The 113,574-nt window shown below is 39.0% G+C and overlaps 2 protein-coding genes and 1 pseudogene across 2 annotated transcripts in view; 1 reads left to right on the top strand and 2 right to left on the bottom strand.

Annotated features, from left to right (window-relative positions):
- CYP2C19 (cytochrome P450 2C19) overlaps positions 1–7,917 on the top strand; it is a 252,248-nt gene extending 244,331 nt beyond the window's left edge. Inside the window, exons 8-9 of the mRNA XM_060404415.1 lie at positions 4,861–5,002; positions 7,289–7,917. Coding sequence (XP_060260398.1) covers positions 4,861–5,002; positions 7,289–7,446 — 300 coding nt within the window. The 3' untranslated portion in view covers positions 7,447–7,917. The remainder of the gene's footprint in view (positions 1–4,860; positions 5,003–7,288) is intronic.
- A 34,060-nt stretch (positions 7,918–41,977) lies between these two features.
- LOC114110337 (cytochrome P450 2C42-like) lies at positions 41,978–61,148 on the bottom strand (annotated as a pseudogene).
- Positions 59,638–105,404, bottom strand: LOC101107056 (cytochrome P450 2C19-like). The gene is made up of 9 exons (XM_004020051.6): positions 105,155–105,404; positions 101,677–101,839; positions 101,371–101,520; positions 86,962–87,122; positions 85,605–85,781; positions 79,336–79,477; positions 74,677–74,864; positions 63,679–63,820; positions 59,638–62,667 (listed from the first exon to the last, which is right to left on the bottom strand). The coding sequence occupies exons 1-9, from the start codon at positions 105,320–105,322 to the stop codon at positions 62,486–62,488; spliced, it is 1,473 nt and encodes a 490-aa protein (XP_004020100.3). The 5' UTR covers positions 105,323–105,404; the 3' UTR covers positions 59,638–62,485.
- Between the last annotated feature and the right edge of the window lie 8,170 nt (positions 105,405–113,574).

The raw sequence follows: 113,574 nt of genomic DNA, 5'->3' as shown, positions 1-113,574 counted from the left end.
AACACACAGAGATTCAGAGTTGGATAGAGAAGAGATGGGGGAGAAAAGAGACAGAGGCCACCTGGTGGAGAAAAGGAGAGTCCAGAGGAGGAGAGTGGTCAAGCCAGTAATCTCACTCTCAGGTAAACTTAGTGAAGTTTGGGTTTTTAAATGTACAAAATTGACAACAAAAACCTAAGAGCAAAGATTAAAATCTAGAGAGGTTGGATTTTCACAGATACAATATTAAAGAAAAGCAGAGGAAAAAGGAAGAAAGAAAAAAAAGAATTATTAAAAACAAACAAACAAACAAACTACCACCAACCATCCAAAGACTATATATGGTGTTTGCCTTAAAAAAAAAAAAAAAAGTCTTTTTTTTTTAGATAGTAATAATAGGTTATAGAAATAAAAATTAGAGGAGAAATAGAAGACTTAACAATTTAAAAAAAGTTAGAAAAAAAGAAAAAAACAAAAAAGCAACAACAACAAAAAAAGGAATGATTTTAAAATATTAAAATATATCTGGCCCTTCTCTGATGTTATGGGCCGTGTGGGATCACTTACAAGGTGGTTCCCTCTCTGTTTAACTTCTTCTGTTTGCTGGTTTTTAGGCTCACTAGTTCAGTCGCGCTGTGGGAGGGGGGATGCTGCAATCAAATAGCACTGTCGTGTGCACACAGTATCTCAGCCCCGCTTGACCTGTCCTTTCTCTCGGTGCACAAACCGCTCCGGCTCTACGATGCTCAGCCGGGAACCATCTGGGGCCGGCCCTAGGCTGCGTGCACTTCCCGGTCCAAGCCGCTGAGGTTCAGCGCTCAGGCAGCCCTCAGAGGCACAAATTGGGACTGCGCTTTGTGCCCTTCCCAGGTCCGAGTAGCTCAGGAGTTTGGCAAGCGCGGTCACCGAGGCTTGTCACCTTTTCTGCCGCTGCTGCTCAGCTTTCTGGGTGTACCACTGGCACACCCCGTGAGGCAGAATTTGACTGTCCAGCACCCCCAGAAGTCTTAGCAAAGAAGCCTGCTTGCAGTTAGGTAAGTAAGTCTCCAGGTCTGCAATTGCCCCTTCCAGACCTTACGGCTTGGCTGCCTGTCCCGGCGGGGATGGTCTGCAGCCGGCTTTTTCCATTCTGTCCTTTGTTCTGTGCTCGGGTCCTGGTGGTGTCTTATGTTCGAGCGTGGTAGCTATCCCACAGGCTGGTTTGCTAGCCCAAGTTAGATCGTTCTGGTTGCGCGTGGGGCGTTCCTGCCCGATTCTTACAAAGCTCTGCAGCCCGCGCCTCCCGCCCCTGCCCTGCCCCACTTCCCAATGGCAGATGCAGGCGTCTGTGCTGCCCGCTGGGGAGTTACTGTTGGGCTTGTAATCTGTTGGTTTTAATTATTTATCTATTTTTCCTTCCTGTTATGTTGCCCTCTGTGTTTCCAAGGCTCGCCACAGACCTGCAGGGAGAGTGTTTCCTGGTGTTTGGAAACCTCTCTTCTTAAACCCCTTCCCGGGACGGGCTTCCCTTCCCGGGACGGAGCCTCTCCCACCTCCTTTGTCTCCTTTCGTCTTTTATATTTTTCCTACCTGTTTTTGAAGACAATGGTCTGCTTTTCTGGTTGCCTGATGTCCTCTGCCAGCCTACAGAAGTTGTTTTGTGGAGTTTGCTCGGTGTTGAAATGTTCTTTTGAGGAATTTGTGAGGAGAACGTGGTCTTCCTTCCTATTCCTCCGCCATCTTTCCCTCCTCTCTGGCAGTGCCTTATCTTAGAGCTTTTTGCAGGAAAGTTCTCTCTCTCTCTCTCTCTTTTTCTCTCTCTGGCTATACCACTGTTTGGATTGCTATCTCACATTAGGTCCCTTAGATTGTCCTCAGGGCGTTCAGGCCTGGTCCCTACCATAAGCAATGCTGCCCGCACCTCCCTGTTCAGCCCCTGCTTGCTGGTGGTGGACGCTAGCATCTGGGCTACTTCTCTGCTGAGTTGCCATCAGATGCGAAAACTGTGGGTTTTATTTATTTTTCCTTCCAGTTATGTTGCCTTCTGAGATTCCAAAACTCCCTACAGACCCACCGGTTAGAGGGTTTCCTGGTGTTTGAAACTTCTCCTCTTTATGACTCCTCTCCAGGATGGGTCTCCATCCCTAACTCTTTGTCTCTCTTTAATCTTTTATATTTTGTCCTACCTCCTTTCAAGATAATGGGCTGCCTTTCTGGGTGCCTGGTGTCTCTGCCAGTGTTCAGGAGTTGTTTTGTGGAACTTGCTCACCGTTCAAATGATCTTTTGATGAATTTGTGGGGGAGAAAGTGGTCTTCCGTCCTATTCCTCCCGCCATCTTAGGACCGCCTCACTATGAACTTTTATCTTAGAACCATTCTTCCTGAATCTCATGAGTTTTGATATGCTGTGCTTACTGGCACCCCACTCTAGTACTCTTGCCTGGAAAATCCCATGGACAGAGGAGCCTGGTGGGCTGCAATCCATGGGGTCTCTAGGAGTCGGACGCAAATGAGCGACTTCACTTTCGCTTTTGACTTTCATACATTGGTGAAAGAAATCGCAACCCACTCCACTGTTCTTGCCTGGAGAATCCCAGGGATGGGAGAGCCTGGTGGGTTGCCATCTATGGGGTTGCACAGAGTTGGACATGACTGAAGCGACTTAGCAGCAGCAGCTTACATTTTTGTTTGTCTCAATGTACTTTTGATTCTCTTCCGATTTAGTCTTTGGATCATTGATTGCTCAATAGCACATTGTTTAATCTCCACATTTGTGAATTTTCCAGTTTTCTTCATGTAATTGATTACTTGATTTATACCATTTTGATTGGAAAAGATACTTGATATGATTTTAATCTTCTCAATTTATTAATACCTTTTTTTGTACCCTATCATATGATCTATTCTGGAGAATCTTTCATCTGTGCTTAAAAGAACACGTTCTGTTGCTTTTGGATGGAGTTTTCCTTACATGTCTGTTAAGTGCATTCTGACTTTTGAGTGGGAATGCCTAGTTCATTAAAATTTAATATAATTATCAATAGGTGTTTTATTTCTATAAATCTATCATTTTGTCCCACTGTTCACTCAATTTATATTCCACTCTTCCTCCTTCATTGTTTTATTATTCTTCGAATATTTATATATTAAAATAATTGTTTTTGTTTGTCCTCCTTTATATTCCTTTATTTCTCCTTTTCTTCCTTCTTCTGGAATAGTTTAAGTTTTTGTGCTTTGTAAACTTCTATTGGCATCCAACTATTTTTTTTTTAGTGGTTTCTCTTGAGATTACAGTGCATTTGCATGTGTTAAGTTGCTTCTGTGACCCTATGGGCTGTAGCCTGCCAGGCTTCTCTATCCATGGAATTCTCTAGGCAAGAATACCAGAGTGGATTGCCCTCATCCATTGCAATCCATGCCCTCCTCCAGGAAATCTTCCTGACCCAGTGATTGAACCAACGTCTTCTGTGTCTCCTGAATTGGCAGGCAGGTTCTTTACCACTAGCACCACCTGAGAAGCCCCTGAGGTTACAATTTGCATCCTTAAATATTTACAGTATTAAAATTAATACTATTAAATTTTGTTTAAAATACAAGAACACTGCAGTTGTATATGGCTATTTAACTTGTTCCACTTCCTTTATGTTAAAGCTATCACATGTATATTTTGTATATTATGAACATACCATTAATGTTATAAATGTTGCTTTAAAGCAAGGTTGGCAAACGTTTTGTAAAGGGCATGGAGATGCTAAACAACTTACCTATGGTCATAAACCTTAATTTGTGAGAGAAATACTTGATTGATGATAAGAACTAAACTTCAAATCATTATATCTCAGAGTACTATATCTCTGAGTTTATGAAAACCTTACTAGAACTCAGAAATTCCTTCCTGTTTCCACAAGTGCATGCAACAGTTACAGTGAAAAAACATAGCAGCAAGAGGGATACTTATCAGTTTCTCATCTTAGAGGGAAACTGAATAGTTTTCAAGAACATGGCCAATCAGGTCATATTTGGAAAGGACCCTATATTCGGTTCTAAAGAGAATGAGCTTGGAGTATTACTCAGCCGTGAAAAAGAATTCATTTGAATCAGTTCTGATGAGATGGATGAAACTGGAGCCGATTATACAGAGTGAAGTAAGCCAGAAAGAAAAACACCAATACAGTATACTAACACATATATATGGAATTTAGAAAGATGGCAATGACGACCCTGTATGCAAGATAGGAAAAAAGACACAGATGTGTATAACGGACTTTTGGACTCAGAGGGAGAGGGTGGGATGATTTGTGAGAATGGCATTCTAACATGTATATTATCATGTAAGAATTGAATCGCCAGTCTATGTCTGACTCAGGATACAGCATGCTTGGGGCTGATGCATGGGGATGACCCACAGAGATGTTATGGGGAGGGATGTGGGAGGGGGGTTCATGTTTGGGAACACATTAAGAATTAAAGATTTTAAAATTAAAAAAATTAAAAAAATAAAAAAAAAATAAAAAAAATAAAGAGAATGAGCTGAAATTTTAGTGACATCAGCACTTTTAAACAACACTCCAATTTATTTGTCAAGAACAAATCACCTGCCTTAATTTTCTGAAGAGCAAGTGCTGTTGGTAGGCTACAAGCTGAAGACGATTAGCCTTAGAGTCACTTAACAGTGCCCTGAACTGGCACTGTTGATTTAAATGATTGAATCATAAATCATTTATATGGCGTCATATGACTTGTTAGGCTTGGTCATTAATTTGTTCTTTGACATGGAGAGAATAAAATATGTTTTTGTTTCAGTCACCTCATTTGTAAAATAAAAGGATTAGATAAGGCATTTTTTAAAAAAATGCCATGACTTTCTTTATAATCTAGTTATTGCATTTCTCTTTATCTCAGGGCACAGCGATATTAACATCTCTGACTTCTGTCCTGCACGATGGTAAGGAGTTTCCCAACCCAGGGCAGTTTGATCCTGCTCACTTCCTGGATGAAAGTGGCAACTTTAAGAAGACTGACCACTTCATGGCTTTTTCAGCAGGCAAGCATGCTTCATTTTTGTCTGTCCATTAGAGGTCAAATGAGAGGAGGATGAGCTTTGTATGTAGGCAACTCTGAGCTGGACAAGTTGTCATTTTCATGAGGCCAGAGGCATCACTTCCAAGGTGCAGATAGTTTCTGATTGGATTGGAGGCTGTACTCACTGAGTTCTGCCCTCTCACCCACCTCTGACAATCTTAAGGTCTCCTCATAGAAGTCTAGTTCCACTGAGACTTTTCTCCCCTGTCCAGAGATGCCATTCACTCAATAAATGTCTCTGAGGACCTTAAATGTAGTAGACCCATGGTCACTCAGGTCCAGGGATAGAAATGTGAATAAGGGACAGCTCTCCTCTAAGAAAGGAATGCGACTTAACAGGTGATGATACTCCAGAGACAAGTTCTATTCAAAACGCTTCTGTGGAAACCCAGAGAGAGGAGCTCCTGATTCTTACACTTTGGAATCAGGGCAGAGGACAGAGTGAAATATTCTTGCAGGAAGAGATATTTTAGTATCTTCCTTTAATTTGAGGAGGTCCTTGAAAGAAAGAGGCAGGGTACTCAAAAGTTTCATTAAAGGCAGTTTAATGAAGAGACTCTTTTCAGAGGTGTGGACACGATTAAGTGAAGTAGCAAGGAGTGGTCAAGTACTCGGGGATGAGCATCAGCAAGACAACGTTACCATTCTATGTCGGAAGGACCGGGAGAAGGAGGGTGTTGCTGGATCCCAAGCAGATCTTTGGCAAAGAGAGAATGGATGCCTCAGCAGGAGATGGGTCTATAGGTTGGAGAATACAGCCACTGCTGAAACTGTGGCCTGACAGGCTGGGACTGAGGGACGGCATACTCTAAACTTCTCAATGTCTAATCCTTTGAGTTTATTCACAGTGAAGAAGGGAACTAACTAGTGGGGTTATGCAGTCCATAGAAATCAACTTAAACACACAGTAGGTGTAAAAGAAAACAAACACAGTATGGATCTGGAAAGATGGAGAAGTGGAGAGTGTTCAGCACAGTCCAAAGGAGAGGGTAGAAAGGAGAGGGTGAAGGGCCTTTCCTACAGAAGGAACTGAAATGGGGATAGAAATAAGAGGTTTACTCCTCACTGAACATCCAGGAAAATAGGTTTCAAGGAATGCTTAATGCTTGGTCCCAAGATTATGAACAATGCCCAGAATTTGATCTCAAAATGAGATCCTGCTAATCTATTCCTTATCTACTTCCTGAATTTTAGGTCCATTGTTTCATAACAAACTGGCTTAAGATTTCTGCCCAGTTTGTGGGGTTTGCAGGCTTGCTTTGTCTTGGCACTGTAGCATCATATAAGACCTAAGGCTTTACTTTGTTGTTGCTGTTCAGTTGCTAAGTCATGTTCGACTCTTTGCAACCCCATGGATGGCAGCACACCAGGCCCTCTGTCCTCCACTGTCTCCCAGAGTTTGCTCAAATTCATGTCCATTGAGTTGGTGATACTATCTAACCATCTCATCCTCTGTCACATCCCTTCTCCTTTTGCCTTTACTTTATGAGCTTATATTTCGTGTGTGGGACACAGGAATAATTATAATTTCATTTGAAACATTTTGCATTAGAAGTATTTATGAGTCTTGTGGAAAACCAGCAAGAGAATGAATTATATCCCCTGAATAGATCAAAGAAGTTTGTATAGAGCAAGTGACACCTGTGGTGGATCTAGAAGGCTGTAGAGAATCTCATCAGGAAGAGCTGAAGGAACCAATATTTCAGTTGGAGGAATGACTGGATACTCATAACACTTGAAACAGCTAGTGTGTCTGGGGTTTAGAGAATGGTTAATAATATTGGTATCGAGTTTGTGACATTTCTTTTATACTTGGCAATGGTAAGCTCTTGAAATATTGTTAGAAACAAAGACATGACAATGTCAAGATTAGTTTTAGGAATCCAGATGAGGAGAAATAAATCTGTTGTTGAGTCTTGAATTGGAAGTAGATGGAAAAATATAGTGTGTAGTTCATGTTATTTGGGATGGGTGAGTGTGTATGTAAAAAGATATTACTGGCAAGCCTCAGGAAAGCAATCCTGACATGGGTGTACAGAACAGATTCCTTTTAATAGAGAAAGTACACTGAAATCTGTTCTGAGGAAATGAAGCAAACTGGATTTTGGTGTAAATAGAAGAAGCCATAGGTTAATTTGTCTTTTATTAATTTGTTTATGTATTTACTCATTTCATATTTATTTATGCTTCCCTTGCGATATGTTAGAAATAGAATTGAACAACTGTTTAATTTATGTGTCATTTTTAGGAAAAAGAGTTTGTGTTGGAGAAGGCCTGGCCCGCATGGAGCTGTTTTTACTCCTGGTCAGCATTTTACAGCATTTTACCTTGAAACCTGTGGTTGATCCAAAGCACATTGATATTGCACCAAGTTTCAAAGGGATACTCTATTCCACCCTTCTGTGAGATGTGTTTCATTCCAGTCTGAAGAAAGGGCTGACTGCCAGGTTGCAGAGTGAGCCTCTCCAGCTCCATCTACACAAGCTGATGCTCTCTATCCTGGCTGTTAGCCATTGTCCGCCTCTCCCTTACCTTTAGGAGTGACATTCTTGAGCCCTGCCTCTTCTAATTTTCTTTAAGATTCACTTCAAGTTTTTTCTTGCATGAAATACAACAGTTTTGTCCCCAATAATTTTTTTAAAATTACTGTCCTGAGATCTGAAGCTACATCCAATTTATTGTGTATGCCAAATGGAGGGCACCTTATAAATGTCATATTTTATTAAAAATTAAAGTTGGCAATTATCCCATGTGATAAAATTTTTTTAAATGCACTCATCTCTTACTCCTATTTATCTCTCTAGGGGAATGATCTCTTGATAGTTTGGATAAATAATTTTGCTTTTCCCAATGTTTATTAAAAATATAATTATGTGATTGATGGGTATGTTTGCATATATATGTATATACATGCAACAGAAATCAGGGGAAGATGAATCCAGCTAGAGGGAATAGTATGAGATAAAACTTGAATTTATTAGTCTTTCCAGAGATGTTCTTCCTCTTTCCTCTAGTGATTAAACACACACACACAGACATACAGACATATAAAAGTAAAGAAGAGGGAAGGTAATTAATATACATATGGGTTATATTTGAACATACACAGAGAAATCTATGTGTGTGTTTAGTGTTTGCATGTGTATGTATTGTTTATAGCTATGGTTTTTTGGTGACATTATATAATAGCATAAAGTTGATATTTTCACAAGCAGTGTAAGTTAATGTATCTCATAATAGTTTGTTAATAGATATGATAATTTTTAAAATTATCTTCCTATTCAAGGATATTTATATTATTTTTGAAACCTTGTTAATATAAAATGCTACTATTAATACATGCACATGTCTTCTATTATTCCTCTACTGTCTCTTCAGGATAGTTTCTTAGAAGCGTGTGGCTGCACATATATATGCACTTTAATTTTTCATAGATACAGAAGCATAATGCCCTAAAAATTACATATCTGCTTCAGTTTAGTTCAGTTCAGTCTCAGTCGTGTCCGACTCTGTGACCCCATGAATTGCAGCAAGCCAGGCCTCCCTGTCCATCACCAACTCCTGGAGTTCACTCAAACACACGTCCATCGAGTCGGTGATGCCATCCAGGCATCTCACCCTCTGTCATCCCCTTGTCCTCCTGCCCCAATCTCTCCCAGCATCACGGCCCTTTCTAATGAGTCAACCCTTCGCATGAGGTGGCCAAAGTATTGGAGTTTCAGCTTTAGCATTAGTCCTTCTAATGAACACCCAGGATTGATCTCCTTTAAGATGGACTGGTTGGATCTCCTTGCAGTTCAAGGGACTCTCAAGAGTCTTCCCCAACACCACAGTTCAAAAGCATCAATTTTTGGCACTCAGCTTTCTTCAGAGTCCAACTCTCACATTCATAGATGACCACTGGAAAAACCATAGCCTTGACTAGATGGACCTTTGTTGGCAAAGTAATGTCTCTGCTTTTGAATATGCTATCTAGGTTGGTCATAACTCTCCTTACAAGGAGTAAGCGTCTTTTAATTTCATAGCTGCAATCACCATCTGCAGTGATTTTGGAGCCCCCCAAAATAAAATCTGGCACTATTTCCACTCTTTCCCCATCTATTTCCCATGAAGTGATGGGACCAGATGCCATGATCTTCGTTTTCTGAATGTTGAGCTTTAAGCCAACTTTTTCACTTTCCTCTTTCACTTTCATCAAGAGGTTCTTTGGTTCCTTTTCACTTTCTGCCATAAGGGTGGTGTCATCTGCATATCTGAGGTTATTGATATTTTTCCCGGCAATCTTGATTCCAGCTTGTGCTTCTTCTAGCCCAGCGTTTCTCATGCTGTACTCTGCATATAAGTTAAATAAGCAGGGTGACAATATACAGACTTGATGTACTCCTTTCCCTATTTGGAACCAGACTTTACTTTAAAGAAAATTTTTTTGGCCATGCTGCCTGACAGTTAGGATCTTAATTTCCAGACAGGGATGGAAACCATGCCCCATGCAGTGGAAGGGAGGTCTTAACCATTGGACTGCCAGGGAAGTCCTTTTCTTTTCTGTCATGACTGTAATAGAAAGACTACTTGATTAAACCCTTACGTGTACTGAGGACTGAATTCTTTGGTGGATTTCGGAGCTTTTAGTTACCTTTCAAGTAGAAATCTCATCATCTGCAGATAATATTTTATTGCAATGACCAGAAATTTCGTAATATTATATATATATGCATATTTATGTCTGTATTTCTCTGACTCATCACACAGACACACACAGACAATACACAAACATATATATATATATATATTTGTCAATATGTAAATGTGATCAAAGTTGTGACAATTTCTGGGGACAAGAAAGCAGAGGGATTGGGAAGTCCATGTTAGGAAGCCTCTTATTTGACGTGATTTTACCTTTGAGGTGATTATTGATTTGAAATCAAGAGGTGAGAGTCTTAAAGGTTGACTCTAAGGTGTCACATAGGAGTTTTAGAACTCCCCAAATCTTGAAGATTCTGAAGGCTATCAGAAAAAAGATGGACCAAGTAGACATTTCAACTTCAGTTGAAGCTTGAAGGTTATGAAGATCTGCAACTAAGGAATAAGATTAGCCTGAAGTTGAAGAATATTTACAAGACCAGAGTGCTTCTTTACATAATTTCAGTCATTGATTAAATGCTTGTTGGAAAAGAAGAAGCAAAACTCTCACTGTTTGCAGATGACATGATCCTCTACATAGAAAACCCTAAAGACTCCACCAGAAAATTACTAGAGCTAATCAATGAATATAGTAAAGTTTCAGGATATAAAATCAACACACAGAAATCCCTTGCATTCCTATACACTGACAATGAGAAAACAGAAAGAGAAATTAAGGAAACAATTCCATTCACCATTGCAACGGAAAGAATAAAATAGTTAGGAATAAATCTACCTAAAGAAACAAAAGACCTGTATATAGAAAACTGTAAAACACTGATGAAAGAAATCAAAGAGAACACAAATAGATGGATAACTTTCACCACTACTATTCAACATAGTTTTGGAATTTTTGGCCACATCAGTCAGAGCAGAAAAAGAAATAAAAGGAATCCAGATTTGAAAAGAAGTAAAACTCTCACTGTTTGCAGATGACATGATCGTCTACATAGAAAACCCTAACGACTCCACTAGAAAATTACTAGAGCTAATCAATGAATAGAGTAAAGTTGCAGGAGATGTAAATTAACACACAGAAATCCCTTGCATTCCTATACACTAACAATGAGAGAACAGAAATTGAGGAAACAGTTCCATTCACCTTTGCAATGAAAATAATAAAACACTTAGGCATATATCTACATAAAGAAACAAAAGACCTCTATATAGAAAACTATAAAACACTGATTAAAGAAATCAAAGAAGACAGAAATAGATGGAAAAATATACCATGTTCATGAGGTGGAAGAATTAATATAGTGAAAATGAGTATACTACCCAAAGCGATCAAGAGATTCAATGCAATCCCCATCAAGCTATCAATGGTATTCACAGAACTAGAGTAAATAATTTCACAATTTGTATGGCAATACAAAAAAACCTCGAATAGCCATAGCCATCTTGAGAAAGAAGAATGGAACTGGAGGAATAAACCTGCCCAACTTCAGGCTCTACTACAAAGCCACAGTCATCAAGACAGCATGGTACTGGCACAAAGACAGAAATATAGATCAATGGAACAAAATAGAAAGCCCAGAGATAAATCCACACACCTATGGACACCTTATCTTTCACAAAGAAGGCAAGAATATACAATGGATAGAAAGATAATCTCTTTAACAAGTGGTGCTGGGAAAACTGGTCAACCACTTGTAAAAGAATGAAATTATACATGTTTCAGTGCCATTCTCCCAAATCATCCCACCCTCACCCTCTCCCACAGAGTCCAAAAGACTGTTCTATACATCTGTGTCTCTTTTGCTGTCTCACATACAGGGTTATCGTTACCATCTTTCTAAATTCCATATATATGCATTAAGGGTGGTGCACTGGGATGACCCAGAGGGATGGAATGGGGAAGGAGGTGGGAGGAGGGTTCAGGACTGGGAACACGTGTACACCCATGGCAGATTCATGTTGATGTATAGCAAAACCAATACAATATTGTAAAGTAATTAGCCTCCAATTAAAATAAATAAAATTTTAAAAAAGAATGAAATTAGAACACTTTCTAACACCATACACAAAAATAAACTCAAAATGGATTAAAGATCTAAATGTAAGAACAAAATCTATAAAACTCTTAGAGGAAAATATAGGCAAACACTCTGACATAAATCACAGCAAGATCTTCTATAATCCACCACCCAGAATATTGGAAATAAAAGCAAAAATAAACAAATGGGACCTAATAAAATTTAAAAGCTTTTGCTCAACAAAGGAAACTATAAGCAAGGTGGAAAGACAGTCTTCAGAATGGGAGAAAATAATAGCAAATGAAGCAACTGACAAAAAATTAATCTCAAAGATATGCAAGCAATTCCCACAGCTCAATTCCGGAAAAATCAACGACCCCATCAAAAAATGGGCCGAAGACCTAAACAGACATTTCTCGAAAGAAGACATACGGATGGCTAACAAACACATGAAAAGATGCTCAACATCACTCATTATCAGAGAAATGCAAATCAAAACCACAATGAGATACCATCTCATGCCAGTCAAAATGGCTTCTATCAAAAAATCTACAAACAATAAGCACTGGAAAGGGTGTGGAGAAAATGGAACCCTCTTACACTGTTGGTGGGAATGCAAACTAGTACAGGCACTATAGAGAACAGTGTGGAGATTCCATAAAAAACTGGAAATAGAACTGCCATATGATCTAGCAATCCCACTGTTGAGCATACACACTGAGGAAACCAGAATTTAAAGAAACACGTGTACCCCAGTGTTCATCGCAGCCCCGTTTTAAAGAGCCAAGACATGGAAGCAACCTAGATGTCCATTGGCAGACCAATGAATAAGCAGTGATACATATACACAATGGAGCATTACTCAGCCATTACAAATAATACATTTGAATCAGTTCTAATGGATGAAACTGGAGCCAATTATACAGAGTGAAGTAAGCCAGAAAGAAAAACACCAATAAAATATACTAACGCATATGTATGGAATTTAGAAAGATGGTAACGATAACCCTGTATGCGAGACAGCAAAAGAGACACTGATGTATAGAACAGTCTTTTGGACTCTGTGGGAGAGTGTGAGGGTGGGATGATATAGGAGAATGGCATTGGAACATGTGTATTATCGTATGTGAAATGAATCGCCAGTCCAGGTTCAATGCATGATACAGGCTGCTCGGGGCTGGTGCGTTGGGATGACCCAGAGGGATGTGATGGGGAAGGAGGTGAGAGGGGGGTTCAGGATGGAGAACGCCTGTACACCCATGGCAGATTCAAGTCAATGTATGGTAAAACCAACACAATATTGTAAAGTAAAATAAATAAACAGAAAATGAAATAAAATATATATACATAGAAAAAAGAAAATAAATTTAAGTTACTTGCTGAGAAAGCCATGAAGTAGTCAGTGTTCTTAAAGTTTCTACTCTCATCCAGGAAGTGGTCAGGTCCAAACACTTCTGGGTTGTGGATTCTTTGTCATCATGTAGCACAGAAGTCTAGAGAAGGCAATGGCACCCCACTCCAGTACACTTGTCTGGCAAATCCCATAGACGGAGGAGCCTGGTGGGCTGCAGTCCATGGGGTCGCTAAGAGACGGACACGACTGAGCAGCTTCCCTCTCACTTTTCGCTTTCATGCATTGGAGAAGGAAATGGCAACCCACTCCAGTGTTCTTGCCTGGAGAATTCCAGGGACGGGGGAGCCTGGTGGGCTGCCGTCTATGGAGTCACACAGAGTCGGACACGACTGAAGTGACTTAACAGCAACAGCAGCAGCAGCACAGAAGTCAGGGATGTTAATACATCTGTTTCCTGGAAAGAACAGATGAAGATAAACTGAACTATGAAGAAGTCATGGAGCTGGGAGAAATGTTACAAATTATTTACTCCAGTCTTATGATATAGATGAATGATCCTAGGTCCAAAGAAGGGCAGTGGTATTTTGAAGCAGAAGAAACAGGTAACAAACAAGGATAAATTTAAGACAAGTGGCAGCGTTGTTGCTAACGTGAACTTCGACAGCATCTGAAATACTCAGTACCTGAGTCCTAGGATGTCAGACCTTATGAATCCAATCTGATCATCATACTAGTATAAGTCCCCACCAGCTGCTTTATTTTATTATGTCAATTTTCACTCATCTCATATGTGGTTTATGACTTAATCTCATCTGTGGTTTATGATTTAAATCATTATTGTCAATTTAAAATATCTGGAGTTATAACCTCTTTTGTGAAAACAACACTAAGCACAGTAACAAATATTAGTGTTTACCATTGCCTCACAAATTATTTGTCTTCATTTAAAAATACAGAGTAGACTTTATTACAGATCAATCCTAGCTTTGAAACCCAGAAGGATGACAAAATTAGAAAAATCATTTTACAGCAATTCAGCTTAGAATCATTATTTAAAGCAATTTTTATCTATTAATGCTAAAAACTGCTAGGTAAATGAATAAAAGGCATGATATTCAGAAAGCCATAAAGAAACATTCAGTTAATTGAATATTAAAAAAAAAACTTTTGTCATAGAGAAATCTGGCAGATACCACTTTATCATATGAACAACATTGCATAACCAACAATGGGATAAGTGATACTACGTGCTCCACCTCCCTAATGAATTTCAGTGGGATACACAAAGCACCCATGTAATTCTCTTACCAAATCATAAATCCTGGAATCTGTGTCCAGGAAACAATCACATAAAACCAGCCTGAGGAAAATTTTGCATGACTACTAAACTGAACTCTTCGCAAAGTTAAATGTACTAAAAGAAAACAAACAAGGCAAAGAGAACAATAACAGGAGGAAACAGGGAAAGATAACCAAATTACAGGCTTGCTCCTGGCTGGATATTAATTTGCAATGAAAAAAAAAGCTATAAAGTTTTTTTCTCCCGAAAAATATCAATAAAGAAAATCTTTTTTTTTCTTTGTCTTTTTTTGTTTTTTTCTTTCACGGGATTTAGATGCTCTCCGGTATGTGGGATCTTCCCAGATCAGAGATGGAACCTATGTCTGCTACATTGGCAGGCAGATTCTTTTGTTTTGTTTTGTTTTGTTTTAATTTAAATTTATTTATTTTAACTGGAGGCTAATTACTGTACAATATTGTATTGGTTTTGCCATACATCAACATGAATCTGTCACGGGTGTACACATGTTCCCCATCCTGAACCCCCTTCCACCTCCCTCCGCATACCATCCCTCTGGGTCATCCCAGTGCACCAGCCCCAAGCATCCTGTATTCTGCATCGAACCTGGACTGGCGGTCCATTTCTTATATGATATTATACATGTTTCAATGCCATTTTCCCAAAGCATCCCACCCTCTCCCTCTCCCACAGAGTCCAAAAGACTGTTCAATATATCTGTCTCTTTTGCTCTCTCGCATACAGGGTTATCATTAACATCTTTCTAAATTCCATATATATGCGTTAGTATACTGTATTGGTGTTTTTCTTTTAAAAAAGAAAAATGTTATTAGAGGAAAACTGGGAAATTTTACATATAACCTGTATATTAGATAGTATTGTTGAATCAATGATAACTCTTCTGTATACATGCTATTACTGCTCTGTGTACAAAAATTGTTGAGGAATACATACTGAAGTAGGGAGGTAATGATGTGTAAATGAACAGATTGATAAATGAATACTAATGGAAGAAATTTTCACGTATTGAGGTATGGGGAAGTCATTCTGGCTTATACATAATTTAACTTGAATATTATGTTAACTAAAATAAAGACAGTCTGTAGGCTACCAAACACACTCTACATTTGTTTAATCATTGAAGAAAAAGATGCACTGACCAGAAATAATGTCCATATTAAATATAAGGATTAAATGTCCTGTTCCTGGGACATCAATGCTGGGACTCCAGTGATAAGACTCCCCTCCCAGATGCCAATGCCATACTAACTCTCTGTGTCCATGCTGATCTTTTGTTGCTATTGTTTTAAACCTCAAAATAATATATCCCTGACTTATTGATCTTCATTCTGACAAGGTATAAAACTGTGCGGAAAATCCAGAGCAGCTCCTCAGAGTTATCTGAGGTTGCCTTCTGGGTAATAGTCCTCAGTTTAAATCAAAAATCTTTTCTCTTCCTATTAGAGATTGTTTATTCATGATTTCCACCGACATTGCAAAGCAGATAAACATACAAGTTCATGTATTACATATACATAAACATGTTTTTAATGTTTAAACAATAATTAATGCAAACTTGGGGAAGAGTTCCATCCCCTAATTTTCTTATATAAAAGGTCTGCAACTTTTATTATTCCCTTGTATATTTTTATACAAGTAATATGTGGAAATCTTTCTTTAAGGTACAAAAAAAAGAGGCTTCTCTGGTGGCTCAGTGGTAAAGAATCCACCACAAATGCAGGAGACACCAACCACATAGACCCCTGATCCAGAAAGATCCTATGTGCTCTGGAGCAACTAAGTCCATGTGCTGCAACTACTGAGCCTGTGCTATAGAGCCCAGGAGTGACAGCTATTGAGCGCACATGGCACAGCTACTCAAGTCTATGCACCTTAGAGCCAATGCTTTGCAACAAGAAAAGACACTGCAGTGAAAAGCCCACACACAGTAACTAGAGAGTAGCCCCCACTGGCTGCAACTAGAGAAAAACCCTTGTAGCAACAAAGACCCAGCAGTCATACATAAATAAATGAGTAAATAATTTTTTAAAAGATACAAAAACCAATATACTCTCTACAAATGTTGCTCCAAAAATTGGATAAAATTCATGTTCATAAAAAGGGAAACATAATCATTACTTTCCATCACAATAAAAATTAACTGAATGAATCAATAATCTATGTCTCCTGCATTGGCAGGTGGGTTCTTTACCACTAGCACCACCTGGGAAGCCCTGAATCAATCATCTAAATGTAAAAACTAAGATTATAAAGTTGTAGCAATAGTTAAGAGTAAATCCAGTGTGATCACTCATCTAGAGCCAGACATCCTGGAAAGTGAAGGCAAGTGGGCCTTAGAAAGCATCACGATGAACAAAGCTAGTGGGTGATGAAATTCCAGTTGAGCTATTTCAAATCCTGGAGATGTTGCTGTGAAAGTGCTGCACTCAATATGCCAGCAAATTTGGAAAACTCAGCAGTGGCCACAGGACTGGAAAAGGTCAGTTTTCATTCCAATCCCAAAGAAAGGCAATGCAAAAGAATGCTCAAACTACCACACTCATCTCACATGCACTCATCTCACATGCTAGTAAAGTAATACTCAAAATTCTCCAAGCCAGGCTTCAGCAATATATGAACCATGAACTTCTTGATGTTCATGCTGGTTTTAGAAAAGGCAGAGGAATCAGAGATCAAATTGCCAACATTCGCTGGATCATGGAAAAAGCAAGAGAGTTCCAGAAAAACATCTATTTCTGCTTTATTGACTATGCCAAAGCCTTTGACTGTGTGGATCACAAGAAACTGTGGAAAATTCTGAAAGAGTTGGGAATACCAGACCATCTGACCTGCCTCTTGAGAAATCTGTATGCAGGTCAGGAAGCAACAGTTAGAACTGGACATGGAACAACAGACTGGTTCCAAATAGGAAAAGGAGTATATCAAGGCTGTATATTGTCACCCTGCTTATTTAACTTCTATGCAGAGTGCAGGGTACATCATGAGAAATGCTGGGCTGGAAGAAACACAAGCTGGAATCAAGATTGCAGGGAGAAATATCAATAACCTCAGATATGCAGATGACACCACCCTTATGGAAGAAAGAGAAGAGGAACTATAAAGCCTCTTGATGAAAGTGAAAGAGGAGAGTAGAAGAGTTGGCTTAAAGCTCAACATTCAGAAAACGAAGATCATGGCATCTGGTCCCATCACTTCATGGGAAATAGATGGGAAAGAGTGGAAACAGTGTCAGACTTTATTTTGGGGGGCTCCAAAATCACTGCAGATGGTGACCTCAGCCATGAAATTAAAAGACGCTTACTCCTTGGAAGAAAAGTTATGACCAACCTAGATAGCATATTCAAAAGCAGAGACATTACTTTGCTGACTAAGGTCTGTCTATTCAAGGCTATGGTTTTTCCAGTGGTCATATATGGATGTGAGTGTTGGACTGTGAAGAAGGCTGAGTGCCAAAGAATTGATGCTTTTGAACTATGGTGTTGGAGAAGATTCTTGAGAGTCACTTGGACTACAAGGAGATCCAACCAGTCCATTCTGAAGGAGATCAGCCCTGGGATTTCTTTGGAATGAATGATGCTAAACTGAAGCTCCAGTACTTTGGCCACCACATGCGAAGAGCTGACTCATTGGAAAGACTTTGATGCTGGGAGAGATTGGAGGCAGGAGGAGAAGGGGGTGACACAGGATGAGATGGCTGGATGATATCACTGACTCGATGGATGTGAATCTGAGTGAACTCCGGGAGTTGGTGATGGACAGGGAGGCCTGGCATGCTGCGATTCATGGGGTCGCAAAGAGTTGGACACGACTGAACGACTGAACTGAACTGAACTGAAGAGTAAATCCCTCTAGTCAGGACTGTGGTTTTTCCTGTGGTCGTGTATGGATGTGAGAGTTGGACTGTGAAGAAAACTGAGCGTCGAAGAATTGATGCTTTTGAACTGTGATGTTGGAGAGGACTCTTGAGAGTCCCTTGGACTGCAAGAAGATCCAACCAGTCCATTCTGAAGGAGATCAGCCCTGGGATTTCTTTGGAGGGAATGATGCTGAAGCTGAAAGTCCAGTAGTTTCCCTGCCTCATGCAAAGAGTTGACTTATTGTAAAAGCCTCTGATGCTGGGAAGGATTGGGGAGAGGAGGAGAAGGGGATGACAGAGGATGAGATAGCTGGATGGCATCACTGACTCGATGGATGTGAGTCTGAGTGAACTCTGGGAGTTGGTGATGGACAGAGAGGCCTGGTGTGCTGTGATTCATGGGTTTGCAAAGAGTTGGACACGACTGAGTGACTGAACTGACTGACTGACTGACTGAAGAATAAACCTTTGGGATTCTGAGCTAGGAAATGTTCTTTAGAGAAACAAACAAAAAACCCAAACAAGACTCTTACAAACCAATCTCATAGCACTGTAAAGTGTTCTACTAGACAGACAGTCTTAGAGCTGACAACTCACATGCAAATATAGCCTACCACCTGGTTTTGTACAATCAGCTCTATATTTTAAATTGAAAAACATCAATGAAGAATAACATTTTGTTACACATGAAGATTATATGAAATCTCAAATTCAGTTTCCATAAAGACTGGAATACAGCCATTCACATTTGTTTAAATATGTCTATGACTGCTTCCATGCTGCAGCTGCAGAAGTGAATACTGGAATCAGATAGGGCAAGTCCCCAAATTCTGAAATATTTACACTTCGGCATATTAGAGAAAAATATTACCAACTCCTTTCTTAGACAATTATCTCTAGCTAGCTCAGTGGCTCAAGACTTGGATAAAAGAAGACACTTACCTGATTAGTAAAAAAGTAAAATCAGTCTGCCAATATTCTGAGATGGCCATACAGAAGGAAATGGTCGTTTTCAATGTACACTTGGGAATATACATATGAAAATATATTGGTTATTTCCTATTACAGTGGATGTGAAAGATGAGTCAGTCCATTCTGAATTCTAGTGTATTGGTTCCATTTTAGTTGGAAATAAGAGAGAAACCAAATTTGACTACTTATTACCTTAAACTCAATATTTTTAAAAAAGACTTTTTTAAAAATTATATCCTTTGGTGAAAAAATAGTGGATTTGAAGTCCTAACCCTTGCACAAAATTGGTGATCACTGAGACAAGTCCCATAACCTCTTGGCACAGTCAGCAAGTCTGTCTTCTCCATAAATTATCATTAGTACTTGCAGCCTTACCAATCTCATTACTTACATTCCCCCCAAAAATATATTTGGTTATAATCTTTTCTAATATGAATAGCAGTATGTCTTGGCTTCAAGTGGAATAGGGTAGTTTGCAGCGTACCAACTAGAAAGTCTGAATGTATACAGAAATTGCATGTTAGAAAACATTAGAAATCTGCTAAGACAAAAATCCATCTCAATATTCCATATTTGGGAAAATCTCAGAGAAGTAAGCTGATATCTAAAGTTAATTTTAGTCTGTGTCAATGTCCAGATTTCACTGAAAATGGGAGAGGTTGTATCATTCTGTCTGCCAAGGGGGAGAGGGATGACCCTTTCTGGAAGAAAATAAATACCATTCAAAACCCTGCATTTTTGTGTTTATAATAATGGATATTTAACCAAAAGTAACCAAGCATTTTGAAGACACAACTAATTGGCCATAAGTAGAAGAGGGGAAGACAGCTAAAATTCACTCATATTATGGAACATTCTCATCTAATTTTATACTAGAATTACCTTGATAACAGAAATATGATGAGAAATTTTTGAGGAAGAAAAATTGTAGATCCAAAATTTCTAATGACTGTAAAGAGAGAAGTGCTGAACAAAAAGCAACATATCGAATCCAGCTGTATATACTTACAATACGTGTATTTAGTGGGAATATGAGGCCAATATCTTCAGACAAACTAGTAGACAAAGTTGTCAAGTGAAAAAACTACATACATGTTCATGACTAAAAGAAAGCATTAAAAACGAGAGGGTAAGATTCCCTAATCTGAATTTAAATTTTATAACAAAATGTACATAAAAGTCATTCTCAATAGTAAAATGTTAACCTCTGCTCTACTGCAGATCAGAAATGAAACAAGGACAAAACAAAGGTATTAATCCACAAAGCAGGACAATGTATAGAGAAATTGCAATTAATCTAAAGAGAAACTTTTGGCAATCATATTAAATTTAGCAAGGTTGCTACAGATAAAGACATCAAAATGATAACATTATATTTTCATATTTTAGATAAAAGACTGGAAGAGGGAGGCCTTTAAAAAATTTATAGCGACAGTAACAGGTAGCAATTAAAAATAAATATAAGATTTGCAAGTCAAGTCAAATCACTGAAAGAAAACCATTACTGATAAAATTAAAGAAACCCCTTCAAAATTGGGGGCATTTATCAAATTCATTAGTTGAAAGATTCAACATGTCATAAGTCTTTCCATTGCATCTTCTGTCACTCTGATAAAAATCCCAGCAGAGTGTTCTGGTAAATTACAAACTGATACAAACATTCATTTGGAAATGTTAACAGCTAAGGTTAGCCAAACAAGATTAAAGAAGCAGAACAAAATGGGAATATTTATACTGTCAGCCATCAACCTGTTATAAAGTTTTATAGACTAAACTAAAAATAACACAGAATCCATTAAGCTGCCATAAATGCGAGTGTTTTTTTTTTTCAACTTCTCTCATATTGTATTCATAGAAAATTGTACCCATACTTAAAAGGAGAACTTCAAGACCACCAAGGTCAGTATAAGAGAAACCAGTCTTACCTTGGGGATAAAGTAGTTTCTGATGTTAATGTCATAGGTCACCACATGGGGCAGACTGATGGGAGTCAGGTCAACATACCTCTGGATCTTGTGGATCACAGCATTCGTGTAGGGCATGTAGCCCCCTGACATGCGTGCAGGGGCTCCAGCGTCTGCCAGTCACACAGTCAGTCTCTTCCTGGACCTTAGCTGATAAGAGAAAATTCAGACTGATAGAAAAAGAAAAAGGCACACCACATTTCCATACAAATTCAGAGATAAATAAGGCATTATGAAGATATTTCAATATCATTTTAAACATCAATTATATGCCCATATAACCTAAATATATAGAAGAAAAGGCCATAATATAGAGACATGTAAGTCTCCTGCAAGCTAGGCTTCAATTCAGTCAGTCAGTTCAGTCACTCAGTCATGTCTGACACTTTGAGACCCCATGAATAGCAGCACGCCAGGCCTCCCTGTCCATCACCAACTCCAGGAGTTCACTCAGATTCACATCCATCGAGGCAGTGATGCCATCCAGCCATCTCATCCTCTGTTGTCCCCTTCTCCTCCTGCTTCCAATCCCTCCCAGCATCGGAGTCTTTTCCAATGAGTCAACTCTTCACATGAGGTGGCCAAAGTACTGGAGTTTCAGCTGTAGCATCATTCCTTCCAAAGAAATCCCAGGACTGATCTCCTTCAGAATGGACTGGTTGGATCACCTTGCAGTCCAAGGGACACTCAGAGTCTTCTCCAACACCACAGTTCAAAAGCATTAATTCTTCGGTGCTCAGCTTTCTTCACAGTCCAACACTCACATCCATACATGACCACTGGAAAAACCATAGCCTTGACTAGATGGACCTTAGTTGGCAAAGTAATGTCTCTGCTTTTGAATATGCTATCTAGGTTGGTCATAACTTTCCTTCCAAGAAGTAAGCGTCTTTTAATTTCATGGCTCCAGTCACCATCTGCAGTGATTTTGGAGCCCCAAAAAATAAAGTCTGACACTGTTTCTACTGTTTCCCCATCTATTTCCCATGAAGTGATGGGACCGGATGCCATGATCTTTGTTTTCTGAATGTTGAGCTTTAAGCCAACTCTTCTACTCTCCTCTTTCACTTTCATCAAGAGCTTTTTAATTCCTCTTCACTTTCTGCCATAAGGGTGGTGTCATCTGCATATCTGAGGTTATTGAGATTTCTCCCGGCAATCTTGATTCCAGCTTCTGTTTCTTCCAGTCTAGCGTTTCTCATGATGTACTCTGCATGTAAGTTAAATAAGCAGAGTGATAATATACAGCCTTGACGTACTCCTTTTCCTATTTGGAACCAGTCTGTTGTTCCATGTCCAGTTCTAACTGTTGCTTCCTGACCTGCATACAGATTTCTCAGGAGGCAGATCAGGTGGTCTGGTATTCCCAACTCTTTCAGAATTTTCCACAGTTTCTTGTGATCCACATAGTCAAAGGCTTTGTCATAGTCAATAAAGCAGAAATAGATGTTTTTCTGGAACTCTCTTGCTTTTTCCATGATCCAGCAGATGTTGGCAATTTGATCTTTGGTTCCTCTGCCTTTTCTAAAAGCAGCTTGAACATCAGGGAGTTCATGGTTCATGTATTGCTGAAGCCTGGCTTGGAGAATTTGAGTATTACTTTACTAGCATGTGAGATGAGTGCAATTGTGCGGTAGTTTGAGCATTCTTTTGCATTGCCTTTCTTTGGGATTGGAATGAAAACTGACCTTTTCCAGTCCTGTGGCCACTGCTGAGTTTTCCAAATTTGCTGGCATATTGAGTGCAGCACTTTCACAGCATCATCTTTCAAAAGTAATGAAAATAAAAACAAAAATAAACAAATGGAATCAAACTAAGCTTAAAAGCTTGTGTACAACAAAGGAAACCATAAACAAAATGAACAGACAGCTCTCAGAATAGGACACAATATATGCAAATGAAGAAACTGACAAAGGATTAATCTTCAAAATTTACAAACAGCTCATGTAGCTCAGCATCAAAATACAAAAACAAAACAATCCAATCAAAAAATGGGCAGAAGGACTAAATAGATATTTTTTCCAAAGAAGACATACAGATGTCTGACAAACACATGAAAAGACACTCAATATCACTAAGTATCAGAGAAATGTAAATCAAAACAATGAGGCATTACCTCACACTGGTCAGAATGGCCATCATAAAAAATCTACAATCAGAGAGGTATGGAGAAAAGAAAACCATCTTACACTGTTTGTAAGAATACAGACTGACAAAGCCACTAAGTAGAAAAGTGTAGCGGTTCCTTAAAAATAGAACTACCATATACCTAGCAATATCACTACTGAGTATATTCCCAAAGAAAACCGTAACTCAAAGTTCTGCATGTTTCCCAATGTCCACTGCAGCACTATTAACAATAATCAGGGCATGTAATCAACTTAAATGCCCATCAACAGTGAAAGTGAAAGTGTTAGTCACTAAGTTGTGTCCAACTTAGATGCCCATCAACAGAGGAATGGATAAAAGAGAAGTGGTACACATATATACAATGGAATATTACTCAGCTATAAAAAGGAACAAAATTATGTCATTTTCAGAGAAATGGTTGGACCGAAGATCATGGCATCTGGTCCCATCACTTCATGGCAAATAGATGGGAAAACAGACTTTATTTGGGGGGCTCCAAAATCACTGCAGATGGTGACTGCAGCCATGAAATTAAAAGACCCTTACTTCTTGGAAGAAAATTTATGACCAACCTAGATAGCATATTCAAAAGCAGAGACATTACTTTGCCGACTAAGGTCCGTCAAGTCAAGGCTATGGTTTTTCCAGTGGTCAATTATGGATGTGAAAGTTGGACTGTGAAGAAGACTGAGGGCCGAAGAATTGATGCTTTTGAACTATGGTGTTGGAGAAGAGTCTTGAGAGTCCCTTGGACTGCAAGGAGATACAACCAGTCCATTCTGAAGGAGATCAGCCCTGGGATTTCTTTGGAGGGAATGACTCTGAAGCTGAAACTCCAGTACTTTGGCCACCTCATGCGAAGAGTTGACTCATTGGAAAAGACTCTGATGCTGGGAGGGATTGGAGGCAGGAGGAGAAGGGGACGACAGGATGAGATGGCTGGATGGCATCACTGACTCGATGGATGCGAGTCTGAGTGAACTCTGGGAGTTGGTGATGGACAGGGAGGCCTAGCATGCTGCAATTCATGGGGTCGCAATGAGTTGGACACGACTGAGTGACTGAACTGAATTGAAAGACTGTCACACAAAGTGAAGAAAGTCAGAGAATAAAAACAATTAGAATGGTGCAAAAGTAATTGCGGTTAGTGCAAAAGTAATTGTGATTCAAAAGTAATTGTGGTTGGTGCAAAAGCAATTGCTGTTGGTTAAAAAAAAAAAAGCAACTGAGATTTAAAAGCATTTTCAGTTGACTTTGCACCAATTGCAGTAACTTTTGCACCAGCCTAATATTATATATTAACACATATATGTGGAATCTAGAAAACTGGTGTAGGTGATCTTATTTGCAAAGCAGAAATAAAGACACAGACAAATCAAGAATAAATGTATGGTTAAGAAGGGAGAAAGGGAGATGTGAGATGAATTTGGAGACAGACTGACATATATACATTTTCAGAATGCAGAGGCAAAATAGTCTTTCCATAGGAAAACCATTGTACAGCCCAGGTCATTTCATGCTACACATGAAATCCAGACACTGCTGTGCTGATTTTGCTACAGCCCACAGTGTCTTCATCCTTTCAGTCATCTTCTCATATTATGCAAAGATGTCCCATTAGTATTTAATGAAGGATCCCTTCATTAAGTTTGAAAAAATTAAGCTGCTCAAACAGAGATTTAAGTAATTCTCTAAGAGTCAAAAATGGAAAGCATTCCCAGTCACTTTCCAATATGTGTTTTGAAATCACCCTACCCACCATGTTATCATACCTGTGACCTCTGGATCTTTCAGCAGGAGGAGAAGCCCATATCTCAGTGGAGTGCTCATTGTCTCTGTCTCAGCTCCAAACAAAACAGATACTAGTGGCTGTCAAGTTTTCAAATGTACATTCCAATTGTTGGCTGTGCTTTCCCTAGGAATGATTTCATTTAAAAATTGCAAGGTATATACAAAGCAAGTAAATTTGGACCATTAATGGCTAAAAGAAAAGAGAAGTTGACAGGAATCAACTGGGTTTCCCGAAGAAACCCAGATATTGGACTTACTAGGTAAAAACTTTGAGATACATGTCTTAAGTATACTCAAGCAGGTGAATAAAACCATGTGCAAGGATGAAAGAACATCAGAAAACTGTATAAACAAGTGGGAAATAATGAGAAAGGTATTATAAAAATAAACCAAAAATTTATAGCTTAAAAAAAAAAACACTTCAAATTTTTAAAAACTTACCAGACAGTTTCAACAGCAAACTGGAGGAAGCCCAAGAAAGAAATAGAAAACATGGATATAGGAGAACAGAAATTTCCTCTGTAACTATCAGGAAGAAAAAGGAATAAAGAAAAATTAACAGAACCTAAGAGACATATGAAATTCAATCAAGTGTACCAATATCCATTTAATGGGAATCTGAGAAAAGAGAGAGCAAAGGAACAGAAAATAAATATTTTAAAAAAGAATGGAAACTTCCCTGTTGGTCTAGTGGTTAAGACTTTGCCTTCCAATGCAGAGAGTGAGAGTTCAATCCTTGGTCAGGGAGCTAAGATCTCACATGCCTCCCAGCCAAAAAACAAAACAAAAAACCCCACAGAACAGAAAAATTGTTGTAACAAATTCAATAGACTTCAAACATTGTCCACATCAAAAAAATCTTTATAAAAATAAAAGAACAGCTAGCTGAAAACTTTTAAAATTTGGTGAAATACATGAATCTATGAATCCAAGAAGTTAAATAAGCTTCAAGAATAATAAACCCAAATAGACTCACAGCAAGGCACATTTTAATCAAACTGTCAAAAGCCAAGGCAAAAGAGAGAAAGTTTAAAGCATCAACAGAGAAATGCTTCATCATATACAAAGCATTCATAATAGGATAACAGTTCATTTTCTATACAAACTATCAAGACCAGAAATCAATGGAAAGATATAATTTAAATCCTGGATGTAAAAATGTCAACCAAGAAGTCTATATCTGGCATAACTATCCTTCAAGAAAATAGAAGATATAAGATATTCCCAAAATAAAGGCTAAGGAGATTTCTGACAAACAGAATGACCCTACAGGAAATGCTAATGGTAATCATCTTCCCAATTAAAAGCAAAAGGCACTAGATGATAATTCAAAGCCAGGCTGACAAAGTTCCTTGTTAAAAAATAACCATATAGGTAAATATAAAAGTTAATATTATCATATTCTAATGTAAAAACTTCTTTTAACTTTCTATCTTATTTAAAAGAAAAATGCATAAAACAATAATTAGAATTATATTTTTCCAGAAAAAATCATATACAGATATATTCTGTGACACCAATGAGATAAAGTAGAATGAAAGTGGATGGGATCAGAATTAACATATACAATTTGAAGCTACAGTGAAAACAATTCACACTGGATTTTTCTAAATTTAAGAAGTTAACAGGATATCCCTGGTGGTCCAGTGGCTAAAAATTTGCCTGCCAGTGCAGGGGACATGAATATGATCCCTGGTCAGGAGAGATTCCACATGCCTTGAAGCAACTAAGCTTGTGTGCCACAAGTACTGAGCCTGCATGTTGCAACTCAAGAAGCCTGTGCACCTAGAACCTGTGCTATGCAGCAAGAGAAACTGCCACAATAAGAAGTCCACATATAGCAACAAAGAGTAGCCCCCACTCACCACAAGTAGAGAAAGTCCATGCAAAGCAATGAAAGCCCACTGAAACCAAAATAAATAAATAAAATTATTTTTTAAAAGAGAATAACAATAATTCCCATTTTAAAGATTAACTGAAAAACGTGCAAAAATTTGAAAGGGGAAAAAACGCACACTAGAAAAAAAATGTTCATACAAAGAATAAGGCTATACTGGAAGAACTGAGAAACAAAAAACATATGTGAGAACAAAAACTAACAGCAGGAATAAGTCCTTTGGTATTAATAATCACTTTAATTGATTGGAACTCACAATTTTAAACATATATTTTAAGAATATATGTATATTTATATTTTGGCCACTCCACTTGTAGGATCTCAGGCACTGAACCTAGGCGACGGCAGTAAAAACCAGGAAGCTAACCATCAGCCTACCAAGGAACTCCCAAAATAATACATTTTTAAATTACATACATAAATATTCCATTACATATCTATAACACATAATCCATACATATATAGAATATAATATAGTCATTAAAAAAGAAGGAAATCCTGACACTTGTGACAACATGGATGGGCCTTAAAGTTATTGTGCTAAGTGAAACATATCAGACACAGAAAGACAAATACTGTATGATCAATCTTGCATGTGAAATACTTTAAAATCTGATCTCATAAATACACATTTGGTATTGGGTATCAGTGCCTGCCAGAGATGAGGGGTGGTCAAAAAGAATGAAGGGAATCAAAATGTATAAACTTCCAGTTATAAAATAAATGTGTTGCAGATAGACTATACCACATGATGACTATAAATAATACTGAATTATATATTCAAAAGTTGCTAGGAAAGTAAATCCTAAGAGTTCCATGACAAGAAAAATATTGAAACTATGTGTTGCAATGGATGTTAACTATATTTATTGTGGTAATCATTTTGCAATATGCCCTTGTACTGAATCGTTATGTTGTACACCTGAAATTAATGTCATGTCAATCACTCTCAATTTAAAATAATTGCATTTTGTCAACTCAAAACTCACTTTTTGAAACACAAAGACAAAAATATGTCGAATGAGAAGAGGAAAAGAGATTTTTCACTCAATTAATAGCCAAATAAAGCAGGAATGACCATACTAAGGTTAAGGAAGAAATGGTTTTTAATAAATAACAATTTAAAAGAAACAATAAGAATGAAATTGTTTGCATGCTAAGTTGCTTCAGTCGTGTACAATTCATTGCGACCTATGGATCATAGCCATCCAGGCTCATGTCCATGGGATTATCTAAGCAAGAATACTAGACTGGATTGCCATTTCCTTCTCCAGAGAAGTGCTTTATATTGGACTAAAAAAGTAAATCCTTCAAGAAGCAATATAATTATACACACACATATATATACTTAGCAACAGAGCCCCCAAATATATAAGGCAAACAGTGAAAGACCTAAAATGATAAACAGAGAGTTCTACAATAATAGTTACCGTTGTTCAGTCCCTCAGTTTCAGCATCAGGTGTTCCAACGAATATTCAGGGTTGATTTCCTTCAGGATTGACTGCTTTGATGTCTTTGCTGTCCAAGGGACTCTCAAGAGTCTTCTCCAGCAGCACAATTTGAAAGCATCATTCTTCAGCACTCATCCTTCTTGATGGTCCAACTCTCACATCTGTACATGACTACTGGAAAAACCTGTAGTTTTTGACTAGACAGCTTTGACTAGACAGAGCTTTGCAGAGAAGTGATGTCTCTGCTTTTGAATAAGCTGTCCAGGTTTGGCATAGCTTTCCTTCCAAGGAATAAGCATCTTTTAATTTTGAGGCTGCAGTTACTGTCCACAGTGATTTTGGAACCCAAGGAAATAAAATCTGCCACTGTTTTCAATTTTTCCCCATCTATTTGCATGAAGTGATGGGACCAGAGGCGATGATCTTAGTTTTTTTGAATGTTAAGTTTTAATCCAGCTTTTTAACTCTCTTTCACTCTCATCAAAAGATAGGCACCGGAAAATGAGCACCCCATGTCAGTAGATCTCCAGTATTCAATGGGGAAGAGTGGAGAATCAGTCCCAGAAGGAATGAAGAGGCTGGGCAAAAGCAGAAATGGCGCCCGGTTGTGGATGTGTCTGGTGGTGAAAGTAAAGTATGATGCTATAAAAAAACATTATTGCATAGAAACCTGGAATGTTAGGTCCATGAATCAAGGTACATTGGATGTGGTAAAGCGGGAGGTGGCAAGATTGCATATTAACATTTTAGATATCATGAACTAAAATGGGCAGGAATGGGTGAATTTAATGCAGACTACCAATATAAGGTCCGTCTAGTCAAGGCTATGGTTTTTCCAGTAGTCATGTATGGATTTGAGAGTTGGACTGTGAAGAAGGCTGAGTGCTGAGGAATTGATGCTTTTGAACTGTGGTGTTGGAGAAGACTCTTGAGAGTCCCTTGGACTGCAAGGAGATCCAACCAGTCCATTCTGAAAGAGATCAGCCCTGGGATTTCTTTGGAAGGAATGATGCTAAAGCTGAAACTCCAGTACTCATTGGAAAGTCAAACTCTAGTTGACTCATTGGAAAAGACTTTGATGCTGGGAGGGATTGGGGACAGGAGGAGAAGGGGACGACAGAGGATGAGATGGCTGGACGGCATCACTGACTCGATGGACGTGAGTCTGAGTGAACTCTGGGAGTTGGTGATGGACAGGGAGGCCTGGCGTGCTGCGATTCATGGGGTCGCAAAGAGTCGGACAAGACTGAGTGACTGAACTGAACTGAACCGTTATATCTACTATTGTAGGCAAGAATCCCTTAGAAAAAAATAGAGTAGGAGGCAGTCCTAAGATGGCGAAGGAATAGGATGGGGAGACCACTTTCTCCCCCACAAATTCATTGAATGATCACTTGAACACTGAGCAAATATCACAAAACAACTTCTGAACACTGATGGAGAACACCAGACACCCAGAAAGGTAGTCCATTGTCTTCAAAAGGAGGTAGGACAAAATATAAAAGATAAAAAGAGAGACATAAGAGTTAGGGGATGGAGATCTGTCCTGAGGAGGGAGTCATAAAAGAAGAGAAGTTTCCAAATACCAGGAAACCCTCTCACTGGCAGGTCTGTGGGGAGTTTTGGAATTTCAGAGGGCAACATAATCTGGATGAAAAAATAAATAAATAAAACCCACAGATTACATGCCTAACTGCAAATCCCAGTGGAGAAGTAGTCCAGACACATGCCTCAGCCACCAGCAAGTGGTGGCTGAACAGAGAGGTCCGGGCTGCATTGCTTAGGGTAAGGACCGGGCCTGAATGCCCTGAGGGCAATCTGAGGGGGCTAATATGAGATAGCAACCCAAACTGTGGGATAGCCAGAGAGAGGAAAAAAAAAAAAAAAGACGAGAGAGAGAGAGAACTTTCCTGCAAAAATCTCAAAGCTAAGGCACTGCCAGGCCACTCACAGAACAAAGGACTGAGTGAATACCAGAGGAGAACTAGTCAGCAAAGGACCAGCCCATCCCACACTGGAGACAAGGAGGCAGGTGGGCGACAGCCAGAGCAGGAAGGCAAGAGGCAAACAGTCCCAGAAACAGCACCCTCTACCAAACTGCAAGCAGGCTCCCAGTTGCTAACCAAGTCTTCCTGGGATCCTGGAAGGTTGACATCTGCCAGGAGGGTCTCATCCAAAGTTCAGATCCCCAGAGGAGACACATGGCACACCTGAGACTGTGCTCCCGCTCTGCAACAGGGAAACTGCTTGCCTAGGGGAGGTGATAAGATGCACCGCACACCTGGGGAGTGTGCGCTTACCAAGCACCCGGTTGGCTGAGCTGCTCGGACCCGGAAAGGGCACAAAACGCAGGCTCAACCAAGTCTGTGCCTTTGTAGAGTACCCCAGAACCCGAACCTGAGCAGCGTAGACCTGGGAAGTGCATGAAACCCAGGGCCCACCTTAGGACAGTTCACCTGCAGAACAACCTGAAGCCTGAGCCGTGTAGACTGGGAAAGCATACACGTCATGAATGGGGGCAAACCCAGTGTGGCCCAGACACTGCGAGCACTCACCACACATGCCAGTGATATTTGTTTGCAATGTTCCTCCCTCCCTGCAGCAGAATTGAACAAGTGAGCCTAAATAAATGATCACCTTTGCCCCCTTGTTTCAGGGCAGAAGTTAGATACTGAAGAGACTTGCAAACAGAGGGAGCCAAAATAAACAAAGAAGAGGGAACCACTTTGGAAGTGACAGGTGCAACAGATTAAAACCCTGTAGTTAGCACTGGCTACATTGGAAGGGACCTATAGAACTTGAGAAGGATGAGCTGGAACAGGAACTATCTGAAACTGAAACGACCCCACACTGCCATCAACAGCTCCAGAGAAATTGCTAGATATATTTTATTATTATCATTTTTAAATATTTTTTGTTGTAAGTTCTTTATTATTTCTTTAATTTTCATTTTTAAAACCTACTATTACCTTGCAAAAAAAAACCCTATTTTTAAAGCAAGTTTCACATATATATATTTATAACTTTTGAATTTTGTTTTGTTTTTTTAATATTGTATTTTTGAGACTCTAAGATCTACTCTAGATTTTTAATCGTTGCTTTTTGGTATTTGTTATCAATTTTGTACATTTGAGAATCCAATCTTTAGTACCCATTTTTACTTAGGAGTGTGATTACTGGCTTCATTGCTCTCTCCCCTTCTGATTCCCCCTCTTCTCCTCCTGGTCACGTCTATCTCCCTCCTCCGTCTTCTCTTCTCCATGTAACTCTGAACCCCTCTGGGTGTCCCCCATGGTGGAGAATCTTTTCACCATTAACCTAGATGTTTTATCATCAGTGCTGTATGGATGGAGAAGTCTTGAGGCTACTGTAAGACTAAGACTGAAAGCCAGAGGCAGGAAGATTAAATCCAAAACTTGAGAACACTGGAAAACTCCTGACTTCAGGGAACATTATTTGACAAGAGCTCATCCAAAATCCTCCATACCTACACTGAAACCAAGCTCTGCCCAAGAGCCAACAAGTTTCAGAACAAGACACACCAAGCGAATTCTTCAACAAAGCAAGAACATAACCCTTAACGCAAAAATACAGGCTGCCAAAAGTCACACCAAATCCATAGACACCTCAAAACTCACTGCTAGACACTTCATTGCATCCCAGAAAGAAGAGGTCCATCTCCACCCACCAGAACACCGACACAAGCTTCCCTAACCAGGAAAACTTGGCAAGCCACTCGTCTAAACCCACTCACAGGGAGGAACCTCCACAATAAAGAGGAACCACAAACTTCCAGCATACAAAAAGGCCACCCCAAACACAGCAACCTAAACAAGATGAAAAGGCAGAGAAATATTAGGCAAGTTAAGGAACATGATAAAAGTGGACCAAGCCAAACAAAAGAGGAAGAGATAGGGAGTCTAACTGAAGAGAATTCAGAATAATGATAGTAAAAATAATCCAAAATCCTGCAAACAAAAATGGAGCTACAGATAAACAGTCCTGAGGCAAGAATTGAGAAGAGGGAAGAAAATTTAACAAGGACCTAGAAGAAACAAAAAAGAGTCAATCAATAATGAATAATGCAATAAACTGAGATCAAAAGCACTCTGGAGGGAACCAACAGTAGAATAACTAGGCAGAAGATAGGATAAGTGATGTGGAAGATAGAATGGTGGAAATAAATGAAGCAGAGTGGAAAAAAGAAAATAGAATTTTAAGAAGTGAGGACAACCTCAGAGATCTCTGGACAATGTTAAACACCACAACATTAGAATCATAATAGTCCCCGAAGAAGAAGACAAAAAGAAAGGCTATGAGAAGGTACTTGAGGAGATCATAGTTGAAAACTTCCCTAAAATGGGGAAGGAAATAGCCACCCAAGTCCAAGAAACCCAGAAAATCCCAAACAGGATAAACCTAAGGCGAAACAACCCAAGACATATATTAATCAAATTAACAAAGATCGAACACAAAGAACAAATATTAAAAGCAGCAAGGAAATACAACAAATAACACACAAGGGGATTCCCATAAGGATAACAGTGGATCTTTCAATAGAAACTCTTCAGGCCAGAAGGGACTGGCAGGACATACTTAAAGTGATGAAAGAGAAAAACCTACAATTCAGATTACTGTACCCAGCTAGGATCTCATTCAAATATGAAGGACAAATCAAAGGCTTTATAGACAAGCAAAAGCTGAGAGAATTCAGTACCACCAAATGAGCTCTTCAACAAATACTAAAGGATCTTCTCTAGACAGGAAACACAGAAAACGTTTATAAACTCGAACCCAAGACAACAAAGCAAATGGCAACAGGATCACACTTATCAATATACCTTAAATGTAAATGGGTTGAATCCCCCAACCAAAAGACAAGGACTAGTTGAAGGGATAAAAAAACAAGCCCCCTATATATGCTGTCTACAAGAGACCCACCTCAAACCCAGGGACACATATAGATTGAAAGTGAAGGGCTGGAAAAAGATATTTCACACAAATGGAGACCCAAAGAAAGCAGGAGTAGCATTACTCATATCAGATGAAATAGACTTTGAAATAAAGGCCATGAAAAGAGACAAAGAAAGACCTACATAATGATCAAAGGATCAATCCAAGAAGAAGATATAAGAATTATAAATATATATGCACCCAACATAGGGGCACCACAATATGTAAGGCAAATGCTAATACGTATGAAAGGGGAAATTAACAGCAACACAATAATTGTGGGAGACTTTAATACCCCTCTCACTCCTATGGATAGATCAACGAAACAGAAAATTAGCAAGGAAACACAAACTTTAAAAGATAGAATGGACCAGTTAGACCTAATTGACATCTATAGTACCTTTCACCTTAAATCAATGAATTTCACCTTTTTCTCAAGGGCACACAAAATCTTCTCTAGGATAGATCACATCCTGGGCTATAAATCTAGCCTTGGTAATTTCCAAAAAACTGAAATCAATTCAAGCATCTTTTCTGATCACAATGTGGTGAGATTAGATGTCAACTACAGGAAAAAAAAATTAAATATATAAACATAGAAGCTAAACAACACAATTCTGAATAACCAACAAATCAGAGAAAACACAAAAACCCAAAACCTATGGGATTCAGTAAAAGCAGTGTTATGGGGAAGGTTCATAGCAATACAAGCCTACATCAAGAAACAGGAGAGAAATCAAATAAATAACCTAACACTACACCTAAAGCAACAAGAAAAAGAAGAAATGAAACACCCCAGGGTTAGCAGAAGGAAAGAAATAATAAAAATTATGGCAGAAATAAATGCAATATAAACAAAGAGACCATAGCCAAAATCAACAAAGCTAAAAGCTGGTTCTTTTAGAAGATAAATAAAATTGACAAACCATTAGCCAAACTCATCAAAAAACGTAGGGAGTACATGTGCATGTACACCCGTGGTGGATTCATGTCAATGTATGGCAAAATCAACACAGTATTGTAAAGTAAAATAAAGTAAAAATAAAAATTAAACTAAAAAAAAACAAAGGGAGAAGAATCAAATCAACAAAATTACAAATGAAAATGGAGAAATCACAATAGATAACACAGAAATACAAAGGATCATAAGAGACCACTATCAGCAACTATATGCCAATAAAATGGACAATTGAAAGAAATGGACAAATTCTTAGAAATTCACAACTTTGCAAAACTGAACCAGGAAGAAATATAAAATCTTAACAGACCCATCACAAGCATGGAACCGAAATTATAATCAGAAATCTTCCAGCAAACAAAAGCCCAGGACCAGATGGCTTCACAGTGGAATTCTATCAAAAATTTACAGAAAAGCTAACACCTACCCTATCCAAACTCTTCCAGAAAATTGCAGAGGAAGGTAAACTTCCAAACTCATTCTATGAGGCCACCATCACCCTAATACAAAAACCAGACAAAGATGCCACACACACACACACACACACACACACACACACACACACAAACTACAGGCCAATATCACTGATGAACATAGATGCAAAAATCCTTAACAAAATCCTAGCAAACAGAATCCAACAACATAGTAAAAAGACCATACATCATGACCAAGCGGGCTTTATCCCAGGGATGCAAGGATTCCTTAATATTCAGAAATCAATGAATGTGATACACCACGTTACCAAATTGAAAGGCTAAAAACCATATGATTGTCTCAATAGATGCAGAGAAAACCTCTGACAAATTCAACATCCATTATGATAAAAACCCTCCAGAAAGCAGACATAGAAGGAACATATCTCAAGCTAATAAAAGCCATACATGATAAACTCACAGCAAATATTTTCCTCAATGGTGAAAAATTGAGAGCATTTCCCCATAAAGTCAGGAACTAGAGAAGGGTGCCCACTCTCACCACTACTATTCAGTATAGTTTTGGAAGTTATAGCAATCAGAGCAGAAATAGAAATAAAAGGAATCCATATTGGAAAAGAAGAAGTAAAATTTTCACTGTTTGCAGATGACATGATCCTCTACATAGAAAACCCCAAAGACTCTAGCAAAAAATAACAGGAGCTAATCAATGAATATAGGAAAGTTGCAGAAGATATAAATTAACACATAGAAAGCCCTTGCATTCCTATACACTGAGAAAGCAGAAAGAGAAATTGAGGAAACAATTTCATTCACCATTGCAACGAAGAGAATAAAATACTTAGGAATAAATCTAGATAAAGAAACAAAAGACTTATATACTGAAAACTATAAAACACTGATGAAAGAAATCAAAGATGACACATATGATGGAGAAATATACCATGCTCATGGAGCGGGAGAATCAATATAGTGAAAATGAGTATACTACCAAAAGCAATGTATAGATTCAATGCAATCTCTATCTAGCTACCAATGATATTTTTTCAGATAATTAGAACAAATAATTTCAAGTTTGTATGGATATACAAAAAACCTCAAATACCCAAAGCCATCTTGAGAAAGGAGAATGCAACTGGAGGAATCAACCTGCCTGACTTCAGTGTCTACTACAAATCCACAGTCATCAAGACACTATGGTACTGCACAAAGACAGAAATGTAGATCAATGGAACAAAATAGAAAGCCCAGAGATAAATCCACTTACCTATGGACACCTTATCTTTGACAGAGGAGGCAAGAATATACAATAGAGAAAAGACAATGTCTTTAACAAGTGGTGCTGGAAAACTGGTCAACCACTTGTAAAAGAATGAAGCTAGAACACTTTCTAACACTGTACACAAAAATAAACTCAAAATGGATTAAAGATCTAAATGTAAGACCAGAAACTATAAAACTCCTGGAGGAAAGCATAGGCAAAACACTCTCTGACCTGAATCATAGCAGGATCCTCTATGACCCACCTCCCAGAGTAATGGAAATAAAAGCAAAAATAAACAAATGGGACCTAATTAAAATTAAAAGCTTTTGCACAATGAAGGAAACTATAAGCAAGGTGAAAATATAGCCTTCAGAATGGGAGAATAATAACAAAAGAAGCAACTGACAAAGAGTTTTTCTCAAAAATATACAAGCAGCTCTTGCAGCTCAATTCCAGAAAAATAAACGACCCAGTCAAAAAATGGGCCAAAGAACTAAACAGACATTTCTCCAAAGAAGACATACAGATGGCTAACAAATACATGAAAAGATGCTCATCATTACTCATTATCAGAGAAATGCAAATTAAAACCACAATGTCATACCATCTCACGCCAGTCAGAATGGCTGCTATCCAAAAGTCTACAAACAATAAATGTTGGAGAGGGTGTGGAGAAAAGGGAACCCTCTTACACTGTTGGTGGGAATGCACACTAGTACAGCCACTATGGAGAACAGTGTGGAGAATACTTGAAACCTGGAAATAGGACCACCATATGACCCAGCAATTTCACTCCTGGGCATACGCCTGAGGAAACCAGAATTGAAAGAGACATGTGCACCCCGATGTTCATCACAGCACTGTTTATAATAGCCAGGACATGAAAGCAATGTAGACGTCCATCGGCAGACTAATGAATAAGAAAGCAGTGGTGCATATACACAATGGAGTATTACTCAGCTATTACAAATAATGCAGTTGAATCAGTTCTAATGAGGTGGATGAAACTGGAGCCTATTATACAGAGTGAGGTAACCCAGAAAGAAAAACACCAATACAGTATACTAACGTATAAATATGGAATTCAGAAAGATTGCAATGATGACCCTATATGCAAGACAGCAAAAGAGATTCAGATATAAAGAACAGCCTTTTGGACTCTGTGGGAGAAGGTGAGGGTGGGATGATTTGAGAGAATAGCACTGAAACATGTATATTATCATATGTGAAATAGATTGCCAGTCCAGGTTCAATGCATGAGGCAGGGTGCTCAGGGCTGGTACACTGGGATGCCCCTGAGGGATGGGATGGGGAGGGAGGTAGGAGGGAGGGTCAGGATGGGGAACACATGTATACCCATGGCTGATTCATGTGAATGTATGGCAAAAACCACCACAATATTGTAAAGTAGCCTCTAATTAAAATTTAAAAAAAGAAAAAAAAGAGTAGCTCTAATAGAGTCAATCAAACAGTCTGAAACTCAGTACTTGGGTGCAATATCAAAAACAACAAGATGATCTCAGTTCATTTCCAAGGCAAATCATTCAATAACACATAATCCAAACCTATACCCCAACCACATTTGAAGTGAAAATCTTAAATCTTAACTGGTTGTCTTCAGATGGTGGTATAGATCTCTGGTGATGCTATTGGTGGTGCTGTTTGTTAGGTTTTGTACTGAAAAACACACACTCTGTTTTGCTATCTCTTACAGCAGAATTCTTAATCTTTTTGGTTTTCTCTTCTTCTTGAACCTAAGCAGATTGCTGCTGGAAATCTCTTTTTTGCTTTCCAGAAAAAGGCAGAGGCTTGTGTACAGACTCCCTGCTCAAGTCATAAGGAGAGTCAGCAGGACTGTGTCCTCCATAATGTCCTCTGAAAATTCCTATGTACTGCATTCACTTTCTCCTCTCTGGCCCAGGTATGGGGGTCCTGCTGTAGTACTCTGGTTGCCTCTAGAAAGAAATGAGTTTCTCCAGCTACAACACACAGAACTAAGATGACCAGGCACTCACTCACTGCTTTCCATCTCATCCACAGGAGAGGATGTTGCCAGCACACAGCTCAGTCCCAGGTGAGGGGAGGGGTCTATTGTGGAGTTCTTCTCTCTTCACTGCATCTAAATTCATATCCTTCTTGCTCTGAAGTTATTTTTGAAGAAGTTCTAGGTTCACACAAAACTGGGCAACATGTATCCATCCAAGCAACAATTTATCCATGCCCACTTCCCTGTCCCCTCTGAAAACCACTAGTTTGTTTAATATGTCTATGAGTCTGTTTCAGCTTTGCATACACATTCATTTGTTAAATACCACATTTCTCCCATCCATCCACTGATGGACATTGAGGATTTTCCACATTTGTCTACAGAGAATAATGCCAACTTGAACATGGGTATGTAGTATCTCCTTAGCATCACGATTTCACTTCTTTTATTAGATAGTCCAAAAATGGGATTGCTGGGTGGTGTGGTAATTTCATTTCTAGTTTTTGATTTACCTCTCTTCTGTTTTCCATAGAAGCTGCACCATTTTGTCTTTTCACCAACTGTATACAAGGATTTCAATTTCTTCATATCCTTGCCAACACTTTTTTCTTTCTTATAATATTCAGCCTAAAAGATGTACGGAGCTATCACATTGTGGTTTTGATTTGCGTTCTCTGAAGATTACTGATGGTGAGCATTTTTCATACACCTGTTTGCCATTCTTGTTTTTCTTTAGAGATACAGCTATTTTAGTCTTTGCCCATATTTAAAATGGGTTAATAGGTTTTCTACCTTTTACTATTGAGTTTTAAGAGTTCCTATATGTTTTTAGATTAACCCCTTATCAGATAGGACTTGCAGATATTTTTCTCCTGTTCTGTATGTTGTCTTTTAACATTTTCGACTGTTTTTGCTTTCTGTGTAGATTTTTGTTTTTACTGTCCCACTTGTCTAAGATTGCTTTAGCTGCCTGTGCTTTTAGTGTCATAAGCATGAAATCATTGCCAGAATCAATGTCATGGAGAACATACTCTGTGTTATCTTCTAAAAGTTTTATAGTTTCAGGTCTTATATTTAGTCTTTTTAGTTGACTTTTGGTCTGGTGTAAAATAAGGGTCCAATTTTATTTTTTTTGCACAGGAGTATCTATTTTTCCTGCATTATTTGTAAAAGAGACTGTTCTTTCCCCACTGGGTAGTGTTGGCATACTAAATGATGATCTCATGACTCTGTAAACTTGGATTCACTTCTGGTCTCTCTATACTGTTATATTGCCCTGTGTCTATTTTTATGTTAGTACAATACTGTTTAATTACCTTTTAAAATCAGGAATTGTGATGCCTCCAGCTTTGTCCTTCTTTTTCATGATTGCATTGGCTATTTGGAGTCTTGTGGTTCCACATGAATTTTAATGTTATTTCTATTTTTGTATAAAATGTCATTAGGATTTTGATGCATACGACATGGAATATTAGATGGCTTTGGGTAGTATGGACACTTGAACAATATTAATTCTTCCTACCTATAATCATGGAATATCTTTCCATTTCTTTGTGTCTTTTGAAAGTTCTTTCAGCAATGTTTTGCATGGCTTGGTGTACAGGCTTTCATTTTCTTAGTTAAGTTATTAACTTTTTGATATTTTCCTTGCTACCACAGATGTTATTGTATTTCTAATTAACACATAGGTTATTATTAGTATATAGAGAAGCAACTGATTTTTGCATGTTGATCACCTTATGTTCTGCAAATTTACTGAATTATTTCATTTATTAGTTTTTACAGGATTTTATTATGGAACCTTTATGATTTTCTTCATACAAGGTCATGTCATCTGTGAACAGATATAATATTAATTCTTCCTTCTGCTTTGAATGCCTTTAATTTTTATTTTTCTAATTTCTCTAACTATGATTTATAATATGATGTCAGGTATCAGTGTGAGAGTGGATTTCCTTCCTTGCTCCAGAGCTTAGTGAAAGAGCTTTCAGCTTTTTGAAATCTATGATTCTAAGTACTGGTTTTCATATGGCCTTATTATTCCTAGTCTGTTGAGTTTTTGGTAATGAAAGCTTGTTGAATGCTCTCAAATGCTTTTATTACATCTGTTGATGTAATCATGTGATTTTTATTCTTTGTTGTGGCAATATTGTATATCACACTGTTTGAATTTTGTTTGTTGAAGCAGTCCTTCATGGCAGGGATAAATCTTGAATAGCTATGATGTATAGTCCTTCTAATTTGCTGTTGAATTTGTGAGACTCTGTCCTTGTCTTTCCTTCTGGCTTTGATGTAGCAGAATTTATACTCACCAAGGGTACAGAAATTTTTCCACTAGTTTCCAGATTGTTATTTTACAAAGAGAATTTATTCATGTTGTTTTGAATCAGTATGCCTACAGGGGAAAGTGTAGTTTAGCACTTCCTATAATGTCACTTTACAGATGTTATTCCTTGTGTACATTTGGTCAGACTGTGTACTTAAGAAATTGACCAGTGTCAATTAAGTCATCAAATTGGTAGACATAGAGTCATTCAGAATACTCTTTCACAATCCTTTTAATGTCCATGGCATCAAAAAGATGACTCCCCATTTCAGTGATAACTTGTGTAATTTCTGTCTTATAGCTTCTTTGAGGGTTCAGTTCAGTTCCGTTCAGTCACTCAGTCGGGTCCACCTCTTTGCGATCCCATGGACTGCAGCATGTCAGGCTTCCCTGTCCATCACCGACTCTCAGAACCTACTCAAACTCATGTTCAATGCATTTTTGAGGGTAGCCTAGCTATAGATTTATCAATTCTATTCAAATTTTCAAAGAACTAGCATTGGTTTCATTGATTCTATTTCGTGATTTCCTTTATACTATCTTGTTGATTTCTATTCTGATTTTCTTTTTCTTTTTTAAAATATAACTTTATTTATTTTAATTGGAGGTTAATTACTTTACAATATTTTATTGGTTTTGCCATATACCAACATGAATCTGCCACAGGTATACATGTGTTCTCCATTCTGAACCCCCCTCTCTCCTCCCTCTCCGTACCATCTCTCTGGGTCATCTCAGTGCACCAGCCCCACTGAAACATGTATATCATATGTGAAAAGAATAGCCAGTCCAGGTTCTGTTCTGATTTTCAATTGTAGTTTTCCTGGCTTACTTTGACTTTGAGCTTCCCTTGTGGCATGGCAGTAAAGAATCTGCCTGCAAATGCAGGGTACCCGGGTTCAATCTCGGGGTGGGAAGAACCCTGGAGAAGGAAATGGCAACCCACTCCAGTATTCGTGGCTGAGATATTATATCCCATAGACAGAGAGGCACATGGGCCACAGTCCATGGAGTTGCAAAGAGTCGGACATTACTGGGCAACTAAACAACAATCAACAGTGATCTCCATAATCCCTACAGGATGAAGATGATCCTGAAAACAATTTCTTTCTCTTTCAAATCCAAACCTCAAGTAACTCATGGTAACATGCACCTAAGGGAGCTTTTCTACTCTCATTCCCTCTGTCTTTCTCTGTGCTTATGAGGACCATGTGACATCTTTGTCTTTTCTTTTCTTTCCTCACTTGTCTGCAATATGCACAAAGGAAGGAAAGTTTGGTACTGGCTTGCCAAGTTATGTGTTTTATTAGGAACAGGCATAGCAGAAATAGCGCTGTGTTGTACAGAGAGTAATCATCTTGTTTTATTTTGATGGAGTATATAGTCTTATGCATGTAGAACTACTCAACATCAGATAATTATGTGCATTATCTGGTAGCCAATACAGATGTTACAGAATATGAAGAACAGCAGATACATTTCTGCAGTGAAATTGCACAATGAATGAAGAAAGATCAGAGCAGGCAGTCTCCAGAAAGATGAGGGGAAGCAGGTGAACGATGCCGCAGATGAGAGGGAGTTGAAGACAACATCACTGAAGAAGTCAGATGATCTAACATTCCTCACATAGGAATGAAACAGAGCCGGTAAAAGGTGGCACAGAAGCTAACCCATTGACAATTGGGGTGGTGTCGAGGTCCTTCAGATCAACCACAGATTTCAAGGTAAATTTTTGTAAAATTGTGGTCAGGAATAAAAAGAGCTCCACGCGGGCCAGTCCCTTTCCCAAACAAACACGTTTTCCTAAAAATAACAAACAGAGTGTACATATTCCTTGAACTCTGTCTCTCTGGCTGTCAAAAAGAGATTATGTAGCAACCATTTCATGAATATTTGAATGGATGGATGGAAAGCAGGGTGACTAGAGAGACTGATGGACAAAGAGTAGATATATATGCTATCCACCTGACATCTTACCATAGCAAATATTATTCTTTCAACAAATATTTACTGACTATTCCAAACGCTTCTTTAAATTATTCACATATTATAACTGTAATTTCATATTTTCAAGTTTCTATCTATCTTTTTCTAGAAAGTCACAAATACTAGTTGTATTTTCTGGTCCTAATCTAGTAGTCCCACGTGTTTCTTTCCATTCTTCACAGCGTCTGTTCTCTGCTCTAAGTATACCTACTCTTCATCAACCTCCAATACACCTTGAGATTTTATAACGCACGATTCTTTTTGGTTAAAATATGGTTCTCTTACATTTTCAGTTTCCAGCTCAAGTTTTATTTCTAAATTTGAAATAACTGGGTCACCTCACCAAAACTCCAGTAATCTAGCCCAAAAATGACGATGTCTCATGGGGAGGGAAAGTGCGTGGGCATTGGGATTGCTGCCCTCATCATGGAGAAAGCATTTCTACCAGCCCCATAGGATTACTATGTAACTCCCAACTGATCCTTAGAAAGTATCTTGTCCTCTAAAGGATTGAGGGAAAAGAAAACAAATTATTACCTGTAGAGAAAGCCATGAAATAGTCGCTCTTTCTAAAGTTGCCACTTTCATCCAGGAAGTGGCCAGGATCAAATACCTCAGGGTTGGGGAATTCTTTGTCATCATGTAGCACAGAAGTCAGTGATGTTAATATATCTATGCCCTGGAAAGAACAGATGAAGATAAACAAAACTATGGAGAAGTCACGAAGCTAGAAGAAATGCTGCAAATTGCTTAGTCCATTCTGAGGATCAGTAATGAGGAATATTCAGTCCAAAGAAGGGCAGTGGTATTTTGAGGCAGACAGAACAAGTAATTAACAAGGATAAGTTTAAGACTAGTGGCAGTGATGCTGCTAAAGTGAACTTCAACAGCATCTGAAAACCTCGGTATCTGGATCCTAGGGTGTCAGACCTTATGAATCCAGTGTGTTAATCACCACATTTGGATACAAGTGTCTATTCCCACCATGTGCTTTATTTTATCATTTCAATTCTCACTCATCTCCTATTTGGATTATGGTTTAAAATGGAAGTCCCTATTGAGCTAGAGAGATCTGGAGTTACCTGTTCATAGTGTTTTTATAAATGGATATATGCTCTTCTGTGATAAGAATAAGTCTGATAACAAATATTAATGTTTACCATTGCCAGGCAGAGTGTCTGTATTTATTTAAAAATATATGGAAGGGCTTCCTTGGTAGCTCAGTGGTAAAGAATCCACTTGCCAATGCAGGAGACACAAATTCAATCCCTGGTCCAAGAAGATCCCACATGCTGTGGAACAGCTAAGCCAAGGCACCAAACTACTGAACTTGTGCTCTAGAACTTGGGAACCACAACTGCTAAGGCAAATCACCACAACTAGTGAAGCCTTTGTGCCCTAGAGCACAAGCTCCACAACAAGAGAAGTCATGCAAAATGGGAAGCCCGTGCACCGCAACAAAATTAACCCCCACTCACCACAACTAGAGAAAAGCCTGCATGTAGCAACAAAGATGAGCACAGCCAAAAATAATTGAATAAATAAATAAAATTATTTAAGAAAACAAAAATACAGTAGACATCATCACAGATTAATCCTAGATTTGAAACACAGAAAGAATGATAAAACTAAAAAATCATTTCATACCAATTCAGATTAGCATCATCAATTTAAACAAGTTTTGCTATCAAAGTTAAAACTGTTGGGTAAATGATTAAGAAACACTACACTCTCAATCACCCTGCTTATTTAACTTCCATGCAGAGTACATCATGAGAAACTCTGGGCTGGAAGAAGCACCAGTTAGAATCAAGATTGCCAGGAGAAATATCAATAACCTCAGATATGCAGATGACACCACCCTTATGGCAGAAAGTGAAGAGGAACTAAAAAGTCTCTTGATGAAAGTGACAGAGGAGAGTGAAAAAGTTGGCTTAAAGCTCAACATTCAGAAAACAAAGATCATCGCATCTGGTCCCATCACTTCATGGGAAATAGATGGGGAAAGAGTGGAAACAGTATCAGACTTTATATTTTTGGGCTCCAACATCACTACAGATGGTTACTGAACCATGAAATTAAAAGATGCTTACTCCTTGGAAGAAAAGTTATGACCAACCTAGACAGCATATTGAAAAGCAGAGATATTACTTTGCCAACAAAGGTCCGTCTAGTCAAGGCTATGGTTTTTCCAATAGTCATGTATGGATGTGAGAGTTGGACTGTGAAGAAAGCTGAGTACTGAAGAATTGATGCTTTTGAATTGTGGTGTTGGAGAAGACTCTTGAGAGTCCCTTGGACTGTAAGGGCATCCAACCAGTCTATTCTAAAGGAGATCAGTCCTGGGTGTTCTTTGGAAGGAATGATGCTAAAGCTCAAACTCCAGTACTTTGGTCACCTCATGCGAAGAGTTGACTCATTGGAAAAGGCTCTGATGCTGGGAAGGATTGGGGGCAGGAGGAGAAGGGGAGGACAGAGGATGAGATGGCTGGATGGCATCACTGACTCAATGGACGTGAGTCTGAGTGAACTCCGGGAGTTGGTGATGGACAGGGAGGCCTGGCGTGCTGCGATTCATGGGGTCGCAAAGAGTTGGACACGACTGAGTGACTGAACTGAACTGAACTTTAACATCTCTTTCTATACTGCTTTCTGTTTTAAATCCATTTTTATTGGAGTATAGTTGCTTTACAATGTTGTGTTAGTCTCTACCATACAGCAAAATGAATCAGCCCTAGTTATACATGCATCCACTTCCTTTTGCATTTCCTCCCCATTTAGGTCACCATAGAGCATTAACTAGAGTTCCCTGTGCTATACAGGAGGTTCTCTATGCTATCATTTTTTTTTTAAGATTTATTTATTTTTATTTTGGCTATGCTGGATCTTCATTGCAGTGCAAGGGCTTTTTCTAGTTGCAGTGAGTGGGAACTATTCTTCAGTTGTGGTGCTCAAGGCTTCTTAATGTGGTGCATGGGCTTTAAGGCATGTGGGCTTCTGTAGTTGTGGCACACAGGCTTAGTTGCTTCTCAGCATGTGGGGTCTTCCTGGAGTAGGGACTGACCCATGTCCTCTACCTTGGCAGGCAGATTCTCAACCACTGGACCACCAGAGAAGTCCAATTATCTAATTTTTACCCAGTATCAATAGTATATATGTGTCCATCCCAATTTCCCAGTCCTCCTAACCCCTATACCCTTATCCCCCTTGGTATTCATATATTCGTTCTCTACATCTGTGCCTCTATTTCTGCTTTGCAAATAGGATAATCTATACCATTTTTCTAGTTCCACATATACGTGTTAATATATGATACTTGTTTTCTTCTTTCTGACTTACCTCACTCTGTATGACATACTCTAGGTCCATCCACAACTGTACTAATGATCCAGCTCTGTTCCTTTTTATGGCTGAGTACCTCATGCGAAGAGTTGACTCATTGGAAAAGACTCTGATGCTGGGAGGGATTGGGGGCAGGAGGAGAAGGGGACAACAGAGGATAAGATGGCCGGATGGCGTCACTGACTCGATGGACATGAGTCTGAGTGAACTCCAGGTGTTTGTGATGGACAGGGAGGCCTGGCATGCTGCGATTCATGGGGTCGCAAAGAGTCGGACATGACTGAGCGACTGAACTAAACTGAACTGAACTGAACTGCATATTTCATTGTATATGCACCACATCTGCCTTATCCATTCCTCTATTGATGGACTTTTAGGTTGCTTCTGTGTCCTGACTGTTGTAAATAGTGCTGTTATGAACATTGGAGCACATGTATCTTTTTTAATTATGATATTCTCTGGGCAATATGCTCAGAAGTGGGATTGCTGGATCATAGGAAGTTCTATTTTCAGGTTTTTAAGGAACTCCATTCTGTTTTCCATAGTGGTTGTATCAAATTACTCTCCCACCAACAATTTTTAAGTATGGCTTTTGGCTTTTCCTATGTACTGCATTTCTGTTCAGTACAGACTGACAAGTGGAATTGTTGGATAGGCATGTGTTCACTTTAAGTATATGTGTGTGTGCTCAGTTGCTCAGTCATGTCCAATTCTTTGTGATGCTATGGACCCACCATGATCCTCTGCCCATGGGATTTTCCATAGGCAAGAATACTTGAGTGGATTGCCATTAATAAACACTGCCAAATAATTGGCAAAATGATTGAACCAATTTATGGTTTACTTTGAGAGTGCCAGTTCCTTCACTTTCTTGTCAACATGCAGTATAATCTTTTTCCATTTTAATCATTCTGATGGGTATATAATAGTACTTCATTGAAGTTTCAATTTGCAATTCTGTGAAGATTGTTTAACAATGTGGAGCACTTTTTCAGATGTCCACTAGCAGTATCAAATCTTTTGTGAAAGGCTTGTATATTTGGAAATGAACCCATAGTTGGCTCTCTCTATATAAACATACAGATATGTACATAATTATATTGTGCAAGTGTATAGGAAATTTGGTAGTATGTATTTTGAATAGGTTGAGAGTAAAATGCTGACCCAGTGTTCTAAAGATCTGAATACTTAGTATGCATTGTCTTAAAACTAGGTGATTTTCCTGCATGACCATGATACCAACTTAAATACAAACAGGAAATTAATATTGATGCATTTGGACCATCTAATTCTTATCTCTGTCTTTAACCAGTACATCCCAAAGATATTCCTTATTTCCAGTTCCTTAGAATCACATCCTGCAACTAGTTGTCCTGTCTCCTTAGTCACATTCAGTCTGGAAGAGTTCCTCAGTCTTTCCTGGATTTCCAGGACCCTGTCACTCTTGAAGAGTATAGTCTGGGTATTTGTAAAACGTCCCTCAGTTTGAGTTTGTCTGATGTTTCCTCATGATTAAATTCAGGTTGTGTCTGTTTGACAGGAATGTTACAAAATAATGTTTTTCTGTTTACTGCATCCTGTGAGGTGACAGTTTCAATCTGTTCATTACGGATGCTATTTGCTTTGATTACTTGGTTAGGTTAGTATTTGTCAGCCTCTTCTCATCAACGTGAATGGGCTATGATTTTTCAAATAAGGTAGCTCCCCCACCTGCTCCATGTGGGTGCCCTTCTTACCTCTCTTGGCTATAATACTCTATCCTGGAGTGTCCCTCAGTGGGAGTGCTTTCTTCACCCTACCTCATGCTAAGTCCCCTCTCCAGGTCGTCTCATACTCTGTCTCTGTACCTTCATCCCCACCCCAAACGAAGATAGCTCAATAAACAAATATTTTTTAAATTAATCAAGCTTCAACAATAAAATTACAAAGTAATTTTTTAAATGTGCATACCATGAGACTTCCCTAGTGATCCAGTGGCTAAGACTCCATGCTCCCAATGCAGGCAGCCCAGGTTTGATCCCTGGTCAGGGAACTAGATTCCGCATGCCTCAACTAAAGATCTCACACTCACATGCCACAATTAAGACCCTGTTGAGGTCCTTTAATGGACCAGAACCCGGTGGTCCAGAGTTGACTGATAAGAAAGTAAAGGAGAGAGAAAGAGGCTGATATTCCTTGGTTTATGCAGAAAGCCAATAAAGCCCCTGACACAGGGCTTGCTCTGTTCATGGAGGCCTCAGGCGCCCTCTCAATGGGGTGAAGGCACAGAGTCCCTTCTTGAGAGGGTCTTAGAAGCCTGGGCAGAAAGTGAACTCAGAGAGCCTCTGCGTTTCCAGGGGATCAACCTGAAAGAGAGAGAGACAGAGAGACACAGGGACCAAACCTCTGATGGAACAAAGGTGTTTTAATCAACATGGTGTGGGCATATATTCTGTAGTTATTCTCAACAAAGATAAAGATTAAAATTCCAGACTTACAAAACATAGGCGATCCATATTAAAGAGAGAGAGAGAGTTGTAAATACACTTTTACCTTATGGTTCACAAGAAGGAAGAGGGTACTTATCACCATATCCCCGTGTCTTTCTTTCTCTCTCTCTCTCAGGCTATTTCTTTGGAGCACAGAGGCTCTCTGAGTTCACTTTCCTGCCCGGGCTTCTAAGACCTTCTTGAGAAGGTGCTCTGCACCTTCACTCCATAGGAGGGTACCTGAGGCCTCCGTGAACAGAGCAAGCCCCATGCCAGGGGCTTTATTGGCTTTCTGCGTACACCAAGGAATATCAGCCTCTTTCTCTCTCCTTTACTTTCTTATAGGTTGACTGTGGACTACCAGGTTCCGGTCCATTACAGGACCTCAACAAGACCCGACACAGCCAAATAATTTTTTTAAAGTGTATATCTTGTAATTATAATTCACAAAGAAAGAAAAATGAAAGTGCAAGGAGTAGATGAAAAAAGTGATATGGCATAATTTTTCATCAGGGATTCACACTTCATGAAAAACGCTAAATTTCAAAAACAGTGATAATTGGCAAAGATGTGGGAAACCCAGTACTGTCAGATTCTAAGAAAAATGTAAAAGTACACCCGCTTTGGAAAAAGACAGGTACACATAAGATCTATATGATGTCTGGGGACCATGGGTTGAAGTGACAGCTAGAAAGACAGAACTGCCTGTCTCCCAGGCTAGTGGCATCCACTGGCCTGACCTGTTCTGGACCCCACAGAAGGGCAAGATAAGAAGTTTAGGGAGAAGCACAGTCTCTTTAATTTTCAGTTTTCACATTTGGACATGAGACTCTCAGCTTCCCATGAATAGAGCACCTATACTGGGGGTGGTGTGAGTCTGGTTTACATTACCCACCCCCTCCCCAAACCTTCCATGAGTGTATGCTTTTCCAGCAGGGTTTTAAGCTGTACTTAGGGGAACCTTCTGCAGAATTCAGAGTTCACTGTGCAACCTCAGCATTAGCCAATGATGGCTTTGTCCCTGCCTCACTCATTTCCTTCCTTATTGATTCATCCCACAACCATTGTTAATGCAAGTTTGTGTGCCCAATGCACAGTGAGGCTAAACAAACAGAAAGGCTGGAATTTGGAGCAAAGAAAGATTTATTGCAACTTGAGGCGGTTCATATCCTAAAAGCCTTGAGCTCCCTAAAGGGTTTTGGCAAAGCCTTTATTTAAAGGGCAGGTGTGGTGGGGCAGGGGACAGGATGCCATCTGCAGGGTATGTGATCAGCCTTGTGCAGAGTTCTCTGACTGGCTGATGATGAGGTAGCAGAGTGGTGTCACAGGGGTTAATATTATCAGTCCTTAGGCTCTAGCGGGCCTGGGGCTGCATATGTGCTTATGGTCATCAATCTGCTCCCCACTTGTTGGTAAGGAGGATTCATATCTGCAAAACGACTCAGAAAATGTGCATCAAATACTAGTATCTAGGTAATTCAGAGAGGAGCTAAAGCAGAGGATACAAGGGAAGGCTCCAGAGGGTCCTGCTCAGTTATATCATAAACAGGCACATCCCAGACAGAAGGTCTGCACTTCCCTCCTTCTTCAAAGAAACCCTCCAATAGAATCCAAGAGAATCAGAATCTGTCCTTTTACTCTTTATACTTAAAATGATAAAACATTTTCAATACAAGTAAGGCATCAAGACTAGCCCAACCCTATGTACTGAAACTATTACAAACTGAAAAAAGCCTCAGAGTCTGTGTTGAGAGTCCAGTCACACCTCTGCAGGAAGCTGGCTCAAGATCAAATTCCAGGCAGCTTCTCTGCTGGATGTGGGAGTGGGTACAGTAGGTAACTTGAAATCAAAGGACAGAGTAAAAGTTAATGATGTGGCAAAAACATCTAGCAGAATGTTGAAGCATTATTGACTCAGTAGTGTCTAGCTTTGTGGCCCCATGAACTGTAGACCGCCAGGTTCCTCTGTCCATGGGATACTCCAGGAAAGAATACTGGAGTGGGTTGCCATAGCCCCCTCCAGGGGATCTTCCTGATCCAGGGTTTGAACCCAGGTCTTGTGCATTGCAGACAGATTCTTTACCACCTGAGCCACCTGGGAAGCCCAGAGGACTTTGGAGGTAGGTTGCAAGTCAAGTGCTCATTTAACCATTCAAATCAAAGTGAACAATCCATCTTACACCAACGTGGCTGAGGAAGAGAAATAAAAACGCACCTGACATGTCATCATAAAATTTTCCAGACTAAAGAAGGTTTCTTTGAAAGAGTATATCAACATGTTGAGGAAAAAGGAAATTAAATAACTGGACTTTATCAACATAAAAAAGGGGAGCGCCTGGAGGTATTATTACCTATCAAAACAGATTGTGGCTTGGAGCAAGAAGTGAGGTTTTCCTTAAAACCTACAGAAAGTGACTTTTAAAACCTCAAAGAAATACTCCAGAGGATCATTTCTTTACAAAGGCAGATTCTGTTCCCTGGAACTAAAATCTCGTGTTCTTTGGTTGAGATCTTGGGAGGTTGGACAAAATCTCTTCATCTAGGGGAGAGGAGATTACAGACTTTACACAAAGATCTACCCACCTGTGATTAAAGTCCAGCTTCCAGGCATGGAATCTTAGGTGGCTGGTGATTCCCTTGGAGCATGTGCTTCTTGATCCTTGTCCAAGGGTGCTGCTTCCTCTGAGACAGGAAGGCCCCACATTCCTTCCCTAGATCTTCCCCTTGAGGGAAGGCTGTCCTCCTTTCCTCCTAACCTGAAATTTCCCTTGGGTCTGAAACAGTTGGTGTTAAAATAAATTTTAAAAAGCCTCTCTTTTCCACACAACCCAAATTCAAGTCCCCACTTTGTGGTGGTGGTGGTTTAGTCACTTAGTTGTGTCCGACTCTTGTGACCCCATGAACTGTAGCCTGCCAGGCTCCTCTGTCCATGGAATTCTCCAGGCAAGAGTTCCCACTTTAGTTAGAACCAATTTTTGGAAAGCTCTGGGTCCCATTTCAGGTCCTGAGAATGAAAAAACCTTGTGAAGGACCTCACCTCTAAGTGTGGCCCCAAGGACTCTCCCCTTCATTGTCTGAAGGGTTTACAGATATTCTGCGATCAGGCATTGAAAGCAGTTAAAACCAGCTGCCCAGTCTTATTCCCAAAGACTCATTCTAGGGCAGGAGCTTTGAATTGGAGAGGAAGTGGGTTATCCTTTCATTTAAGTCCACTGATGTGGTAGAGAAGTTAATCCTTCTGATACCTGGCAGAGTGGCTTGATCAAACCAACCTTGCCACGGATAACAGTGTTTCAACCTAGAGAAATTATGCACAAGAAAACAACCCACAGAAGTCACTGCAGAGTCACTTAAATTGGCATGTCCTAGAGAGGATAGTGATCGGGTAACACAAGAGGTGGATTCTCTGATAGTGAAATTTTCCACCAGTTCCCTGAGTGATTTCACTTGTGTTCACTTCATACCTTGTCAATATTATAGTTTTCTGAACAGTTTTATTACACAAAAGTTTACTCATTAATGTTGTTCTTTGCATTATTTAGATAAGTAGCATTAAAAAATTTTTTTAACATTTTTGTCTGTGCAGGGATTTTTTCATTATGGTTCACAGGCCTCTCTTGTTGTGGTGTATGAGCTTATTTGTCCCATAGCATGTAGGATCTTAGTTCCCCCTTCAGGGCTCAAACCTGCATCCCCTGCATTGGCAGGTAGATTCTTAACCACTGGACCACCAGAGATGTCCCAATTAGCAGCAAATTTTAATTCAAGAAATCAATCTACTTTTCCCTAAAAATACGATATTTTCTGCGAGAGATCAGCCACTAGAATCATTTGAAATGTCCAAACATTCTTTCCTTTTAAATGTTTTCTAGTGTGAAGAGCTCCAGGGTGGCCCCAGGCTTCTCCTCAGATGCATGAGACCTCCTCAAAGGGCCTGGAGGATACAAGAGACCATTCACCCAGCCCTCAGCCCAAGAATTCAAGGCCAAGTCCAGGGCAGTGAGGAAAACACTACTCTTCACTTGTCCTGAGCTCGCTCATTGGGAGCAGTCACTTTGAGCCTGGATCACTCCATTCCCCTCACACTGAGAGCCCCTGCATAGAGGATGCATGACTTAGAGCTGGCTTGAGGAAGGAGTCCCTGAATGCTCCACCTGCACTCAATAAATGAGATGAAGAACCCATTAGAAAGCATTGTGTGAAAAAATTCTGTACAAACAATTAAGTTAAGTTGTTACTCAGTACTGTCCAAATCTTTGTGACCCCACGTACTGCAGCACGCCAGGCCTCCCTGTCCATCACCAACTCCCGGAGTCTACCCAAACTCATGTCCATTGAGTTGGTGATGCCATCCAACCAACTCATCCTCTGTCGTCCCCTTCTCCTCCCACCTTCAATCTTTCCCAGCATCAGGCTCTTTTCAAATGACTCTGTTCTTTGCATCAAGTGGCCGAAGTATTGGAGTTTTACCTTCCGTATCAGTCTTTCCAATGAAAATTCCGGACTGATTTCCTTTAGGATAGAGTGGTTGGATCTCCTTGCACTCTCTCTCAAGTTTTCTCCAACATCACAGTTCAAAAGCATCTATTCTTTGGCACTCAGATTTCTTCAAAGTCCAACTCTCACATCCATACATGACCATTGGAAAAACCATAGCCTTGACTAGACAGAACTTTGTTGGCAAAGTAATGTCTCTGCTTTTTAATATGCTGTCTAGGTTGGTCATAACTTCCTTCCAAGGAGTAAGTGTATTTTAATTTCATGGCTGCAGTCACCATCTGCAGTGATTTTGGAGCCCCCAAAAATAAAGTCTAACACTTTTTTCCCCATCGATTTGCCATGAAGTGATGGAACTGGTTACACTCATCTCACATGCTAGTAAAGTAATGCTCAAAATTCTCCAAGCCAGGATTCAGCAATATGTGAACTGTGAACTCCCAGATGTTCAAACTGGTTTTAGAAAAGTAGAGGAACCAGAGATAAGATTCCCAACATCTGCTGGATCATCAAAAAAGCAAGAGAATTCCAGAAAAATATCTATTTCTGCTTTATTGACTAGGCCAAAGCCTTTGACTGTGTGGATCACAAGAAACTGTGGAAAATTCTGAAAGAGATGGGAATACCAGACCACCTGACCTGTCTGTTGAGAAATCTGTATGCAGGTCAGGAAGCAACAGTTAGAACTGGACATGGAACAACAGACTGGTTCCAAAAAGGAAAAGGAGTACATCAAGGCTGTATATTGTCACCCTGGTTATTTAACTTATATGCAGAATACATCATGAGAAACGCTGGACTGGAAGTAGCACAAGCTGGAATCAAGATTACTGGGAGAAATATCAATAACCTCAGATATTCAGAAGACACCACCGTTATGGCAGAAAGTGAAGAGGAACTAAAAGCCTCTTGATGAAAGTGAAAGAGGAGAGTGAAACAGTTGGCTTAAAGCTCAACATTCAGAAAACAAAGATCATGGCATCCGGTCCATCACTTCACGGGAAATAGATGGGGAAAGAGTGGAAACAGTGTCAGACTTTATTTTTGGGGGCTCCAAAATCACTGCAGATGGTGATTGCAGCCATGAAATTAAAAGACGCTTACTCCTTGGAAGGAAAGTTATGACCAACCTAGATAGCACATTAAAAAGCAGAGACATTACTTTGCCAACAAAGGTCCGTCTAGTCAAGGCTATGGTTTTTCCAGTGGTCGTGTATGGATGTGAGAGTTGGACTGTGAAGAAAGCTGAGCACCGATGAATTGATGCTTTTGAACTGTGGTGTTGGAGAAGACTCTTGAGAGTCCCTTGGACTGCAAGGAGATCCAACCAGTCCATTCTAAAGGAGATCAGTCCTGGGTGTTCATTGGAAGGACTGATGCTAAAGCTGAAACTCCAGTACTTTGGCCACCTCATGAGACGAGTTGACTCATTGGAAAAGACTCTGATGGTGGGAGGGATTAGGGGCAGGAGGAAAGGGGGACGACAGAGGGTGAGATGGCTGGATGGCATCACCGACTCAATGGATGTGAGTTTAAGTGAACTCCGGAAGTTGGTGATGAACAGGGAAGCCTGGCGTGCTGCAATTCATGGGGTCGCAAAGAGTCAGACACGACTGAGTGACTGAACTGAATTGAACTGATGGAACTGGATGTCATGATCTTAGTTTTCTGAATGTTGAGCTTTAAGCCAACTGTTTCACTCTCTTCTTTCACTTTCAAGAGGCTCTTTAGTTCTTCTTCACTTTCTGCCATAAAGGGTGGTGTCATCTGCATATCTGAGGTTATTGATATTTCTCCCAGCAACCTTGATTCCAGCTTGTGGTTCCTCCAGCCCAGCGTTTCTCATGATGTACTCTGCATATAAGTTAAATAACCAGGGTGACAATATACAGCCTTGATGTACTCCTTTTCCTATTCGGAACCAGTCTGTTGTTCCATGTCCAGTTCTAACTGTTGCTTCCTGATCTGCATACAGATTTCTCAACAGACAGGTCAGGTGGTCTGGTATTCCCATCTCTTTCAGAATTTTCCACAGATTCTTGTGATCCACACAGTCAAAGGCTTTGGCCTAGTCAATAAAGCAGAAATAGATGTTTTTCTGGAACTCTCTTGCTTTTTCCATGATCCAGCAGATGTTGGAAATTTGATCTCTGGGTCCTCTGCCTTTCTAAAACCAGCTTGAATATCTGGAAGTTCATGGTTCACGTATTGCTGAGATCTGGCTTGGAGAATTTTGAGTATTACTTTACTAGCATGTGAGATGAGTGCAATTGTGCGGTAGTTTGAGTATTCTTTCGCATTGACTTTCTTTGGGATTGGAATGAAAACTGACCTTTTCCAGTTTTTTTAACTTTAATTTTTAATTTAATTTTTTTAATTTTAAATTTTCTAATATAAATTTTTAATTAGAAAAATTTTAATTTAATTTTTAATTGCTACAAACCATTAACAAGCTGACTACAGATAATGAATCATCATTGCATCCCTAGAATAAATCCCACTTAATCATGGCATATGATCTTTTCAGTGCATTTTTTTTATTTGGCCAGAGTTAGGTGCCCTTCTCATGGCAGGTAAGGAAAGTCTTAATGAGTTTTACATTCTAAGGAGTTCTAAGACACACAGTGATGTGTCTAGGGGAAGAATTTCATCAACTCATACTCTAATTTTCTCAATTTGGAAGAACTGGATCATCTTTCAAAGCCTCAGTGATCTGACCCAATGGTGTATCATGAAGTGTGGGGACCACGTGGGCTTAGGGACTGGTGCTTCTGCTTATGGACAAACAGCCATCCTAGCAGCCCCAGAGTGGGCACCATGTAAGTTCTATCTGATCTCAAAACGGTGTCTTGTTCCACGAAATACTGAAGGAAATAATTTTTTTTCTGCCAATTGCTCTTTTGCAAGTTGCCTGTCTCCTCCATGAAGTGGCCAGAGTCAAGCTCCTCTGGGTTGGAGGATTCTTTGTCATTATCCAGCACAGAGGGTAGAAATGTAAATATGGTTGTGTCCTGAAATGTGTTATGAAGTCATGGAGTTGGAAGAAATGTTTCAACTCAGCCCATAGATGAGGAAGCCTAGGTCCAAAGAAGAGCAGAGGCATTTCAAATCAGACAGACAAAGCAATAGGCATGGATAAGTTTAATACCATAAGTTTAATGGCAGCAATCTTGTTAAAGTAGCCTTCCATAGCAAGTACCAAGGACATGAGTTGTTAGCTACCAGACCTGAATCTGTCCTGCTTGCAGAGAGTCTGGACACTGGTGTCGCTACCTATCTGCTGCTCTATTTCATTACTTCAGTTTTCATTCACCTCACCTGTGGCCTAAAATGAAAATCTCTGCTGGCACTTGAAATGTCCAAAGTATCTATTTCCAGGGCCTTTGTAAACATACAAATAATTCTGACCTAATGAAAGAGAACCTCTTCGAAGATAATGAGAAAAATTTCAATAACAACTAAGGTGTGTTTATCACTGCAATGTAATTTGTTTCCCTTAATTAAAAAATATGGGGCAAATCGTCACTATGGATTGATCCTAGCTTAAAAACACAGAAGAGAGGATTAAGTAGAAAAAAAAAAAAAAAGATCATTTGGCAACAATTCAGATTAGGACCATCAACAAATGCAAAAGCTCTTGGGTGAATGCTTTGACTGTAGAATATCCACAAGGTCTTAAAGTGCGATGCCATAAATTTTTATTAATTATGTATTAAATGATGAAACCTCTGCCATGAGGACATCTGGGAATATCTCCTTGTTTAGTGAGGAGGTTGACATAACCAATAATGGGATGCGTGATATTATGTACCTCCATCTTCTCAATGAGATTCAGTGGGACATACATATAGCATCTATGTAGTTCTCTTGCCAAAATCATATCTGGAATTTAATCTCTAGAAAACAATCAAACATTTCACATGACTGCTAGCTTGGAGCCCAAAATGGTAAATGTAATGAATGGAAGAAAAGAAACAAAGTGAATTTATTCTTGATTACGGGAGACCAAAAGGGAAAAGATAACCAAATTATATGCTGTTTTCTTCACTGGATACTGAATTGCAAAGGAGAAAAAAAGCTATAATGGATATTCTAGGAAAGTTAGAAAAACTTACATATAGATTATCTATTAGATGCTATTGTATCAATAATAACTTCTGAGCACAAAATGTTTTACTGTTATGAATGAGAAGATCTTTGCACTTGGAATATGCATAGTGGTATATTAAGGGATACACTTCTCCAATTATAAAAGACTAAATCTCATTTGCAATTGAGGTTATAGTCATTTCAGTGAGATTCTGATACAAGACAAGATTATGTATGCTTTTAATCTGCTATGCATATACAGAGTCTCCTTAAAGGTAAATTTCTGAAATAAAATTGTCCATAAAATGCAAAATTACTGACACCCCAAGTTATTTTTTATTGAAAAAAGTGGAAGTGTTTAACTCTTTGCGACCCCAGGGACTGCAGCCCACCAGGATCCTCTGCACATGGGATTCTCCAGGCAAGAATACTGGAGTGGGTTGCCATGCCCTCCTCCAGGAGATCTTCCTGATCCAGGGATAGAACTTGGGTCTCCCACATTAACAAGCAGATTCTCTACTGTCTAAGCCACTAGGGAAGCCCCCTTTTTTTTCTTAATTGTCATAGTTAACTCGAATTTCCATGGTGCCTCAGGCAGTAAAGAATCTCCCTGCAATGGAAGAGACCTGGGATAGATCCCTGGGTTGAGAAGATCCCCTGGAGGAGGGCATGGAAACCTACTCCAGTACTCTTGCCTGGAGAATGAACATGGACAGAGGAGTATGGTGGGCTATAGTCACAACTGAGTGACTAACACTTTCACTTTTTTCATAGTTAACTTAATACTATATTAATTTTAGATGTACAACATGGTGATTAGATATTTTTACAGTTTATATTCCATAAAGAAGCACAAGCTGGAATCAAGATCGCCGGGAGAAATATCAGTAACCTCAGATACACAGATGACACCACCCTTATGGCAGAAAGTGAAGAGGAACTAAAAGCCACTTGATGAAAGTGAAAAGGAGAGTGAAACAGTTGGCTTAAAGCTCAACATTTAGAAAACTAAGATCATGGCACTTGGTCCCATCACTTCATGGGAAATAGATGGGGAAAGAGTGGAAACTGTGTCAGACTTTATATTTGGGGGCTCCAAAATCACTGCAGATGGTGATTGCAGCCATGAAATTAAAAGACGCTTACTCCTTGGAAGGAAAGTTATGACCAACCTAGATAGCATATTAAAAAGCACTGGGATGACCCAGAGGGATGGTACGGGGAGGGAGGTGGGAGCGGGGTTCAGGATGGGGAACACATGTATGCCTATGGCGACTTCATGTTGATGTGGGGCAGAAACAAAACAATATTGTAAAGTAATTAGCCTCCAATTAAAATAAATAAATTTAAATAAAAAAATTAAAAGCAGAGACATTACTTTGCCAACAAAGGTCCGTCTAGTCAAGGTTATGGTTTTTCCAGTGGTTGTGTATGAATGTGAGAGTTGGACTGTGAAGAAAGCTGAGTACTGAAGAATTGATGCTTTTGAACTGTGGTGTTGGAGAAGACTCTTGAGAGTCCCTTGGACTGCAAGGAGATCCAACCAGTCCATTCTAAAGGAGATCAGTCCTGGGTGTTCATTGGAAGGACTGATGCTGAAGCTGAAACTCCAATACTTTGGCCACCTCATGCGAAGAGTTGACTCATTAGAAAAGACCCGAATGCTGGGAGGTATTGGGGGCAGGAGAAGAAGCGGATGACAGAGGGTGAGATGGCTGGATGGCATCATCGAATTGATGCACATGAGCTTGGGTTAACTCTGGGAGTTGGTGATGGACAGGGAGGCCTGGCGTACTGCAACTCAAGGGTCCCAAAGAGTCGGACACGACTGAGTGACTGAACTGAACTGAAAATTGTCATAACATTTTGGCTATATTCCATGTGCTGTACATTATATCCTTGAATCTTATTACCTTTAATTTTATGCTTAGTAGTTTGTACTTCTTAATGCCCTTCCTTTATCTTACCCTTTCCCTCTATCTCTCTCTGCACTGATAACCAGTAGCCTATTTTTTGTGTTGTGAGTCTTTTTCTGTTTTGTTGTATTAGTTCATTTGTTTTATTTTTGAGGCTGCATGGAAGACTCTTGAGAGTCCCTTGAACTGCAAGGAGATCCAACCAGTCCATCCTAAAGGAGATCTGTCCTGGGTATTCATTGGAAGGACTGATGTTGAAGCTGAATCTCCAATACTTTGGCCACCTGATGCGAAGAGCTGACTCATTTGGAAAGACCCTGATGCTGGGAAAGATTGAGGGCAGGAGGAGAAGGGGACGACAGAGGATGAGATGGTTGGATGACATCACCGACTCAATGGACATAGGTTTGGGTGGACTCCAGGAGTTGGTGATGGACAGGGAGGCCTGGCATGCTGAGGTTCATGGGGTCGCAAAGAGTCAGACACAACTGAGTGACTGAACTGAACTGAGTAAGTGAGTGTCCAGTATTTGTCTTTCTTTATCTGACTTATCTCACTAAGCATAATACCCTTCAGGATTATCCACGTTCTGAAAATGCTAAAATTTCATTCTTTTTTATGGCTGAGTTAAATTCCATTGTGTATATGATGTTACCTGTTGATTTGTTATAAATAGCCTTTACTATCTTGAAATATGGTCCCTCTATATCAAGTCTGTTTAGAGTCTTTTTTTTTTTTTATCATGAATAGATATTGAATTTTCTCAAATGCTTTCTCTGCATCGGGGAAGATGATCATGTGATTTTAACCCTTTGTCTTGTTAATGTGGCATATCACTTTGATTGATTTGTAGGTGTTGAATCATCCTTGCATCCCTAAAATTAACCCCACTAGATCATGGTATATGATCATTTGTATGTATTGTTGAATTCAGCTAATATTTTTTTCAGGACTTCTTTGTTTATCAGAGATATTGATCTGTAGTTTTCTTTTTTAGTAGTGTCTTGGTTTGGTATCAAAGTAGTTATGGTCTCACAGAATGAGTTTGGAGGTGTTCCCTCCTCTTCAGTGTTTTGGAATAGTTTGAGAAGGATAGGTATTAACTATTTTTTTCTGGCTGTGATGCGTAGCTTGTGGGTTCTTAGTTCCCTGACCAGGAATTGAATCTGATCACCAGCTGTGAAAGCACAAAGTCCTAATCACTGAATCACCAAGGAATTCTCAACTATTTTTTAAATGTTTGGTAAAATTCCCCTGTGAAGCCATCCAGTCCTGAACAGTTGTTTGGAGGCAGATTTTTAAATTACTACTTATTCAATTTCAGTACTAGTAATTCATCTGTTCTGATTATCTACTTCTTTTGATTTAGTCCTGGAAGATTGTATGTTTCTAGGAATGTATCCATTTCTTCTTGGCTGTCCAGTTCATTGGCAAATAATTGTTGGTCTTTGTATTTTTGTGATATTGGTTGTAACTTCTCAATGATTTCTAATTTTATATGTTCCACTCTTAATTTCCATAAAGAATCCAGCTAAAATTTTATCAATTTTCTTTTCCTTATTAAAAAAAAAATTCTTGGTTTTGTTGTTCTTTTCTATCGTTCTTTTAGTCTCTGTTTTACTTATTTCCACTGTGATTTTTATTAATTCCTTCTTTATGCTGACTATGGGCTTTGTTTGATTTTTATAATTCCTTTATATGCCACCAGTGTTCAATATTCTATGATTCACACTAATCAGTGACTTTCAAAATAGATATTAATGCAGTTAATAATTACAGTGCCAGCTTATTAAAATGGAGTCAGAAAAGTTTGGTTCTGTAACCTTTAGAATTTAAGTGAACCCATGTCTCGGGGAACATTTTAACCAGGACAAACCAAAATACTACTTTCCTATCTAACCCACATGGTTCTAACTCTAATAGAACCAGACCAGCTTCTTTTGAATAAAAAAGCTATCACTCTCTTGAAGTAACCAATTTATTCCCTGAGTAAGAGGTGTCCTGCTTGGTACCTCCTTCCTTCTATGTGCACTTCCTCTCTCAGATGTGGGAAGTTTTCTGTCATTGTTAATTTCAATTAACTTTCCGATCCTTTTTCTTTCTCTCTTCTCTGTCTATGACTCCTATACTGCATGTATTGATCTACTTGATAGTGTTCTATAAGTCCCTTAAACTTCTTTTCTTTTTCTTCCTTTTTTCTTTTTTCTCTCAATTGAATAATTCCCAATGACTTATCTTCAAGTTTGCTGATGTTTTGTTCTGCGTGATCTAGTCTATTGTTACATTCTCTAATGATTTTTTTAAATACAAAAAGTAATCCTCAGCTCTATGACTTCTGTTTCATACCTTTGAATTTTCTGCCCTGTTGTTGAAATTCCTACTTCATTTGTTTACTGTTCTCCAGGCCACAGTGAACAACTTCATGATTTATTTTGAATGATGTTTTAGGTCAATCATACATCTCCTGTTTCTACATTTTCCTTGACTCTCTTCATTGCGGTTTGCACATTAGACAATAGCTCGTTTCAGTCTTCACTGACTAGTCACATGGAGGAGAACTTCACCAATCAGCTCAGCCAGAGATTCTGGAGGTCTCTCAAAACTGTGTGCTGGCCCAGTCTGCTTCTTATGTTCTAGAAACTCCCAGGTATCTACAGCTCGTTGAGTCCTTTCAATGCTCCAAGACAGGTAACACAGAGGCCAGTTCCTCATGAAACTTCCCCACGACGGTGAGAGGTTGGAATGCCAGATGTGCATGCCAACTCCTTTGTTCCTCAAGGAAAAGCTGAGAGTTTGGAGGGAGATACCTGCCCAATTATATGGCATATTGTTGGGCTTGGTAGTTGTAATGAGAGAGGATCTGCTTCTCTTTCTGGCTTTCATGTGACTAGGTTTATATTCACTAAGGGTACAGAAGTCTTTCAACTGGTTTCAACTAGTTGATGTTACTCTTTCCTGTGTGAATTTTGACAGATTGTGTGTGAAATTAACCGATATCATTGAACTTCTCAAACTGGTGGGCATACTGCTTCATAATAATCCCTTATTATCCTTTTAGTGCTCTGGGACTTAAAGTTATGGTCCCTCTTTTAGCAATGATATTAATAATGTGTGTCTTCTCTCAGAGTGCAGGATAGGTTACTTATGGGTTTATCAATTCTGTTCAACTTTTCAAAGACTTAGGTTTGGTCTCATTGATTTTTATCTTGATTCCTTGTTTGCAATTTCACTGATTTATGCTCTAATTTTCATTTGTAGTTTTCTGCAGCTTACTTTGGATTTAATTCCTTACTATCACTGATCTCAGTATTTTCCTACTGAGGCACTTCTGGACACAATTTCTTTCAGTTTCAAATCCAAACATCAAGTAACTCTAGGTGACATGTAGCCAAGAGAACTTTCCTGCTTAATCTCCCTAGTCCTCTGTGCTGATCACTATGAAATCAACATGACTTCTTTGAATTACTTTCCTTCCTTTCTTACTTGTATTAGGCACACCATAAGGAAACTCTGAGAACTGGCTCATCAAATTATGCTTTTTATTAGGAACATACACTGGAATAATGACTCTCCATTGCCATACACTAATCATCTTGTTCTATTTTGTATTGACTACATAGTGCTACTCAATAATAGATAAAGCATTAGCATATGTGATGGCCGATACAAATGTTACAGGACATGGAGAATAGCGGATACATTTCTGCAGTGAAACTGCACCATAACAAGAAGAGAGGTTGAGAAGGCATTCCAAGGCAGAAGAATGAAGAGGAAAGGAGGTGACCAATGCCCCAGATGAGAAGGAGAAGACAACATCATAGGAGACACCTCCTTACAGAGGAATGAAGCAGAGCTTGTAAGGAGGTGGCACAGAAGCGAACCCATTGGCAGTTGGGGTGGTGTCGATGTCCTTTGGGTCAACCACAGATTTTAAAGTAAATTTTTGTAAAATCGATGTCAGGAATAAAAACACCTCCATGCGGGCCAGGCCCTCTCCTGCACAAATCCGTTTTCCTGAAAATAACAAACACAGAGAGTACATACTCCTTGAACACTGTGTTTCTGGCTGTTAGAAAGAGTTGGCATGCGCATCTGGCATTCCAATCTCTCACAGCTGTGGGGAAATTTCATGAGGAACTGGCCAATATGTTACTTATCAGTGGTTAGAAAGTAACCATTGATGAATGGTTGAATGGATAAATGTAAGCCACAACAATTAGATAGATAGATGGATGGATACACATGCTGTCCACATAATTTCATATCTTAACGGCTACCCTTATTTACACAAATTTTTTATGAGCTTTGGCACTATGCCAAGTACTTCATTAACTATTCTCATGCAGTTTGATATTTCATGTTTTCATCAATCTTTTTCTTCCCCTGGAAACACACAGTGTAGTTGTATTTAATGTTCTTAGTCTGATGTCCCCATCATCTTTATTTCTACTCCTCACAGCCCCTCTTCTCACCTCTAACTACATCTTCATCAATTTTCAATACCTCTTGAAGTTTCAAGTTTTACAACACATGGTTCCTTCTGGTTAAGGTGCACTTCTCTTATATTTTCAGCCCCTAGCTCAAATTTTATTTGTGAATTTGAAAGAATTGGGTCATCTTTCCAAAGCTTTGGTGACTTAGTCCAATAAAGATCATATATTATGAGGAGGGAAAGTGTGTGGGCATTGCAATTGCTACACCTGAGTGTAGAAAAAGAGCAGTTCAACCAGTCCCTGAACGGGAATTTTATAAGAAGTTCCAACTGATCCCCCCCTCCCCCACCGGAAAATCATCCCTGGTGGCTAAGAGGTTAAAGTGTCTGCTTGAAATGCGGGAGAACTGGGTTCGATCCTTGGGTCGGGAAGATCCCCTGGAGAAGGAAATGGCAACCCACTCCAGGATTTTTGCCTGGAGAATCCCATGGATGGAGGAGCCTGGTGGGCTACAGTCCACAGGGTCGCACTGAGCGACTTCACTTTCACTTTCACTTTCACTTTGAAGTAACGAAGGAAAAAATTTTGTTACCTGCTGAGAAAGGCATGAAGTAGTCACTCTTTTTAAAGTTACCACTCTCATCCAGGAAGTGGCCAGGGTCAAACATTTCTGGGTTAGGAAATACTTTGTCATCATACAGCACGGAACTCAGTGATACTAATACACCTGTGCCCTGGGAAGAAAAGATGAAGATAAACTGAATGATAAAGAAGTCATGGAACTGGAAGAAATGTTATAAATTATTCACTCCAATCTTATGACCTACAGGTGAGAAATCCTAGGTCCAAAGAAAGACAATGACATTTTGAGCCAGACAAAGAAGTAATAAACAAGGAATATGCTTAAGGCAAGTGACAGTGATATTTGAAGTAGTGAGTCCATGGGTCCTAGGGTGTTAGACCTTATGAATCCATTCTTCTTATCATACTGGTGTCTGTCTCCATCAGCTGCTTTATTTTACTAGTTTAGTTTTCACTCATCTAATACATGGATTCAGAGAAGGCAATGGCACCCTACTCCAGTACTCTTGCCTGGAAAATTCCATGGATGGAGGAGCCTGGTAGGCTGCAGTCCATGGGGTCGCGAAGAGTCGGACATGACTGAGCAACTTCCCTTTCACTTTTAACTTTCATGCACTGAAGAAGGAAATGGCAGCCCATTCCAGTGTTCTTGCCTGGAGAATCCCAGGGACGGGGGATTCTGGTGGGCTTCCATCTATGGGGTCGCACAGAGTCGGACACAACTGAAGCAACTTAGCAGAAGCAGCAGCAATACGTGGATTATGGTTTAAAATGGGGAGACTCTGTTAGAGTTTGGGATGTCTGGATTATAAATTCATAAGACTTTTATAAACAGATTTTTCATCTAATTAATAATAACTTCTGTTATAATAACAATAAGTATAATAAAAAACTGCTGGTATTTATCATTGCCATGCAGATTGTTTGTCTTAAAGTATATGGCAGGGTTCATTAGAGATGGATGCTAGGTTTAAAACATAGAAAGGTGGGGGGGTGGTCCTAAGATGGAGGAGGACTAGGACGGGGAGACCACTTTCTCCCCCACAAATTCATCGAAAGAACATTTGAGCCCCAAGCAAATTCCATAGAACAACTTCTGAATGCTGGCAGAGGAGATCAGGCGCCCAGAAAAGCAGCCCATTGTCTTCAAAGGAAGTTAGGACAAAATATAAAAGATGAAAAGAGAGACAAAAGAGGTAGGGACTGAGAGCTGTACCAGGAAGGGAGTCTTAAAAAATAAAAGAAAGGTTTCCAAACACCAGGAAACACTCTCTCCGGTGGGTCTGTGGCGAGCCTTGGAATCTCAGAGGGCAAAATAATCGGGAGGAAACATAAATAAATAATTAAACCCCACAGATTACATCCCTAACAGCAGCTCCCAGTGGTGCAACAGCCCAGAGGCTCGCATCCCCCACTAGCAAGCGGGGAGGGACAGGGAGGAGCAGGCTGTATTGCTTAAGATAAGGGATGAATGCCCTGAGGGCCATGTGAGAGAACTAGCTTGACATCGCAACCCAGACTGTGGAGTAGCTGTCCTGTGATCCCCCGAAAGGCCCTAACCACCGCCAGGCATGCTCACAGAACAAAGGACTGAGCAGAGCTAGCTGGCTGTGGACCCAGCCCATCCCCCACCGGAGACAGGCAGGTGAGGGCAGCCATAGCCCCAGGGAGGCATCCTATACCAAACTGCAATCAGACTTCCTAGATAACCAAGACTTCTTGGGATTCTGGATGGTCGACATCCGCCGGGAGGGTCGCAGCCAGAGATCAGCTTCCCAGAAGGGACACACAGCACACCTGAGAAGGTGCACCTGTTGTACACCCAGAAAAACAAGTGGCTGGGATGGGGGAGGGGATACGTTGCAGCCTTCAACTGATGGCGACTACGCGTGCCAAGGACCTGGTCACCTGAGCTGCTTGGACCTGGGATGGGTGTAAAATGCAGGCCCAAACAAGTCTGCACCTTTGTGGAGTACCCAAGAACCTGAACCTGAGCAGCTTAGACCTGGGAAGTGCATGCAAACCAGGGCCCGCATCAGACAGTTCCCAGCAGAGCAAAGTAGAGTCTGAGCAGTGTAGACTGGGAAAGCACACATGCTGTGAGCAGGGGAAACCCAGTGTGGCTGAATCACTGTGAACACACGCCAGTGATATTTGTTTGCAGTATTCCTCTCTCCCCAAAGCATGACCGAACAAGCTAGCCTAAAAAAAGTGACCACCACCACGCCCCTTGTGTCAGGGCAGAGATTATACACTGAAGAGATCAGCAAACAGACTAAGTTAAAATAAACAGAGGGAACCGCTTTGGTTCAGGTGAATAGATTAAAACTCTGTAGTTAGCACCAACTACATAGGCAGGGGCCTATAGACTGTGAGAAGTACAAGCCGGACCAAGGAACTATCTGAAAATGAACTAACCCCACACTGTCCACAACAGCTCCAGAGAAAGTCTTAGATATATTTTTACTATTATAATTTTTTTAATTAAAAAAATTATTTTCTTTTTTTTGTTATTTTTAAGTCCCCATTACTCCTTTAATTTTCATTTTTATAACCTACTATTACCTTGCAAAAAAAAAAAAAGAAAGACCCTATTTTTTAAAGAAAACTTCATATATATATATACTTTGTAATTTCTGTGATTTTCTGTTTTTCTGTTTGTTTGTTTTTTGCCTTTGTTTTGTTTTTCTTTTTTTTAATTTTTATTTTTAATTTATTTTACTTTACAATACAGTATTGGTTTTGCCATACATTGACATGAATCAGCCATGGGTGTACATGAGTCCCCAATCCTGAAACCCCCTCCCACCTCCCACCCCATATCATCTCTCTGGATCATCCGCGTGCACCAGCCCCAAGCATCCTGTATCCTGTATCAAACATAGACTGGCGATTCATTTCTTACATGATAGTATAAATGTTTCAATGCCATTCTCCCAAATCATGCCACCCTCTCCCTCTCCCTCAGAGTACAAAAGTCCGTTCCATACATCTGTGTCTCTTTTGCTGTCTCGCATACAGGGTTATCATTACCATCTTTCTAAATTCCATATATATTCTCAAGTGCTCACAGAACCTTCTCCAGAATAGATCACATCCTGGGCCATAAATCTAACCTTTATAAATTCAAAAACATCAAAATCATTCCCAGCATCTTTTCTGACCATAATGCATTACGATTAGATCTCAATTACAGGAGAAAAACTATTAACAATTCCAACATATGGAGGATGAACAGCACGCTTCTGAATAACCAACAAATCACAGAAGAAATCAAAAAAGAAATCAAACTATGCATAGAAACTAATAAAAATGATAATGCAACAAACCAAACCTGTGGGACACTATAAAAGCAGTGCTAAGAGGAAAGTTCATAGCAATACAGGCATACCTCAAGAAACAAGGAAAAAGTCAAATAAATAACCTAACTCTACAACTAAAGCAACTAGAAAAGGAAGAAATGGAGAACTCCAGAGTTAGTAGAAGGAAAGAAATCTTAAAAATTAGGGCAGAAATAAATGCAAAAGAAACAAAAGAGATCATAGCAAAAATCAACAAAGCCAAAAGCTGGTTCTTTGAAAGGATAAATAAAATTGACAAACCATTAGCCAGACTCATCAAGAAACAAAGAGAGAACGATCAAATCAATAAAATTAGAAATGAAAATGGAGATATCACAACAGACAACACAGAAATACAAAGGATCATAAGAGATTACTATCAGCAATTGTATGCCAATAAAATGGACAACATGGAAGAAATGGACAAATTCTTAGAAAAGTACAATTTTCCAAAACTGAACCAGGAAGAAATAGAAAATCTTAACATACTCATCACAAGCACGGAAATTGAAACTGTAATCAGAAATCTTCCAGCAAACAAAAGCCCAGGTCCAGATGGCTTCACAGCTGAATTCTACCAAAAATCTAGAGAAAACCTAACACCGATCCTACTCAAACTCTTCCAGAAAATTGCAGAGGAAGGTAAACTTCCAAACTCATTCTATGAGCCCACCATCACCCTAATACCAAAACCTGACAAAGATGTCGCACAAAAAAAGGAAACTACAGGCCAATATCACAGATGAACATAGATGCAAAAATCCTTAACAAAATGCTAGCAAACAGAATTCAACAACATATTAAAAGAGCATACGTCATGGCCAAGTGGACTTTATCCCAGGGATGCAAGGATTCTTCAATATCTGGAAATCAACCAATGTAATACACCAGATTAACAAATTGAAAAATAAAAACCATATGATTATCTCAATAGATGCAGAGAAAACCTTTGACAAAATTCAACATCCGTTTACAATAAAAAAAAATCTCCAGAAAGCAGGTATAGAAGGAACATACCTCAACATAATAAAAGCTATATATGACAAACCCACAGCAAACATTATCCTCAATGGTGAAAAATTGAAAGCATTTCCCCTAAAGTCAGGAACAAGACAAGGGTACCCACTTTCACCACTACTATTCAACATAGTTTTGGAAGTTTTGGCCACAGCAATCAGAGCAGAAAAAGAAATAAAGGGAATCCAGTATGGAAAAGAAGAAGTAAAACTCTGACTGTATGAAGACGAAATGATCCTGTACATAGAAAACCCTACAGACTCCATCAGAAAATGACTACAGCTAATCTATGAATATTGTAAAGTTGCAAGATATAAAATTAACACATAGAAATCCCTTGCATTCCTATACATTAACAATGAGAAAACAGAAAGAGAAATTAAGGAAACAATTCCATTCACCATTGCAACAAAAAGAATAAAATACTTAGGAATATATCTACCTAAAGAAACTAAAGACCTATATATAGAAAACTATAAAACACTGGTGAAGGAAATCAAAGAGGACACAATTAGATGGAGAAATATACCATGTTCATGGATCAGAAGAATCAATATAGTGAAAATGAGTATATTACCCAAAGAAATCTATAGATTCAATGCAATCCCTATCAAACTACCAACGGTATTTTTCAGAGAACTAAAACAAATAATTTCACAATTTGTATGGAAATACAAAAAAAAACCTCGAATAGCCAAAGTAATCTTGAGAAAGAAGAATGGAACTGGAGGAATCAACCTGTCTGAATTCAGGCTCTACTACAAAGCCACAATCATCAAAACAGTGTGGTACTGGCACAAAGACAGAAATATAGATATCACCATAATCCAAGTCTATGCCCCAACCAGTAATGCTTAAGAAGCTGAAGTTGAACGGTTCTATAAAGAGATGTCCTTTTCATTATCGGGGACTGGAATGCAAAAGTAGGAAGTCAAGAAACACCTGGAGTAACAGGCAAATTTGGCCTTGGAATGCGGAATGAAGCAGGGCAAAGACTAAAAGAGTTTTGTGAAGAAAATGCACTGGTCATAGCAAACACCCTCTTCCAACAACACAAGAGAAGACTCTACACATGGACATCACCAGATGGTCAACACTGAAATCAGATTGATTATATTCTTTGCAGCCAAAGATGGAGAAGCTCTATACAGTCAACAAAAAAAGACCAGGAGCTGACTGTGGCTCAGATCATGAACTCCTTATTACCAAATTCAGACTCAAATTGAGGTAAATAGGGAAAACCGCTAGACCATTCAGGTATGACCTAAATCAAATCCCTTATGATTATACAGTGGAAGTGAGAAATAGATTTAAGAGCCTCGATCTGATAGATAGAGTGCCTGATGAACTATGGAATGAGGTTCGTGACACTGTACAGGAGACAGGGATCAAGATCATCCCCATGGAAAAGAAATGCAAAAAGGCAAGATGGCTGTCTGGGGAGGCCTTACAAATTGCTGTGAAAAGAATAGAGGTGAAAAGCAAAGGAGAAAAGGAAAGATATAAGCATCTGAATGCAGAGTTTCAAAGAATAGCAAGAAGAGATAAGAAAGCCTTCTTCAGCAATCAATGCAAAGAAATAGAGGAAAACAACAGAATGGGAAAGACTAGAGATCTCTTCAAGAAAATTAGAGATACCAAGGGAACATTTCATGCAAAGATGGGCTTGATAAAGGACAGAAATGGTCTGGACCTAACAGAAGCAGAAGATATTAAGAATAGGCGGCAAGAATTCACAGAAGAACTGTACAAAAAAGATCTTCACGACCCATATATTCACGATGGTGTGATCACTCATCTAGAGCCAGACATCCTGGAATGTGAAGTCAAGTGGGCCGTAGAAAGCATCACTATGAACAAAGCTAGTGGAGGTGATGGAATTCCAGTAGAGCTATTTCAAATCCTGAAAGATGGTGCTTTGAAAGTACTGCACTCAATATGCCAGCAAATTTGGAAAACTCAGCAGTGGCCGCAGGACTGGAAAAGGTCAGTTTTCAGTTTTCATTCCAATCCCAAAGAAAGGCAATGCCAAAGAATGCTCAAACCACACAATTGCACTCATCTCACATGCTAGTAAAGTAATGCTCAAGCCAACATCTGCTGGATCATGGAAAAAGCAAGAGAGTTTCAGAAAAACATCTATTTCTGCTTTATGCCAAAGCCTTTGACTGTGTGGATCACAATAAAATGTGGAAAATTCTGAGAGAGATAGGAATACCAGACCACCTGACCTGCCTCTTGAGAAATCTGTATGCAGGTCAGGAAGCAACAGATAGAACTGGATATGGAACAACAGACTGGTTCCAAATAGGAAAAGGAGTACGTCAAGGCTGTATATTGTCACCCTGCTTATTTAACTTATATGCAGAGTACATCATGAGAAACTCTGGACTGGAAGAAACACAAGCTGGAATCAAGACTGCCGGGAGAAATATCAATAACCTCAGATATGCAGATGACACCACCCTTACGGCCGAAAGTGAAGAGGAGCTAAAAAGCCTCTTCATTAAAGTGAAAGGAGAGTGAAACAGTTGGCTTAAAGCTCAACATTCAGAAAATGAAGATCATGGCATCCGGTCCCGTCACTTCATGGCAAATAGATGGGGAAACAGTGGAAACAGTGTCAGATTTTATTTTGGGGGGGCTCCAAAATCACTGCAGATGGTGATTGCAGCCATGAAATTAAAAGACGTTTATTCCTTGGAAGAAAATTATGACCAATCTTGACAGCATATTCAAAAGCAGAGACATTACTTTGCCGACTAAGGTCCGTCTAGTCAAGGCTATGGTTTTCCAGTGGTCATGTATGGATGTGAGAGTTGGACTGTGAAGAAGGCTGAGCGCCAAAGAATTGATGCTTTTGAACTGCGGTGTTGGAGATGACTCTTGAGAGTCCCTTGAACTGCAAGGAGATCCAATCCGTCCAATCTGAAGGAGATCAGCCCTGGGATTTCTTTAAAGGAAGGATGATAAAGCTGAAACTCCAGTACTTTGGCCACCTCATGCAAAGAGTTGACTCATTGGAAAAGTCTCTGATGCTGGGAGGGATTGGGGGCAAGAGGAGAAGGGGACGACAGAGGACAAGATGGCTGGATGGCATCACTGACTTGATGGACGTGAGTCTGAGTGAACTCTGGGAGTTGGTGATGGACAGAGAGGCCTGCCTGGGTTGCAAAGAGTCAGACACGACTGAGCGACTGAACTGAACTGGAACAAAATAGAAAGCCCGGAGATAAATCCATGCACCTATGGAAATCTTATCTTTGACAAAGGAGGCAAGAATATACAATGGAGAAAAGACAATCTCTTTTACAAGTGATACTGGGAAAACTGGTCAACCACTTGTAAAAGAATGAAACTAGAACACTTTCTAACATCTTACATTAAAATAAACTCAAATGGATTAAAGAGCTAAACGTAAGACCAGAAATTGTAAAACTCCTAGAGGAAAACATAGGCAAACACTCTCCGACATAAATCATAGCAGGATCCTCTATGACCTACCTCCCAGAATATTTGAAATATAGGCAAAAATAAATAAATGGGACCTAATTAATATTAAAAGCTTGTGCACAACAAAGGAAACTGTAAGCAAGGTGAAAAGGCAGCCTTCAGAATGGGAGAAAACAAAGCAAATGAAGTAACTGGCACAGAATTAATCTCAAAAATATACAAGCAACTAATGCAGCTCAATTCCAGAAAAATAAACGACCCAATCAAAAAGTGGGCCAAAGAACTAAACAAACATTTCTCCATGGAAGACATAGAGATGGCTAACAAACACATGAAAAGGTGCTCAACATCACTTTTATCAGAGAAAGGCAAGTCAAAATCACAATGAAGAACGATTTCATGCCAGTCAGAATGGCTGATATCCAAAAGTCTACAAACAATAAATGACGGAAAGGTGTGGAGAAAAGGGAACCCTTTTACACTGTTGGTGGGAATGCAAACTAGTACAGCCACTATGGAGAACAGTGTGGAGATTCCTTCAAAGACTGGAAATAGAACTGTTATACGACCCTGTAATCCCATTGCTGGGCATACACACTGAGGAAACCAGAGTCAAAAGAGACACGTGTACCCCAATATTCATCACAGCACTGTTTATAAGAGCCAGGATATGGAAGCAACCTAGATGTCCATCAGTAGATGAATGGATTAGAAAGCTGTGGTATATATACACAATGGAATATTACTCAGCCATTAAAAAGAATATACTTGAATCAGTTCAAATGAGGTGGATGAAACTGGAGCCTATTATACAGAGTGAAGTAAGCCAGAAAGAAAAACAAAAATACAGTATACTAATGCATATATGTGGAATTTAGAAAAAAAGTAACGATAACCCTGTATGTGAGACAGCAAAAGAGACACAGATGTATTGAACAGTCTTTTGGACTCTGTGGGAGAGGATGATGGAGGGATAATATGGGTAATGGCATTGAAATATGTAAAATATCATATGTGAAACAAATCGCCAGTCCAGGTTTGATGCATAATACAGGGTGCTCGGGTCTGGTGTACTGGGATGACCCAGAGGGATGGTATGGGGAGGGATGTGGGAGGGGGGCTCAGGATGGGGAACACATGTACATTCATGGCAGATTCACGTCAATATATGGCAAAACCAATACAATATTGTAAAGTAAAATAAATTAATTAATTAATGAAAAAATAAAATTAAAAAGGAAACATACAGAAAGCATGAAAAAAGTAGAAAAATCATTTTATAACAATTCACCTTAGGGTCACTGACTTAAGCAACATTTACCTATTAATGCTAAAAGTGTAGGGTGAATGATAAGCATGAAATTTATTAAGTTCTAGTACTTTGCCATAGATTTTTATTAATTAAGTGTAAAAAAAAAAGTCACAACATAGGCCATGGAAAAACCTGACAGATACTATTTTATTATGTGAGCAACAGTGCATAACCAATAACAAGGTAAGTGACATGATGTGGCCTCCCTCTTCCCAACAAATTTCAGTGGGATATGCAAAGCTCCTATGTAGTTCTCTTGCCCAGTCATAACTGGAATCTAATTTCTAGAGAACCAGCTTGAAGAATATTTTACGTGAGTATTGGCCTGGACACTTCACAAGGTGAAATGTACTGAAAGAAAACAAAGAGGGCAAAGAGAACTCATATTGGAAGACTAAAAAGTGAAGATAGCCAGATTTCATGCTTGTTCTTTGGCTGGATAATGAATTAAAAAGGGGAAAAGAAGACCATAAAGGATATTCCAGTAAAGGTGGGAAAAACTGAAATACAGGCTGGGGGGACCTCCCTGGTGGTCCAATGGTTAAGACTCATGCTTCCACCACCTTAACATCCAAAGTTATTAATAATTTTAGTCTGTGTCAATGCCCACATTTTACTTAAAAGGGAGGTGTTATATCATTCCAAATATCCACTAGGAGAAGGATGAACTTTTTGTGGAAGAATATAAACATCATCTGAAACTCAGCATTTTCTCATTTATAACAATTGATACTCAACAAAAAGTTATTAGGCACTTCAAAAGCACAGCTAGGTGACCACAAGTAGAAGAAGGGAAGACTTATAAAATATGCCCACCAGAGGGAATATTTCTCATCTCACCTTATAAGGACAACATTATCTTAATATCAGAAATCTGATAAGAAAAATTTGAGGAAGAAATAGAGTAGACCAAAATTCTTTACTCTAAACAGAGAAATTCTGAACAAAATGTGGCAAACCAAATTCAGCTGAGTGTATACTTATAATATGTATATTTAGTGGGAAATTAAGGCCATACAATCATAACAATAGTTGCAGAAATCAATATGAAAAATTGTATAGCAATTATAACCTATAAATCATAAGAAATAAAGAGGATAAATTTTCCTAATCTAATTTTTTAAATCTACCAGAATATACATAAAACATGCTCAGTAGTGAGAGGTTAACCTCCACTCTCCTGTAGATCAGAAATGAAACAAAGATGAAACATGGATATTAAGCCAGATTACAGGGCAATGTATATAGAAATTGCAATTAATTTAGAGAAAGATTATTAGTAATGATTTTAAAATTAGCAAGTTTCCTGCCATTAAATTCATCAAATGATAAAAGCTGATTATATTCCCATATTCCAGTTAAAAGAAATAGAAAAGACTAAAAAGTTTATAAAAGCAAGAATGATATTCAGCACCTAGGGGGGAAACAAAACAAAAGATTTGCAAGCCAACCAGTACACTGAAAAATTTTGAGAGAACTATAAACCCCCCAAAACTGGGAGTATATACCAGATTTATTAACACAAAGATAAAATGAGTCATGATGTTAAACCTTTCTAAATAGACCTAATGTAACACTGATAAAAATCCCAGCAGAGAGCTTTGATAAATTGACAAACTAGTACTAACATTGTTTGGAAAAGTAAACAGCTAAGATCAGAAAAACAATATTAACAAAGCAGAACAAATTTGGAAGACTTACACTGCTACCTGTCAAAGTCTGTTATAAAGCTTTCTAGACTAACCTGGAAACAATACACAAACCATTGAATTGCCTCACATATGATTTTAGTGCTTCTCTCATCTGTGTTCATTAAGGATTGCACACATACCACGAAATGGGAATGTCAAGACCACTGAAGTCACTGTAAGAGAACCAATCTAACCTTGGGGATGATGTAGTTTCTGAATTCAATGTCATGCGTCACCATATGGGGCAGACTGGAAGGGACCAGGTCAATGTATCTCTGGATCTCATGGACCACGGCATCCGTGTAGGGCATGTGGCTTCTGTCCTGCATGCAGGGGCTCCGGTGTCTTCCAATCACATGGTCAATCTCTTCCTGGACCTTAGCTGATAAGAGATAGTATGACTAATGCAACAAAGAAAAACTCATATCACATTTGCATACCAGTTCAGGGATCAGTTCAGTTCAGTCACTCAGTCATGTCCGACTCTTTGCGATCCCACGGACCTCAGTACACCAGGCTCCCCTGGAGCTTGCTCAAACTCATGTCCATTGAGTCGGTGATGCCATCCAACCATCTCATCCTTTGTCGTCTCCTTCTCCTCCCACCTTCAAACTTTCCCAGCATCAGGGTCTTTTCCAGTGAGTCAATTCTTCACATCAGGTGGCCAAAGTATTTAAGTTTCAGCTTCAGCATCAGTCCTTCCAATGAATATTTAGGACTGAATTCAGGGATACATGAAACATTATGAAGGTATTCCAACATCATTATAAACATCAGTTAGGACTCCCCTGGTGGATAAGAATCTGCCTGCCAATGCAGGGAGCACATGTTCAATCTCTGGTCTGGGAAGATTCCATATACTGTGGGGCAACTGAGCCCATGCCTTGCAATTACTGAGCCTACATGTTGTAACTACTGAAGCCTGTGTGCCCTAGAGCCTGTGCGCCACAAGAGAAGCCATCACGAGGAGAAGCCTGAATGCAGCAACTAGAAAGCAGCCCCAGTCGCTAAAACTAGAGGAAGCTGACATGCAACAACAAAGACCCAGCACAGCCAAAACTAAATGAATAAATAAACAAAAATTAAAACAAAAGTCAGTTACATGCCCAGAACTACACCCAGACATAGAGAGAAAATGACCGTAATATAGCTGTATGTACATTTCCTACAAACTACACTTAAGATACATCTATACATATCTCTATATTAACATACATAATAAAACAAATGATGAACTGTTTCAAAATATAAACAAAACATAACCTCAAGAATTATAGTCCTTGCTGAAAGAAAAATAGGGATCAGATGTTAATTTTTAACAAAATAATATAGAGGTAGAAAAGTTAAATTTTACATCTTTTTGTGTATTTGTACAATTTGCAATGATACTCTTTTCATCTTCCAATTTCCATAAGCCACCACACTGAGTATTCTAGCAGTTTCTTCTGAAATTGATGCTATATTTCTAAATAATAATTCACCATTTCTATTTTTAACATATCTATTTCTAGACAATATTGTCCTGTGGGAGATGAGAATTTATTAGTATAGCTCCATCTCCACTTCATACTGAACACACATAACACACATAATTCCTGTTACTCCATTTCCCCCAATATATTTAGATCACAACTTTTGGCTGTTAGAATTTCATTTTATCATCATTCTGACTATGTAAACAAAGCTTCCTGACCAGACAACTATGATTATGTTTCATTTTTTGTATTTTCTTGGACTTAAATATGTCTCTCTATTTCATCTTATAAATTTCTGCATTTTGATCTAGAATTATTCCCAAATACTGAGATACATATTCCAAACTCCAAATAACAGTTTTTCTTTTATAAGGAAATCTCAGATCATCAATCACTTCTCTTTTGTTTGATGTCTCCCTTCATAGCTGCTTTATCTATCTAATCCATTTTAAAGCAGGTATTTTCTATGCCTGATACCTAGCTATAGCCCTGACAATTTCATTCTCCTTCATGAGTTCTCAAGATTTCTGGAGCCATGACTTCCTGTGACATGACTTCAGGAATTTGGATGAGAAAAGGGAAAGAGTGGGTAAAAATTTTGTCAGACACACTGGTCTGAAAACACCCTTTATAAAATCAATACCCAGTTTGATAGTTGCTCTTGAATTCTGATGCTGTTGTGAACTCTAATCCTTTATCTATGACCTGCTACATTTCCTGAAAGTGTTTGCAATTTTCTCTTTTATCCTGGTGTTCTGAAATTTCATGACCCTCTATCTTGAGGTGAATGTTTTTATTTCATTCACTCTGTTAGACATATCAAGAGAATTATCTATCTACCTGGCAATATTTAGAGGTCTTTTCTCCAGAGTGTTCACTCTTTTGAGTTTTTCTCTTGCTGCTGAATTTCAGGAAGCAGGATGCAGAACAGAGCTGAGTCTGAATTCAAGATGTGGATGCTTCCCTAAATTTTCTTCCATGCTGTGACCTCACTGTTTCCTCCTGTCTCTGCCCAGTGTCCTGGGCGTAGGGCCTCTTAGATTTCACTTCTCTAGAGAGATCCTCTTCTCTCATCCGACTGGGGGAACACAGTGATCTGATAAAGTGAAAGTGTTAGTGTCTCAGTCATGTCCAACTGTTTGTGATCCCATGGACTGTAGCCTTCTAGGTTCCTCTGTCCATGGAATTCTCCAGGGAGGAATACTGGAGTGGATTACCTTTCCCTTCTCCAGAGGACCTTTCCGATCCAGGGATCGAACCTGGGTCTCCTTCACTACAGTCAGACTCTTTACCTTCTGAGCCACTAAGGAGTTGTCAAAGAGTTGTGGCTAGGTGAGCTACTTTTATCAGCCTTTGTCTCCCCCTCTTCTGTTTGTCACCTGCTACTTCTAAATGCGAAAACTTACAGGCTGGTAAGGATATAAACAACTTTTCCTAATTATGTATCTTCCTTTTCTGATATTTAGGGCACAACTTAATCTTCTCTGTGCTGTGCTTAGTCACACAATTGTGTCTGACTCTCTGCAACCCCATGGACTGTAGCCCGCCAGGCTCCTCTGTCAATGGGGATTCTCCAGGCAAGTATACTATAGTGGGTTGCCATGCCTTCCTCCATGGGATCTTCCCAACCCAGGGATCAAACTCAGGCCACATTGGAGATGGATTCTTTATCATCTGAGCTACCAGGGAAGTCCAAGAATACTGGACTGGGCAGCCTATCCCTTCTCCAGGGGAACCTTCCTGACCCAGAAATCAAACTTGGGTCTCCTGCATTGCAGGTGGGTTCTTTACCAACTGAGCTAGCAGAGAAGTATCTTCCTTTTCTAATATTTAGGATACAACTTCATCTTTTTTTTTTTTATCTTCAATTTTTTTTTAATAGAGTTTTTTTTTTTAATTTTAGTTTTTTATTTTTTAAATTTTAAAATCTTTAATTCTTACATGCATTCCCAAACATGAACCCCCTCCCACCTCCCTCCCCATAACATCTTTCTGGGTCATCCCCATGCACCAGCCCCAAGCATGCTGCATCCTGCGTCAGACATAGACTGGCGATTCAATTCACTTGATAGTATACATGTTAGAATGTCACTCTCCCAAATCATCCCACCCTCTCCCTCTCCCTCTGAGTCCAAAAGTCCGTTATACACATCTGTGTCTCTTTCCCTGTCTTGCATACAGGGTCGTCATTGCCATCTTCCTAAATTCCATATATACGCGTTAGTAGATTATACAGAGTGAAGTAAGCCAGAAAGAGAAACAACTTCATCTTATCTACTGACTTTATTATCACCCCTCAATATGTTCTCTGTGTTTTAGAAATTTGTTAAAGATCTATCTGTTGCTGTTTCCTGGCTTCTTCTTGTCCAACTTTAGAAGACTGATTCTCATCTGGAATAGTTCATAGTCATTGTAGAGACATCCTGACACATGACAGGAGATTGTTTCTAAATTGCTATGAATAATCATAACTCTTTAAATGTAAATGTCTTATATAATGTTCTTTGTAAAAGATAAAACTATAGATTACCAAAGTTCTTATTTTGGCAAGCACTGTTTCTCTAGAACCAGACTTCTGGACTAATAAAATACCTTTACAGGCACCTTAAACCTGAATAGTACAATTTCTTGTGAATCTAAATTTTTATATCACTTCCCAGAAAGTAGACATTATATCTGGCCACCCACTGAATTTCTAGGATTTCCATTTAGGCTTCAGTATCACGGACTCTATGGACATGAGTCTGAGTGAACTCCGGGAGATGGTGATGAACAGGGAGGCCTGGTGTGCTGCGATTCATGGGGTCTCAAAGAGTCAGACACAACTGAGTGACTGAACTGAACTGAACTGAAGGAGAGTATCCAGAGAAGGAAATGGCAACCCACTCCAGTATTTTTGCCTGGAGAATCCCAGGGACAGAGAACCCTGGTGGACTGCCATATGGGGTCACACAGAGTCGGACAGGACTGAAGCGATTTAGCAGCAGCAGCAGCAGCAGCAAGGAGTGCTTCCATTTTCCCTCTAGAAAGCTTTATAACATTGCATTTTCAGAATGAGGTGGCAACAAATTGGCCTTTCCATAATAAACACATTATGCAGCCCCAGGCCAATTCATGCTGGGAGTGCCTGCTACACATGACCTCCCATGAAATCCAGATGCTGCTTTATTGCTTTTATTTTCCACAGTGTTTCACTTCTGTCTGTCATCCTCCTGTATTATGTAAAGATGTCCCAATACCATCCCTTCATTAAATCTGAAAACATTAAGCTGCTCAAACAGAGATTTACATAATTCTGTAAGAGCAACAAGATGGAAAACACTCCCAGTCTCTTTCCAATATCTCTTCTGCAGTCACCCTGCTCACCATGAACCATACCTGTGACCTCTGGGTGCTTCAACAGCAGGAGGAGCCCATATCTCAGAGTGGTGCTTGTCGTCTCTGTCCCAGCTCCAAACAAATCAAATACAGTGGTTGTCAAGTTTTCCAAAGTAAACTCCAATTGTTGATTTTGTTTTTCCTAGGAATGATTTGATAAAATTGTTTGACAAGCTAGTTTATCAGAATTGCCCTTAATCCAAAATAGCTCATGGTGTTTTAAAGTTAAGGCAACATACAAACTGCTGGGCAATTATAGGGAAAAAACCACTGTGTAGAAAAACAAAATACTATAGATCAGTTGACTTAAATGTCATTTTCTCCTGCCTTATTCCTCATTTGCTTAAAAGTTCCATTCATCAGCCTTTTCTGCATTTAGGTAGTGGTTCAGATAGTAAAGAATCTTCCTGCAATACAGGAGACTCAGAATTGATTCCTGGGTAGGGAAGATCCTCTGGAGAAGGCAATAGCTTCTCCATCCCCTGGATATTGGAATGGCTACCCACTCCAGTATTCTTGCCTGGAGTATTCCATGGACAGAGAGAAGCTTGGTGGGCTACAGTCCGTGAAGTTGCAAAGAGGCAGACACAGCCGAGTGACTAACACATTCACTTTCAGGCTATGCAGCTTAATTTTTTGCCAGCAAGATATAAATAGAAGCTTACTGGTACACTTCCTCTTTCTTACTCAAAACAAGTATTTGATAGATTGAAAGTGATTTCCATACAAATGGAAATCAAAAGAAAGCTGGAGTAGCAATACTCATATCGGACAAAATAGACTTTAAAATAAAGACTGGGATTTCCCTGGTGGTCCAGTGACTAAGATTCTGCACTCCCAATGCAGGGGGCCCAGGTTTGATCCCTAGATGGGAAACTAAATCTCACATGCTGCAGCTAAGTGTTCACATGCCACAATTAGAAGATCCTGAATGCCACAACTAACACCTGGCACAGCCAAATAAATAAAGATAAACAAATAAATTAAATAAAGACTGTTACCAGAGACAAGGAAGGACATAATGATCAAGGATCAATCCAAGAAGATGTAACAATTATAAGTACATATGCACCCAACATAGGAGCACCTCAGTGTGTCAGGCAAATGCTGCTGCTAAGTCAATTCAGTTGTGTCTGACTCTTTGCGACCCCAGAGATGGCAGCCCACCAGGCTCCCCCATCCCTGGGATTCTCCAGGCAAGAACACTGGAGTGGGTTGCCATTTCCTTCTCCAATGCATGAAAGTGAAAATGAAAGTGAAGTCGCTCAGTTGTGTCCAACTCCTAGCGACCCCATGGACTGCAGCCTACCAGGCTCCTCCATCCATGGGATTTTCCAGGCAAGAGTACTGGAGTGGGTTGCTATTGCCTTCTCCCAGGCAAATGTTAACATCCATTAAAGGGAAAATCTATACTAACAAAATAATAGTAGGCAACTTAAACTTATAGCACTGGACAGATCATCCAGACAGAAAATTAAGGAAACACAAGCCTTAAATACCCCATTAGGCTAGATAAACTTACTGTCTTAGATATTAATTGGAAATTCCATTCAAAGGCAACAGAATACACTTTATTTTGTCAAGCACACATGGAACATTCTCCAGGATATCATCTTAGGTCACAAATCAAAGCTCAGTAAATTTTAGAAAATTGAAATCATATCAAGAAACTTTTCCAACCACAAGGCTATGAGATTAGATATCAATTACAGAAAAAAATGTATAAAACACAAACAAATGGAGGCTGAACAATATGTTATTAAATAACCAATGGATTGAACATGACTGAGCACGCACCCACCACATTGCAACCAATGGTATTATACATGATATTATACACAGAAAATCCTAAAGATGCTACCATAAAACTACTAGCACTCATCGATGAATTTTGTAAAGTTGCAGGATACAAAATTAATACATAGAAAAGAAATCTCTTTCATTCCTATACACTAACAATGAAAGATCAGAATGAGAAATCAAGGAAACAGACTCATTTGCCATCACACCGAAAAGAATAAAGTAGCTAGGCATAAACCTACCTAATGAGGCAAAAGATCTGTACTCAGAAAACTATAAGATCCCAATGAAAAAATCAAAAATGACATAAACAGATAGAGAGATATATCATGTTCGTGGATCAGAAGAATCAATATTGTGAAAATGACTATACTACCCAAGGCAATCTACAGATTCAATGTTCAGTTCAGTTCAGTCACTCAGTCGTGTCCAACTCTTTGCGACCCCATTAATTGCAGCACACCAGGCCTCCCTGCCCATCACCAACTCCCGGAGTTCACTCAGACTCACATCCATCAGGTTGGTGATGCCATCCAGCCATCTCATCCTCTGTCATCCCCTTCTCCTCCTACCCCCAATCCCTCCCAGCATCAGAGTCTTCCTATGAGTCAACTCTTTGCATGAGATGGCCAAAGTATTGGAGTTTCAGCTTTAGCATCATTCCTTCCAAAGAACACCCAGGACTGATCTCCTTCAGAATGGACTAGTTGGATCTCCTTGCAGATTCAATGTAATCCCTATCAAATTACCAAGGGCATTTTTCACAGAATTAAAACAAACAAACATAAAAAGCACTTGACAAGTAAAAGTGAGCAGGCTGTTTTAAATACTGAGTAGAAGGGACTGCTAACATGCAAAAACACTGTGAACCTGTCCTTAGGCCAGTATTAATTTCACGATGCATTTGCAACCTCCAGTGGTCCAGTGCCATGTCTAATATTAAGTAATAAACACCCTCAAGGGAGACCAAACACTCTGAATGAGTATACTTTTTAGAAAAAGTTATCGTCTTTGATTTTACACAAGCTATAAGCTTGTCAATTCAAAACTATTCTAACGTCAGTTAGAAAGGCAGTGAACTCATAAAACAGTACTAGTATTTTGATTTCTTGAATTGGATTTGAAGATAAAGTCGTTATGTGTACATAGCCTATCATTCTTAGGCTATAGAAAATACTGCTGAAAGGAATTATATAAAACAATGTTGAAAGATTAAAGAAAACCTATATAAATAAAGGGCTTCCCAGGTGGTGCTAGTGGTAAAGAACCCACTGGCCAGTGCAGGTAGATAGAAGAGACACAGGTTTGATCCCTGAGTTCGGAAGATCTCTTGGAAGAGGGTGTGGCAACCCACTCCAGTATTCTTGCCTGGAGTATCCCATGGACAGGGGAGTCTGGCAGGCTGCAGTCCACAGATAGTACCGAAGTGACTTAGCATGCATACAAATAAAAAACTTTCCTTGATATAGATCAAAAGCACTCAGTATTATTATGATAGCATTACTGACTTAATGTCACAAAGAAGGCAGATAGGAAGTTTCAAAAATCCATCCCTCCACTGAAATAACAACTGGCCACACACAAAGTGTCTGAGCAACTACTTTGGGACTCTGGAAACTAGTTAGACACTTGCAGCTGATGTGCTTAAGTGCAGTGTCTGATAAATGTGACATCTCCCATGCTGACTAACATTCCTCATAACCCAGTTACAAGGCAGACAGTTATGGAGAGTGTGGACTTTTTTTGTGGTGTAGCCAGCAGATCTCAGAACAGGAAACTGGACCACATTCTTCTACATTGGAGGCTGGCACAGAAAGCAGCCATTGTTTCTATCTCCATGACTTTCATTGAAAACATAAAGAGAATGCTTTCTTTTCCCATTTACATTTAGGTACAGGTATTTAAGAGAATCTCTGTAAGGTCACTATCTGACTATGGAGATAACAGAACAGAGAGTCAAGTGACCACACAAGATAAGAAAATAGTCTTGGCAAAAATAATCTAGAAAAGTTACTACACAAAGGAATTAATACAATCTTCATCAAATAACAATAACAATTGTTAGAAGAGTGTAAAATCTTATTTCCAGAGTTACCACATTACATTATATAAATCATGTAAGTATGGTCCATTAACAACTGAAAAAAAATTAACACAAACCACTGTTGAGGAAACCCAGACAATGGATTTACTAGATTAAAAACTATAAGATAGATGTCTTAGGTATGTGCAAAGAGATGAAGGAAGCAATGTATGAGGAACTAAGAATATCAGAAAAGTATGAGAACAATTAGGGAATATCAATAATGAGAACAGCATTGTAATAAAGAACCAATAGAAATTCAGGAGCTAAAAGAACAATACCACAAAAATTTAAAAACTTACCAGAAACTTTCTGGTATAGTACTTTTTACAATAAAAAGTAGTACACTGAAGTAAATCATTCACTACATCTAATCATTATAAACTGTGTAGATAAATATCCTATTTATAATGGAATATAATATAGCCATAAAAGGAAGGAAATCCTGCCATTTATGATTGCATGGACGGGACTTGAAGGCATTATGCTAAATGGAATAAATCAGGAAGAGAAAATAAAATATCATATTATCTCACCGTATACGTGGACTATGGGCTTTCCCAGTGGTGCAGTGGTAAATAATCTGTTTACCAAAGCAGGAGACACAAGAGACTTGGGTTCGATCCTTGGGTCAGGAAGATCCCCTGGAGTAGGAAATGGCAACTTATTCAGTATTCTTGCCTGGAGAATCCCATGGACAGAGGAGCTTTGTGGGCTACAGTCCATGGGGTCACAAAGAGTTGGATACAACTGAGCGACTAAGCATGCACACATATGTGGACTATAAAATAAAAATCTGAACTCATAAATGCAGAGAACACGTTGGTGACTCAGAGATGAAGAGAGGTCAAAATGAATGAACGTGGGCAAAAAGTACAAACCTCCAGTTGTAAAATATAAATTAGTCCTAGGAATATGCTACACAGCATGATAACTGTAGTTAATACTATATTGCAAATTTGCAAGTTGCTAGGAGGGTAAATCTTAAAAATTCTTATCACAAGAAAAAAATGCAGTTATATGTGAGATGGATGTTAATTAGACTTATCTTGGTGATCATTTGGCAATACATGCATATATTGAATCTTTATGTTGTACATCTAAAGCTAATATGTTATATGTTTAATATATTAATTCCTCAAATTAGAAATAAAAATCTACATTGTCTACAAGAAAGTCACTTAAGACCCAAATACACAAATATGTTGAATGTGAAAGAAGAAAAAAGATATTGCAAGACTGAGTAGCCAAATAAAGTCTTAAGAAGGCCTGTCCTCAAGAGAAGCTAGTTAACCAGAGCCTCACCTGCTGGGGTTTTATCAGACACTAACCAAACTGAGGATAGAGAAATATCCCATCCAGTTAGCTCTAGCTGTGGGAGAAGTGAAATTCCCAGCTCTGGCCCACTCTCGCTTTCCTGCCCCATCTAAGGAGGGAAAAAAAACACTGAGGAACACACATGAAGTTGAGTCCAGAGGCATAGGCTCACTAAAATTTTGCGATCCCTAGCAAAATCACTTTCTTGGTATAAACTGACAAGTTTATTCTAATATCCACATGGAAGTTTAAGAGATCACAAAAGCCAAAACAATCTTTAGAAAGAACAACAAAGTTAAAGGACATCTCAATTTCAAAACTAACTACAAAGCTAATAATTAAGACCGCCAGATGATGTGATACTGACGTAAGGACTGACAGAGATTATCAAAATAGAATTGAGATTACACAAATAAACCCCCACATTTTGAGTCAACTGATTTCTAACAAGGATGTCAAGATGATTCATGTGGGAAACAGTCTTTTCCACAAATGGTGCTCACAGACACCAACTTCCAACTCCGTATCTATGTCAATCCATTTTACTTTACACTCAATTAAGGTTTCTCTCTTCCATCCACCTACTCTTTCCCATCACACTTCTCTGCACTGCTGAATACACCCATCTGAATATACCCATCTGAAATTCCCTCCCCTGTCTTTCAATGCAAATATATTGTTATATTTCCAACCACTGGACATACAGGAAGGTCAGCTGCCTTAAGTCATTCTTTTCCATTCCCTCACACAGTGTGTGAAATTACCATGACCATCTTCATATTACAGCGTGATATTTTGTATTTTCTCAAAATAATAGGATACAACTTAGTGAATAAACAACAATTTGTTTGTAATTGTTTACATTTCACCTGAGGTGTCATTCTGTCTCTCTTTGGGTAGATTCTTATTTCACAAAGAGCAGGATCAATTTTTCTACTTATCATGCACACAATATGTATTTAAACTGCTTGACAGCATTGCTTCCCTGACCATTAAAATAACTCTGATAAATACAGAACTAGTCAATGAACCACAGAATGTACAATCGGTCAGATTATTAACATTTCACCTGCTCCATTTTGATCAGGAAACAATCAATATAGTCCCGAGGGTTGTTAATATCCAGGGATGCTTTGTGTTCCATTGCTTTCTTCAACACATAACTTTTTAAATCAGCAGCATTTTTAATTATTTTGTTATGACTTCCTGGTAAATAATCAATGAGTGCAGGGAAACTATTGCAAACCTAGGAGAGAAACAATTGTTTATTAAATAAAGATCACTTTAATAATACTTCTATACCATATGACCAAACCTTGTCAGAAATGGTGTTATAAGTATTAATATAATATGGTCTCTGTATTGAGGGAAATTCTTACCTTACAGATACATAATTTGCTATACTGACAGATATCTATGAGGGAGAACATTCTGACCAGGTATCAAATATGATAATCATTTCCTATAATCGTGTATTATATGTATAGTATAAAAGCACTGTTATAAAATTATCTCATTTTGTTATATCAATCTTCCCTTCTACCATGAAATATGGGATGGCATGAAATACTATGACTCACATTTTGTAGATGACAAACGACAGTAGTCAAGAGAGTTTGGACAATCTGATATACAGTCCAGAGCTGGTCCCGGATGTTTCTACTGTTGTCTCATAGACTCAAATGTAAGATCATATTTGAGGACTGAAAGAATACTAAAAACCACGAAACTTAACTCAGTGTGATAAAGTCACTGGCCCCCAGAGCAATTAAGTGACCTCTGCAAGGTCACATCATTGTCTTTTAGGTAGAGGGCAGAACATGTCAGCTCAGCAAAGGTACACCTGTGATGTTGGTTTGTGGTTCCTACACCAAACAACCCCAATCACCTTTGTCATCCCCAAAGCAATTACCTTGTCAGTTAAGATGCCAATTGAAGCACCAAACACTCCTATCCTAGTCAGTGTCCCCTGGCAGTACTCTCCCCCGTTGAAGGAGACATTCTTTTCCTTTCCAAACACAGATATTTCTGCGAACTTAATATGCCAAAGAAGTCCTTAAGTGATGACTGGGTGACAAGGCTTGTGGGCAATGGAAGGCTTTCCAGAAGGACATGGATGTCCTTCTACTGCTGCAGGCATCCTTTGAGGAAGCTACCAAAATAGTTTATGGAAAATGGCTTTGAAAATTGGTGGGGAAACCACTGAACAGTGTCAATAGGACTGAATTACAATTCTGTATTCTGGGCACAAATTTTCCTGTCTATCGTTAAAGGGCTCCACCATTGTCCACAGATGAGCACTCCGTGATGCTAAGCTCTGGGCAGGACTGTGCTGTTCACACATTAACCTCACAGCTTGGTGTATCTGGACCTCATGGAGAAAAGAGCAGAAATGATTCCCAGAGAAGAAAGGACGTGGGCCTCACCTGAACCCATGGAGAGCTCAGAATCCTGAGGATTTCGTTCAATTTTTCCATTATATCTAGAAAAATCGGATCTTTATAATCAAAACGGTTCTGGAAAATAATGGAGCAGATCACATTGCAGGGAGCACAGCCCAGGATGAAAGTGGGGTCACAGGGCAACCCTAAAGAATAACAAACAATTTAAACACATCATTAAAACATACACGAGACATTTGTATTTAAGATAACAGGTAAAGGTAATTTTAGAAACTCTAAAGCAATATTTTGGGCTTCCTTGTGGCTCAGCTGGTGAAGAATCTGCCTGCAGTGTGGGAGACCTGGGTTCGATCCCTGGGTTGGAAAGATCCCTTGGAGAAGGAAAAGGCTACCCACTCCAGTATTCTGGCCTGGAAAATTCCATGGATAGTCCATGGGGTTGCAAAGAGTCAGACACAACCGAGTGACTACCATTTTCACAAAGCAATATTTTACCAGCTAATTGCCTTAATAGCAAAGTATTCCACACGCATAAAATCAACACATCACTTTTACCTTAACCTGAGTAGGTCATTTCACCTACATTCACCTATGTAAATATTGTTTTTGGAAAAAAAAAATCAATTAAAATCCACTGCTTTAACATATACTCTTTTCACCTAAGGGGCCTGTTAAGTTGAAGGGGAAAAAAAAAAAAAAAAGAAAGAAAGAAAACAGTTTAAAAGACTATTTTTATATCATTTAATAACCTAAATTTATCAGCGCTGAATATTATCTGTTTGCAAAGCCTGTAGAAAATAAAGCACTGATAAAGAAAAAAAGAGAATAGTTGAGAACCTCAAAATGCTTTATGTAATGAATAGTTGAAAGAATCATCCCTAGAATCAACACGGAAGTTAAACAGAGACTGTAGGTGATTTCATGTATTTAAAGGAACAGATTTTTTTGGTCTTTTTTAAAAATATAAATTTATTTATTTATTTGGAGGTTAATTTAAAAAGCAGCAAGTATCCATGCTGTATGAGAAAAAAACTAATACAAATGAACAATGTTGGCCACCACAACATTGTAAAGCAAAAATCCTCCAATTAAAAAAAAAAAAACAAATAAAATAAAAGAGAACAAGAAAAATAACTTTTTATAAAATGGGTTTCTTGTCTAAAATATAAATTGTTGTTATTGTTCAGTCACTAAGTCATGTCTGTCTCTTTGTGACCTCACAAACTGCAGCACGCCAGGCTTCTCTGTCCATCGCTATCTCCCTGACTTTGCTCAAGCTCATGTCCATTGAGTCAGTGATATCATTCAATCATCTCCTCCTCTGTCACCCCTTGCCTTCAATTTCCCCCACCATCAGGGTCTTTTCCAATAAGTCAACTCTTTGCATTGGGTTGGCCAAAGTATTGGAGCTTCGGCTTCAGCATCAGTCCTTCCAAAGCATATTCAGTGTTGATGATACCACTTTAATGACAGAAAGTGAAGAAGAACTAAAGAGCTTCTTGATGAAGGTGAAAGAGGAGAGTGAAAAAACCTGGCTTAAAACTCAATATTCAAAACACTAAGATCATGGCATCTGTTCCTATCTTTTCATGGCAAATAGACTGGCATAAAGTGGGCACAGTGTCAGATTTCATGCTCTTTAGCTCCAAAATCAGAGACTGCAGCCACAAAATTAAAATATGCTAGCTCCTTGGCAGAATATCTATGTCAAAGTGAGACCGTGTTTTAAAAAGCAGAGAGTGTTTGCATTCCCACCAACAGTGGAAGAGGGTTCCCTTTCTCCATACCCTCTCTAGTATTTATTGCTTGTAGACTTTTGGATTGCAGCCATTCTGACTGGCGTGAAATGGTACCTCATTGTGGTTTTGATTTGCATTTCTCTGATAATGAGTGATGTGAGACAGCAAAAGAGACACAGATGTATAGAACAGTTTTTTGGACTCTGTGGGATAGGGAGAGGGTGGGATGATTTGGGAGAATGGCATTGAAAAATGTATAATATCATATATGAAATGAATTGCCAGTCCAGGTTTGATGCGTGATACTGGATGCTTGGGGCTGGTGCACTGAGATGACCCAGAGGGATGGGTATGGGGAGGGAGTTGGGAGGGGGTTCAGGATGGGGAACACATGTATACCTGTGGCGGATTCATGTTGATGTACAGCAAAACCAATACAATATTGTAAAGTAATTAACCTCCAAATAAAATAAATAAATTTATATTTAAAAAATAATAAAAAATAAAAAACAGAGACATCACTTTGCCCACACAGGTCCATATAGTCAAAGCTATGGTTTTTAAAGTAGTCATGTATAGACGTGTGAGTTGGACAATAAAGAAAGCTGAGAGCTGAAGAGCTGATGCTTTGGAACTGTGGTGCTGAAGAAGACTCTTGAGAGTCCCTTGGACAGCAAGATGATGAAACCAGTCAATCCATATTAGGTGACCTGGTATTCCCATCTCCTTAAGAACATTCCACAGTTTGTTGTGAGCCACACAGTCAATGGAGAAAGGGAAAATTTTACCCACCTGAATAAGAGTTCCAAAGAATAGCGAGGAGAAATAAGAAAGCCTTCCTAAGTGATTAATGCTAAGAAATAGAGGAAAACAATAGAATGGGAAAGACTAGAGATCTCTTCAGGAAAATTGGAGATAGCAAGGGAACACTTCATGCAAAGATGGTCAAAATAAAGGACAGAAATGGCACGAGCCATAAGATATTATGAGAGGTAGCAAGAATACACAGAAGAACAATACAAAAAAGATCTTAATGACCCAGATAACTACGATGGTATGGTCACTCACCTTGAGCCAGACATCTTGGAGTGTGAAGTCAAGTGGGCCCTAGGAAACATTGTGTGAAAAAGATACTGGAGGTGATGGACTTCCAGCTGAGCTATTTCAAATCCTTAAAAATGATGCTGTTAAAGTGCTGCACTCGATATACCAGTGAATTTGGACAACTCAGCAGTGGCCACAGGACTGGAAAAGGTCAGTTTTCATTCCAATCCCAAAGAAAGGCAATGCCAAAGAATATTCAAACTACTGTACAATTTCACTCATTTCACATGCTAGCAAAATAATACTCAAAATTCTCCAAGCAAGGCTTCAACAGTATGTGAACCAAGAACTTCCAGATGTTCAAGTTGGATTTAGAAAAGGCAGAGGAACAAGAGGCCAAATTGCCAACATCCGTTGGCTCTTAGAAAAAGCAAGAGAATTCCAGAAAAATATATACTTCTGCTTTATTGACTACACCAAAAGCCTTTGACTGTGTGGATCACAACAAACTGGAAAATTCTTAAAGAGATGGGAATACCAGACCATCTCACCTGCTTCCTGAGAAACCTGTACGCAGGTCAAGAAGCAACAGTTAGAACTGGACATAGAACAATGGACTTTTCAAAATTGGGAAATAAGTATGACAAGGCTGTCTATTGTCACCCTGCCTCTTTAACTTCTATGCGGAGTACATCATGGGAAATGCTGGGCTGGATGAAGCACAAGCTGGAATCAAGATTGCTGGGAAAAACATCAATAACCTCAGATATGCAGATGACACAACCCTTATGGCAGAAAGTGAAGAAGAACTAGAGTCTCTTGATGAAGGTGAAAGAGCAGAGTGAAAAAGTTGGCTTAAAACTCAACATTAAAAAAACAAAGATCATACTATCTGGGTCCATCACTTCATGACAAATAAATGGGGAACAATGGAAACAGTGACAAACTTTATTTTGGGGGGCTCCAAAATCACTGCAGATGGTGCCTGAAGCCATGAAATTAAAAGACGTGTGCTCCTTGGAAGAAAAGCTTTGACAAACCTAGATAGCATAGTATCAAACAGAGACATTACTTTTCAACAAAATTCCACCTTGTCTAAGCTATGGTTTTTCCAGTAGTAATGTATGGATGTGAGAGTTGGACCATAAAGAAGGCTGAATGTGGAAGAGTTGATGCTTTTGAACTGCGGTGTTGAAGAAGACTGTGGGGGAGTTCCTTGGACTACAAGGAAACCAAATCAGTCAATCTAAAGGAAATCAACCCTGAATATTCTTTGGAAGGACTGATGCTGAAGCTGAAGCTCCAATGCTTTGGTCACCTGATGCCAAGAACTGACCCATTTGAAAAGACCCTGATGTTTGGAAAGATTGAAGGCAGGAGGAGAAGGGCATGATAGAAGACCAGATAGTTGGATGGCATCACTGACTCAATGAACATAAGTTTGAGCAAGCTCCAGGAGATGGTGAAGGACAAGGAAGCCTGGCATGCTGCTGTCCATGGGGTCGCAAAGAGTCAGACACAACCAAGGGACTAAACAACAATACACAGTTAAAAACGTTAGCAGAGTCAATGAAGCAGAATTCTGTCACCCAAAAAATCCTTTAAGCTAGGCTTCAGCAGTACATGAACCGAGAACTTCCAGATGAACAAGTTGGATGTAGAAAAGGCAGAGAAACCAGAGATTAAATTGCCAACATATGCTGGATCATAGAAAAATATGAATAAAATGTAAAATTTCGATTTCAAATATAAATCTGAGGTAAGTGAAGCAGAAAAGGTAAATTATGAAAATTTTTTTAAAATTGTCTCCTTAGGAATTAAATGTTAATCATTTCCTTTCAGATCAAAAATGAATTATTTGGGCAGAGTTGCCCTATGTGAACATCTGGGATATTGTTCTGTGTAGCTAGCAACAGAATAGTATATTTCAATCAGTTTTAAATGCATCATTTAAATCTAAATTATCATATTTCCAGTAAAGAAATCACATTAGAGGAAAAGTTTTCTTTTTTGGTAGGAGATCTATAACACAAAATTGCTGCAATGAAATAATCAATGAAAATTCATAATGTGGAGAGATAAAATGTTCATATCTATAGATTAATAATTACTTGAATAAAAAATATACTGACAGAGTGACATCAGGAAGATGGTGACCTAGCCCTTGTTCTCCCATAGAAACACTGATTTAGAAATGATAAATGCAGTAAAAATTTTAATGAGGTTTTCAGAATCCAGTAAAGTGTTGCAGTACCATAGATGAGTACACAGCTAGGAATAGCCATATTAAAACTTATAGCAGTGCAATTTCATTTTTCCTGTATTAGCAACTCCCCCAACCTGGCACAACTCAATGCTGGAAGAGAATGGCCAAGGTGGTGAAGGCTCCATTGCAAGAAAGAGAAGGATGAAGCATGTATCCAATGAACTGACTTTTCAGGGGCTTCTTTAGGAAATGGTTTCTGTCTTAAATAACTTGGGGTGCTCTCAGAACTAGGATAGTATGGATGTCTGGGACCAGTAAGAATGAAGGAAAGTGAGGATCTGTTCAGTTCAGTTCAGTTTCTCCGTCGTGTCCGACTCTTTTCGACCCCATGAATCACAGCACGCCAGGCCTCCCTGTTCATCACCAACTCCTGGAGTTCACTCAGACTCACGTCCATCGAGTCAGTGATGCCATCCAGCCATCTCATCCTCTGTCTTCCCCTTCTCCTCCTGCCTTCAATCCCTCCCAGCATCAGAGACTTTTCCAGTGAGTCAACTCTTCTCATGAGGTGGTCAAAGTACTGGAGTTTCAGCTTTAGCATCATTCCTTCCAAAGAAATCCCAGGGCTGATCTCCTTTAGGATAGACTGGTGGATCTCCTTGCAGTCCAAGGGACTCTCAAGAGTCTTCTCCAACACCACAGTTCAAAAGCATCAATTCTTTGGCGCTCAGCCTTCTTCACAGTCCAACTTTCACATCCATACATGACCACAGGAAAAACCATAGCCTTGACTAGACGGACCTTTGTTGGCAAAGTAATGTCTCTGCTTTTTAATATGCTATCTAGGTTGGTCCTAACTTTTCTTCCAAGGAGTAAGCGTCTTTTAATTTCATGGCTGCAATCACCATCTGCAGTGGTTTTGGAGCCCCCCCCTCCCCCGCCAAAATAAAATCTGACACTGTTTCCACTGTTTCCCCATCTATTTCCATAATGTGATGGACCAGATGCCATGATCTTTGTTTTCTGAATGTTGAGCTTTAAGCCAATTTTTTTCACTCTCCTCTTTCACTTTCATCAAGAGGCTTTTGAGTTCCTCTTCACTTTCTGCCATAAGGGTGGTATCATCTGCATATCTGAGGTTATTGATATATCTCCCAGCAAACTTGATTTCAGCTTGTGTTTCTTCCAGGCCAGCGTTTCTCATGATGTACTCTGCATAGAAGTTAAATAAGCAGGGTGACAGTATACAGCCTTGACATATTCCTTTTCCTATTTGGAACCAGTCTGTTGTTCCATGTCCAGTTCTAACTGTTGCTTCCTGACCTGCATACGGGTTTCTGAAGAGGCGTGTCAAGTGGTCTGGTATTCCCATCTCTTTCAGAATTTTCCAGTTCGTTGTGATCCACACAGTCAAAGGCTTTGGCATAGTCAAGAAAGCAGAAATAGATCTTTTTTTTTTTTTTTTTTGAACTCTCTTGCTTTTTCAATGATCCAGCAGATGTTGGCAATTTGATCTCTGGTTCCTCTGCCTTTTCTAAAACCAGCTTGAACATCAGGGAGTTCACGGTTCACGTATTGCTGAAGCCTGGCTTGGAGAATTTTGAGCATTACTTTACTAGCATGTGAGATGAGTGAAATTGTGCGGTAGTTTGAGCATTCTTTGGCATTTCCTTTCTTTGGGATTGGAATGAAAACTGACCTTTTCCAGTCCTGTGACCACTGCTGAGTTTTCCAAATTTGCTGGCATATTGAGTGCAGCACTTTCACAGCATCATCTTTCAGGATTTGAAACAGCTCAACTGGTATTCCATCACCTCCACTAGCTTTGTTCTGGAAAGTGAGGATAGTGGTTTGCTGTGGCCAGCATGGCTTGACACAATCTAGAGAAGGTGAACCACTTCAGGATTCTTCTTGAAGGGGTTGGGAGAGGAGTAGAGCTTGCTCCTGGTGCTCTGGCTTTTTGCAGGGCTACCCAAAGGAATGGTATCTGTCTCATCTGATTCAGGGTACTAAGGGGGAACTTGCTTCAGACAGAAAACAAAGGGAACAAGAGATTACCTGAAATGAATTTGGCAAGCTTCACTAATTGTGAAATTCTACATTCAAGGCCAGAGAAGCTGCATCTTCATTTTCAAAAGGAAAAGATTTCAGAGGCCCCCAGAATGCCTAGCGAAGATACCTTGTGAGAATTTTGCCTCATATAAAGACTGGGCCACAATAATGTAAAGCAATTATCCTCCAATTTAAAATAAATTAATTAAATTTAAATAATTAAAAAAGAAGGCAGAATGAGCTGTGAACTACCCATTTAAGAAAAAAAAAGAGTGGGAAGGTTGGCTTTTTTTTTTTTTTCTTTCAAAATCCTGGATTTTAACATGAAGTCACAAAACACAAAAAGAAGCAGGAAACATGGCTCAAAGGTAGAAAATAAATATCTAGAAACTGACCCTAAAGAAATGGAGATATTACTTATATGAACAAATAATTTTTAAAAATGTGATAAAGATGCTTCATCAGTTCAAGAGGATGATTCATGAACAAAATGAGACTGTCAACAAAGAGACAAAACACAAAAAAGAATCAAACAAGGATGTCCTTGGAAGTCCAATGGTTAAGAATCCACCTTCACATGCAGGAGACATGGGTTCCATTCCCAGTTGGGAAACTAAGATCCCATATGGCTCAGAGTAACTAAGCCCATGCTAATATTATTTAATCAGAAGATCAAAAGGGGAAAATATGAAAAAGAATGAAGAAATCCTAAGGAACTTAGAGAATACCAATAACTATATCAATATGCATATTATGGGGAAGAGAGACAGAAAGGGACAGAAAGCTTATTTGAAGAAATAGTAGCAAAAATTTTCCATATCAGGGGAAAAACTGACACTCGGATTCTAGAAGGCCAACACACTCTAACTAGGATGAACAAAAGAATCCACATTGAAAGATATTGTAATCAAATTGTCAAAAGTCAAAGATAAAGAGAGAAGTGTGATAGCAGCAAGGAAATAGTGATTTGTCTCTTACAACAGAAGCATCATACGACTAACAACAGGTTTCTAAGCAGAGATGTTGGAGGCCAGAAATGAGTGGAATGATAAAGCAAAAAGAAAAAAAAATTGTCAACCAAGAAAACTCTTAACATATCTGGCAAAACAATTCTCCAAAAAGGACAAATAGAAGCTGAAGGTGTTCATCACCACTAGACATGTCTTACAAGAAATGCTAAAATGTGTCATTAAAGTTGAAACAATGGGGCACAGAACAGCAACACAAAAATGCAAAAGTATAAAGCCTGCTGATATAGGTAAATATATAGACGAATCCAGAATAATACAGTAATGTAGAGGTGGTGCATAAACCACCATTACCTCTAGCATAGAAATTCAAAGATAAACTGACAAACCTTTACCTAGATTATCTAAAAAAGACAGAGAGAGAGAGAGAAGGCAGGGACTTCCGTGGCAGTCCAATGGTTGAGACTGCACTTCCAATACAGGGGGCATGTGTTTGATCCCTGGTCAGGGAACAAAGATCCCACAGGCCACGCAGCCAAAACACAACAAATAAATAAATGGATGAAAAGGTGTACAAGAAAGTCTCACTCAAAATAACAAATGCTATTTAAAATTTTTTAATTAAAAAAGAGAAAATTCAAATGAAAAACAATCAAAAGTGAAGATGAAACATTACAACTCATACCACAGAAATACAAAAAATGTTGAAGCAACTACTATGATGTCAACAAATTGTATAGCATAGCAGAAATGGATAGACAAGCTGTTAGGACTGAATCATGACGAAACAGAAAATCTCACAAACCAAAAATGATAAGTTGTCAAATCAGTAATCAAAACCCAACAACAACAAAAAAAGCCTAGAACCAGATGGTTTCACTGGTGAATTCCACAAACATTTAAGGATTAGAAACATTGCCAATCCTCCTCAAACTCTTTTGAACATATGCAAATTTATCAATGCAATATACCACATTATTAAAATGAAAAGCAAAAATCAACACAATAGATGTAGAAAAAGCATTTGACAAAATTAGAAATTCTTTTTGATAAAAACACTTCTATATTACTCAACATAATAAAGTGATATATGACAAACCTACAGTTAATCACACTCAAAGGTGACAGTCTTAAAGCTTTTCCTCTAGGATCAGGAAAAATATAAGATTGCCCCCTCTTACCACTCTTATTCAACATAGTACTGGGGGTTCATACCACAGGCATCTCTCAGCAAAAAGAAATAAAATGTGTCCAAAGGAAAAGGAAGAAGTAAAAACTGTCTGCTTGCACATCTTATGATATTATGTATGGAAAGCCCTAAAGACCCTACTAAAAGCTTAGAACTAATCAGTGAATTCAGTGAAGTTGCAGGATATGAAGTCAACATAAAAAATGAGACATTACAACTGAAAGTGATCTATGACAACCCCACAGCTAACATTGTACTCAGAGGTGACAGATCAAAAGCTTTTCCTCTAGGATCAGGAACAATAAGAATGCCCATTCTTACCACTCCTATTCAATATAGTACTGGAATCCTAGCCACAGCAGTCTCTCAGTGGCAACCCACTCCAGTATTCTTGCTTGGAAAATTCCATGGACAGAAAAGACTGATGGGTTATAGACCCTGGGGTTGTAGAGTTAGACACGACTGAGCATGCATACACACATAAAGGAAAAGGAAGAAGTAAAAAAGTCTTCTTGCACATGCTATGATCTTATATATGGAAAACCCTGAAGACCCTACTGAAAACTGTTAGAACTAATCAGTGAATTCAGTAAAGTTGCAGGATATGAAGTCAACATTAAAAAATGATTTGCATTTCTGTACTTTAAAAACAAACTGTCTGAAAAAGAAATAAAGAAAACAATCCCATTTTTCTCACAATAAAATGATAAAATGCTTAAGAATAAATTTAACCAATGAAATAAAAGTGTTTATACTGATCTCTTGAAGACACTGATGAAAATAATTAAATAAGGCATGAATAGCTATTTAGTGTCCATGAATCAGAGGTATTAATACTACTATTATGTCTATAATATCCAAAGCAGTCTGAAGATTCATTGTAATTTCATCAAATTCTAATGGCATTTCTTACAGAAATACAAAAAAATCATTCTAAAAATCCACATGGAATTAGAAAAAGACCTCAAATACCTAAAGAAGTTCCAAGAAAAATGGAAAATGCTGAACACATTAAAACTTCTGATTTCAAATCATAATACAAAGCTAAGATATCAAAAGAATATTGTTTTGGCATAAAACAAACACATAAACCAATGCAACAGAATTCAGAGCCCAGCAATAAACCCATACATATATTATCAACTAATATTTGACAAGGGAGCCAAGAATACTCAGTGGAGAAGGATAGTCTTTTCAATAAATAGTGTTAGGAAAACTACAAATTCACATGCAAAATAATGAAACTAGATCCCTATCTTTACCACTCATAAAAGTTAACTTTAAGTGGATTAAAGACTTCAATGGAAGACCTGAAAGCATAAAACTACTAGAATTAAACTTAGAGAAAACACTCCTTGAGAACGGTTTTGGGAATGTGATTTTTCAAATGTGACACCAAAAGCACAAGCAATAAAAAGAAAGTAAACTAATGGGACTACATCAAAGTAAAAAGCTTTTCTGCACAGCAAAATAAGTATGAAAGGAAACCTACAAAATGTGAGAAAATATTTGCAAACCATATTTCTTAGAAGGGGTTAATATCCAAAATATGTAGAGAACTCATACAATGCAATAAAAAGAAAAGCAACCTGGTTAAAAGTGGGCAGAGGAACTGAACAGACATCTGCCAAAAGACATGCAAATGGCCAACAGTGCATAAAAGGTTCTCAACCATGACACTATTGGAGTGAATGTAAATTTCTACAGTCACTGTGTAAAACAGTGTGGAAGTTCTTCTATATATTAAAAATAAAACTACCATATGATCCAGCATTGCTACTTCTGAATGAAATGAAAACAGAATATCATAGAGGTTTCTATACTTCATGTTTACTGCAGCATTATTTACAATATCTAAGATGTGGAGACAAACTAAGTCTCCATCAGCTGTTGAATGGATAAAGAAAAAATAAATATACACACAAAGAGCTGACCCTTGAACAACATGGGAATGGAGCACTGACCCCCATCCCACGTGGCCACAGTTGAAAGTCCATGTACAACTTTACAGTTGGCCTTCCACATCTGCAGTTACATGTTCCAGGATCCAACCAAGCATGAATCATGTGGTACTGTAGCAAACACTTACTGGAAAATATACACATATCAGGAGACCAATGAGTTCAAACCCACATTGTTCAAGTGTCTACTGTATATACATCACTATAAGTGCAGCGCTTGAGTGATATATACATATACACACACAATGGAATACTATTCATCCATGAGAGGAAGTAAATCTTTGTATTTGCTACCACTGAATGGATCGTGGGCACATTATGCTGAGTGAAATAAGACAGACAAGATAAATACTATATGAAATCACTTATATGTGGAATGTAAAAAACAAAAACAAAAAACTAACACATAGAAACAGAGTAGAAGGATGGTTTTTAGGGGGCAGGAGGTTGGGGAAATAAGGAGATGTTACTCAAAGAGTACAGATTTCCAGTTAGAAAATGAATCAGTTCTGGGGAATCTAATGCACAACAGTATTAATAGAGTTAACATAGCCATATTACGTATCAAAAAATTGCTGAGACATTAGATTTTATATGTTTTCTAAAGAAAGGTAATTATGGGACTTGATGGAGGTGCTAGACAGTGCTATGGTAGTAATCTATTTCAATATATGAGTATATAAAATCAACATATTGTATACTTTAAACTTACACAGTATCAATTATATCTCAATGAACCTGGGGGGAAATATTGAGTATAGACCACATCCGTTCAGGTAGTTGACTTTTTAAAAACCTAGATATGTAGGTGTAGTTACAGCTACCATGTAGGGGAAATGTATGGTTCAGTAGAAAACTTTGCACTATCTAGGTAGTTTACTCTTCTGTAATTCTACGGGAGATATTTTGCAACTTTTTCAATTTTCAACAATAGATAGTGACACAAAATAATTCTTGTCTCTAGACATACAAACTCTGTTCTGTAGAGATTCAGTTGACTTTCCTAGATAGTTTTGTCTTCATTTTCACATTCATATCAACATTTTTTCACTCTAAATAAATCTGTACTTTTTCACCCTTGTCCTGTAACCTGGTTGGAACACTCTGTTACTACTTGTAACTTATTTCCTCATTAATGAGTTATATAATATTTTTAACTTGTGTTCATTAAAAAAAATAAAGAAGATTGGTCAATAGGTATCTAAGACAATGTTAACATCCCTAATCATTAAGTTTTGTGCTGGTCTCAGCTTATTAATAACCAATGGTGTGGTTGGACCAGCCCTTGTGTTCATATTTTGACTGTGGAAGCTCCTCAAAAACAGAAATATTCAATACAATCACTATATTAACCAGAAGCCCCATTTATGAGTTTATATTCAAAAGAACTGAACTGATTTGGGATCTCAAATAGATATAGCCATGGGGTGGAAAGAATCTAAATACCCTTAATAATTAGCAAAAAAAGGAAATATGTAAATACACACAGTGGAGTACTATTCAGTCATAAACATGAAATAAATCTTGTCACATACTACAATGTGGATGACCCATGAGCATATTTTGCTAAATAGAAAAGTCAGTCATGAAAGGACCAATGTTGCATGATTCCACTTAAATGAAGTAGCCAAAGAAGTCAAACTCACAGAAATAGAAAGTAGATTGCTGGTTAGCAGGGCCTCGGGGAAAGGAAATGGAGAGTTCGATGGGTAGAGAGTATCAGTCATGAAGGATGAAAGTTCTAAAGGGCTACTGTGTGATTAACTTCCCTGGTGGTTCAGGCGGTAAAGCATCTGCCTACAATGTGGGAGACCTGGGTTTAATCCCTGGGTCAGGAAGATCTCCTGGAGAAGGGAATGGCAACCCACTCCAGTATTCTTGCCTGGAAAATCCCATGGATGGAGGAGCCTGGTAGGCTACATTCCATGGGGTCGCTAAGAGTCGGACATGACTGAGTGACTTCACTTTTCACTGTGTGATTATAGTTAATAATACTGTCCTGCACACAGTAATATGTTAAGAGGATAGATCTCATGTTATATGTTGTTTACTATAAAAATACTTTAATTCTGAAGAAAAAAATAAAACAGTGTAATTTGTAATACAAGCTGAAAAATCAGAGTCATTGTGACAAACACTTTGTGCCTGGTAGTGGGAAGTAAATATTTACCATAAATTTGTTATCAAAATCCAATAATGATGGAGCAAAGTTTGGTAAACTGAAAACAGAGTCAAATTCTAGTTCGAGAAGACAGGGTAAAAAGGTATTAATTAGGTTGAAATATAGTTAAACATTTCATATTAATCACTTGGTTTGGTGTATTGTGCTGAATATGTTAGCATATATTTTTTCAAAATATAAATATAGTGAGTATTGAGTAACAAAAATCATTGATGCTGATATGTTTAAATAGTGCTGCCTTTACAGAGAGGGCTTCCCAGGTGGAGCTAATGGTAAAGAGCCTGCCTGCCAATGCAGAAGACTGCAGAGGGAGACACGGGTTCAATCCCTGAGTCAAGAAGATGCCCTGGAGGAGGGGACAGCAACACACTCCAGTATTCTTGCAAGGAGAATCCTATGGGGAGAGGAGCCTAGTGGGCTACAGTCCATAAGGTCACAAAGTGTCGGACATGACCAAAGGGACTTAGCACGCACTCATGCCTTTACAGAGAACTCATGATTGAGGAGAACTTCACTGAGATAGATATTCCTAATGGACTGAAATCATAGATGACATAACTATTGGCCAGAACTTCAGGCCTGGGTCCTGGAATAACTCTCAGATGTGTCTGTGAGACAGAATATAAGAATATAGTTTAATTAGGTAAATACATATGACACTTGTTTCATGCTCCCTAAGGGCATGAGGAGGTCATTCCCACCCTGTCCACTTAATAAGTATTCCCTGGTGAAATGCTCTAAAACAGACAACCACATTTGTGATACAGGAAAACCACTGTTCTCTCTTTCATGAAATGATTCAAAACCATTCTTAGTGATTTCTGATATTAAAACAGGGCTCAAGAGACACTATGAATAAATGACTTTTTGTAACCGCATGGTATGTGTAATCATAGAAGTCCACACCCAGCAAGCATAGATACACAAAAGCCCGCTTGGTTCTCTTCTTCAAACACTCTCTCCTCCACATGAGGAGGAGACAGTCATGACCCATAGGAAAGATGTGGCCCATCCTGAAATGCTTCCAAGAGGCATCATTGGAGACAGAGAAGACTATTAAAGATAGAGCTATCAGAGCATAGAATTGCTCACCATTGGTTTTTCTCAACTCCTCCACCAGGCAGCGGGCTTCCTCTTGAACTCGGTCCTCAATGCTCCTCTTCCCCATCCCGAAATTTCTCAGGGTCATGAGGGAGAAGCGCCGCATCTCCTTCCATGTCTTCCCATTGCTGAAAAGGATTCCTACCAGGAGGAGAAATAGAACTAGGAGGGAGGTCCTAGGGAAGGAGAAGGAAGCTGACACTTGGCAGCCCCCAACATGGACCAAGCTCTGCTGGAGAGCTCTTCAAATTCCTGTTTCCATCCTGCCCACTCCCACTGCCAATGCTTAACACATACCATTTGTTACATTAGCTCTTTCAGCCAATGGAAATGTTCCTCTTCCAGAAAACTCTTCTCCCAGATCAATCAGGGCTTCTTTCACTGCTTCATATCCATGCAAGACCACGATGGGCTTCATGCCAAAATACACAGTGAACACAGGGCCATAGACTTTTGAGAGCTGTGAAGGGAGGTACACATAATAACAAAAGAAGTCAATATTTGAAACTACATTGTGCCTGAGGCAGAATGTATTATCATCCTACTATTATGCTTTCATTCTGCCACATACAACCTAAATATTTCTGAATTTGATGCATAAGTATGATGGTAATTGAAAAGAAGAGACATTACTTTGCCAACAAAGGTCTGTTTAGTCAAGGCTATGGTTTTTCCAGTGGTCATGTATGGATGTGAGAGACGGGCTGTGAAGAAAGCTGAGCGCTGAAAAATTGATGCTTTTGAACTGTGGTGTTGGAGAAGACTCTTGAGAGTCCCTTGGTCTGCAAGGAGATCCAACCAGTCCATTCTGAAGGAGATCAGCCCTGGGATTTCTTTGGAGGGAATGATGCTGAAGCGGAAACTCCAGTATTTTGGCCACCTCATGAGAAGAGTTGACTCACTGGAAAAGACTCTGATGCTGGGAGGGATTGGGGACAGGAGGAGAAGGGGACAACAGAGGATGAGATGGCTGGATGGCATCACTGACTCAATGGACGTGACTCTGAGGGAACTCCGGAAGTTGGTGATGGACAGGGAAGCCTGGCATGCTGCGATTCATGGGGTTGCAGAGTCGGACACGACTGAGTGACTGAACTGAACTGAACTGAACTGAACTGATGATGGTAATTGTTACCATTTCCATTTCCATCTGTTATGCTAGGCAATGGCCCAAGTAACTGGTACCCAGATTACAATGAATTCTCATATCAGCACCTTCAGCAGGTTTATTTGCCCGGCCTATAAATAAGGAGTATATCATGAGAAGTGCCGGGCTTGATGAGGCTCAAGCTGGAATCAAGATTGTCAGGAGAAATATCAATAACCTGAGATATGCAGATGACACCACCTTTATGGCAGAAAGCAAAGAGGAACTAAAGAGCCTCTTGATGAAAGTGAAAGAGGAGAGTGAAAAAGTTGGCTTAAAGCTCAACATTCAGAAAACAAAGATCATGGCATCCGGTTCCATCACTTCATGGCAAATAGATGGGAAAACAATGGAAACAGTGACAGATTTTATTTTCTTGGGCTCCAAAATCACTGCAGATGGTGACTGCAGCAATGAAGTTAAAATGTGCTTGCTCCTTGAAAGAAAAGTTATGACCAAACAAGACAGCCTATTAAAAAGCAGAGACATTACTCTGATGACATAAGTCTGTCTAGTCAAAGCTATGGTGTTTTCAGTAGTTATGTATGGATGTGAGAGTTGGACCCTAAAGAAGGCTGAGTGCTGAAGAATTGATGCTTTTGAATTGTAGCATTGGAGAAGACTCTTCAGAGTACCTTGGATTGCAAGGAGATCAAACCAGTCAATCCTAAATGAAATCAACCCTGAATATTCATTAGAAGGACTGATGCTGAAGATGAAGCTCCAACGCTTTGGCCACCTGATGCAAAGAGGTGACTCATTTGAAAAGATCCTGATGCTGGGAAAGAGTGCAGGCAGGAGGAGAAGGGGATGACAGAGGACAAGATGGTTGGATGGCATCACTGACTCAATGGACATGAGTTTGAGCAAGCTCTGGCAGATAGTGATGGACAAGGAAGCCTGGCATGCTGCAGTCCACAGGGTCACAGAGTCAGACACGACTGAGCAACTGAACAACAACAACAATAAATAAGGAAACAGGCTGTGGAATTTCATTTCCTTTCCAGCGTCCCATGGCTACTACATAGGTTTAAATTTGAAACTCTTATTCACCTTCTGATCCTTAATGAGCAAGGCATCAATCCCCGAGGTCCACCTTTAAACCATCACCTAGCTGGCTGCTTCAGAACCACATGCAGGGTTCTTCCAATGGGAATTCATATTCCCTAGCCCTGTGATGTGGAGAAGGCAATGGCACCCCACTCCAGTACTCTTGCCTGGAAAATCCCATGGATGGAGGAACCTGGTAGGCTGTAGTCCATGGGGTCGCTAAGAGTCGGACATGACTGATTGACTTCACTTTCAATTTTCATTCTCATGCATTGGAGAAGGAAATGGCAACCCACTCCAGTATTCTTGCCTGGAGAATCCCAGGGATGGGGGAGCCTGGCGGGCTGCTGTCTATGGGGTCGCACAGAGTTGGACACGACTGAAGCGACTTAGCAGCAGCAGCCCTGTGATAAATACCAGAATTCCATATTTTAAAAAATGAATTCAGATAACTCTAACGCCCAGCTTAGTTTGAGATCCAATGGTGTCACTAAGACAGACAGGGAGGAAGCATCATAGAGACAGTGTCAGGACATGCATATCTCATGGAGGATCAATATCTTCCATTCTGCATTATTTACCAGGTACAGACAGGAGCTTCCTGCAAAATCCAAATGAGTGCTTCTGCTCCCAGTGGGACCCTGACTGGTGACTTCTTTCCCTCATTCACTCATCCTTGTGCTGAATGCAGAGCTATTTCCTTAATACCAACCACAATGTCCTTCTTCAGAAAAGTTCTATTTTCATGGCCATCTGAACAAAACACACAGCTTATATAGTAAAAGACTTCTGCAAGGAAATCTCTAATCACAAAAAAATCTTACCATTGACTTTCAGTCCCAAATCATAGCGAAAGGCTGTGAAACAAAAAAGGGAAGTAACACATGCAGCTTTTGCCACTTTATTATTTTGTTTCTATTACTTGTGCAAAGACAACTATTTCTCTGCTCACAAAACACATTACTTCTTTTCTCTACTTATGACAATGACAGGTCAGAAAAGGCAACAGGAATACCAGAATTTACAGGGAATAATTTGCTGATCTGTTTTAACAATGTGCCCAGGACTTCCCTGGTGTTTCAGTGGTTAAGAATTCACCCACTGATGAAAGTTCAATCCCTGGTGCAGAAAGATTCCTTGTGCCAAAGGGCAACTAAGCCTGTTTTCCACAACTCCTGAGTCCATGTGCCCTAAAACCCATGCTCCACAAGAGAAGCCACCACAACGAGAAGCCTGTGCACCACGGCTAGAGAGTAGCTCCAATCTGCCACAACTAGTGAGAGCTGTGCACAGCAAGGAAGACCCAATGCACTATTGTAAAGTAAAATCAAGTAAAAATAAACATTTTTTAAATAAATAAATAAATACAAACTAAAAGGTAAAAGAAAAAAAATGTGCTCAGAGAAATATATATTACTTTTAAAACTGGGCTTAAATATAAATTTATTTATTTTAATTGGAGGTTAATTACATTGGGAAAAAAAAAAAAAGATTTGACAACATAGTTGACCTGCAAAAAAACTGGACTTAGTTTACTTACCCTTTTCAAGCCCCTGGAGGAGCATAAAGGCTACTTACATTGGTTAAAGATTTGCTGATGTTCTTAACATCTAACTGTAGGATATTTCCAAGAATCGGGAGAGGAGTGGGGCCCGGCGGGAGCTTCCTTTTCCCAGAGCTCTGTTTCCAGAGTGAGATGAGAAGCAGACAGGAGAGACAGAGCACCAGGACCACAGCCAGATCCATTGACACCTTCTCTTCTTACTCAGACGACTGTGAGCCTGAAATCTAAGTCACTGCTGATTCAATATGGGTCTCTCTGAGGACTAAAGATATCAATCAATCACATGCACTTTATACTCTATTCTGAGTAGACTTTGGCCACTGATAAAGATAAAATTAAAGTGTACTTTAGTCTTGTTTTCCCTCTGTCCAGTAATAACTTTGGAGATTGTCATTTACTTGTACTGGGCTGGGATCCATGTTTGATAATTAAAAAAAAAATTTCCATTGTGTAGTCAGGATTGAGAACCATTGAAATAAATAATTTGATGCCAAAAAACAGCTCAAAACTCTGGATTCAAGTCAACGATCAGTTGCAAATTTATGACTTGAAGACAATCAGTATATTCTACGCCATTTTTATTTATTTATTTATTACCAAATTAAACAAGTTTATTGTAGTGTACTTGATTTACAAATGTTAGTTTCAAGTATACAGCAAAGTGAATAGTACATATACATGTACATATACATGTACATGTACATATACATATATCCACTCTTTTTATCCTTTAAATTATTTTCCTATACAGAAAATTATAGAATATTGAGTAGCCCCTGTGTTATACAGTAAGTCCTAGTCAGTTATCTATTTTTTAATTTTTAAATATTTTTAGTCCTTTAAATTGTGAAAGTATGATACCACATTTACAGGCGACTTTGGCAAAAGCAAGAGAGTTCAAGGAAAACATCTATTTCTGCGTTATTGACTATGCCAAAGCCTTTGACTGTGTGGATCACAATCAACTGTGGAAAATTCTGAAAGAGATAGGAATACAGACCACCTGACCTGCCTCTTGAGAAACCTATATGCAGGTCAGGAAGAAACAGTTAGAACTGGACATGGAACAACAGACTGGTTCCAAATAGGAAAAGGAGGACATCAAGGCTGTATATTGTCACCCTGCTTATTTAACTTATATGCAGAGTACAGCATGAGAATGCTGGGCTGGAAGAAGCACAAGCTGGAATCAAGATTGCCGGGAGATATATCAATAACTTCAGACATGCAGATGACACCACCCTTATGGCAGAAAGTGAAAAGGAACTAAAAAGCCTCCTGGTGAAAGTGAAAGAGGAGAGTGAAAAAGTTGGCTTAAAGCTCAACATTCAGTAAACGAAGATCATGGCATCTGGTCCCATCACTTCATGGGAAATAGATGAGGAAACAGTGGAAACAGAGTCAGACTTTATTTTGGGGGGCTCCAAAATCACTGCAGATGGTGATTGCAGCCATGAAATTAAAAGATGCTTACTCCTTGGAATGAAAGATATGAAAGCAGAGACATTACTTTGCCAACAAGGGTCCGTCTAGTCAAGGCTATGGTTTTTCCAGTGGTCATGTATGGATGTGAGAGTTGGACTGTGAAGAAGGCTGAGCACCGAAGAATTGATGCTTTTGAACTGTGGTGTTGGAGAAGATTCTTGAGAGTCCCTTGGACTCCAAGGAGATCCAACCAGTCCATTCTGAAGGAGATCAGCCCTGGGTTTTCTTTGGAAGGAATGATGCTAAAGCTGAAACTCCAATACTTTGGCCACCTCATGCGAAGAGTTGACTCACTGGAAAAGACTTTGTTGCTTGGAAGGACTGGGGGCAGGAGGATAAGGGGACGACAGGATGAGATGGCTGGATGGCATCACCGACTCGATGAAGGTGAGTTTGAGTGAACTCCAGGAGCTGGTGATGGACAGGGAGGCCTAGCATGCTGCGGCTCATGGGGTTGCAAAGAGTTGTACATGACTGAGAGACTGAACTGAACTGGAAAATATAGAACAAATTTGCATATAGTTCCACTGTGTATTGCAATGATTTTTTTAAGTAGATAAATTAAGGTTTTTAGTTGGAGTTTCAATATCAAATTCTCAAAAATTAATAAAATGAATAGAAAGAAATGTAGAAGTATACAGTAGAGCTAAAAAGCACTATGAACCTATTCAACGTAGTTAGATTTATACAGTTTTCACACAATAGCAGGATACAAATTCTATTCAAGTTCCTATATGCTATACACCAGGAGACAATGGAACATATCCAGGAACATAAAACAAGATGCAAAAACTTCATGATTTAAAGATATTGAAATCATACAGAGTGTGTTCTCTTACTGCTTTGGATTATGTCAGAAATCAATATCAAAAGATATTTTAAAATAGCCCACATATTTTCAAGAGCAATGTGACATTTATCAAGACAGATCTTTGACTTAGCCATTGAAAACCTTAAAAAGGTTTAACGAAAAAGCACTGAGGGTGAAGAGAAAAAAGCATCTAAATGAGAAATTAATATCAAGGATAATATTGTAAAGTAATTAACCTCCAATTAAAATAAATAAATTTATATTAATAAAATAAAAACTCCAGGTATGTGAAAATTAAGTATCCACTTTTAAATGATGAGTATGTCTAAGAAGCCATAACAAGGAAAATTTAAAAAATATTTGTAATGAAATAAAAATGAAAACAGCATTTATCAAAATTTGCTGCATGCAGCTGAAGCAGCTCAAGGCAACTAAATACAATGTGGAATCTTGAATAAGGTATGAAAACAAACAATGGACACTAGCATAAAATTTTATGAAATTTGAACAAATTCTGTGCTTTAGTTAATACTGTGCTGTGCTGTGCTGTTCTGAGTTTTGCTGAGTTGCTCAGTCATGCCCAAGTTGCTTTGTGACCCCACGGACTGTAGCCTACCAGGCTCTTCTCTGTCCATGGGGATTCCCTAGGCAAGAATACTGGAGGTGGGTTGCCATGTCCTTCTCCAGGGGATCTTCACAGTCCAGGTGTCAAACCCAGGTCTCCCGCACCACTGGCAGATTCTCTACTGTCTGAGCCACCAGGGAAGCCCAAGAATACTGGAGTGGGTAGCCTATCTCCAGGGGATCTACCCAACTCAGGAATGAACTGGGGTCACCTGCATTGCAGGCAGAATCTTTGCCAGCTGAGCTACCAGGGAAGTCCAGTTAATACTGTATCACATGTTAATTTCCTATTTTGTTTTTGTTTTTTTTACAACATAGTATCTCTTAACTCTTTTTCAGAATTGGATTAGAAGTTTCAAGCCTCATTCAAATTTTTTTAAAAATCACCAAGATAATAAGCTTTCTACAGTTTCAGCAGTAATACTTGATGCCAGAATAAATGGAATTATATCAAAGGTTTGAGTGAATATAAATTAGAATTCTAGCATTCTATTTATACATAGTAACACAAGTGGAATCATAATGTCATATATTTTTTAGCTAAGCAAAAATTCTTAAGTTTTCTAAAATATATATATTGCATTATACGTATATAAATGAAAGCTTTTCTGCTATACGTGATAAAGGTTTGAGAAAGAACAACAACAAAAACAGACAGAGAAATCAGAAAACATAAACTAAATGAAATGGGAGCACTGAATATGAAAGAGAAAAAGTGAAACAAACTAGATAAAAATAAAAGATTATCATATAATCCAGTTACTTTTAAATATGGCTGCTCATTAGAATCACATCTGGAACTTTGGAAAAAATAACAATACCTAAGCATTTGCATTTTTCAAAAAATTCCTAGATAATTCTAATGTGCATCTGGATTTGAAAAAGTGATTACAGGTTTTTCTATTAAATGGTAGTTTTAGTGATATAGAATTCTATTATTTTCTGTTGACCAATCATGACCCAATGGTATTAAATGAACAGTAGTCATCTAATCACAACAATGAAAAATGTTTATCAGTTTTCACAATTAATAGCCAGACAAAAAATATGTAATTGCAATTGCAAGCCATAATGGAAACATGATTAACCTAACAGTATAAAATAATTACATTTTGGGGGCTTAAGTAGAGTGATGTGGTAAGTGGAAAAGCATACGTGCATGTATTTCATCTTTCATCCACCCAGTCTGTCTTTAGGCTGGTGCATTTAATCCATTTACATGTAAGGTTATTATCAATATATATGCTCCTATTACCATTTTCTTAATTGTTTTAAGTTTATTCTTTGTAGGTTGGTCTCTTCCTTCTCTTGTGTTTCCTGCCTAGAGAAGTTCCTTGTTCAATTGTTGTAAAGCTGGTTTGGTGGTGCTGAATTCTCTTAACTTTTGCCTTTGTAAAGCTTTTGATTTCTCCTTTAAATCTGAGTGACAGACTAGATGGGTAGAGTATTCTTGGTTATATCTTCTTCCTTCTCATCACTTCGAATATATTGTGCCATTTCCTTCTGGCTTGTAGAGATTCTGTTGAGAAATCAGCTGATAAACTTATAGGAGTTCCCTTGTATGCTTTTTGTTATTTTTTTCCCTTGTTTTTTAAATATTTTATCTTTGTCTTTAATTTTTGTCAGTTTGATGACTATGTGTCTTGGTGTGTTCATCCTTGGGTTTATCCTGCCTGGGACTCTCTCTGCTTCACAGACTTGGCTGAGTATTTCTTTTCCTATGCTAGGGAAGTTTTCAGCTATTATCTTTTCGAATGTTTGCTCAGGTCTATTCTCTCTCTCTTCTCTTTGTTGTTCGTTGTTGAGTCGCTCAGTCATGTCTGACTCTTTGCAACCCCATGGACTCCAGCACTCCAGGCTTCCCTGTCCTTCACTATCTCCTGGATTTTGTTCAAGCTCATGTCCATTGAGTTGATGATGTCATCCAACCATCTCACCTTCTGTCTCCCCCATCTTCTTCTGCCCTCAATCTTTCTGAGCATCAGGATATTTTCCAATGAGTCAGCATCAGGTTGCCAAAGTATTGGAGATTCAGCTTCATAATCAGGCCTTCCAATGAAGGACTCCCCTTCATCAGGAGGCTCTTTAGTTTCTCTTTATTTCTCTCATTAAGATGGTATCATCTGCATATCTGAGGTTATTGGTATGTCTCGATTCCAGCTTGTGATTCATCCAGCCCAACATTTTGAATGACACACTTTACATGTAAGTTAAATAAGCAGGATGACAATATACAGCCTTGTCTTATTCCTTTCCCAATTTTGAACCAGTCTGTTGTTCCATGTACAATTCTAACTGTTGCTTATTGACCTGCATATAGGTTTCTCAGGAGGCAGGTAAGCTGCTCTGGTATTCCCATCTCTTTAAGAATCTTCCATAGTTAGTTGTGATACATGTGGTCAAAGGCTTTAGTGTAGTCAATGAAGCAGAAGTAGATGTTTTTCTGGAATTCCCTTGCTTTTTCTATGATCCAATGGGTACTGGCAATTTGATCTCTGGTTCCTCTGCCTTTTCTAAATCCAGTGTATACATCTGGAAGTTCTCTGTTCACATATTGTTGAAGCTTAGCTTTGAAAATTTTGAGTATTACCTGGCTAACATGTGAAATGAGTGCAGTTGTGCAGTAGTTTGAATATTCTTTGGCATTGCCTTTCTTTGGGATTGGAATGAAAACTGACCTTTTTCAGTCCTGTGACCACTGCTGAACTTTCCAAATTTGCTGGCCTAATGAGTGCAGCACTTCTACAACCTTCATCATTTAGGATCTGAAATATCTCAACTGGAATTTCATCACCTCCACTAGCTTTGTTCATAGTAATGCTTCCTAAGGCCCTTTTGACTTCTCTCTCCAGGTTGTCTGGCTCTCGGTGAGCGAGCACACCATCGTTGTTGTCTGGGTCATTAAAACATTTATTGTATAGTTCTGTGTATTCTTGCCACTTCCTCCTAATGTCTTCTGCTTCTGTTAGATCCATATCATCTCTATCCTTTATTGTGCCCATCTTTGCATGAAATATTCCCTTGGTATATCTAATTTTCTTGAAGAGATCTCTAGTCTTTCCCATCCTATTGTTTTCCTCTATTTTTTTGCTTTATTCATTTAGGAAGGCTTTCTTATTTTTCCTTGTTATTATTTGAAATTCTTCACTCAGATGGTTATATCTTTCCTTTCTCCTTTGCCTTTCACTTCCCTTCTTTTCTCACTGATTGGTAAGGCCTCTTCAGACAACCATTTTGCCTTGTCGCATTCCCCACACCCCTTGGGAATGGTTTTGATCACTGCCTCCTGTACAGTGTTGTGAACCTCTGTCCATAGTTTTTCAGGTACTCTATCAGACCTAATCCCTTGAATCTATTTGTCACTCTACTGTATAATCATAAGAGATTTGATTTAGATCATATGTGAATGGTCTGGTGGTTTTCTCTACTTTCTTCAGTGTAAGTCTGAATTTTGCAATAAGGAGTTCATGATCTGAGACACAGTCAGCTCCCAATCTTGCTTTTTGCTGACTGTATACAGTTTTTCCATCTTTGGTTGTGAAGAATATCATCAATCTGATTTTGGTATTGACTATCTGGTGGTATCCATGTATAGAGTTTTGTTGGAAGAGGGTGTTTACTATAACCAGTGTGTTCTCTTGGCAAAACTCTGTTAACATTTGCCTTGCTTCATTTTGTATTCCAAGACCAAACTTGCTTGTTACTCCATGTATCTCTTGACTTCCTACTTTTGCATTCCAATTCCCTATGATGTAAAAGACATCATTTTTTGGTGTTAGTTCTGGAAGGTCTTGTAGGTCTTCACAGAACCATTCAACTTCATCTTCTTCAGCATTAGTGGTTGGGACATAGACTTGGATTACTGAGATATTGAATTGTTTGCTTTGGAAATGAACTGAGATCATTCTGTTGTTTTTGAGATTGCACCCAAGTGCTGCATTTCAGATTCTTTTGTTGACTAAGGGTTACTCCTTTACTTTGAAGGGATTCTTGCCCGCAGTAGTAGATATAATGGCCATCTGAATTAAATTCGCCCATTCCTGTCCATTTTAGTTCACTGATTCCTGAAATGTCAATGCTCACTCTTGCCATCTTCTGCTTGACCACTTCCAACTTACCTTGATTCATGGTCCTAACATTACAGGTTCCTATACAATACTGTTCTTCACATCATCAGACTTTGCTTTCACCACCAGTCACATCCACAGCTGGGTGTCATTTCTGCTTTGACTCAGCCACTTCATTCCTTCAGGAGCTATTTCTCCACTCTTCTCTAGTAGTATATTGGGCACCTAGCAACCTGGGTTTTCATCTTTCCATGTCATGTCTTTTTTCATTTTCATACTGTTCATGTGGTTCTCAAGACAAGAATGCTGAGGTGGTTTGCCATTCCCTTCAGTGGACCATGTTTTGTCAGAATTCTCCACCATGACCCCATCCATCTTGGGTCACCCTACATGGCATGCCTCATAGTTTCATTAAGTTCCACAAAGTTGTGATCCATGTGATCAATTTGGGTAGTTTTCTGTGATTGTGGTTTTCATTCTGTCCATTAATAGATGAGGATAAAAGGTTTGTGCAAGCTTCTTTATAGGAGGGGCTGGCTGTGGGGAAAACTAGGTCTGCTCTCATGGGCAGGATCATGCTGAGTAAATCTTTAATCCAATTTCTGCTAATCAGTGGGGCTGTGTTTGGCCTAGGCCAAACTATGATAGGGGAAATGATGACCTCCCCCAAAAGGACTTATGAAAGAATGTCTTAGGGCTCCTGCTATCAGTGCCCCTGACCGCATGCCAGCCACTGTCAACCTACAGCTCCACCAGAGACTCCCAGACACTCACAGGCAAGTCTGACTCAGTCTCTCGTGCAGTCACTGCTCATTTCTCCTGGGTTCTGGTGTGCACCAGGTTTTGTATGTGCCCTCCAAGGATCTCTCGTGGGTATGAGGCTGGATTTTATATATGACCACACCCCTTCTACCATCTTGTTGTAGCTTCTCCTTTGTCCTTGGAGATGGGGTATCTTCTTTTGGTGGGTTCCAGCATTCTCCTGTAGAGGGTTGTTCTTAACAGCTATTTGTGATTTTGGTGTTCTCGCAGGAGAAGATGAGTGCACATCCTTCTACTCCCCCTTCTTGAACCTGTCTTCCTGTCTTCTCCTTCTGGAACCCTTATAATGCAAATGTCAGTGTGTTTAATGTTGTCCCAGAAGACTCTTAGGCTATCTTCATTTTTTTCATTCTTTTTTTATATTCAGTTTTACAGCAATGTAAATGATACACCCTTTTGAATTCAAAGTTCCAAAGAAGAGTAAGGAGAGACAAGAACGCCTTCCTTACGTTTCCTCGGTGTGTATGGCCAGCAGAGGGATGGTATGGGGAGGGAGGTGGGAGGGGGTTCAGGATTGGGAACATGTGTACACCCGTGGCCGATTCATGTTGATGTATGGCAAAATCAATACAACGTTATAAAGTTAAAAAAAAAGAATAATTTGTAGATATGAGTTAAATTCAAT

Source organism: Ovis aries, chromosome 22 (genome assembly GCF_016772045.2).
Source record: "Ovis aries strain OAR_USU_Benz2616 breed Rambouillet chromosome 22, ARS-UI_Ramb_v3.0, whole genome shotgun sequence".
NCBI classification, from domain to species: domain Eukaryota; kingdom Metazoa; phylum Chordata; class Mammalia; order Artiodactyla; family Bovidae; genus Ovis; species Ovis aries.
This window is presented reverse-complemented; position numbering and strand designations above follow the sequence as displayed.

What these genes read in the sequence shown, in the direction of transcription:
- LOC101107056 (XM_004020051.6), bottom strand. Translation starts at nt 105,322, where the DNA reads ATGGATCTGGCTGTGGTCCTGGTGCTCTGTCTCTCCTGTCTGCTTCTC. An exon ending in GGAGTTGAGAAAAACCAATG is followed by an intron (nt 87,123 to 101,370) that starts GTGAGCAATTCT and finishes GTTATTCTTTAG; the next exon opens with GGTTGCCCTGTGACCCCACT. An exon ending in GAAGCACCCAGAGGTCACAG is followed by an intron (nt 74,865 to 79,335) that starts GTATGGTTCATG and finishes ATCTCTTATCAG; the next exon opens with CTAAGGTCCAGGAAGAGATT.